The following is a 122,704-nucleotide window of genomic DNA, read 5'->3' as shown; positions in this document are numbered from 1 at the left end:
TGTTAACTGATGATTCCACAAAAACAGCTGTATCCACAATTTCTCAGATAAACAAGCAATCTGTACTGAGGACAACATTCAGAAAAATTCTTGCCTCACATGTGTCAGTTAACTGTAATCTCCAGTGAAGGACAGACCAACAATATGATGATAGCATTGAATGGTATAGGATGATCAAGACACCACCATCAAAGTTAGTGTGACGAATGTTGACCAGAAACTAAATTGAGCCAGTCACATAAATGTTGTGACTACAGCAGGTCATTAGACAGCTACCCTGCAGAGAAAGGATCATCTCCCGACTCCTTAAAGTCTCTCCACCACATAGAAAGTGTATCAGTGTCATGCAATACACTATCCTTGCTTATACAGAGCTGTAATCAAAAAACTATAATACCATCTAAGATAAAACAGTTTCAATCTCACAACTGTTATCACGTGCCATCTTAGCTTCTCCAAACTATCTTAGCTTCGGTATACATCAATGTTCTTTCATTGTTGCTGGATCAGATTCCTGGACGCTCCTAGCTAACAACATGATGAGAAGAACTTCATCACATAAGCTACAACATTTCAAGAAGCTGAACAATGACAACTCTCTAAAAGGCAACTAGGGTTTGGGATGTAAAATAAATATCAGCCTTGCTAATGGTGTCTATATACTGAGAGGAAATGAAAATAAATAAAAATTGAGGGGAGAGGTTTTTTTAAAGTGCTCTGGGGAATCAGAAAAAAAGCTTTTAAAGGGGGAATTGATAAGAAATTGAAAAATAACATTTTAGAGTCCAAGGAAGAATAAGGGAACATGATTAAGTGTCTCTTTCCAAAAAAACACAGATGTGAAGTGTTGAGCCACCATTGTGCTGTAATATTCTTTGATTCGAGAAAGTAAAAGCTACTAATACAAAAACTGTTTACGAATTGCTAATATAATGATATATCGCCATATCCTTGTTTGTTTGTTAATAGTAAACTATCTGAAGCAATCAGTGATATTGATATATGTGAGATAATGCTTTTCTGACCACAGGAATTGAAAGCATTTCTTTCACTATCACTCATTATTCCACTAAATGTAATTAAAATATTTAATATTACTAAGGATTCGTCAATAGTTATACTTAATGTATACATAAAGATCTGATACAAAGAAAGCCAATTTCATAAAACCAATAATAACATTGTACATCACACAGGGACAACTTTTTCTACACAGAGAGTGGTCCGTGTGCTGAATGAACTTCAAGAGGAAGTGGTGGATGCAGTTACAGTTACAACATTTAAAAGATATTTGGATAGGTACATGAATAAGAAATGTTTGGAGGGATAGGGTCCAGTACAGACAGGTGGGATTAGTTGAGTTTAAGATAATGATCGGCATGGAGCAGTTGGACCAAAGGGTCTGTTTCCATGCTGTGTGACTCTACGACTCTATTTGCATCATTTTTGCATATGTAAAACTTTGTATAACCCAACTGTTGGCAAACTCAAAATTAACACCATTCACTTCTTTAAAACAAGATATGCAGGTAATCTAGAAACTGTCACCCTATGTTTGTCTGAACATCAAGCAGGTTGAACGGTTGAACCTTAGAACTACTGATAACTCCAACTTGTTAAGCTGAATTGAATATATTCCAACCAATATTGATTTCACTGTTGAATAAAACATGATATAACATCCACTAACTCTACAGAACTTAATAAAGAATGACTCAGAATGAATTCTACCTCCTGATGCCTAATATAGTGTAACATAAATGATGGCCACAGTCCAATTCATCTCCTGCACAGTATGATTTCTGAACAGAATAAGTGATAAAAACAGAAAAGCAACTTAAAAAGACATGTTTATGATAATACTTTGGGGTTGTTTTCACTGTTATGACACAAATGATTTCTTTGCAAGATAAACATTTAATTTTCCCAAAATTAAACCAACATCAGATTGGTTTTTATCATAACACTCACTTTGGTCATTTAATTCCTAAATACCACACAGTGCTTAAAAGAAACAAAAGCATCACAGAAATGCCTATATTTGGTCAGTTTTTCTGCAGCTCAAAAGTTCATTCCTTTGCTATTTTAAATTACTGGATGGAGGCCAATCCACTCCTTGTTACGAATGGTACAATAAAAACAAAACAAAAAGAAGTGATGTGTCGATTAGAAGCCAAGAAAAGGACCAGACTTAGGGGAACAGAACAAAAAAAAGTTTATTATCATACTGTGTTAGGTTGCAATAATTGACAAAACACTACCACAATGTTGTGGGGAAAATCATCAGTCTTGGAGTCAGAATTGGGGTTCAATGACAGAGTTTATTGTACCAGGAAATACCGGAACTCCAGTGAGGGAAAGACATTAACAGCACAGTGGTCAGCTGCGAGTCTTCTCTCAAGCTGAAGCACATGTCAAGACAGTTTTATATATTTTAGAATACAATAGGTCAGTGATGAGGTCTTTGTAACATGCAGAATCATTGATAGTTTCGATGCAGTCATTGTCAGTCCCAGTGCAGCCTTTGTTAATTTCAGCACGGCTGTTGTCAGTTTCAGCTCAGTGCAGACATTGTCAATTTCAATATCTGCACGGAAGTCCATTGGTGTAGTAATGAGCACTAATCGCTCTTCCTGAAAGGGACGATTACTGCAGCCCTGGCTATTATCACTTTGTATTGAGTCCGTATCAAACTGTTTGTATTAAAGGTGTTGGCTGGATCCAGATGGGCAGTGTACGCCACTCATGTATATTCTCTCCCCCACCTGCCTTAAACTAATCAACTAGGCTGTGAGTGCATTGTGCTGGCATTCTGGTGATCCCAAGTAGTGTCTGTGTTTGCTCTGCTGTTTCTCTCCATACTGTGGTCTGGCAGCCATCTTATGCCTCAAGTGGCCAACTGATGGCTCAGCGGCCATTTTGTGTGTCCGTGTGCTCAGTGTCACCCTGCTCCATGCCATCTCCCACTTCAGTCCCCCCATTGTGGTCAAGGAGGTGACTTTGGAGATCTCCCACACACCACCTAATTTACATGTAGAAGTAGACCATCTCTCGGAGTTTCCCCTCCTGAGGGGTATCATGGAGTGCCAATTTTATTGGGGGCCCTTCCATGGTGACACTCACTGCTGGTACAGTTCTCTTCAGTAGCGCCTTACAGCAGAGCTTTAAACACCTGAGGCCCACACAGAATACCAGCATGAATGCAATGAGGAGAACTATCCCTTGTGCCAAAGAGGTTCCCCAAGATTTACCGATCAACCAATTTAGCCAGCTGTCTATAATTGTGGCTCCCTGTCGAAAATTATCTACCTGGTCTTGGATATTCTTGATGGCTTCTGTAATGTTAAAGGAGGCATCAATAACATGGGTGATACAATTGTCGCCAATAATTGTACAAATCCCCCTTGCTGTGCTAATTGATAATCACCGCGTTATCGTGTCTGCTGTGTGTAGAGTCTGAGTTCAGCCAGCTCTATATTAATTGCTTCCAGAGCTTTTGAGGTACTGTTGCCTAAGATAGTCAGGCCACATTACAAATCCTGACATGCTCCCAACAGTCTCGACACTTAAACACAGTAAAATACAGACAGGTATATACATTTTGCAGTTAAAATTAAGTTATCAGTCAAAGTTTTTGTTTTCACCAGGAGCTGCAGTCGTGCTTCTGTGTGGTTTGTTCTGTTGTGTTATCGGTACTCTTCGCGGTATGACATCCTGTCGGCAGTTCCTGTCCGTACCTGGGGAATTGTCAATGACATTAGTTTGGTCACAGGAGTATTTAAACGGTTTTAGTTGGGTCCAGTGCTTCCATGTGCCTTTTTCTTTAATGTCTAGGCAGGCATCGGTGTCCCCACTTGTTACCACGTCATATGGGCCATTCCATTTTGGGACAAAGCCAGGTTTGTCAGGGAATGCTCACACCAGAATGCGGCTTCCTGTTGCTGGGACCACAGGGATGATTTCAAGTTTCCCTGCCTTGTCCTTTTTGTCCTGTTTATCAATTGCAGATTTACGCATCCCTTTCAATTGGACGCTTAGTTTTATGACATATCGCCGAATTTTGATTTTTAGCGGACCCACATCGGTGCCACCTGTGATTATGGTCTCTGGCAATTGCATTGCTCGCCTGATCATTAATTCATTTGGTGTTAATCCGGTTGACTGATCTGTGTTGGCTCTTAATTTCATTAGTATGGCTGGCTGCACTTCAGCCCATATTCTGCCTGAGGTTTGTATAGCCTTAGCTAAAGTATTTTGAATGTTCTATTCATTCTCTCTACCATCCCTGAGCTCCGGGGGTGATGGCGGATGTGAAATTTTTGTCTAATGCTGTGTAATTGACAGACAGTCTTCATGACCTTGCCTGTAAAATGTGTCTCTTGGTCAGAGTTGATCTGGAGGGGTACCCTCCACCTTGGGATTACCTCCTTCGCTAATATTCTGGCTACAGTGGTCGCAGTGCAGCTTTTAGTCGGGAATGCTTCTACCCATTGGGTGAACTGGTCTACAGGCAGTACATTTTCCCACAGGAAGGTGGTAGTGGCCCTGTGAAATCTATCTGAAGGAGTTCCCATGGTCCCCTAGGTCTAGGCTAGGTCCCATCCTAACTTTTATGGATCTCCCTGGGTTATGTTGTACACAAACCATGCATCTGCAGCAGTACTTGGCCACGTCTCTTACCACTCTCTCCCTAGGCTTGCTATCATGGCCTTTCTACCCATGTAGCAGAGCCCGTGGGTGCAGTTCAAGCAATGTGTTCTCTATACATGCTGGTGCTACCTCCTTTTCTGCTCACCTCCAGACACCATCCTCCCCTTTGAATACGCCCCTGCAGTTTCCATTGCTCTCTCTCTTCCTGTGGGGTGTAGCTGCTGAATTTGGATAGCGTATCTTGCTAATTCAATAGTGGCCATTGCAGCCTGATTAATGGCTTCTTGTTTTCGGGCTTTCTGAGCTGCTCGGTCTGCTGCCTGGTTTCCTTTGAATTTTAGCCAATGTGGATTCTCTGTTGCTAGCTCCTTTTGATGGGCTTTTACTTTTATTACTGCAGCCCCTTTTGGCTGTTCAATGGCACGCAATAGTGCCTGAATTCTTAATTGGTGTCTGATACGGGGCTCCCCCCATGGTGGTGAAACCTCTTCTGCCCCCATGCCACCATGTAGTCATGGACTACACCGAAGGCATATTGACTGTCTGTAAATATGTTGAAAAATGTGGTGCTGGAAAAACACAGCAGGCCAGGCAGCATCTGAGGAGCAGGAGAATCTTCTTCAGGAAGATTCCTGAAGAAGGACTTATGCCCGAAACGTCGATTCTCCTGCTCCTCGGATGCTGCCTGGCCTGCTGTGTTTTTCCAGCACCACAGTTTTCAACTCTAGTATTCCAGCATCTGCAGTCCTCACTTTCTCCTGTCTGTTTATATAGTCGCGGTTTTTTCTTTTGCTAGTTCCAGTGCTTTGGTGAGTGCTACCAGTTCTGCTACCAGTGCGGACTGACTCCCATCAATCCTCCCAGACAGAACTGTTTCTATCATTTACCACAGCCCATCCTGTTCGGGGTGACCCTGCTATGTGCTTTCATGACCCATCCATGAAGAGGGTCTCTTTGGTTGTGTCTCAGGGGGTATCTTTTACTCTCCCCCTATCCTTGTTTCCATCTATATCCCCACAGTTGTGCTGTTCCCCTGCTCCTAGAATTCCCTCAGCTGGATTCTCTCCTGTATCCCTATTACCATGGACTGACTTGGGGGTAAAGAACTGCCTTCCACTCTGCCCTTCTCATATTGGAGACGGCCCTCAGTTTCACTGTGTTTAGCATCTCTACGAGAGCGTGTTCAGTGTAGCGGATGACATCCCATGTCATCATGGGCTTGCTAACCCTAATGACCCAAGCAGTACAGTCTAAGGCTGCTATACCTGGGCAACCCGGTGACTACTGGCCCTTCTCTAGTTGAATAGTACCCTACGGCCTTTCTCCTGCTGCCGTGGTCTTGGCTGACCACTACAGTGTAAAACCCTCCCTCATTATTAGAGTGGGTGTGAAAATCCTTGCTGGTATCTGGCAGCCCAAGCCCGGGGGCTAATATGGGTCGAGTTTTAAGCTGACTGTATGCCTCCTCCTGTTCTGGCCCCCAGGTTACAGGTTCCAAGGAAGGCTTGCCTCCTTTAATTAATCTCTGAATCAGTTCAACCAATTTTGCAAATTCAGGTATAAAGCTCCAACTGTAGTTGAATAGCCCTGAGGCCTTTCTGACTCCCCTGACAGTGGCAGGTCATGGCATCTGTTGGATTGCCTTCTTGCGGTTGTTGGGCATTTCTTTGAGTCCCTGGGATATGAGGTGTCTCTGGTATAAGACTTGTGTTTTGCCTATTTGTGCCTTTGTGGAGCTAACTTTTAAACCTGCAGTTGCCAATTCCCGCAATACTAAATGTAAAGCTACCTGGTGTCCTGACTTGGACTCTGAGGCAATTAGGATATCATCTACATAATGAAGGGCAGTGCTACCCTCTGGTAAATCTATTGTCTTCAGAATGTTGCTTATCACCCTGTGAAAAATAGTGGGGCTGTTGTGGAACCCCAGTGGCAGGCGAGCCCACGTACACTGACTGTCCCTCACAAAAGCGAATTTATTCTGGGACTCAGGGTGTAACGGAATAGACCAGAAACCATTGGCTATGTATAAAACAGTAAAAATCTTGTAGTTGGGGTCCAAGCCGTTTAAAATGGTGGCGGGGTCTGCTACAATGGGGTGCAATTTGTGGGCGACCTTATTTAGTCCTATATAATCAATGGTGAGCCTGTAACTCTCATCAGGCTTTATTGCTGGCCACATGGGGGAATTAGGGTAAAAAGTGAGGTCTGCAGATGCTGGAGATCAGAGCTGAAAATGTGTTGCTGGTTAAAGCACAGCAGGTCAGGCAGCATCCAAGGAACAGGAAATTCGACGTTTCGGGCCAGAGCCCTTCATCAGGAATGAGGAGAGGGTGCCAGGCAGGCTCAGATAAAAGGGAGGGGGGAGGGACCTGGGGGAGGGGCGAGGGAGATGTGATAGGTGGAAGGAGGTCAAGGTGAGGGTGATAGGCCGGAGTGGGGTGGGGGGGGCGGAGAGGTCAGGAAGAGGATTGCAGGTTAGGAGCGCGGTGCTGAGTTGAGGGAATCGACTGAGACAAGGTGGGGGGAGGGGAAATGAGGAAACTGGAGAAATCCGAGTTCATCCCTTGTGGCTGGAGGGTTCCCAGGCGGAAGATGAGGCGCTCTTCCTCCAACCGTCGTGTTGTTATGTTCTGGCGATGGAGGAGTCCAAGGACCTGCATGTCTTCGGTGGAGTGGGAGGGAGAGCTAAAGTGTTGAGCCACAGGGTGGTTGGGTTGGTTGGTTCGGGCGTCCCAGAGGTGTTCCCTGAAGCATTCTGTAAGTAGGCGGCCTGTCTCCCCAATATAGAGGAGGCCACATCGGGTGCAGCGGATGCAATAGATGATGTGTGTGGAGGTGCAGGTGAATTTGTGGCGGATATGGAAGGATCCCTTGGGGCCTTGGAGAGAAGTAAGGGAGGAGGTGTGGGCGCAAGTTTTGCATTTCCTGCGGTTGCAGGGGAAGGTACCGGGAGTGGAGGTTGGGTTGGTGGGGGATGTGGACCTGAGCCGGGAGTGGAGGTTGGGTTGGTGGGGGGTGTGGACCTGAAACTAAAGGAGTTGCCATGGGCACCCGCATGGGCCCCAGCTATGCCTGTCTCTTTGTAGGATATGTGGAACAGTCCATCTTCCGCAACTACATTGGCACCACCCCCCACCTTTTCCTCCGCTACATCGATGACTGTATCGGCGCTGCCTCGTGCTCCCACGAGGAGTTTGAACAGTTCGTGGCGCAGATGGCTCCAAATCCCCCCTTGTTGAGGTTCCAGTCCCTACTGGTGACTGTAGCCACTTTAATAGTTTCAAGGTGACTTATAAGGTTCCCAATCTCAGTCTTCCAACCGTCCTGTCTGGGCCAAATCAATTTCCCTTTTGCACAATTGATTAGAACATTATATTCTTTCATGAGATCATTGCCCGTTATGGTGCCCTCGTTATTTTGGCATACATAGAATCTCAAGGGGATATATTTTTATATATGTATATAGAGTGTATTTCTGTGAGGGCAGTTTCACTTAAGTAAACTGGTGTTTTATCCCCTCTTGTTTCAGTTAAGAGAATCATTTTATTTGTGTGGGGTAAGGGTAGGTTTGTGATGGATACAGCTGCTTCTATTAGCATTTCACATTTCCTCCTTCCTATTACTACGGGTACGTAAATTCTCCCTTCTCCCTTACCCTCACGAATGGGGCTGCTGGTTGTCACCTCTGCTGTCCTCAGGACTCCCACAGTTCTGCGGTGTCCTGGGTGGTGTTTGGGGGTGCCACATGCTTTTCCTAGCACACTGCTTCTATGTGTCCTATTCTGTTGCAGTGGCTGCAGTATTTTACACTGTTCCCTGCTCTAACTCTTGTATTCTGTCCTCCAGCTCTTTAACTTGTTCCTGGTCCTTTCTCCACCAACTTGTGGTGGCACTCACTTGTTCAATTTGGCCTGCTAATTGGTATACTAACATTACCCCTATCTTTTTAGTTTTATTCCATTTCTGTTTATCTATCCACTCTCCCTGTTGTGCTAATGTCTGGGATGGATCCCAACCACCTTTCTTCATTTGCTCTGTCAGCTCTTGTTTGTCTGCCTTGTATTTCTTAATAAGGGAACCTGCAGTATTCCTCTTAAAACTTTGATCTACTATTTAGCAGACTGTGTAACCCAGGATACCACCAACAGTAAAGTGTTCCTAACCAGTGGGGACTTCTCTACCCCCTAGCCAATAATACTGTCCCAGCACCGTTTGTATGGCCATCGCAGCTTCCTAGCAAGGTGTGCTCTCTACTGGTGAGACTTCTCTAACCTCCTGGCCACCTCTACTGACCCAATGCCCAGAAACCTATCTCTAGCCCAGTGTGCTCTCTACCGGTGGGATGCTTTACCCTCTCATCCACCGCCACTATTCAAGCTCTGTTGTTCTACCATGGACTGACAGGATATCACGGTCCCTCACAGTGTCCATGCTCCACATCTTGGTAACACGTGCTCCACTGAGGTTTGGTTTTTGGTCAGAGTGATCAGCTCCTCTTCCTCACCACACTGGAAATTGCAAGTACAAACAGCAGCCAGCTTTTAACTGAAACTCTAACTGTGTTGTTCGCCTCTACAGGGTCAATGTTACCCGACTTTGCCACTCGTGCTTCACAACTCCTAGAGACCTTGGCGCCTCAATTCTCACTTCAAATCCCAATCTTGGCATTGGAAGGGGGCAACCCCTCTGAACAACCAGTTTAGGACAGGACTTTTGAGACAGGGACTACCTTGTCCTGTTTTCAGCACAAGCAACAGGTTCTTACAACAGTTAATACAGCTAAACACTTATTCTCCACAGACGTGCACTTAAATTTTTTTAACTCAGTACTGTAGCAAGTTAGACATTACAATCAGTATACCTTTTAAACCGTGTCTTGGCTCTTCCCATTTGCAGGTACAAATTGGTTCTTACCCCAGTTCCCCCGACTGTGGCCTTCGTCCACGGTGTCAGTAATAAAAATTCTGCTCATGTCAAGGCACTTCTATACACTTTGTAATAAAATAGGTCAGTGATGAGGTTATTGTCTTTGTAACATGGTTTGTTTATTGTAAACATTGCAGAATCGTTGATTTTATTTATTTCAAAAATATACTTTATTCGTAAAATAATCATAAAATAATTTGATGGCCTGTATATTTGGTCATGCCATTCATATGTCAACATTTACATACACAGATCAGAAATTATCATTGTTATATACATTTCTCACTCATATGCCCATATATTTAGCTGAGGTGTCAGCAGAGCCCAAACGACTGCATGGGCCCCTGTTCTTCTTAGGTAAGCAGATATTACATGGTGGTCTTTCCCCACCGCGCCTTGGCGGCAGCTGTCCCAAGCTTCAGCGCGTCCCTCAACACATAGTCCTGGACCTTGGAATGTGCCAGTCTGCAACACTCAGTCGGGGTCAACTCCTTCACCTGGAAGATCAACAGGTTTCAGACTGCTCAGAGAGCATCCTTCAACGAGTTGATGGTCCTCCAGACACAGTTGATGTTCGTCTCAGTGTGCATCCCGGGGAACAGGCCGTAGAGCACGGAGTCCCGCGTCACGGCGCTGCTCGAGATGAACCTCGACAAACACCACTGCATTCCTCTCCAGACTTCCTCTGCATAGGCACATTCCAGAAGGAGGTGTGTGAGAGTCTCTTTCCCCCCGCAGCCACTTCAAGGGCAGCGTGCGGTGCGGCTGAGAGTCCGGGCGTGCATAAAGGATCTCACAGGCAGAGCCCTTCTCACCACCAGCCAAGCCATGTCTTGCTGCTTGTTGGACAGTTCTGGCAATGAGGCATTCTGCCAAATGGCTTTGACAGTCTGCTCAGGGAACCGCTCGATAGGATTCGCCCTCTCCTTTTCCCGAAGGGTCTCGAGGACACTACGTGCTGACCACTTCCTGATGGACTTGTGGTCAAAGGTGTTTGTCTTCATAAACTTCTCCACAAAGGACAGGTGCTATGGAAAGGTCCAACTACTCGGAGCATACCGCAGCAGCGAGACCAGGCCCATCCTTCGCAACACCTCAGTACGTAGTGACACTTGGTGTTTGCATACCGGGGATCCACGCACAGCTTGATGCAGCCACACACAAAGGTGGCCATCAGGGTGAGGGTGGCATTGGTTATATTTTTTTACCCGTTGCCCAGATCTTTGTATAGCGAGTCCCTTCGGACCCCGTCCATCTTTGAACTCCATATACACTGGAAGATGGCCCGGGTGACTGCAGCGGCGCAGGTTCTGGGAATAGGCCAGACCTGTGCCACGTACAACAGCAATGACAGTGCCTCACACCTGATGACCAGGTTTTTTCCCGTGATGGAGAGCGACCGTAGCTTCCATCTACCCAGTTTCTGTCTCACTTTACTGATACGCTCCTCCCAAGACTTGGCGCACGCCCCAGCCCCCCCGAACCAAATACCCAGCACCTTCAGGTGGTCGGTCCTGATGGTGAAGGGGATAGAGGATTGGTCAGCCCAGTTCCCGAAGAGCATGGCCTCGCTCTTGCCTCGGTTTATCTTGGCCCCTGAGGCCTGTTCGAACTGGTCACAAATGCACATGAGTCTGCGCATGGACAGACGTCATCCATGTACAGGGAGGCCTTAACCTGCAGGCCCCCGCTGCCAGGAATAGTCACCCCTCTCAGGCTCACATCCTTCCTGATGGACTTGGCAAATGGCTCTATGCAGCACACAAATAAGGCAGGAGAAAGAGGGCAGCCCTGCCTGACTCCAGATCTGACTGGGAAGCTATCTGATTACCACCCATTGACTGAGACTGCACTGATGATGTTGGTGTAGAGCAGTCTGATCCAATTGCAGATTCCCTCCCCAAAGCCCATTTTGGAGAGAACATCTCTCATATACCTGTGTGATATCCTGTCAAAGGCTTTCTCCTGTTCCAGGCTGATCAGGCAGGTGTCCAACCCTCTGTCCTGCACATAGGCGATCGTATCCCTGAGGAGTGCGAGACTCTCAGCGATCTTCCTGCCCGGCACAGCACAGGTTTGGTCAGGGTGAATCACCGACCCCAGAGCAGACCTGACCCGGTTGGCGATTACCTTTGACAGGATTTTGTAATCCGCATTCAACAGTGTGATTGGTCTCCAATGTTTGAGTTCCTCCCTCTCCCCCTTCCGCTGTAGATGAGGTGATGATGCCTTTCCTCATGGATTCGCTCATGGTACCTGCCTGAAGCATACTGACATACACCTCCAGCAGGTCCTGGCCAATCAAGTCCCACAGAGCGGAATAGAGCTCGACTGGTAAGCCGTCACTTCCGGGAGTTTTATTCTTTTCGAAGGACTCGAGGGCCTTGGTCAGCTCGTCCAGAGATAGCGGCTGGTCCAGCCTCTTGCATGTTCTGTCATCTAAGACCTCCGTGATAGACGACAGGAACAACTGGGAGGCCGCGCTGTCGATCGGTTTCACGTCATACAGACTGGCATAGAAGGATTTACTGATCCTCATGACGTCAGCCTGAGATGACGTTATCGAGACGTCTTCTTCCTTCAGGCTGCTGAGCACAGAGCTCTCTTTGTGCACCTTCTGGAAGAAGAAACGTGAGCACGTCTCGTCCTGCTCCACCGAGCGGACCCTGGACCAGACGATTATCTTGGAGGCCTCCGAGGCAAAGAGTGAGGCTTGCTGGCCCTTCACCTCCTTGAGGTCCTCTGTGACATCGACGCCCATCGTCTGCAGCAGGAGCAGGTTCTGCATACTTTCCTGGAGCTGGGACAGTTTTCCCCGCCTCTCTCTCGCCCCCTGAACACCTTTGAGGATGAAGAACCTCTTGATGTTCCCTTTTACCGTTTCACACCAGTCCGCTGGGGACTCAAAGAGGAGCTTCACGGTTCTCCAACCTGCGTAGGTCCTCTTGAGCTCCTCAATGTTTTCCGGAGTCAACAGCTTAGTGTTCAGCTTCCACATTCCCTTACCCGCCCGTTGCTCGTCCTGTAGGTGACAGTCGGCCAGCAGGAGGCAGTGGTCAGAGAAGAACACCGGCTTGACGTCGGTGTATCTGACCGAGAGCGTTCGGGACACAAACAAGTAATCTATCCTTGACCGGATAGACCCGTCTGCCCATGACCAGGTGTATCTACGCTGCGCTCCGTCTGCAGGGGTGCTGAAGACGTCGTGCAGCTTGGCATCTTTTACCATGTCCATCAGGGCTCTGGACGTGGCGTACAGTTTACTGTTCCCCCCACCGGATCGTCCATCTGCATCAATGATACAGTTGAAGTGTCCGGCCAGAGTGACCGGCCTGGACGTAGCTAGCAACAGTGGAAGCTGCTGCAGGATGGCCAACCGTTCACTCTTACCCACTGGGGCGTACACATTAATCAGTCTCAGGGGAGCATTCTTGTACATAACGTCGGCGACGAGGTGGCGCCCGCCCACCACCTCCTTAACCTCAGAGATGGTGAAGTTGCTTCCTAGCAACAGGCAGAATCGTTGATAGTTTCGATGCAGTTATTGACAGTTCCTGCGCAATCTTTGTTAATTTCAGTGCGGTTGTTATCAATTTCAGCGCAGACATTGTCAATTTCAATGTCTGTGCGAAAGTCCATTGCTGTAGGATTGGGCACTAATCACTCTTTCTGAAAGGGACAATTACTGCAGCTATGGCAATTAGCACTCTGTATTGAGTCTGTATCAAACTTAGCATTTCTATCAAAGGTGTTGGCTGGACCCAGACACTTTGGCGGGCAGTACATGCTACTCATGTGTATTCTCTCCCCCACCCGCCTTAAACTAATCAACTAGGCTGTGAGTGCATTGAGCAGGCATTCTGGTGGCCCCAGGCAGTGTCTGTGTTTGCTTTGCTATCTTTCTCCATATTGTGGTCCGGTGGCCATCTTATGTGTCAAGTGGCCAACTAATGGCTAAGTGGCCATCTTGTGTGTCTGTGTGTCTAGTGTCACCCTGCCCTGTGCCATCTCCCAATTTCAACAATTTATAATTCCCAGTGCAAGTATAATGTAGGAATTGCAACAAAGCTTATAGTAGTAGATTAGCTTTCTGATTACAAGAATGAATACATTTTACGTAATAGTTTGCATGCAAATAATCATTGACATTTTCGAGATCATCACAGATCATAAATCACAGTAGCTAATTATGATCTTTTGTAGGGCACTTTCTTAGCTCACCTATAGTGTTGTGTACAATTTTGGTCTTTGATGACAGTGGACACATTTCACTTTCTTACTGTATGTGGCCAGATTTTATGTGCAGTGACGATCTCAGACAGATTGCCGTGCTCACCCTTTAACTTAATGAAAGAAGGAAACTCCACATTTCTGCAAGGACATTGCACTCATATTGCCCTCAGAACTGCATGTTGTCATGCCATTCTGACAAGACCTTTTGTAGCATAGAACTGCCAGGGGAAGGAAAACTGCATTTCCTTTTCAAAGCAGACAGCTGCCATACGCTAAAATGTAAAGGTTCTGACAACTGCTTTGACAGCTACTTCCAAATCAGACTTATATGAAGTAAATGTTTTTGGGGTGTGGTGGTAGTGTCCCTAGCTCTGAGTCAGGAGGTCTAGGTTCAAGTCTTACCTGCTCCAGAAGTATGTCTTAGCATTTCTGAACATGTTGATTATGACAAAATCTATGTTGGGATTTTATAGTGAAGTGGTAGTGCCCCCACCTCTGAGCCAAAAAAGGTTCAGGTTCAATTCCCACCTATCCCAGAGGTGCACCATAACAGATTGATTAAAAACACTACAAAGTAAGCACGGCATCATCTGTGGAGAAAAAACAGCTAATGCTGCAAGGTCAGTGACCCTGCTTTCTCTCCACTGATGCTGCCAGGCCTGTTGAGTTTCTCCAGCATTTTCTGTTTTTGTTTCAGATTTCCAGCATCTGCAATTGATTATTTTATTACAAAGTACATGTGTGATAGGTTGCCAGAGAGGAGAGTGCCAACTTGGGGCTAGGGTGCAAGATTGTGGGGGGGCCAGGTAAGTGTTTGGAGTAGGCTCAGTGGACTGGAGAAATCGGGTCCACTGTGGGATGCAAGGGTTAATGTTGAGTCTGGGGGAGGGGGGGAGTCAGGTCTGGCAACAGGGTGGATTGGGTCAGGTCAAGTCAGATCTGGCAGGAGGGAGAACGTTGAAGGGGAGTGAGGGTTGAGTCCAGTCTGACAGGGGGAGCAGGATGGGCGGTCATGTCTGGTGGCAGTGGTGTCAGGTAGGGTCAATGATGATGGGGGAAGTTGTGGAGATTGAAATTAGGTCTAATAGCGGGAGCGGGGAGCAGATGGATCAGCCAATCTGACAGTGAAAACAGTACTGCATACATATGGAAACATATGTTTACATTTTGAAAAGAACCCCATATTGTCAGATATTGTTTACAAGGTGAAGTATCTGGTGAGAAGGAGTTATGGTCTAAGAATAAAACCTTGGGATTTCATAGATCTCGTTGCTGGATGAGAGGAATAACCATCTGGCTATAAAATGGTGAGAATGGAATCAAGGGAAACAATTGCCCTGGTGAGGAGAAAGAGGATAAGTTATCATCAGAGGACCATGATGTGGTTTACCACATGACAGGCTGCAGTGATGCAGAGGTGGACTAGGATGGCAAAACATTCTTGTCACCACCAAAAAGTATGTCATTCATCATCCTGATTCTGACTTTACGACTTTGTTATTCAGTTGGGTGTGACTGCAACCAATGGTTCCATTCTTATCTGTTTAATTGTAGCCAGAGAATTGTTCGCAGTGGCATCTCTAATTGTTAGATTATTACTCCTGGTGTCCCTGAAGACGTATCCCTGAGTCTCTCGCAACATTATCTGAGAAAATAGCATAAGTTTTAGAAACATTCTGACGTGATGCTGATGCACCCCTCTCTCAACCCCTCCATTGTTTCTAACTTTAGATTGCTTGTTCAGCTTACTATGCTAGAGAAATAGAAATTTCCATCAATAAAAGTTTGAAAGACCAAATTTACTGTCTTCAGTTTCTGTGATAAACCTTGTTCCTTAGACACCTCTGTACTTGGCAACTGCCTGAGGCTGAACAAAGCTGTTCACAATCTTGGAACTGAGATTTCCTATCCTAATGCTGAACAAACCCATGTCTGGAGGCCCAGACCTTTGGGCCAAAGCCTGGAGCCTCACAACTTTGTGCTTACTAAACCACTTGTAACTAATGTCATTTTCCCTAAGATGGGAAATGTGGGAGGGAATGGCCCAATGCTAACATATCATGCTTTGTGCATTGCCTGTTAAAAGTGTGTTGCAATGTACTGCTTCCTGAGACTGACATTTTCATTGAGGTGGGTAGTTTTTTGAAGACTAAGTAAACCACAAAAAGTAAGTCATATCATGAACCTAGGGAGGAAGGACGTTATGGAGTCTGGAACTTTTTAACAGGTAAACTTAAAAGGTCTAGCCTGCTTTAAATGTCATAATTGTATGGTATTTGGTAAGTTAAATATGCTATTAATACAGTGATCTCAAAGACCTATGTTTTATTAAGCAGGATCTTATTCCATGATTTTAATGGTCATGAAATAAAAGAAACAATGATTTCTTAGTGTTAATATTGGCCTATAATTTTTTTTTCATGGTGGGTATTGGGTGTGGGAGTTTGGTGAGGGCATTAAGCAGGGAGGGTCAATGTATTTGGGAGAGTGCAGAGATTATAAAGAGACAAGGAGGTACGAAACATCCATGGGGGTCTGGATAGGGCATGAGGAGTTGATTGGGTGAAGGCAAGACAACTTAAGAACAATGAATAAAGCTGGGCTTATATCACAGCAAATGGAAGCAAATCTTCTCATCTATCAGCTGGGCTAATTTAAACAAACTTTCACACCTTAGGACTCTTTCTGACTCTCTGGGGTCAAAATTGCATCTGCACGAATGCTCAAGCTAAACCTAGAATGTTGCATTGGGGAATGGCCTGACTTATGATTTGCAAGCCAGTGAAGCAAAAGACAATATTTGATGCTGAGATGTTCTTAAAACCACATAGTTCTGCCTTTACTAAAGCCATCTCCTCATTAAAAACAACTGACTCCAACCTTATCTCAGTTTACCTGCTCCTGAAAATCTCACCCATGGCTATACACTAGACTGAACTATTCCAATACGTTTCTCTCTGGGCTCCTATCACGTATAAGCTTGTGGTCATTCAAACTTTTCTCCTGGTATCCTAACTCATATCAAGTCAGTTTCACTTATCACAGTTTCATGAAATTCAAGTCAAATTCTGTCTACAGATCCTGTCTGGTTTGCTAAATATTTTCAGTGTTTATGGAAGAGGGGAGAGTGCGTGTGTTGTTTTGAGATTGGGTAAGTTTTGAAGAACAGGTTACCCACATAATCTTCATCTCAGGCACTGATTAGCACATTGTAGCCAATTGAAAGGTTTTCACTTAAAATGACTTTCAGCACAAAGTTGCAAGAGGCAAACAACAGTTGGTGGATCAGTAAGGCCAGCCCAGGAGGTTGGGGACAACAGGGATTTGAACAAATTCCTGAGCAGTAATTGGAGTACAAAAGGCAGGTCGGAGGGATGATAGGAATCTGGAATAGGGACTAGATCAGGGGTGAGAGAAAAAATCAGAGGCTGGGTTCAGGGGAGATCAGGGCCGGAGAAAAGGTGGAAACCTAGGTTGAGGGTGATCTGAAGAGCCAGGAGGGTGTTGGAAATGAGGGTGGAACGTGTCATGTGGCCATTGGCGATCAGTCAGGTAAATCAAAAGATAATTAATCCCACAGACCGTGCCTGTTTTAGCTGCTGGTTTCCCATTGCCCAGAAAACCCAGACATCCAGGCTTAACTTTAGTGAAGTACAAAGCCTTCATATTATTTCAATTGTCAACCTGTCTGTAGAAAGTTAATTCTTTCTCCATTAAAAATGGAAGTGGGTGGGCTGGAGAGAATTGGGATCGGGAGGTAAAATAAGAATGACTGTCCCTTAACATCAAGGCAGCATATGAACAATCATGACAGTAAGGAGCCCGATCATTACTGGTGTAAATGGGAATCAGAGTGGAAACTCTCCATTGGTTAAAGTCATATGTAAAACAAATCAAATGGCTATGATTGTTGGAAATCAATTGTCTCAATCCATGGAAATCACTGAAGAGTAGTGTCTTTGGCCCAACCATCTTCAACTGCTTTATCAATAACCTTCATAGCAACATCAGAGGTGAGAATGATCATTGATGATTGCATAAAGTTAATCACTATTAATGACTCCGTAGATACTGAAGCAAGACATGTCTAAATGCAAGAAAACTTGGACAACTTATAGGTTTAGACTGATATGTGCTAATGGCTATTCATATCAAACAAGTATTAGGCAATGACAGCAGAAATCTAACCATCAACCCTTGAGATTCAATGACATTTCCATTGGCAAATCCCCCATTGTTACCATCTTGGATGTTACCATTGACCATAAACTGAACTGCAATGGCCATATAAATACAGGTTTCAAGAACAAGTCAGACAAAAGGAGTTCTGCAGCAGGTAATTCTCCTCCTCTCTCACCATCTACAAGGCACAAATCAGGAGTGTAATGGATTGCGCACCACCTGGCTGAATAGGTGCAGTTCCCACAAAGTTGAAAAATGTGATGCTGGAAAAACACAGCAGGCCAGGCAGCATCCGAGAATCGATGTTTCGGGCATAAGCCTTTCTTCAGGAATGAGGCTGGTGTGCTGGTGTTCGGGCTTTCCTGAAGAAGAGCTTATGCTGAAACGTCGATTCGCCTGCTCCTTGGATGCTGCCTGGCCTGCTGTGTTTTTCCAGCATCACATTTTTCAACTCTGGTCTTCAGCATTTGCAGTCCTCACTTTCTCGCAGTTTCAACAAAGTCAAGAAGCTCATCACCATCCAGGATAGAGCAGCCTGCTTGATTGACAACCAATCCACAAACGTTCACTCCCTCCCTAACTGACATACAGCAGCAGCAGTTTACACATTTACTAGATGCACAATTGTATATCACTAAGGATCCTTCAATGGTACCTGCCAAACTTGGAAACTCTACCACCTAGAAAGACAAGAGAAATGGGTGTGTGGGAACATCACCACCTGCAAGTTCCCCTTCAACTCCCACACACAATTCTGACTTGGAACAATATTGTCCTTCCTTTAATCTCATTGAATCAAAATCCTGGAATTCCCTCTTGATAGCTTGGTTGGTTGTTGTTCCTACACCAAAGGAATGTAACGATTCAAGAAGGCAGAACACCATTATCTTCTTAAGGGAAATTGATGATGGGTAATAAATGCTGATACAGCCATACAAATCCATATCTATGAATAAAAGCTCTCAGTTATATTTAACTCTTAAAATCACACCTATCCAAGACTTGCTGACACCCCAACCTCTAGATTTTAATTTCAGATTTTCCAGCATCCTTGGTTTTCTGTTTTTGTCACTAAAATCATGACCGGTCTTTCAATTGAGGAGAGGTACGAAAAGAAACTTTGAAAGAGTATTATTAGATATCATTCTGGTAATATTATATCCCTGCAGTTTATAGACCCTGTACTTCAAGATGATCTTACCCCTTCTGAATTGAACATAATCTGGCATCCTACATGTAAGAATGCATCCATGTGCTTCGATGTGACAGTTCAAATATCAAAATGCTTGAAAGCAAACACCAACTGCAGTGAGTAAAAAAAAAAGATTTTCTTTTTCCTCCTCTCAGCCTGTAGGTTTGGGATTTTTCTTGTTCTTTATGGGTCATGAATGCTGGCTTACATCTTCTGCATGCTATTTTCAGTACTTTTGCACAGGAAATGGAAATTCTAATAGCACGATAGAAAATCAATTAATAACTATGAATGAGCATGTACACACAGGACTAAACAGTGCAACAATTGAGAAATGTTTACTCACTCTTAAAATATCCCTTTGAAAATTTAATTGTTTCTGTTATCCTAGACTTTTCTTAGATTTCATATCTGGCTCTTTGCTTGAGAGAAGTTAGAACTCAACAAGATACAGTATGTAAAACATATCGATAAGATAAAAATCTAATTAGACCTTCTTTGCTTTTCTTGATCTGTCATATTTCTTTTAAATTGAATTCTCTCATTGAACTCATCTTTATTTTTCTTAATTTCACTCCCTGAGAACTAACCTCAACAGATTCTGGACTAGTGCATCAGTTACAAAGTAACAGAGAAGACAAGGGATCGAACAAAGTGATCCAGCTGTCATTGGACACTACATTAGGTTAGGAAATAATCATACACCTGAATCCTTTCTACTGTAACGATTTCTGACAGTAAATGTTACCTTTAATGTTATTAAAGAGCATGAAAACACAAGAAAAAGGAGCAAATCAGGCCAGAAATCTCTTCAAGCCTGCTCCACCATCCAATATATCTTGGCTGGTTTATCTCAGGCTTCAACTCTTTCATAATTCCATAACTTTTGACTCACTTGTAGTGCAGAAAAAAGACAAAAGTTATTGCAGTGTTTGCAGTATTCTATATCTGGTCTCATCAGCAGCATGTGCAAATGTGGCAGGGCAACTCAACTCTTACAATATACCCCTTTACAATATTCCAACATTCTGTTTATCTTCCTATTTACCTGGTGTACCTGCATGCTAATTGCTTGTGTTTCATATACAAGAACTCTTAGATTCCTCTGTACCATTGCATTCCATAAATCCTCCATTGAAATAAAAGTGTGGATGTTCTTCATCTATAACTTTTTCCCCACAGACTTAATCTATATACTTTTATTGACTCTTTGTACAGATGTGCAAGGTAGGTGGATTAGCCATGTTAAATTGCCTGTAATGTCCAAAGATGTGCAAGCTAGGGAAATGTAGGGATAGGGTAGGGGTGTGGGTCTTGGTGGGATACCATTCAGAGTGTTGGTGTGGAAGCAATGGATAGAATGGCCTGCTTCCACATTGTAGGGATTCTATGATTCTATGATCCTTCTTACAATTTACTTTTCTGTCTATCTTTGTATCACAAGCACATTTAGTTACAAATCAGTTGGACCCTAGATCCAAGTCATTTTGTCCCGAAGGTGCCACTGGTGATGGGGTAGCAGGTGCTCTTCAGCAAATGGAAATGGCTATTCATTAAGTTAGAGCCTACACAGTGATGACCAGAAGAGTATTTATCACAGCCATCATTATGGTTGATCAATTGCTTGCCCAGCATTCACACACACACACACAGGTACACAAGAGGATGAATGGCTAATGCCCTCCTCACTTCCCCAATCCTCAAGATGTCTAGCCTCAGATCAGATACTTAATGTAAAATATTGATATGACTGGAACTTTTCAGCTTTGCAGATAGCTTAGTGCCACATATTCTGCTTATTCACTGAGTCATCACAAGAATCATTTATGGTATCTTAACATTAATTTGAATAACTCATTTTTGGCCACAAAAGGGAAATTAAAAGCTGTAAGTTTTCTCCAAGTAAACTCATTTCCTTTTATGAAGAAGAGGGATCCTGATTGGTGAATGGAAAATAATGACCTGGCAGTTTCTAAACATTTTATGACAAATATCCATTCACAATGCAGCTGCTAAAATTAAAAGAAATCAGAATTAAAATGAAAGCTTTATGTGGATGAGGAATTTAAAGAAAAACAAATGTAAAGTATGTGCTGGAGGAAAGACCTGAATGAAATGCCCCTGGGATTGATGCTAAATTCGATATCATAACTAATATACATGAGCAGTGTGAATTCAGAAATGTAAATAAACCAGCCAATTTGTAGATAATACTAAACCACGAGAAGAAAGCAGCCAGAAATTTGCAACATAGGAAAGTCCCAGAGCAATGGCCACTCCAAATCCAGGTCTCAAACAGAAGGGTATTGAAATGAAATAGCCTTGACCATAAGCTTTGTAAGCATAAGGTTTGAAGAGGCACGACACATTATCAGAACAGGGTATTGGTGGGCACTGAGTAAGAACGCTGAGAGATAAAGTAAGCTCAGAATGCTAACAGAATGCAACAAATGGAGAAATCACATCAAAACACTGGCACTGCTACAATTAGAAGCATCGTGCGTAGTATTATAAAATATGTGTTGATCAGTTGCCCCATGGGAGTGCATAATGCAGTGACTGATGAGAATTAAATGAAAAGTATGTTTAAGTATGGGAAGATTCAGTAGGTGGTACGGTAGCACTGCTGCCTCACAGCGCCAGAGACCCGGGTTCAATTCCCGCCTCAGGTGACCGACTGTGTGGAGTTTGCATGTTCTCCCTGTGTCTGTGTGGGTTTCCTCTGGGTCCTCCAGTTTCCTCCCACAGTCCAAAGGTGCCTGGGTCAGGTGAATTGGCCATGCTAAATTGCCCATAGTGTTAGATAAGGGGTAAATGTTGGGGTATGGGTGGGTTGCGAGTTGGTGTGGACTTGTTGGGCCAAAGGGCCTGTTTCCACACTGTAAGTAATCTAATTATATATTTCTAACTCAGGAAACTCAAATTTCAAGGCATACTTAAACCTTGGAATAAATGCAAATCATTCTCCCTGACCTTGAAACACTCTCCCAGTCGGACATGTATCCTTGCTCCAGCTGCTTAATTATCAGTATGTTTACAAGGAAGCACTTCACAAACACTTTGCGTCTCCAGTTTTGCTGTTGACAACTTCATGCAAATACTTGGACACAACATTAGAAATGAAGAATACAATGAGGATCATTTTTCAACATGCACTGCCACTGAAGATCCTCAACTACTGCCAGCAAAAATTAAAGAATGACAATCTTTCGAATAGATATGTTGTACTGTTCCCATGGGAATTGGGAAAATTACCACCACTCTTTAGATTTCAGTTCTGAAATAATAGTATATAGGTGTTGCCATTAATCCTACTTTCAGAAGAGCAAAAGTAAAATTTATATCATAAGTAACTTAAATTTTTATTATACCATTGAGACGCGATCAAGATCTTAGAAGAGATGAGCTTCCTCGTTTGTGCAGCACAAATGCTGTACAATCCAACAGAAGCAGATTTGAAAACCTTTGCAGTTTAGAAAACATTTATTTCCTGTCCTCTGCATGAGACCCAGTGCTAAGTTAGGTGGCTACAGGGCCTCTGAGTCATACACATTTGGATTCATGTTTCAGACCAGGTTCAAATTCCAATTCACATTCAAGCCCCACCCCAGGACTCGGTGACTAAAGGAAAGTACATGTATAACAAAGCCAAGGAGTTTGTGTATCAATCTGCAAATCAGTTCAATGTGCACAAATGGCAGGCAGCAAAAAATATGAGAGATTCCTGGTCCGCCACATGAACGAAAGATAATTGGAACTTCTATCATTACTATTCATAGCTGTAGCATGTGTATTTGCAGCCACAGTAACTTGTACTCTTCGAAGAGCCAGTTGGCTGGGCAACTGATGTAGATCAGATTCCTGCCAACAGGATGGGTCTGATTCCTGTTTCAGCTGGAGCTGATTCTGTTCCTTGCCCTACCCATTGTGGAAGTCATGGTGTTTTGGGTCAGACCTGCTTCAGGAAGAAAACAGTATAAAAAGAAGAAGGCAAGGTTCTTTTTAAATTAATTTTGGATTATGGTCAGCAAGGACTGCTTGGACTGAAAAGTCTGTTTCTGTTCTGTATGACTCTATGACTCTAAGAAATATATTTATGCTCATAGAATGAATGGGATACTCATTTGGTGCACAATTGAGTTTGGGTCAGTTGGGGGAGGAAGGTTTCTTAAACCAGGGATATTATTAGAAATAATAAACTTTGAAACAAACCAAACAGATTTTTGCAAACAGTATTTGCAAGCTTTATTTGTATTGAAGGTAATACAGTATTCAGGAATGGGGTTGTTTTGCTCTTTATATTCATCAACAGTAATAATCACTCCCCGGTTAGCTGTCCAATAGACTTGATATACAAATAAACATGCCCTCAACTATCCATAATTTATTCCTGCATTAAAAATAAATTTGATTAGATTAGATTCCCTACAGTGTGGAAACAAGCCCTTCAGCCCAACCAGTCCACATTGACCCACTTTCCTCTGACTAATGCACCGAACACTATGGACAATTCAGTATAGAGGTAAAACAATGACTGCAGATGCTGGAAACCAGATTCTGGATCAGTGGTGCTGGAAGAGCACAGCAGTTCAGGCAGCATCCAACGAGCAGCAAAATCGACGTTTCGGGCGAAAGCCCTTCATCAGGAATAAAGGCAGTGAGCCTGAAGCGTGGAGAGATAAGCTAGGGGAGGCTGGGGGTGGGGAGAGAGTAGCATAGAGTACAATGGGTGAGTGCGAAGGGGATGAAGGTGATAGATCAGGGAGGAGAGGGTGGAGTGGATAGGTGGAAAAGGAGCTAGGCAGGTAGGACAAGTCCGGACAAGTCATGGTGACAGTGCTGAGCTGGAAGTTTGAAACTAGGATGAGGTGGGGGAAGGGGAAATGAGGAAACTGGTGAAGTCCGCATTGATGCCCTGGGGTTGAAGTGTTCAGAGGCGGAAGATGAGGCGTTCCTCCTCCCGGCGTCTGGTGGTGAGGGAGCGGCGGTGAAGGAGGCCCAGGACCTCCATGTCCTCGACAGAGTGGGAGGGGGAGTTGAAATGTTGGGCCACGGGGCATTGTGGTTGATTGGTGCGGGTGTCTCGGAGATGTTCCCTAAAGTGCTCTGCTAGGAGGCGCCTGGTCTCCCCAATGTTGAGGAGACCTCACCGGGAGCAATGGATACAATAAATGATATTAGTGGATGTGCAGGTAAACCTTTGATGGATGTGGAAGACTCCTTTAGGACATTGGATAGAGGTGAGGGAGGAGGTGTGGGCACAGGTTTTACAGTTCCTGCGGTGGCAGGGGAAAGTGCCAGGATGGGAGGGTGGGTTGTAGGGGGGGCGTGGACTTGACCAGGTAGTCACGGAGGGAACTGTCTTTGCGAAAGGCGGAAAGGGGTCGGAAGGGAAATATATCCCAGGTGGTGGGGTCGTTTTGTAGGTGGCGGAAATGTCGGCAGATGATTTGGTTTATGCGAAGGTTTGTAGGGTGGAAGGTGAGCACCAGGAGTGTTCTGTCCTTGCTATGGTTGGAGGGGTGGTCTGAGGGCAGAGGTGCGGGATGTGGACAAGATGTGTTGGAGGGCATCTTTAACCACATAGGAAGGGAAATTTCAGTCTCTAAAGAAGGAGGTCATCAAGTGTGTTCTATGGTGGAACTGGTCCTCCTGGGAGCATATACGGCGGAGGCGGAGGAATTGGGAATAAGGGATGGCATTTTTGCAAGAGATAGGGTGGGAAGAGGTGTAATCCAGGTAGCTGTGGGAGTCGGTGGGTTTGTAAAAAAGTGTCAGTGTCAAGTCAGTTACCATTAATGGAGATGGAGAGGTCCAGGAAGGGAGGGAGGTGTCAGAGATGGTCCAGGTAAATTTAAGGTCAGGGTGAATGTGTTGGTGAAGTTGATGAATTGCTCAACCTCCTCACAGGAGCACGAGGTGGGGCCAATGTAGTCATCAATGTAGCGGAGGAAGAGGTGGGGAGTGGTGCCGGTGTAATTACGGAAGATCAACTGTTCTACATAGCCAACAAAGAGACAGGCATAGCTGGGGCCCATACATGTGCCCATGGCTACCCCTTTGGTCTGGAGGAAGTGGGAGGATTCAAAGGAGAAATTGTTAAGGGTGAGGACCAGTTCGGCCAAACGAATGAGAGTGTTGGTGGAAGGGTACTGTTGGGGACGCCTGGAGAGAAAAATAACAGAGGGCTTGGAGGCCCTGGTCATGGTGGATGGAAGTGTAAAGGGATTGGATATCCATGGTGAAGTTGAGGCGTTGGGGGCCGGGGAAACGGAAATCTTGGAGGAGGTGGAGGGCGTGGGTGGTGTCTCGAACGTATGTGGGGAGTTCCTGGACTAGGGGGATAGGAGAAATGAGTTCAGTGGGGCAGGAGCATGCTGAGACAATGGGTCGGCCGGGGTGGTCAGGCTTGTGGATCTTGGGAAGGAGGTAGAATCGGGCAATGCGGGTTCCCGGACTATGAGGTTGGAAGCTGTGGATGGGAGATCTCCTGAAGTGATGAGATTCTGTATGGGAGATGATGGTTTGGTGATGGGGGGTGGGGTCATGGTCGAGGGGGCAGTAGGAAGAGGTGTCGTCGAGTTGGCGTTTGGCTTCAGTGGTGTAGAGGTCAGTGCGCCAGACTACCACTGCGCCTCCTTTATCCATTTTAGTTTTGATTGCCTGATGATATTCGTGGAAGTAATTTTTCTTTAACCTAAAGTGGGCAGCACAGTGGCACAGTGGTTAGCACTATTGTTTTATAGTGCTAAAGACCTGGTTCAATTCCCACTGTGGGCAACTGTCTGAGTGGAGTTTGCACATTCTCCCTGTGCCTGTGGGTTTGCTCTGGCTTCCTTCCACAATCACAAAGGTATGCAGGTTAGCTGAATTGGCCATGCTAAATTGCCTGTAGTGTTAGGTGTAGGGGAATGGGTCTGAGTGGGTTGCTCTTTGGAGGGTCAGTGTGGACTTGTTGGGCTGAGGGGCCTGTTTCCACACTTTAAGTAATCTAATCTAAATCTGGTGCATGCAAATATTACACTTATGACTTTTTGAAGAAGTGAGGTGCCCCTTTCTGGAAAATTGTCCATTATTGGACAGTTAACGTGTGCAGGAAGTTGTCAAAGTGATACTGGCATGCTCAAACTTCAAATTTATGAAGTACATAATTGTAGGAGGTTGTGGGCTATATAGGGGTAATACCAATGGTCATTAAGGAGAGGAATAAACAGAGGATTATAGAAAAGGTAGGGGAATCCACATCTGCTATTTATTTGATTAGAAAGTCTACAAAGGAAACAAAATAAAGGGAATGGATGAAGACAAAATATTTTACTGAGAATATAAATTTAAAACTCATTAATTGACAACAGCACTTTATAAAGTTAGAGAATATCTTTATGAGAGTAAATGTAAGCAATCTGATGTCATGTGGAAAGTGGGTAGTCTCCTTGACTCTTGAATCATAATATCTGGATTTGTGACCCACTTCAGGACTTGATGACCATGGAATGTGTATTCATAATTTGATTAAGCAAATTGATTAGCAATCTATAAAATCTTCAAATATATTTATGCTATTTTTTGAAGAGTTCGAGCATCTCTTGGTCAATGATGCTTGATGCAGAGATGTGCGTGCAAGCTACAGCCTCTGGTGACAGGCTAGCAACCTTTTGCAGGAAAATCTATGTATGGCAACGAATGTGCTTGACTGACACACTTACCACTAGGCGAGAGAACACAGAAGATGGAACATAGGTAATTAACTAAAGCAATGATGATAAGTTCAGCTATTCAAAACAGAAACAAATATACATTTGGAAAGATGATTAAATTATTACAACATTTAAATAAATTGGGAAAATATGCAATTGTTATTTGAGCTCTGCACACAACTTACGCTGCCAGTTAGATTCTGGAAATATAATAGAAGCACAAGACCCAGTTGGCTTGGCAGTGAAGCTTTTTGTTTTCCTTTGATGCCTTCAACTAGATTTTAAAATGTGTAATATTTAATTAAAGAATCCCTCTAAATGATTTACATTTCAATTACTTTCCAGCATTGTGCATTTCCTCTCAGTGCTCTGATTTCCTGACATTTTTTTATTAAAATTATACATAGCTAAAATTAAAAAGTATATAATTAATGAAATGCAGTTTGCAAGGAATTGATTTTGTTAGGACTTCATCATTTCATTAAGAGCTTCTGCAGAAATTCAGTCACATTTTACATGCACATGACTGTATGTTTAAAACCAATTTACTTTTAAACATGAAGATTATGTTTTTGCTTTGTTACATTGTCAGTTGAGATTCCAGAACTAGGGAAAAAAGATCATAAATTCAAAAACAGGAACTGAGATGTAGAGAGAGAGAGACAGTAGAACAATTTTGATAGATAAATAGAAAATAGAATAGCATACAGGACTGGAATTGAGAGGTGCAGAGAGACTGTAGGGATAAGGGACAAAAAAAGAACAGTTGGAGAGAACGAATGAAAATAAGTAAGAAGAACACATGGGTAGAGAGAGATAGAATGTTGTTCAGAAGAAGAAAGAGTGCAGAAGAGACAGATGAAAAATTGTCATAACAAATGAATGGTTTGGGACAGTTAAGATCCCAGTGAACATAAAACATATCAGATTATGAAATACTTCTACTTATCTAAACCGTACTTACAATGGCTTAAAACAACAATACTCATTATTTTATTTCTTTCAGATATACTCCATGTTCAACAAAATGATGAGGTTGTCACATTGTCATTCGAGTAGCATTGCACGTGTTTGCATTGGTTCTGGTGTCTTATGGTCATATTCAGTTTTTTCTCTTCCTTAACAAACATAAGCTGGCATTTGTGTTTGCTTCTTTAATGCTTCAACAAATTTCACATTACAGTTCAAGTTATGCATGTATTCAATTAAAAGCTAGTTCCAAGTGGTCTTCTATCCATATAAATTAAAAATCAATACATCAAATGCATTTAAAATATAAACATAAACTATATTCACTTCCAAGATGCTTGCTTCGTCAATGTAGTTCTCTCTCATAAAGTGGGCAAAATGGATAACTCAGCAGCACATAACCCAAGTTCTTCATATTTTCAAAGTTTCTGTTATACATGATTTATATATTAAACTAGTCAGTTGTATCTTGCATGTATTTGCTTCAAGTTTATCTTAATATCTCCACACAAGTATCTCTGGATTTGGCTGCTTACTCTTCTAAGCAAACTGGCAGGGAAATCTTGCTGAAAAAAATGGAAGTATCATTACACAAGCATTTGTATCTGGTTTGTGTCCTAGTACACAGATGTCTGATCTGAATTCAGCTTAATAAGAACTAACATTCCTTCCACTTCCAGCTATTGAAACGAGGAAATACTGAGAATGTGTTACAATAACATAGATTCAGCTCACTAAATAAAAATGGAAAGAACTGTGGATACTGTAAATCAGAAACAAAGGCAGAAATTACTGGAAAAGCTCAGCAGGTCTGGTCGCATCTGTGGAGAGAAATCAAACTTAACATTTTGGGTTGAGTCAACCTTCCTCCGAACACAGATCCAGCTTATATTGTATTACTTCAATACAATAAGACTTTAAACAACAGCAACAGATTTATCAAGAAGATTGTTAAGACCAATTAAGAATAACATGTCACAGATATCTCAGGTGAAAAAGGGTTCACTTGCAAGATAGGGAGGATCTTTGTCCAAAACCATATCATAAATGATATATTAACTTCAGAAATTGGCCATTTAGACCACGTGAATATTGATTTCAGAATGGCAATTCAATAATGCAAGTATAAAGGAATTTATTTGCTTCAGTTCAGTAAACAAAAGGTTGGTTATTATAATGATACTTTATCTGATCTTGAATATTGCTACTGAATTAATGTTGGCGCGCATTAAAGTAGAGTCTGCATCTGATTTTGTCTTTGAGAATTCTGGCTGAAGAAATTGATTCATTTCACTAGGAGTGTATAGGGCAATTCTGAATTAATTTCCTGGATCCAACTACCCAACTACTTTTGATGAGTATGTCAGCTGGTTCAGAGGGTAGTGAATTGTTTTTCAATTGGAAGCATCACCGAGAAACAGATTTTTATGGGGTCAGTAGTTGTATTTATATTCCACACCATATTCCTGCTCTTTGCACATAGCATTTGATATCTTTAGTTCTGAAAAATAGTCTAATTCTTATTTAAGTATGTTCCTGACTTGGCCTCCACTACCAAATGTCAGGGAGAATTCCATAGGTTCACTACCCTTTGAGTAAAGAAATTCCTCACCTCAGTTCTAAGTGGTCATCTCTATGTCCTTCCTGAGGTATGACCTTTTCCTCCAAACCTCTCCAGCCAGGGGGAGCATTATGCCTACAACCAACTTGCACAGACTTGGCATAATTGTACATGCTTCACGAGATCCTCTCTCATTCTTCTCAACTCTAGTGAATTCATGCTGGGATAGCCTTGCTCCTGCACTTAGAACTTCTTGAAATGAAGATAAACATACCATTTTTTTTCCTAACGGCTTGCTGCATCAGCATGTTTGCTTTTAGCGACTAGTGTACAAAGATACCCAGGTCTCTTTGTACATCAATGTATCCCAAACTATTCTAGTTTATCAGGTCCTGGGAACTTTTCAGTTTTCAGCTCTGACAATTTTTTCAGTACTTCCTTTAAACTAGTATTAATTTCCTTCAATTCTTTCTCCTCAATAGACTCTTGCTTCCCTAACATTTCTTGGAAGTTACTTCTTCCTTCTCTTTAATTGGTCTACCATTTCCTACTTCACTAATTCTCCTATTTAATTTGCATTTGACTTCACAAACCTTTTGTTTTTACACACTTGTCAAAACATTTACAGTCCAATTTATTTTTGTTGTAAGGTTACTTTGATGCATTTTTCCCCTCTTAATTAAACTCTTGATCCTCTTTTGTATAAAACTGTTCCCAATTGGCAGGCTTACTACTTCCTCTAGTAAATTTAAATGACTCCACTTTGGATTTAATTGTATTCTTAATTTCTTATGTCCAGCCATTTTGAGCTAGAAATGTGCATGTATTTGTTCCTTAAATATTAGCCATTGCCTATCCATCATCATGCTTTCTAATGACATTACCTATCGATTGCAGGCAACTGACATCTCCTAACTTCATAACCTTCCCTAGTTTAGATGTAGGAGCCTTGCTGCAGACTGGAATACCGTACTTCACTTTCTATCGCAATAAAGAACTATTTAGTGTCTTGGTTACTCTTCGCTAAAGGACCTCACACAACAAGATTAATAATTAATTCATTCTCATTTTACAATACTGAATTTAGGAAAGTCAATTTCAGACAAGAGCTACACTGTTTTCAAAAAGTTAATTCTATTTTCTCTCTCCATAGATTCTGCTAGATCTGTTGAGTTTCTTTAGCACTTTTTAAAAAATGTATTAATGGGATGAGGGCATCACTGGCTAAGGCAGTATTTATTGTCCATCCCTAATTGCTCTGAGGGCAGTTAAGAGTCAACCACATCGCTGTGGATCTGGAGTCACATGTGGACCAAACCAGGTAAGGATGGCAGTTTCCTTCCCTAATGGACAAAGATGAAGCAGATGGGTTTTTATAACAATGCGTTCATAGCCATCACTAAACTTTTAAAAATTGAATTCACATTCCACAATCTGTCATGGCAGGATATAAACCCATCTCCCCAGAACTTAATCTGGGTCTCAAGATTATCAGTCCAGCAATAATACCACTAGGTCATCGCCTTCCCCTAATGTCACTATGTTAAGCCAGTTGCTTCCTCAACATATTGGTCTAAAATACCATTTTGTACGTGCTCCAAGAATTCATCTGTCACCGTTTTATTTCTAACTTGGTTTACTGGATTAAAGACACCCAGGATTATTGAAGCACCCTTGCTATATACATCTCTAATTTTCTTTTTGATACATTATCTTACTGATACTGTTTAGATGTCTGTAGACAACTCCCATTAATGTTTTTGCTTTCCTTTGCTTCTTAGCTCCACTAGGCCTAATTCTACATTTAAATTTCCCGAGCCAATATCCTTTTTCATTATTGCACTGATTTCATCAAATACCTACAACACTAATCATTCTCACTGTTCTTCCTTACTATTGAATATCCTAGAATATTAAATTCATAACTTTGGTAACTCTATGCATAATCACAATCATATCACATTATTTTACACCTATTTGCACTGTTAATTCGTGCAATTACTGTGATTTACACATTCAGATATAGTACCTTCATATTTGTCTTGTCAATATTTGTGCACTTTTTAGAAGTATGGCTATATTTGCTGCCAGCCCTTGTTTCCTGTCCTCCACGTTTGATTTCTACTTTTCAATCTTTAACTTCTAACTTGTCTCCATTACAGCAAACATGTTGGCTGTGCTTTAAGTAAATGGCCATGTCTGCCACAGTGAGGAGATGTCCTCAGTCAAGTCAAGGGGATCTTTTGTCAGTCAAACAGTCTCACAACAGTCAGATAAAGACAGTGTCTGATCTCAGTTTAGGGACTTGAACACAGCCAATCAGCCACTTGAGGTGGATAGGGTCAGAGGTTCCATGTCACTGCAGTCCTGGGAATGGACCCTGATTGACCTGCTGGTCCAATATCAACATTCTGGGAATTCACGCTAACTCAGGTAGTGACTTACAGAGAGATCAGTCAATTATCCTGCCACTCATCAGTCAGGGCTGTCTGTCTAGGTCAGTCAGGGAGTGAGTCACTGTCAGTCCTGGAGTCAAGATCAATGAATGTTGAGGGGGATTATCAACAGCCAATGCTATAATGGGCAATCTGAGGAAGCCAATTGTGGAAGTTGGAGGCAGGTTGCTGAAATGATGAGGAAGGAGGTCAGTTTAACATGTTAGGGTGGGAAAGAATGCTGCATTGGAGGGTATGGATTACTGCTGGAATGGGTGCCATTGACAGTCGTTGCCACCGTGGCTTCAACAGAGGGACAGCGCAGCACAATGGTTGGCAGAGCTAACTTGTAGGGTGAGGGTTTAGGGATAATTTTTAGAGATGAATACAGTCACACATGTGAACTCAAGTGTGCAATGAGATTTCACCTTTACCACCTAGATGCTCTCAGAAAACAAAACGTTTTTGTTCCCCTCGCACTTCAGGCACTGTGAAGGGCAGCTCTTGGTTAATAGCGTTTGACCTGTTGAGCCCGGATGCCAGGATTCCCAGGAGGTCCCGACAGAGGTGAGTACTTCACCATTACTGATTGTACGATAACATGAGAAGATCACCATCATGTATGATGCACACACATAAATGCAAGCTGCGGGCAAGTTTGTGAGATAGCTCTTGGAAGACGACAGCATGAGAGAAACCATCCATGAAACTATCCAAAATTGACATTTAGCCAATTATTGGTAAACTTCAGCCCTGAGTATTGGACTACTTTCTTGTCCTAATTTTACTTGATACTTTGAACCCCAGAGTACACAAAGATATAACTGCAACAATACAACGTTGAATCTCTATTAAAGACATCAAAGTTCATGTTTCGTGGGAGTGTATCCTAAAACAGTGATTTGCTCATAGGTAAATATCATTTTATTTGATTGTTACAGTTCATGTGTATTATCAACAACTCTTATGAATTAAAGATAAATGCAGGGTTCAATTGTACCCGATTAATTGTAATTAAACAAAGATACAAAGTACAACAAATTAATTGTGATTAATATTAGATTCATATACACAATTCAATCACATTGTAGTCTTTCAATCCCTGCCAATTATCCCATTACCATGATTGCTTTTTTTTCTATATTGTGCAGTATCATTTTTCATATGCACCAGTGATCAGATAAGCATGTTCCAAATCAGGACAGATACTGCTGAGCATTCCAGACATTGGATAATTATCTTTATCTATACAGATTATTGTTCCCATGGTCCCTTATGCAAGACACGTTTTATAGTCTCGTGTTCAACCTTACAATTGCATAGTCAGTACAAAGTTGTTTAACTCATTATATGCTAGTCCCAATTAAATGTGTCCTAGTCCCAAAGGCCATCCAGGACATTGTGAGAACTCTCCTGCCCACATTGACAGCATGAAGGTTTATCAATAAATATCTTCACCTTTTCTTTTCACTTCTCTGACTTGTATGAAAGGTATTCCCTACGAGTGGTCATAGCAATGCCACTATGACCTGAACCATGAAGAACAGAAAGATTTCAGGCTGAATTCCTAAGCTATGTTATTACCAGGAATTGTTTTCATCAGAATGCATTTTGAATTACTGTATCATTGAATCAAAGATGCAATTACACTACATATGTACCTATTAATTACATCTGGAACATTTTTTGATATCCTACTATCACAATTTCATGTTGTGTATTTTTAGAGTGTTTTTGAGGTGGAGCTTAGCTCAGATGGAACATCAGTTCTGTCTACCCATTGATGCTGGCAGGATGCTCAATCTATTTAATTTAAATTTAATTGACATTAGTGAACCAGCTGGCTTCTTACTACTATCCAAGAGTTACATGCTCATTTTCTTATTGTTGTTTTTTTAAGTAGATATAAATTTTCATCATTGAATTTGAAATGGCACTCTTTGAATTGTTTGTCTAGACTTATCAAATAACATAACTGCTACACTACCCTACACAATTTATGTTGAGAGTTGATACAGGATGACTTTTATCTAGGCCTTGAGAACATAGTAGCAAGAGATATAGTGACCTCATCAAGCCTCTCAAGATAAGGTTCCTGTTAATATCTCCCTTATTCTTGGTGCAGCCTTGCAACACATTACATTAGTCTAAGCACTGACAGTTCTTCCTTCCCTGCAATTCAATCGCATTGGGAAACTTCATTGCACCTGCTTCTGCTTGTATATTGAGAACCAAGTAGATATCATTTTCTTCTCTGGTCATATTTGCTGCTTTTTCTCTGATCACCTACTCTAGGGTTGGCTGCCTCATACCTTCAAAGCCCTCAACAGGATACACACTAACTAATCCTTCTAAGCATTAACACAGAAACAGAAAACCTATATAAATATGGGATTGGAGGCATTTTTCTGGGTTATTCACTGACCTCAAATAACTGTGCAACTGCAAAAAGAAGAATGAAAAAAATGCCATATTCTGCATTATATTATGTATTAATTTTAATATTTGTACCAGGTGTAGATATTTCACTGCTATTTGCTGAGAAACATTAAGTAAAATTATGTGGCAAATTGGAGTTTATTTGCTGAGTCAATGTTCAAAATTCTAGACAGGCTGGAGGCCAATATAATAATAATATATAACTGATACAGTCATACAATATACAACATACTAATCATTCAACCACAATTGTGACAGCTTTGCTTTGTCAACTCAGTCAGTAGCTACCAAAAATAGACGAGTCCTGTCTCAGTTTTGCACTAAAAGCTAGAAAGGTGTAGTTATATGTTTGAGTAAAAAATGAGGTCTGCAGATGCTGGAGATCACAGCTGCAAATGTGTTGCTGGTCAAAGCACAGCAGGTTAGGCAGCATCTCAGGAATAGAGAATTCGACGTTCCTGATGAAGGGCTTATGCTCGAAACGTCGAATTCTCTATTCCTGAGATGCTGCCTAACCTGCTGTGCTTTGACCAGCAACACATTTGCAGCTGTAGTTATATGTTTCCCTTGTTTCTACATAATGACAGTTTTAAGTTTGCAAGGAATATTGTTTGACGATAATTAATTGCAGAAATCTGAAAACACTTTATTCGCTGCCCCACAGTTTATCATTACTTGCAACTGGGGAGGTTGGTGCAAGAATTGCACTATTTAATACAAAGCTTGAGCATTGATGGACCTGGTAGTATTTTCTACTCTTGTTTATAGGAACAAAATGTAGACAGTAGATAGCAAAAATAAAAGGAATTTATAAAAGAGAAAACATTTAAATATTTCTATTCAAGATCTACCAGATAAGAGAATTTGTTAAACCAATGTCATAAAATATGAAAAGTTATGATGGGATAGTGGATGGTAAAGATAAAATATATAGGAACACTGCTTCATGCACTTCCTCAGCTATCAAGAAAGTCATTACTTTCTTAATATTTTGCTGCTTAGCAACCAAAGTTTAGACTACTCAACCGAAGAAATATGTTCTTTCAAAGATTGTAATCAAATTTATTAAATAGTACCCTCTGGAGGAAGTTTGAGGCAATTGCTAGAATTCAACTTTCATAATTTCTCATAATTGACAAAGAAAATCCATGGAATTCGGATGCTGGAAATCCAGAACAAAAGCAGAAGGTACTGGGAATTTCTCCAGCAATTTCTACTTCTGTTTCTCATAATTGACACAAGTTAAAGATCAAAGAAGCAATTAAGGGTCAATTTACGTTTTTTACCCAGCATTTCCCTGTTTCTGAATTATTTTTATTCTTGCTTGAATAAATATCTACAGGTGTTACCGTCCTCCAAGACTACAATCAATTTTAACCATCAGGAGAGTACAAGCAGGCAGAGTCCTTCTGCCTCACACCCATTCTCATTGGTAGGTGGCCCAATTCCTTTAGAGGTCACCTCCATTTGAGAAGTATGGTGCAGTTGGAACTTCCATATTCAATTGGCTAACCTGGGGTGAGTGGAGGTCAATTAATCCAAGAACATAGTTGGGATGCTTTCAACATGCTGGTTGTAACTCATTACCTTTCTGTGAGTGCAAAGAGAACACTCTGACTTGCCCAGTGATATTGGATGTCTAATTTCCCTCTCATTCACAGCTTTAAACCTACAAAATCCTCAGTCAGTGGCAACTAACTGCATTAAGTTGGCATGCAAAAGATTCTTTTTACCAAACAAAAATAATTGCTAATTAATGATAAATGAGAAAAGTCCAGGAAATAATGACTCCACCTCCATGTTGCCTTTTGCTTTGGAGCTGAACAGACCTTACTTTAAACTAAAACCTTTATGCTATAGATGTAGCAGATTGTGAAAAATGTATTATATTGTTAACAACTAATCTCTTTAATGGTATTCCATTCATATTAGATTAATTTCTAAATGGAATTCTCATCATGTCTCCAAAGATTATTTGAACTATAGCTGATTTAGTTTTTTCTGGTTACCCTTCATTCAGAAAATAAACTGAAAGGGGGTCAATTCAGAACAGAAATGCGGAGACATTTCTTCAGCCAGAGAGTGGTGGGCCTGTGGAATTCATTGCCGCAGAGTGCAGTGGAGGCCGGGACGCTAAATGTCTTCAAGGCAGAGATTGATAGATTCTTGATGTCACGAGGAATTAAGGGCTACGGGGAGAATGCGGGTAAGTGGAGTTGTAATGCCCATCAGCCATGATTGAATGGCGGAGTGGACTCGATGGGCCGAATGGCCTTACTACCACTCCTATGTCTTATGGTCTTATGGTCTTATAAACTTTATATTCATTAATTAAAAACAGGTGTAGTGAGAAATTCTGTACCATAAAGAAATCAAGATCAATATTTCATTTTATCTCATCAGGCTTCTGCTTAAGTAAAGAGAAATGCCTAAAACCTGATGATGGAGCAGTGCTCCAAAAGCTTGTGCTTTCAAATAAACCTGTTGGACTATAACCTGGTGTTGTGTGTGATTTTTAACAAAAACTCAATGCCATGTTCAGTAGTGTATTAAGACCTCAAAAGACTCAATGCTCAAAGTAGTTTTATTTTTCGTGTAATGTATTTGTCTCAAAACATACACCTTCCAAATGTCTCTATTTTAAATTTTAAAAATGGTGGAAATGCCAGCATAGAATGTTCTAGAGTCAGTTGCTCTGATGTTTGGGCACATGTGCTTAAGTCACTAATTATGCATCTGTAGACAAAAACACAGAAATAATGTTTCAGCTCAATGACCTTTTACCTGGAAAAAGAAGTCTTGTTTTGTTACTATACAACCATGGTAGGTAAACTATAATGTTACCTCTTTTTTCAGTTTATTTAAAATGTTGGTTTTTAAACCTTTAAAATCTTTATCAAAGCTGAAAGTGATATAGAATAAAGGTTCAATAATTGTTTGTTATACAGACTCAGTAATTTAGAAGTATATAAAAATGTTTATCCCTGAAAATATTGTCAAAAGCAGACATACAAACACCCACATGTATGCAAGTTGTTCAGAAAAAAGAAAAAAAAATTTCTCTGTAGGGCTCGGCTCTCAGGGATTAAAAAAAAGGGCTAGGTTTTGGCAAAGGGATAAAGCATAGAATATTCTAGGGTCAGTTGCGCTGATATTTGGGCACATGTGCTTAAGTCATTAATTATGCACAGTTGTATCTTAAGTCTGCAGACACAGCTTGCTTAGGAAATTCAATCTTGATATATTCTTTGAATCATCTTTGCAAAAGAACAAATAGGTTTCATCTTAAACTGAAGTAAAATATTGCTTTTAAATGAGAGAGATCAGCTGGGGATCTTGTTCATAACAAGCTTTCCTTCAACTCAGCTCAATTTTAGTAAGCTTCCCTCCAAGTGAATCACATAAAACAAGATTGTTATCATGATAGTCACTGTTCAAAACAGGCCCAGCTGGGTCTACAGCAATGCAAAGAGGTATCACCAGACATGTGAACTTGAGAAAAGATTTACAACGATGTTGCCAGAGTTGGAGGGTTTGAGCTATGGGGAGAGCCTGAATTGGCTGGGGCTTTTCTCCCTGAAGCGTCGGAGGCTGTAGGGTGACCTTACAGAGGTTTATAAAATCATGAGGGTCGGGGATAGGGTAAATAGGCAAGGTCTTTTCCCTTGGGTGGGGGGGTGGGCGTTCAGAGCTATAGGGCATAGGTTTAAGTGAGACAGGAAAGATTTAAAAGGGATCTAAGAGGCAAGTTTTCATGCAAAGGGTGGTGTGTATATGGAATGAGCTGCCACAGGAAGTGTTGGAGGCTGGTAAAATTACAACATTTGAAAGGCATCTGGATGGGTATATGAATAGGAGCAGTTTAGAGGGATATGGGCCATGTGCTGGCGTATGGGACTAGATTAATTTAGGATATCTGGTCAGTATGGACAAGTTGGACCAAAGACAGTTTGCATGCTGTACATCTCTATGAGTCATAATCTGATATGTTTTATGTTCACTGGGATCTTAGAGTCATAGAGTTATAGAGATGTACAGCACGAAAATAGACCCTTCGGTCCAATTGGTTCGTGCTGACCAGATAACCCAACCCAACTTAGTCCCACAAAGAAAGTCTTCAATAACCCCAAAGAGATTTCAATGATTTCTTTTAAAGAAATCACACTTGTTATGTTCACTAAGCTTGGCATAAATTCTCTTTCCATAAATCTACAAAAGTGAAATCCACCAAGCAATACTGAATATAAAAGGTCATCAAGAATATGGTGCAGGAAAAGCACAGCTGGTCAGGCAGCATCCGTGGAACAGGAGAATCGATGTTTCAGGCATAAGCCCGTAATCAGGAATGAAACCTGTGGGCCAGAAGGCTGAGGTATAACTGGGTGAGGGGGGAAGGTAGCTGAGAGTGCAATAGGTAGATGAAGAAGGTGAAGAAGGTGATGGGTTGGAGAGGAGGGTGGAGTGGATAGATGGAAAGGCAATGGATGGGTCAAGAGGGCAGTATCGAGTTTATGGCTTCGGACTGAGATAAGATGGGGGAGGGGAAATGAGGAAAATGGTGAAATCCACATTAATCTTGTGTGGTTGCAGGGTCCCAAGGCGGAAGATGAGGCGTTCTTCCTCCAGGTGTCAGGTGGTTAGGTTTTGGTGATGGAGGAGGCCCAGGACCTGCATGTTCTTGGTGGAGTGGGATGGGGAGTTGAAGTGTTTAGCCACAGGGTGTTGAGATTGATGGGTGCAGGTGTCCCAGAGATGTTCTGAGATGATCTGCAAGTTGGTGTCCTGTGGGAGACCACTTTGGGTGCAACGGATACAGTAGATGACATTTGTGGAGGTACAGGTAAATTTCTGTTGGATGTGGAAGGATCCTACGGGGTCTTGGACGAAGGAGGGAGGTGTGGGTGCAGGTTTTGCACTTCCTGGTGGCAAGGAAGGTGCTGGAAATAGAATGAGGGCTGGTGGGGGACGTGGATCTGACAAGGGAGTCACGGACGGATCCACCGCTGCCGCAAGATCCATTGTCGCCTGCACCAATGTGATATCTACTCTGCATGTCACGTCCGCCCTCACAGTTGCCAACACCGCAGCCACTTCCACCTCCCCGAGACATCACTCACTGGATGACTCCATCGCTGACGTCACTTCTGCTCACAAGTTACATCACTCACCAGAACTCAGCCAGTGACATCGCTGACGTCATGTGTTACATCACTTCAGCCCCTCCCCCCCCATTGTAAGTCTCCCTTCCGTTGGTGACGTCGCTCCCGACCCCATAACCAAATCCACTCAAGTCTCTGCCCCCACACCCAGCTCCAGCCCCATCCCAGGTGCTAGCACCCAGCCCTGCCATGTTTTTACTATTCCCCTGGACCTCCCCCTCACTGAGGATGAACATTCACTCCACAGCAAAGGCCTCACTTTCATCCCTCTATGCTCCCGGATTAATGAGTTCAACATGTTGCAACATTGAACATTTCTTCAGCCACCTCCACCTCCGGGCACACTTTTTCAATCAGGACTCCCACCCACCCACCAAGGATCCCTTCTCTCAACTCCAACACACTCCATCCACAGTCCGCTTGCTTGTTGATCATACCCTTGTCATTTTCTCACTTCTTTCAAATAATTCATTCTACACATAGATTCATTTGGATGGTGAAAGTGTGGGAGGGAAAAATCTGTGGGGATCTGTCTTCCAATGTGAGAACTGCCACTGAGGGTTAATTGCTGCCTTGAAGAGTTGCATTTAGATTTAGCATGGTTATCAATAAATCATGGAAAGTCACTCTACATTTATCTCTAATCAATTTTACTGAGCAAGAGTTTGTTATGCAAGACTGTTTGACTGAGAGTAGTGAGAAGAGGTAATACATTGAACACCACATTTCCTATACATCTTGGAAGGGTACTTGAGTGTACTATAGACTGCTTTCAAACACAATTTATATAGGAAAACTGAATGTACTGAGTATGACAGCCAATGTATCAACAACCATTCTGTGATTAGTATCTTAAATTGAAGGGTCACTGGACCTGAAAGCTTAACTCTGATTTTTCTTCACAGATGCTATCAGATGGGCTGAACTTTTGCAGCAACTTCTGTTTCTGCTTCTGATTTACAGCATTCATAGTTCTTTCGGTTTTTATCTTAAATTGATTTGGAGATGCCGGTGTTGGACTGGGGTGTACAAAGGTAAAAAATCACACAACACCAGGTTATATTCCAACAGGTTTATTTGGAAGCACTAGCTTTTGGAGCGCTGCTCTTTCATCAGGTGGCTGTGAAGTTTAAGATTGAAGGACACAGAATTTATAGCAAAAGTTTACCGTGTGAGGTAACTGAAATTATACATTGAAAAAGACCTGGAGTGTTTGTTAAGACACTCATCTTTTCAAATGGGCATGTTGGTTTCAGTTTTTTCATATGTAAATTTCAGAACTTTCTTAAAGTTACATTCTCTTGTGAACTTTACCAATAGGTGCCATGTTGGCCCAGATAAGGCATTGAAGGTGTGAGGTGCCCTGTGTGAGGTTGTCTGTGCAGAATTACATTTTATTTTGCTCAAAAACTGCATGAATCTAGGTAAGATTCTGTAAATCCCTTTTTTAGATTAGAATCAGTCTGAACATTGGGGCAGAGACAGCATCACACCTTCAATGCATTAAATTTGCTACAAATTCTGTGCCCTATGATCTTACATTCAACAACCACCTGATGAAGGAGTAGCACTCTGAAAGCCAATGCTTTCAAATAAACCCGCTGGACTATAACCTGGTGTGTGATTTTTAACTCTATCTTAAACTGAGTTGTGTGGTAAAAGTTGAGTATGCTGAAGACAGTCACATTTTGTCATAGCTTTTTGTCTTGCAATTACCTGTGCTTAGTTTTGTGCTTACTGATGTTATTCTACAATGCATACGCATAACTGAATCACTGCTCTATACAGACAGCATTGCGGACCCACTCAAACAGTTGAAACATTGACTCTGTTTTCTCTCCACAGATGCTGCCACACCTGCTAAGTTTCTCCAGCAATTTATGTTCCTGTTTCAGATTTCCAGCATTTGCAGTTGTTGGTTTTATTTTGTCACTAAGTGACAAAAGAAAGATGGGTCCTTTGTTTTGGAATGTCACATGGACATATGTCCTGTAACTGGTTTAAAGATGAAAGCTGACCTGATGTGAATCTGTACAATAACATCAGGCTACACCACTAAAATAACAATGGACTACACGATGAGAACAAAAGATCACGTTCATGCTTCTGGAGGAAGTTGCGCTATTATTAGATGTCAGTCAGTGTGTTGAAAGGATTGCAATAAAAGGGGCTGAGACATAACAACGTGTCAGTGACTAATGCTTGCAATTGGGTCAATAACAACAATATTTTAATAGGAATAGAGGGAGCCTGGGTTGGAAGGGTTGGTGTAATCCCAGCAAGAAACCAGTAATACTTAGGAATAAATGTGCTGATCATACTGAACTTCAATGTTGAACTGTACGAGAAGTTGGATCAGTACTTGTCATTCAGAAACAAACATCAGAAAGTGTTGGACAAGCTCAGGAAGTCTGGCATCATCTGTGCAGAGAAAGCAAATGTTTCGGGTTCGTGACCTTTCAGTGTCCCGAAGGAGGAGGTACGAACCCAAAATGTTAACTCTGCTTTCCCTGCATACATGCTGCCAGACCTCCTGAGCGTCTCCAGCAATTTCTGATTCAGTTTCAGATTTCCAGCATCCGCAGTTCCCGGGTTCATTTTTGTCATTCGGAAGTTTTACCGGCTTTCCAGTAGGGAAAAAAAACTGCTTCAATTCCCAAAACAGTTTTCTGCTATTATAAAACAAACTTATTTTTAAATTATTCCTGAACTCTCTCTCTATATATATAGTTCAGGAATAATTTTTAAAAAATATATAAAAAATATATATATATAAAACCGCCGTCTTTCAGATGTTCAAAATCTAGCCCTTTGTTTGAAAAAAAATTACTTGAGAGGAGCTGCAAATACTCTGATTAGAATTATCAAATACATTCATAGCCCTGAACACTAATGTGGGTCAAGAGACTTCAGTTCCAATCGCTACATTTCTGCACATGCGTACTCGGAGGGGACTCACGTCGTCAGCCAACGCATGCGCTTTAGTGTCTGGGGCAACACGTCACAGGGGAAGATGGAGGAATATGCACGCGAGCCCTGGTGAGGTGGTCTTTTGAGGAGGGAAAATAATCCCTTGATCAGGCTCAAGATTACACGCGGGGCCGGGGGCACGCAGAGGAGGGCGGGGGGGGAAGTGCTGGCGCCGGGAATCTGGAACCTTCCATGGCCGTTACCGGCCTCGTCGCCTCACTTCTCCCTCCTTGCTCTCCACCGGCGTCTGTGACCTTCCTTGAAGGAGCGTGTGTCCTGGCCTACGGAGGGGAGGGGGGGTCTCGGGGCTTTAGTGGGGCCTGGGGAGATGTCCTAAAGGTTTTAATCTTTGGAGGAAGGCGAACTGGGGAGATGTTCTGGCGCTGGGGCCAGAAGGTCCTGAGGCCTGGTCTGTGAGGACAGATATTGAAAGAGCCCTGACCCTCTTAGGCTTTTTTTGGGGGGGACGGAGGCTGCACAAGAGCCTTGTGTCTCCCAAGAGGGAAGAACCATGTGTGCACTAAGGAGGGGCTGGTGGGCTGTAGAGGAATGTAGCCACTGTCATGGTAATGTCTTTATCCCATCAAAGCAAAATACTGAAATAATGTCAATCCGCAATAAAAGCAGAAAGTGCTGGAGAAATGCACCAGGTCTGACAGCATCTGTACAGAGAGAAAAGCAAACTTGATGTTTCAAATTCGACATGACTCTTCAGAACTGGGTTCTTTGGAGTAATGTATTTACGGGCTGCTCAGGCACTCCGGTTTTGCTTTGCCCCTATTTTGGGCTGACTGTTAGGCATGGATTAGATCACTGTGGAAACGAAAGGGTCTTTTGGGTGGTGGGAGGTTTTATGCAGTTCTTTGGTTACAGCAGTTTTTCTTGTGTGTGCACAACTTGATCCCTTTCCAGAGAGATATGAGTGGGAATTGTTAGTTTGTTTTATTGGATAGTGTTAGTCCTCCAGCACTTCGTGGCCAGAAGGGTTTGAAAATTATTGACAGAGAGTCTGAAATTCCCCTTATTTCCCTCAACAGCCTCAATGCATCTCATCTGAGCTTTCACAGTTGTCTGGATTTTAAGGCTGTGGAATACTGTAGTATTACCCCTCTCTCTATATGTTAAGCCTTTCTAATATTTTACAGTCTGTTCTGATATCTGTACCACCATTGTCCTTTTGCACTGTGAAGACTGTGCCCATACCCTGCAGCTGCATGCATGCACACACATCCACCTATCCACCATGGTCCCTAGTTAATCTCTTCTTTTTTAAAGAAAACCCTTTCAGTTTCCTTTTATTTTACCTGCCGTTGCTTTCTCATGCACTTTCTTGCTCCAGAGGACTGTAGGGCTGCCCTTTCATTAGGGATATGACTGGTGGGTTTAACCTGAGGGTCACTATGCCTCAGGTGAAGAATAAGGTTGAGAAGGTGGAACCCTCATGGTAACCTCAGCTTGTGTGGGTTTTGACCATTGGTATTATCTGCATTGCAACCAGTTACCTGAGCTAACAGGAATATTGAGCTGCCAGTCCTTCTTGTCTTTCAGCTAAGGCTCAGTCATAGTTACGATATCATACATTCACGTATATAACAGTGGCGTCAGCTCATTTATCTTATTCCTCGGGTTCCTTGCATTAAAATACATTTAGCTTTGCTGAACTGACTTCTTTGTTATCTAGGTTATGTTCCCTATGTGTTCCTGTTATTTATTCCTGTTTTAACTTATAATTTCATCACAGTTTCTCTTTCCCTCTGAACTACTGGTGAGGATCCCATACCCCTGTCAATGTATTTTAAGTCTGCATAAGGATGTTTAGATGAATTGCATCCAACTAGTATAGTTCCTAGCTACTGATAAATGGTCCCAATGTCTCAAGAATCTAAAGCCCTCTCTCTTGCAGCACCTTTCCAGCTATGCATTGTTTGCTGTATCCTTCTATCCCTGTATTCCTACTTGGTACCATGATTATTGTTTTACTTTTTGCTTTTCTGTTCACCAGGCATACCTTAACACATTAGAATGTGGACCTAGCCCCATACTCCTAGAAAAATCTTATTTTTGTCCCTGCCATTAGTCTGCCTGCTTCTCCTCGTTTTGTTTTTTGTGGAATTATACTCTGTGCAAAGTTTTCATGCCATTTGCTCACTGTGCTTGCCAACTGCATTTCAGAAGTGATTTTGGTGTGAAATTCATTCATCAGTATCAGTTTTAATGGATGGATTTCACCCAGAAATTGCTTCTAATTTTTATCAGCTGTAGTAGTTGAGCAAATTTACTGAAAATTGTTCTGTTAAAAATGACTACTTTTGTTATAATACCTGTAAAGTTTGAGATCTGTCGCGGCTTGAAGTTAAAGGAAAGTTGCAGAAAAATGCTGTTTAATGGACTGAGAAATTACTGTTGTTGAAACTGTGTTGCTGGAAAAGCGCAGCAGGTCAGGCAGCATCCAAGGAGCTGGAGAATCGACGTTTCAGGCATGAGCCCTTTTTCAGGAATCATCGACATTTCGGATATGAGCCCTTCTTCTGGAATGATCCTTGAATGTTGCCTGACCTGCTGCTCTTTTCCAGCAACACATTTTCAGCTCTGATCTCCAGCATCTGTAGTCCTCACTTTCTCCTAGAAAATTACTGTTGTTGTCATGCAGGCTAATAACTAAAGATGTTCCACTAGTTTAACCAGTAACAATGACATTTGAAATGATTTAATTTTTTCTATCAGAAACATGTTATCAGGAAAATCATCAACAATTGTTTGCTGTAACATTGTCAGTAAACTTTGTGGAGAGCTTAAGAAAAGTGTGCAGAACATTGAGGTTATGCTGAGCTGAACAGAAGGCAGGATTGTGGATGTCTACTTAACTATCATTCGTGCAGCCATGAAGTTGGCTATTAAAAGGAAATGGTGAATAGCCATGTTGGTCTATGCTTTTGCCTTTTCTCTTTAGATGAACATCTGAGATGACTAAGTTTAATTTATAATGTATATCATCTAAGCCATTTTTTTTTTGTTAGCCCGTGGAGGATAGTTGATGACTGTGGTGGAGCCTTTACAATGGGTGCCATTGGTGGTGGAATTTTTCAGTCAATTAAAGGCTTCAGGAATGCTCCAGTTGTAAGTTATTTCACAATTTTGTTACAATTCGGATTATTGATTTTTTAACTTAAAAGTGTTCAGTTTTTTCATACAGCTCTTTAGCTGTAGTTTTCTTTTTCCAGAGTGCCAAGGTAATTTCAATGTGCAGTTTATTTTGAGTTGAAGACGGAAAATATTTCTACAATTCTCCTCGTTATCTATTCTATCATAATTGTCACAAGATGTGATTCATTTCCATTGTTTGCCTTTTATAAATTTCACATTGAAAATTCTATTTCTTGCCTCAAATCCTGCTTACCCATACCTATTCTGTCATTCAGATAGATCACTGATCTATACTGGAATTTCAGTTATTCAATATACCTCATCCTGTTGTTGGACATAAACCTTGTGATCTTAGACTTAAAAATTTTAAATTGACCCACAGCCGTTGGGGGATATGATTCCCGATTTCCAGTACCTGCAGCATGACAAGTGCTTCCTGATTTTGCATCCAAGTGGCTTGACTCCAGTAAGATTTTAAGTACTCCCTGCTCTATGTCACTAACCCCTGCTCCTCCCACCACAACCCTCCATCACCATTATTTCTCATCTGCAGGTTGTGTCTCAGTGCAGTTGTCCAAAAATAGTTCAATATGTATGCTGATGACATCTCTACCTCACCGTCTCTTTCAGCTGCTCGCTAATTTTGATTTCTCGTACAGCTTGGTAATGTTAAGGACGGAATGTGCAGAAATTCGCTTCCAATTAAATAACTGCAAATTCTGTTCCATAGTTGCCAACTCTGTCCCCCTCCTTGATTATAGTTGCAGATTAAATTAGATTGTTTGCAACCTTGTGTCGTGTTCAAGCCTGTGATGAGCTTCTGACCACGTCGACTCCATCACCAAGACAACCTACTTCCACTTGTGTAACAATACCCAGCATAGCCGCTGTGTCGTAAATCATCTGGTGAAACCCATATCCATTCCTTTGTTACCTCTAGACTTGACTATATCAATGCTTTTTCAGCCTTCTTCCCATCTTCCACTCCTAATAAACTTGAATTCATGCAAAGTTCTGTTTGCAAAGTCTCCATGCCGTCAGGCCCCTCTGTTTCTGTAATTTCTCCATTCCTACCTCCCATTTCCAATTCTGGCTTGTACAGTCCTTATTTTAATATTTCATCGTTGGTAGCTGTGCTTTCAGCTGCCACATGCTAAATTCTAGAATTTTTTTTAAAAATCTCAAAACTTTTCTAATCTGTCTCCTTTTAGGCAGCCATTAAAACCTACCTCTTTCTAGGTGACATCCTCAGTGCTTGGGAGCCTCCTTTGAAGCGCTTCTGTCATGTTTCCTTCGGCATTTATAGTGGCTTGTCTCTGCCGCTTCCGGTTGTCAGTTGCTGTCTGCTGCAGTGGCCGGTATATTGAGTCCAGGTCGATGTGTTTGTTGATAGAATCAGTGGATGAGTGCCATGCCTCTAGGAATTCCCTGGCTGTTCTCTGTTTGGCTTGCGCTATAATAGTAGTGTTGTCCCAGTCGAATTCATGTTGTTTGTCATCTGTGTGTGTGGCTACTAAGGATAGCTGGTCGTGTCGTTTCGTGGCTAGTTGGTGTTCATGGATGCGGGTTGTTAGCTGTCTTCCTGTTTGTCCTATGTAGTGTTTTGTGCAGTCCTTGCATGGGATTTTGTACACTACGTTGGTTTTGCTCATGCTGGGTATCGGGTCCTTCGTTCTGCTGAGTTGTCTGAGAGTGGCTGTTGGTTTGTGCGCTGTTATGAGTCCTAGTGGTCACAGCAATCTGTCAGTTCGGAAATGCTCCTGATGTATGGTAGTGTGGCTAGTCCTTTGGGTTGCGGCATGTCCTCGTTCCGTTGTCTTTCCCTTAGGCATCTGTTGATGAAATTGCGTGGGTATCCGTTTTTAATGGCTAAAGAGCTACAACAGAAACTGAAACACCTGATCAGCGGATCCAGACACTCTATGCAGTCAACACAAGAATTCTTGGACATCATCAGAAATATACACATAGACAAGGAAGAAACCATGGTCTCATTCGATGTAACGGCACTGTTCACTTCTATCGACAAAACCCTAGCCAGAGAAACAATATCCAACCTACAGAACAGACAACAGGACGTTGAACTTATTAACAAAGACGGCATACTTAAACTACTGGACCTGTGCCTCACCACACACTTCACATTCAACAACCAGATATACGAACAAATCAACGGAACACCCCTGGGCTCACCGATCTCTGGACTCATAGCAGAAGCAGTAATGCAAAGGTTAGTACAAACAGTCTTACCGCAAATACAACCCAAACTCTGGGTCAGATATGTGGACGACACCTTTGTCATCACTAAAAACACAGAAATAGAGAACACACACCGGATCATCAACGCCACACTCACAGGAATCTGATTCACGAGAGAGGAAGAAAAGGACAACCAGCTCCCATTCCTAGACGTGATGGTACAGAGAACACCGAACGAAGGTATACAGAAAAGCCACACACACAGACCAAGTCCTGAACTATGAAAGCAACCACCCCAACACACACAAATGAAGTTGCATCAGGGCACTATTCAAAAGGGCCACAACACACTGCAGTACACCAGAACTACAAAAAGAGGAAGAAGAACACCTATACAAAGTATTCACCAAAAACGGATACCCGCGCAATTTCATCAACAGGTGCCTAAGGGAAAGACAACGGAACGAGGACATGCCGCAACCCAAAGGACTAGCCACACTACCATACATCAGGAGCATTTCCGAACTGACAGCCAGACTGCTGCGACCACTAGGACTCATAACAGCACCCAAACCAACAGTCACTCTCGGACAACAACTCACCAGGACAAAGGACCTGATACCCAGCATGAGCAAACCCAACGTAGTGTACAAAATCCCATGCAAGGACTGCACAAAACACTACATAGGACAAACAGGAAGACAGCTAACAACCCGCATCCATGAACACCAACGAGCCACGAAACGACACGACCAGCTATCCTTAGTAGCCACACGCACAGATGACAAACAACATGAATTCAACTGGGACAACACTACTACTATAGCGCAAGCCAAACAGAGAACAGCCAGGGAATTCCTAGAGGCATGGCACTCATCCACTGATTCTATCAACAAACACATCGACTTGGACCCAATATACCGGCCATTGCAGCGGACAGCAACTGACAACTGGAAGCGGCAGAGACAAGCCACTATAAATGCCGAAGGAAACATGACAGAAGCGCTTCACAGGAGGCTTCCAAGCACTGAGGATGTCACCTAGAAAGGGGACGAAACGTTTGCAACAAAAACTCCCAGCTCGGCGAACAGAACCACAACAAGCACCCGAGCTACAAATCTTCTCCCAAACTTTGAACTACCTATTTGACCAAGCTTTTCTTGCTCTGTTTATCATCTCTTTATATGACTCAGTATTAAATATGTCTTGACACTTCTGCAGGGGGCATTAAGCTGTTTTTGCTGCTTACAGTGTGGCATAAATGTGGGTCATTGTTGTTACTCTCTATTTACCTGATCCATTCGCTTTTCCATTTTAACAACCTCCAGTTAGATCAGCCCTTCATGTTCCAATTTGAAGGGAATACAAGCCAAAATTATGCATAATATCTTAATCTAACCCTTTAAGTTATTGTATAATTCTGATGAATTTGCATTGTACCCTGTATCCCTTTTTGAGGTTCACTGTCCAAGTTTAAATGTCACTTGATTTTCTTTTGTATTCTTTTATGGAATGTGGTTGTGATTGGTAAGGCCACCATTTTCTGTCCAATCCTAATAGCTTTTGAATTGACTGGTTTTCTATGATGTCTGCAAGTGTCAATGTATTTTTAATGCAATTTCTTTTCTCAACACATTGTTAAATTGAGCTAATTCAATATATAATTTTAAGTAATTATTTTTTCTTTGTGCATGAGACTTGTGGTTATCCAATGAATTGATAAACAGTATTAGATTGCATGTATTGGCATGGGAAATGTGCAGGCATAAGGCGAAATGAACAGGATGAGGGCTGGAGGAAGGATTTACATTTCTTCCTGTTGGAATGGTAGCAGCGCCTTTGGATCTGGTCCTGGGGCACTTTTGGTGGGGAGACAGTATACCTGATTGTGATGGGGAGGTAGAACACACCCGTTTGGGTGGGGAGTGGTTAAAAGCACTCGGAGGGGGAGAAAGGATGTTCATCTGGGGAGAGGACAGGCGAAGACACAGGTAGTTGATGGGAAAGGATACCCACACAATGTGGGAATGGGGGAAGCAAAGGCACTCACCACATAACGTAAAATATTATGCGTAACCACATTTGCAGAGTCTTATTGCAGTGTTATGGGGAGCAGAGGAGATCCACTGGTGTGTTGCCTGGAATAAAGCATTTTAGCTATAAGAAGAGATTGGATAACTTAGATTGTTTTCTTTGGAGCGTAGAAGGTTGAGAGGGACCAGATTAGGTGTGAGAGATTATGAGAGACATGGACAGGGTGAATAGAAAGCAGCTGATGTCTTTAGTCGAAGGTTCAAGACCAAAGAGGCGCACTTTTTTTTATATAGTGCAAGGCAGGAGGATTAGAGTGGATTTGAGGAAAATGTTTCCCACCTAGATTGTGGTGGGTATCTGGAATGCACTTCTTGGGAACATAGTTGAGTTTAAACTGTAGGAACACATTACTGCAGAGGCTGGGATCTTAAGATGCTGAAAACAAGAAATACTGGAGTTTCACTGCGGGTCAGACAGCATCCATGGAGAAAGAGTAGGCTAACGTTTCAAGTCTAGATGACTCTTCAGAATGTACGTGGATAAGCACTTGAAGGCTCAAAACATTTCAAGGCAATGGATCTAGTGTGGGACTATGTAGGTGGTAGTGTATTTTTGGCAGTACAGACTCATTGGGTCAAAGGGTTTTTTCTGTACTGTATGATTCTGTGCCAGTGCCTCTGAAATATGCATGCAAACACAAGTAGAGAATATTCTGCATTGTAACTCGTTTTGGGTGAGCTATTTTGATATTGCAAAATATTGTTTCAGTGTTTTATTGCACCTATTCACATTTTGTATTTGCAGTATTGCATTTCTTTAAGCCTTTTGCACTGCTTTCATGCACTGCTATGCCTTTATTTTTCATGTTAAAACAGGGAATGAGTCACAGGCTTCGTGGAAGTTTGACTGCAGTTAAGACGAGAGCTCCACAATTAGGAGGTATGTTATATTTGTCAAAAATGTAATCTACATTTTATTATTAACAAAACAGGTAATAGCTATAGTAGTTTAGTTATGAATTATGTTGGTACTCGCATTAGAGAAGTTGACTGTGTGGTGAGCGAATGGCAAGCTTCCCAGTTACAGCTAAATGGTGAACTGTGCCAAAGTATAAGTATAAAGAAGGTTTTCTTTACTGTTACTCTTCCAGATTATTCAGATGAAACACTCCAGGCAGAACACATTTGTTTAAAAGGAGTGCCAAGATGGGTACTAAGACATCTTGGACCAGGGCGACATTCATTCTACAAGTCATAGAGATGTACATCCTGATCTAACCTAGTCCCATTTGCCAGTACTTGGTTCATATCACTCTAAACCCTTCCTATTCATGTACCCATCCAGATGCCTTTCAAATGTTGTAATGGTACCAGGCTCCACCACTTCCTCTTGGTGCTAATTTCATACACGCACCACCCTGTGCATGAAAAGGTTGCTCCTTAGGTCCCTTTTAAAACCCCTCACACTTAAAATCTATGCCCTCTAGTTCTGGACCCACCATCCCCCACCACAAACCAGCAAAAAGACCTTGTCTATTTACCCTATCCATGACCCTCATGATTTTGTAAAGGTTACTCCTCAGCCTCTGATGCATCAGGGAAAACAGCCCCAGCCTATTTAGCCTCTCTCTATAGCTCAAACCCTCTAACCCTGGCAATATGCTTGTAAATCTTTTCTGTACCCTTTCAAGTTTCATAGGGAGACTAGAATTGCACACAGTACTCCAGAAGTGTCTTGTACAGCTGCAGCATGACCTCCCAACTCCTGTGCTCAATGCTGTGACCAATAAAGGAAAGCATACTAAAGACCTTCTTCAGTATCGGTGGCTCAATGGTTAGCACTGCTGCCTTACAGCGCCACTGACCTGGATTCAATTCCAGCCTCCGGTGACTGTCTGTGTGGGGTTTGCACCTTCTCCCTGTACCTATGCGGGTTTCCTCTGGGTGCTCCAGTTTCCTCCTACAGTCCATAGATGTGCCGGTTAGGTGAATTGGCCATGCTAAAATTGCCCATAGTATTCAGGGATGCAGGTAGGTGTGTTATTCAGGGAAAGTGTAGAGTAATAGGGGAAGGCAAATGAGTTTGGGTGGGATACTTTTTGGAGGGTCACTGTGGACTTGTTGGACCAAATGGCCTGTTTCCACACTGGAGGGACTCTATGATCCTATCTACTTACTCTCTAGCAAATGCTGGCATTCTGAGATTTGTCATGGCAAGTTTTATTCATAGTGGCAAACTTCGTAGAAAGCTGAATTCCATGAGATTTTCTAAAACAAAATTTTGTTGCATATTTAGGGAATTCAACCCATTTTATTAATAACGTCAATGGAACTATCTTCATGGCATGGCTTAATTCATGGTATTTTTACTTGAATAAGGATATGTTGAATGTCTGCTACACTCTAGGCTTTGACCATATATTCTAAGATAATAACTGTCATGTGCTACCTTTTCAGTGAGAAATTAAAAAGAAGTATGAATGCATCGTGTCTTTTCATGTGGAGAATGAAACGGAGGACTTCAGGAAAATTAGGGAGATCACCCAGTGCCCTAACTTTAATTTCTCTCTCAAAAAAAAATGCCATTAAATTAAACAGATTCATTGATTATTCATCCTATCTTACATTAATATGAAAATTGGAAACTGTTTTATCCTCCTCGTTGTACAATTAATTGATTAAGTGGGGAAAGTCAAAATCACTTATAATATTTTGTCTCCACTGTATATTTGCCCTTTTTTATAATAAAGGTGAAATCTTCAATGAGGCACTAAATATTTCTCAATAAAGTATTCATTCCCATTTAAGTTGTTATACCACTATGCTATAGCAATAGATTCATTATCGCTAATAGTCTTAGAATGAGCAATTAAAGCAAATAATGTTGCTTATTGAAACTCACCTGGATGGAACGGTTTTAATTATTTAGTGAGTTATTGTTGTTTGTTTGGAATATTCCAGATATTATTTCCTGCCAAGTATTTAAAAAAACAACTCATGCATTTAAAGTAAGTTAGTGTTGCAAACTATTGCAACAAACTTTAATCCTACTTCTGGCTGCTGTACTTCAAGGTTTTTGTAGCTATCAGTTCATGCATTTAAAAAATGCGGTATTTCATTATTGATGTTACAACTTCTTCAATGTGTCAAAGTACTCACTAAATACATTTTGTAAGAACTACAAGTGTGAGTAAGCAATTCAGCTCCTCGAGCTTTCTCTGACATTTGATACACCTTTGATCATCATAATGTTGTTAGGAATTTAAGTTTTCAGCATTCTGCTAAAGGCTGGTAACACTTTAGATCAGTTAATGTATTGTGATTAATGCTGTCTTGTATTCAATTTCTTTTACAATTTTAGGAAGCTTTGCTATATGGGGTGGGCTATTTTCCATGATTGACTGTGGCTTAGTAAAGGTCAGAGGTAAAGAAGATCCATGGAACTCCATAACCAGTGGAGCCTTAACAGGAGCAATATTAGCTGCGCGAAGTAAGTGCAACCGTTTGTATTTTTTTGAAATCGGTGATATTTCTACTTGATGTGCAACAAAGTATTGGTATTATTAGAAAAGAATAGCAATCTTAAGAGGCTTTAAATTCAGACAAGTTCCTTTTTTGCTATAAAACTGACTATAAGTATGAATATTTTGACTTAACAGATGTTTGCTACTTAAAGGCAGCATAAAAGCAATATTTAATACCTGTCAGTAGGAGGACTTGAATTTTGCAAAGTGCTGTTGCTGTATTCTGTGCATGTTGTGAAAAACATATTACTGCTCCATCATGAAGGTTATAATCAAAAATATCAGCCTATTTTTTGGTAACCATGATAACTTTGTGTGACCCTCATTTAAACTAGTCACTTTTGTCTAATTAGCGAACAGCGCTATGGTCCTCTGTTAACTACTTCTAGAATATTAAAAATAGTTAATTAGTACAATTAGTGTTTATTTTTCAGATCAATTCTGTGTACTGTACCGGCCCCATTTTCGTTTATCTGTATCCCTCTTTGATTCATTCATCTAACCTATCAGAAATGGGCACGGTCATTGATTAGATTGCTAATTTCAATAGTACATTGTACAACCTGGCTTATTTCTACTCTCTAACCTGATTTTTTAATCTTGCAGCTCTGTCCTTCATACTTGACTTGTTAGCTCTAGAAATTGTATTTCTATTTGCTAGATTTTTCTTTCAACATTTTAAAATTTCTATGAAATCATTCCTGTATTTTCATTTCTGATGAAAATACTTAGATTTTTCATGTCTTTCTTTATAATTAATTTCCTCATTACAAGCATTATCCTAATGCCGCCTATGTTTTATCTTCTCGTACTTCCTTGGCATCTTTCCCATTGTTTGAGGACAGAAATTGGATTCAGAACTGTCTTAATTTTTAAATTTTAAGACACCTGCCATAAAGCAATATTCCATTGTCCTTGTCACTTTAGACCATTTGCTTAATGCGTTGAAAATCTGACTTCTGAATTCCTGTCTTTGCACATCTTTCCAATGATAGATAATTCAGGGTTTCTTTTTACAAATCAAAAATACTACCTCATACTTGATGTAATTAAAATTTGTTTCCTACTTTATAATCCATTCAATCATCCATCAATATCCCAGTCTGTTCCTGGTCCTCAGATGCAGTTAGTATGTATCTATTTCAGTATTGTTTGAAAATTGGAATGCTAGTTCTCGCGCTTCTTCTTAAAATCATTGCTGCATGTCATGAATGGTTGTTGTCCCAGAACATGATTTTGTAGGACAGGAGTAACTACTTCCAACCACTTTGAAACTGCCCACCCTGTACTAATTCTTCCTTTCTAATCAGCTTTTTGATCAATTGCTTATGTTCTCTTAATTTTATGCTCTCTCTTTTCCTCCAGTAGTGTTCTATGTGATACTTATCAAAAGTTTTCTAGAAATTGATGTCCAGCATAGCCACTGCATTTCCCTCAGCTACCTAGAGAAGAATGAAAACACAATGTTGGAAAAACTTAGCATGTCTATGAGAATCTGTGGAGAGAGAAGTAGTCCATACTAGCAAAAGAAGTCATCTTGGTCTCAAAGCATTCACTCTTTTTCCCTTCATAAATGTTGCCAAAACTGCTGAGTTTCTCCATTTCTTTTGGCTTTACTTAAGATTTTCTGCATCAGTATTTTGCTTTTACTAAAACAAGAGTGCTAGCTTTATTTCTTCTCTTGAAAATTGCCTCGTAAAACATCAGTACAACGTATTATTTCTGTATTTGTGTATTTATATTAATTCAACTATGTGGGCACTTTGATTTAGATGGTCCAGTGGCAATGGTGGGATCAGCTGCTATGGGAGGTATACTTCTTGCCTTGATTGAAGGGGCTGGAATAATGCTCACACGATTTGCGTCAACACAATTTCCAACAGGTTAGTTGTGAATACAAATGGATCAGCAATAAATGAGATTACCAGCAAATATAAATGCTATATTAATACTTTTGTATAAGTAATTTGTTTTGGACAACTGTAAGTGTTTAGCATCGCTGCCTTTCAGTGCCAAGGACCAGGTTTTGGTCCAGAACTAGAGGGCATAGATTTAGGATGAAAGGGGAAAGATATAAAAGGGTCCTAAGGAGCAACTTTTTCACAGAGGATGGTGTGTGTATGGAATGTGCTGCTAGAGAAAGTGGCGGAGGCTAGTACAATTACAGCATTTAAAAGGCATCTGGATGGGTGTATGAATAGGAAGGGTTTAGAGGAATATGGGCCAAGTGCTGGCAAATGGGACTAGATTAGTTTAGGATATCTGGTTGGCATGGATGATTTGGACTGAAGGGTCTGTTTCTAGATTGTATATTACTCTATGGCTGAATGGCCTGTTAACACACCGTAGGGACTATACGACTGTATGCATTTCCAGTGAACCCACTAGAAAGTTGCAGTGCTAGGATTCTTCCTTTTGCATTTGTGCACCTTCCCAGATTGAGTTATGTCCATGTATCAATGCTCATTTGTATTGGAATGATCAAAAAGTTTTATTTCAGACAGTACAAATATTAATATTCCAAATATCAGCTGTTTTCTGCAAATGGATATTACTTCAAATCTAATAACCCTCAGAGCTAAAATATGCGATCCAGAAAATATGAGTGTTTGGTTTAGTAATTCTGTGAATAACTTGGTAGACAAATTCTAGTTTTCAATTGGTAAAATAATTTTAATTCAATTAAAATGCTTTACATCAAGGGTGTCTAACCTTTATAGCTGGTGTTCAGACGTAAGACAAGTGCACCATTTGTGATCTACACACACACACAATTGAGCTTTTTCCCACCCCAAAAAAATGCAACCATAAGGGCATGGAGTTTCTGTGAGGTTGCAGAATTTTCCTGAGAATGTCAGATTTTTAAATTTGCTTACTAACTATTCTATACTAAAGTATTTTCCCACTATTTTAAGTTTAGAATATTCAAGTGATGCTCTAGACATCAGTTGGAAATAATCTGAGTTAAGACCCCTTTCAGTTGTGTAAATAAAACTCAGATTGGCACTCACATATATCAAGGCAACAAGAAATCAGAGCAAGAGCAGGATGTTTCACCCCTTGAGCCTTTAGCACCATTCAGTTGGGCTCTGGCTGATCTGACATTCCTCACGTCTTCTTTCTTGTCCTTTCCCCATAACCCTATTGAACAAGAACCTACCTGCCCTCACAACTCTCTGTGGCAAGGAGTTCCAAAGACACTCAACCCTCAGGAAATTCCTCCTCACCTGTCTGAAATTTGTGTCCCTTACTTGACTGCTTGTTCTAGACCCTCCCATAAGGAGAAACATTGTCTCAGCATTTACCTTGTCAAGCCCCTTAAGAATTCAATGTTTTATTGAGATCACTTCTCATTCTTCTTAATTCCGAGAGTAGAGTCTCAATCTGTTTAATCTTTGCTCATAATGTAATCCCTCCTTGCAAGGATCATCCTAGTGAGCTGTCTCTAATAAAGTCTTGCCTTAAATAAGGGAACCAAAATGGCTCTCAGTACTCCAGATGCGGTCTCACCAGTAGCTTATATACTTGCACTAAGATTCCCCTTCTCTTACACTTCAACCCCCTTAAAATATGAGTCACCATTCCATTAGCCTTCCTGATGACCTGCTGCATCTGTGTACTAACTTTGTTCTGTGCACAAGTACCCACCAATCCCTTTGTTTTTCTCCATTTAAATAATACATGTTTGTAATGAAGTTAACAATTCAGTTCTAAAACACTACCTGTGCTGATGAAAGATTTTCCTCACATACAATGATATGTAAATAATTGAGCAAAGTTTGGAACCAAAATAACTTTGTGTATTTTGGGCCTGGATCGCCAATTACACCCTATGCAGAAATTTTGAGCCAGGAACTTCAGCCTTGGCTCTTTAAACTTAGCAGCTCGGTAAAAAGAATGATTCTTGATTGTTTACATAGACCTGGAAAGATTAGGATTAAGCAAACATATAAAAAGATCAAAGCAACTAGCATGAGCTATGAAGGCCAGATTTGAACGATTATTTATTATTGCAGTAAAACTGAATCCAATTTATAGATATAACTTATAAGATTGCAGACAGGTAGTTTTATAACAGAAAAGTGGTTTGAAAAGATCAAGGAACTCAAGTAATTGCCTTGGTTGGTAATGTACTAATTTGCAAAATTCTAAAGTTAATAACTACTTTCAGTGGCATTGGATCATATAAGAAGTGTATGAAGTTAATGAGGGTTGAACTAAAACGAGTTTGTTCCATAGTTACCAAAAGAGAAGCTAAAGTGTTTTCTTTATTAAAACTGAAATTATCTTTTTCACTTTGTAGGTCCACAGTTTGTAGACGAACCAACTCAGCTACAAACTGCATCATTTGGCGAATATCGACAATATCAATGACAAATCCATTACAATACCTCTAATTTTGTGGATGCTGAAAAGATGTGTTAACAAATAAGTCACTCCAGACATCTGTGAAGAGCACACCATCTTATATGTAGTCACGTTACAATATTTTTTAAAATGTGGCTGATCAGAGTTATTGCAGGACTGGTGTGATTAGAAAAGGTCATTGTGGAAAGTTTGAGAATGTATAAAATGAATTTCCGCGATTAGCCTTGAAATATATGTATATATGGTATATTCCATATTTTACTTTGATATGAAGGCCCTTAATCAGCAATTATATAGTCCAAGATCATTTTTATGCCTGAGTTTTATAGAGTTCTGTGGTCAATATATCTGTGTAAACTATGGTGAAATCTATTGACATTTGCCCTTTGTCATTTCATATTCAACAAATTAATCACCACAGCCAGTCCCTTCCAAAGTACTTTACGCAGATTTGAATGGGCACAGTCACAAAACATTGAGGGAAAAGTTGTTTCATCCCATTACATTAAAACTTAAGGTTGAATCATCCATTCAGTGATTTAATTTATTCAATACTTTGGGCACAAAACTTTCAAATTTTGTGCCAAATGTATTTTGTTAGATATTTTAATTGGATGTTAGAGGCTAAGTGATAATTACTTGACCTACATTATTTATCATTGCATTCAACTTGACGCATTTGGGTTAGAAAGAAATTACTTTTACAGTAAGAAAAAAGGTTGGAATTTGGGCACTTATTTGAAAAACACACCTTTTGGGTTTTCAATTTTAATGTGTCATTTATCACTTCTACCCTGCCCTTCACTAATTAAATTGTGCATCAAGCAACTTGTCACTTGATTGTACCTAAGCAAATTTCTGAGAGTTAGTAATTATGGCACAATGAAAAATACCAGTGTGTTTAGAACATTTGTTCAAAATGTTCTGAAAGTATATCCTCAATAAATATGAAAGTTAAGTTTTTCTTCTTATCTCTTAACTTATTATGACTGGGATAATCCAACAGCTGATTTGACTAACTTGCCAGGAGTTGCAATCTTACTTTGATATTACACAATATCTGGGAGATGAAAGTGTGACTGACTGCAACTTTGTCTTTCACACAATGAGGATCCAAGGATGGTAGAAAAACTCCTACAGGTTATAGTTTAAGAACAGAAAGATGGCATTTATTCCCCACATCTCTTGATATTCAGTCAGACCAAGGCTGATCTGTGACCGAAGTTAACAGACGCAGCTGAAATTCCATATATTGTAGCCTGTAACGTAAACATTGAGTACCAGTGCAAACAATTATTATTGATTAATGTTTGCCAGCAAATTAGATGTACATTTGCAGTACAAGCAGATAATTAAAATCCAAGAGACATCAGGTATGCTGAAACAATTCATGCTGGTAAACTAAACTTTTGATTTGGTGGTGGTGGTTATAGTCAGTCATGGAGCATAGAAACAGGCCCTTTGGTCCAATTAGTCCATTCTGACCATATTCCAAAACTAAACTAGTAACATCCCTATGTTTGGTCCATATCCCTCCATACCTTTCCTGTTCATGTACTTACAATTAGAATATTTAAAAAATATTCAACTATCTTTATCCACCACTTATTCTGGCAGTTCATTTCATATACAAACCATTGTGTTTAAAAAAAAAAGTTGCTCATTTATTTTAAATCCTTTTCCTGTCATCTTAAAATCTATGCCTCCTGATTTTGAACTCCTCCATCCTAGGGAAAAGACCCTTGCTATTCACTTTCAGTGCCCTTAATGATTTTATGAACCTCTATAAAAGGTCACCCCTCAACCTCCTAAACTCCAGTCAAAAAGTCCCAGGCTATCTTTATAACAAACATTCCATTCCTGGCCACATCCTGGGTAAATCTTTTCTGAACCCTCCAATTTAATATCGCTCTTATAGTAGGGTGAGCCAGTACTCTCGAAGAGGCCCCAACAAAATTCTGTACAACCTCAATATGATGTCCCAAATCCTGTACTCAAAAGATCTGAGCAGTGACGGCAAGTGGGCTGAATGTAATGTTAATACCTTATCTACGTGACACATATTTCAAAGCATTATGTACCTGAACCCCTAGGTCTCTGTTCCACAACACCTAAAGCCCTACGAAGAATTGTACAAGTCCTGTTCTTGTTTGGTTTAACCAAAATTCAATACCTTGTAATTATCCAAATTAAAAGTCCATCTGCCACTCCTCAGCCCATTGACCCAAATGATAAGATTATGAAGAGATCTTAGGGAACTTTTTCCCCTGTTCAGTGGTCACAAGCCTCCAGTCCAGAAAACAATCCTTCACCATCACTGTCTGTCTCCTACTGTCAAGCCAATTTTGCATCTCCCTGAATCATGTGATTATTCTACCATGAGGAACCTTGTCAAAAGCTTTACTAAAGTCCACATAAACTGCATTTACCAGTTTGCCTTCAATCCTTTTGGTTACTTCCTCAAAAAATTCAAACACGTTTGAGACAATTTCCTTGCACAAAGATATACTGACTATCCCTAATCAGTCCCTGCCTCTCCAAATGCATGTCAATCCTATCATTCAGAATCACCAACAACTTACCCACCACCGACATCACTCAGATTTACAGTTCCCTGGCTTTTCCATACAGCCTTTCTTAAAAACTTAACATTAGCCATATTCTGGTACCTCAACAATTGTGATATATGATACAAATATCTCTGCTATGCAGCCCATAATTTCTTCCCTAACTTTCCATGATGTCTAAGAGTATACCTGATCAGGTCCCAGAGATTTATCCACCTTTGTTTTCTAAAGCTGCAAGCATTTACTTGCCTGTAACATGGATTGTTCTTCCATTCATTCACAAGATACAGCTTCACTGGCTAGCCAGCATTTATTGCTGAACCCTAATTGCCAAGAGGGCAGTTAAGAATCCACCACATTCCTGTAGCTCTGAAGTCACATGTAAGCCAGGCCAGGCCAGGCAAGGATGGCAGTTTCTTTCCTTAAAAGGACATCAGTAAACCACACGAGTTTTTCTGACAGGTTAGCAATGGTTTCATGGTCATCGTTGGACTCTTATTTTCAGAATTTTATTGAATTAAAGTTCCACCATCTGCTGTGGCAGGATTTGAACTCAGGTCCCCCAGAACATTATCTGAGTATCGAGATTAACAGGCCAGCAATAATACCACAGGGTCATCACCTCCCGTTTTCAAAGTTTGGGAGAAGATTTATAGCTCGGGTGCTCGTTGTTGTGGTTCTGTTCGCAGAGCTGGGAATTTGTGTTGCAAACGTTTCGTCCCCTGTCTAGGTGACATCCTCAGTGCTTGGGAGCCTCATGTGAAGCGCTTCTGTGATGTTTTCTCCAGTATTTATAGTGGTTTGTCTCTGCCGCTTCCGGTTGTCAGTTCCAGCTGTCTGCAGTACTGACCGGTATATTGGGTCCAGGTCGATGTGTTTGTTGATAGAATACAGATTCTATCAACAAACACATTGACCTGGACCTAATATGCCGGCCACTGCAGCGGACAGCTGGAACTGACAACCGAAAGCGGCAGGTACAAATCACTATAAATGCCGGAGGAAACATCACAGAAGTGCTTCACAGGAGGCTCCCAAGCACTGAAGATGTCACCTAGACAGGGGACGAAACGTTTGCAACACAAATTCCCAGCTTGGCGAACAGAACCACAACCTCCCTGTTTTCTAAATATTTATTTCCACCAAGTTCTCTAATCTCCATTTCCTTGTCTACAGTAAAAGCTGAGGGAAGATAGTATCTCTGCTGTCAGAGATTCAACACAGATATTCTAATTGATTTTTCATGCTCTTCTTAGTGTCTCTTTGGATTATCCTTGACCTTAACTGCCAAGGCTATCTCACATTCCCTTTTTGCGCTCTTAAGAATGCCTCTATACCCTTTATACTTTGAGAATCAGTTAATCCCATTGTCTATATTTAATATATAACTTAGCCTTGACCATAACCTCAATATCTATTCATCCATTGTTTCCTACTCTTACCAGCCTGAACTCTAAGAGGAACATAGTGCCTCTGAACTCTTAGCATACTTTTAAAAGTCTCCTAATTGACAGTCATCTCTACCTGCAAACAGTCTATGCCAATCAACTTTTGAAAGTTCCTGTCTCCTAACCATTAAAATCTGCCCTGGTTCAGTCAAGAATTTTTATGAAAGGCCTATCCTTTCCCATAACTATTTTAAAACTAATAGAATTATGATCACTAATCCTTAAGTATTACCCTATTAACACCTCAGTCACTTGCCCTACATTATTTCCCAAGAGAAGGTCAAGTTTATTCCTTCTCTAGTAAGTACATTTACAGGGCAGCACGGTGGCACAGTGGTTAGCACTGCTGCCTCACAGCGCCTGAGACCCGGGTTCAGTTCCCGACTCAGGCGACTGACTGTGTGGAGTTTGCACGTTCTCCCCGTGTCTGCGTGGGTTTCCTCCGGGTGCTCCGGTTTCCTCCCACAGTCCAAAGATGTGCGGGTCAGGTGAATTGGCCATGCTAAATTGCCCGTAGTGTTAGGTAGGGGGTAAATGTAAGGGTATGGGTGGGTTGCGCTTCGGCAGGTCGGTGTGGACTTGTTGGGCCGAAGGGCCTGTTTCCACACTGTAGTAATCTAATCTAAAAAAAATCTAAATACTGATAAAGAAAATTATCTTGAGCACATTTAATAAATTTTCCCCCATCCAAACCCTTAACACTAGGGCAGTCCCAGTCAATATATGGAAAGTTAAAATCCCCTATTACTCTTACATGAGATCTTTCCATTTATTTGTTCAATTTTCCCTCTGACTATTGGGCCTATAATATAATCCCAAAGTGATCATTTTGAACTTCTCCCATATGACTTTATTGGATGATCCCTCAAATATCTTAAGTATAGTAGTAATATCTTGCACTGAAATAACTGCAGTTTAATACTTCAAAGTTATGTTGTTCTCTGACTTGCTCTGGTCTACATTTTCTAATTAATAGATGTTCTCTCTCAAAAAGTATAAAATGGTTGGATGGTAGCACCTCAGTTCAGGATTCCAACCTTGGTTACACTTTTTCGAAACACGTTTAATGTTCTAAGATCTGAATGCCACTTTTTTTTCCTTCAGATTATCTCCTTTAACAGTACCCAAAACAGAATATCTGTTTGAGACAAATTGCCACAGGAGACTTCTGGACTACCTTCTTACTTTTCTTGACAGTAACCCATCTGACTGATCCTGCTGTGTAACCACCTCTCTAAATCTACAAATCATTACACTGTTTCCTGTATGCCCTCAGTGACACTAAGCCTAAAAAGCAGCCCTGAACAGAACCTTCGATGTTAAAAAAACTACTCTCCCTTACTCTCAGATTTTAATCTTAAACATGAAGCGGTGAAAAAAATATTCAATTTTTTAAAAAAAATCAAGCACTTAAGTGGAATTCTCCTCAACCGTGAAAAGCCACCTCCTCAAATCTGTGTTCAGCATTTAAATCTCATGGTTTGAGAAAAGGAATGCTGATCCCTGTTGATAGTTAAACAGTTACAACAAACACACTGAAAAGGAAAATATTAAGAATTCTGTCTATGCAAACAGGAAATAAAATCTCTCCAGAGCTGTCAACACGTGGCAAACATAGACAACCTCTCTCAAACTCCAAAAAAGTTATTTTTACTTTGTGAAATTTCTTTGAGTATAAAAGTTCCAAAAATATTTTAAAATGAATGTTTTTTTTTATTCATGATCATTATCTAATTCTGGCAGTTTGAGTTTCTTTAGAAGCAGCAGTTTAAATTTAATACATTAGTTCATTAGACAAAGAAAAGTATATAAGGGGAATGTGAGGACTGCAGATGCTGGAGAATCAGAGTTGGACATCTATTTCAAACCCATTGGCTCCCAAGGCCACCTTGACTACACCTCTTCCCACCACCCCTCCTGTAAAAATGTACTCCCTTACTCCCACTTCCCTTACCTCTGCCAGATCTGCTCCCAGGAGAAACAATTCCACTCCAGGATATCCTAGATGTCCTCCTATTTCAAGAACTGCAATTTCCCCTCCCATGTGATCAACAATGCCCTCCAGCTCATCTCCTCCACTTCCCACACCTCCACCCTTGCATCCCACTCGTCCAACTGCAATAGAGATAGATCCCCCCGATCCTCACCTTCTACCCCCTGAATCACTGGATACAATGCATTACCCTCTGCCATTTCTGCCACCTTTGGTTAGACCCCAAAGATACATTTCTCTCCCCGTCCCTATCTGCATTCCACAGAGACCACTCACTCCAGGATTCCCTCGTATGTCCACGCCCAGCACCTTCCCCTGTCGCTGCATGAGGTGTAAAACCTCCAACGAAGGCTCTAATGGATCATTTCAAATATGCCATAAATTTGCCTGCTCGTCCACCCACCTCATCTACTACGTCCGCTACTCATTATGTGGTCTCCTGTACACCGAGGAGACAGCAGTTCAAGGAACATCTCTGGGACACGCACCCGTCAGTTCCACTGTCCTGTGGCCAACCACTTCAACTCGTCCTCCCACTACCTGAAGGACATGCAAGCCCTGGGCCGCCTCCATTGCCAAATCAAAGCCATCCATCAACTGGAGGAACAACACCTCATCTTCCACCTTGGGGCCCTACAACCACACAACATTGACTTCACCAGTTTCCAAACCTCCCCTCCCTCCAACTCATCCCAGATCTAACCCCCCAACTTAGCAACACCATCTTGACCTCTCCCACCTGTCCATCTTCCCATCTACCCACTCCATCCCCCTATCGACCTGTCACAAATACTTCACAACTGCACCCACTTATTACCTTCCCACCAGCTCCACCCAACATTTATCTTTCAGCTTCCTTCCCCATCCAAATTCTTGATGAAGGGCTTATGCCTGAAACGTCTACTCTCCTGCTCCTCAGATGCTGACTGACCCGCTGTGCCTTCTCCATCACCACACTTTTCGACAAAGTATAACCATAATGTGGGGATTGTTCACGGACATCGGAGGACAGACAGGCATGAAATGTGCTGATCAAATAAAAGTTGGGAACTCTTACTCCTCCTCTTCTGGTCCATCATCCACCTGGAGAAAATATCACTTTGCAAGGACTTCGAGGAGCAGGTAGTTTGGTGAGTCAATTGTCTGAATTGTTGTGACCAATGACCATGGAACAGCTACTCATGATATCAGAGAACCACTGTGCCCCTCATTTAAAGGATAGCTTACATTCCTTCCAAGAACACATTTTCAAAATTTTGCTGTGGTGTGGTGCCTGAAAGTTATTTTTTTCATTGCTGGTAAAATGATTGTTATTACTGCAACAGTTAGAAGGCCACATGTTACATAGGAAAAACTAAATTTGGAATTCTAAAAATCTTAGCTTGTTATAAATTTTGTCCCCTCAAAGTTGCTTCAGGAAGTCTCATTCTTCATGAAAGTCACAATGTTTTGTACTTTACTTTGCTGTGCATTTTTAAATGTGATATACATTTTGTAAAATTTAGAAATTTCTATAAATTTAAGAGCATCGTACATGGTTTTCTGGTCTGGACCTTGAATGGTGGACAAGTCTATTGGCTGTTGACAAACTCGTAGGAGAAATAGCCAAGCTTTTTTGTAACGATTCTCTCAACATTCTTTATCATTCCTACAGGCAACTGGCAAAAGCAATTTTACATCATATGGTTCTGAAGCTCATTCACAACTAGGTGATTAGATTGAAAAGACAAAGATTTGAATATGCTAAATTGATGCACTCTCTAAAGAGATCAAAATGGTTAGATGCTAGCACCTTAGTTCAGGATTCCAACTTGGTTATATTTCTTTGAAACACCTTTAATTTTCGAAGTTAAAAGTTACTGTAAAAGTGATTACAAGTGAACCAGTGGGATCAACAAACAGTTGAATTTACTAGTTTTAACTTGTCAAACCTATTTAGGAAAATACCCAAGTTGAGGACTGTTATCCTTATTGAAAGACAAAAATGTTCATACTACAATGGCAAAGAGATTACATATTCAAAAACTGTTTTACCTGATTTTATAAATATAAATTTGAAGGCATAATTATGCTTAACAGCAGTACATTTTGAATTATAAATATTCAAAAGTGTGCTGGGAAGTAAGAAAAGTGTAAAGTAGAAAATTTAAGAATTTTAAAACTTCATTTATAGGATAAATCATACATGTTAGACAAAAATTTTCTTCACGTAATTTTGAACATTTTTGTGCAGCTGTTTGCTTGTGGCTGCAAAAACCTCCTGTGCCAGTTTACGTGTCTTTTCATTTTGAGACCACATCACTCGATAGACCGGAACAGTATACTTTTGTTTTCCCTGTGAAGGCACAATGACAATTTTCAGTAGGATGGAAAGCACCAGTATTTCAAACATTTTGTAGCATAGGATTAACATTAGGTTTATAGACACCCTACTCGTGAAGGTTGATCACTTTATGAATTTTATGATCATTTAAAAAATAATTCTAGTAATTTAACAATTGTTTCTGATGAGCATGTTTGCACTAAACTCAATCAAAAATGACATGGAAAGCAGAAGAAATATTGCCCTATCATGATCTTCACAACTCTCCATGTCAAATGTTTTTTCTACATGCCACAATCTTGTTTGTGACTTGTACCTCCGTTCCAGTTGTATGGTTATTTTTGGCAATGCAATGTCTTTGTTCTCCAATATAATTGCATTATTTTCCTCAATCACTTGAATCTTATTTTCTTCAGACAATCCATCTTTCTCGTTGATCCCAGTCTTTCTCCTCTCAAGAAACATGCTCTGCCCCCTCAATGTTTCCCCATATTTCCCAAAACATACTCTCAATCCACCTCTTTGCCTGATCCCATGCTTCCACTTGCTCTTATTTATCTGATAAAATTTTCAATGCACTTTGAAATTACTAAATTTTTAAAATGAATGTATCCAACAGTACGTGTTTTTATAATTAATTAGATTTTTCACAAACGTAGTCAAGTATTTTTGTTGAACAGTATGTAAAGGGATTATGACCGATTCATTCAATGAACGTATTCATTCACATACCTGACTATGGAGGAAATTCTGGAGTTCATCAAATGCATCCTCGTAGTTATTTTTTATAACAATCTGCACCCAGCGAAAACGCAGTTCAGCATTCTTGGCCTTGGATATTTTTGGATACATTTCAGCCAACTTTGCAATATTACCTACAGAAAATCAGCTTTCAAATTTTGTTCCAGACATTGTTATGACAAAATTAACGTTATCTATCATACTGTTTTTGCTGAACATGATATTCTATTTGGTCATGACCACCACACATTGGTTACATACATCTGTATATCCATCTGATATTACTGAAGTGTACCTCCAGGAGAAGGAGCAAAACTTGACCTTCTCCTGGGAAGTAAAGCAGGGCAAGTGAATGAAATGTTAATAGGGGAATACTTAAGGATGAGAGATCATAATATTTTTAAATAGTTATGGAAAAGAATAGGCCTTTTATAAGAGTTCTTCATTGGAGTAAAGCAAACTTTGATGGTTATAAGACAGGAATTTTCAAAAGTTGACTAAAGTAGACTGTTCACAGGTAAAAAGATGACAGATAAGTGGGAGGCTTTCAAAAGTGTGATAACCAGAGTTCAGAGGCATTACGTTCCTATTAGAGTGAAGGGTAAAGCTGGTATGAGTAGGGAACAGTAGATGAATAAAGATAGAGATAGAGATTAATGCAGACATTATGATCATGAATAAGGAATCGTAGTAAATATAAACAACTGGGATCAAATGAATCTCTTGAAGTGTGTGTGTGTGTGTGCGTATATAAATAAATAAATAAATAAATGGGTGTAAGAGTATTCTTGAAAGAAATCAGAAAAGCAAAAAAGGAGATATGTGATAGCTTTGGCAGATAAGGATAATGCAAAGAGATTCTTCAAGTACATCAAGAGCAACTAGCCAATGAATAGGGCCCCTTCAATATCAAGGTTCTCCATGTGTTGAACCTCAGGAGGTGGGAGAGATATTAAATGTTATTTCGCATCAGTTTTTACTATGGAAAAAGAAATGTAGGCTAGAGTACGTGGGGAAATAAATATTAACGTTTTGAAAATGGTTCACATTAGAAGAGGAAGTGCTGGAGGTCTGAGAAAACAAAGATGGATAAATCTCCAGGATCTAATCTTATGTATTCCAGAACATTGCACAAAAGTTATGGAGGAAATTGCAAGGCCCTTGCAGAAATATTTGTATCATTGACAACCAGAGTTGAGATGCCAGAGGACTGAAGGCTGGCAAATTTAAGAAAGGCTGTAAAGAGAAGCTTGGGAGCTTCAAATTTTGAATCTGACATTGGTGATGGATAGGTTTGCAGGCAATTCGGAAAGATAGGACTGACGTGCATTTGGAGAGGCAAAGACTGATTGAGTATTGTAAGCATGGTTTTCTGCATAGGAATTGTCTCTCTCAAACTTGATTGAATTTTCTGAGGAAGGAACCAAAAATATTGATGAGGGCAGAGCAGCAGACGTTTCCACTGACTTAGTGTTTGACAAGGTTCTACATGATTGACTATTAATAAAGTCAGATTGCATGGTGCTTAGGGAGAGATTGCCAATTGTATACAAAACTGGCTTGACAGTAGGAAACAGAGTGGTGGTGGGTTGCTTTTCACACTGGAGGCCTGTGATCAGCAGTGATCCACAGGGACTGGTATCCAGAGGGACTTTTGTTTGTCATTTATATAAACAATTTGAATGAGAATTTAGGAGGCCTGGTTAATAAGTTTGCAAATAACACCAAAATTGTTGGCATAGTGGACAGCGAAGGTTACCGAAGCTTACAAAGAAATCTTATTAATTTGGTGAATAGGCTGAGTAGTGGCAGATGGAGTTTAATTTGGATAAATAAGAGGTATTGAATTTTGATTAAACAAACAAGGGTCGGATTTATATACTTAATGGTAGGGTCCTGGATAGTGTTGTGAAACAGGGACCCCTAAGGGTTCAGGTACATAATTATTTGAAATTTGCATCACAGGTAGACATGGTGGTTAAGAAGTCATTTCGCATGTTTGTCCTCATTGCTCAGTTCTTTTGAGTGTAGAGGTTGGGGCTTCACATTAAGATTGTACAGGACACTGGTGAGACCTCTTCTGGAGTACTGTGTGCAGTTTTGGTTGCCCTGTTATAGGAAAGATATTACTAAATTGGAGAGGGTAAAGAGAAGATTTACCAGATTGAAGGGTTTGAGTTATAAAGAATAGGCTGGGACTTTGTTCACTGGAGTGTAAGAGGTTGAGAAATGGCCTAATAGAGGTTGACAAAATCATAAGGGGCATGGATAAGATGAATGACAATAGGCATTTTCCTAGGGTGGGGGGAGTTCAAAGCTAGGGGAAATATTTTTAAGGTGAGAGTAAAAAGATTTAGCAAGGACGAGGGACAACAGTTTTTATGCAGAGTGGTTTTTGGGTGGAATGAACAGCCCGAAGTGGTGATTGCAGGTACAGTCACAACATTTCAAAGATATTTAGATAAGTACATGAGTAGGAAAGTTTGGAGGGATACGGGCCAAATGCAGGCAGGTGGGACTAGTTCAGTTCGGGAACACGATCAGCATGGGCTTGTTGGAACAAAGGGTCTGTTTTCATGCTGCATGACTCTCTGACTCTGGAGAAGACGCAGCATGGTAACTCAGTAGTTAGCACTATTGCCTCTTAGCGCCAGGAATCCAAGTTTGGTTCCAGCCTCGAGTCTTTGGCTGTATGGAGTTTGCACATACTCCCCATGTCTGTGTAGGTATCCTCTGTGCGCTCTGGTTTCCTCTCACTGTCCAAAGATATGCAGGTTAGGTGAATTAGCCATGCTAACTTTGCCATAGTGACTGGGGTGGATTAGCTATGGTAAAATATGCGGTTGGGGGACAGGATGTGAGAGTGGGGCTGGATAGGATGTTCTTCGGAAGGTTGTGGTAGACTCAATGGGCCTTTTTCCACAGTAGGGAATCGAATAACCAATGATGGCCGATTGTTTAAGGCAGGGGAAAGGGATAATCCAGGAAATTACATATCTGTGAGCCTCACATCAGTGATAGGAAAATTACTGGAAAAGATTCTCAGGGACAAGATTGATACACATTTAGAAGTAAATGGACTCATTAGCATTAGACAGCATGATTTTGTGCTGCATAGGTTGTGTCTCACCAGCTAGATCAAGTTTTTCTTTGAGGTGATGAGGATGATTGATGAGGGAAAAGCAGATGATGTTGTCTACATGGATTTCAGTAAAGCCTTTGACAAGGTCCTTCATGGCAGACTGGTACAAAAGGTGACTTCACATGGCATTAGGGGTGAGCTAGCAAGATGGATACAGAACTGGCTTAGTCATAGACAGAGGGTAGGAGTGGAAGAATGCTTTTCGGAATGGAGGGTTGTGACTAATGGTGTTCCACAGGGATCAGTGCTAGGACCTCTACTGTTCATAGTCTACATAAATGATTTGGAGGAAAAATGATTAGGTCTAATTAGTATGTTTGCAGACAATACAAAGATTGGTGGAGTTGTGGATAGTGAGGATTGTCAGAGGATATAGCAGGATATAGATCATTTGGAGGCATGGGCAGAAAAAAGGTAGACGAAGTTTAATCTGGAAAAATGTGAGGAGATGTATTTTGGAAGGTTAAGTACAGGTGGAAACTATACAGTGAATGGCAGAACCCTTAGGAGTATTGATATGGAGAAGGATCTGGGTGTGCAGGTCCACAGATCACTGAAGGTGACAGAGCACGTAGATGAGGTAGTTAAGGAAAAGGCTTAGGGCATGCATCATTGGTAGGGGCATTCAGGATAAGGATAGGCAAGTTATGCTGCAGCTTTAGGCTACACTTGGAATTTTGCATACTGTTCTGGTCACCACACAACCAGAAGGATATGGATGCTTTGGACAGGGTACAGAAAAGGCATACTAGAATATTGCTGAGCATGGGGGATTTTAGCTATCAAGAAAAGTTGGATAGATTGGGTTTGTTTTTTTCTGGAGTACTGGAGGCTGAGGGTTGACCTGATAGAAATTTAAAAGATTGTGAATGGCATGGATCGAATGGAAAATATGAGGCATTTTCCTAAGGTAGAGAGGTCGGGGGCGGTGGGGGGAGGGGGGCGGGGGGGGTGTTTGAGAGATGTACAAAGCAATGTTTTCATACAAAGGACGGGGAGTGCCTGGAACATACTGTCAGAGGTGGCGATGGAAGCAGATACAATAGCAGCTTTCAAGGTGGCCCTGGACGGATATATGAATAGGAAGGGAATAGAGGGATATGGATCCTATAAGTAATGACAGTTTCAGTGTGGAAGGGAAAATTGTATCAGCGCAGATTTGGCAGGCCGAAGGGCCTGTTCCTGTGCTGTATTGTACTTTGTTCAAGCGTATTAAGAGCATTGTCAAATGTTTATTCAGTCAATGCATGAACCATCCAGACCACAGGCTTAAACATCCGAAGTGGACTTGAATGCACAACCTGAGGTAACAGTCTACCATTGTGCTAAAGAGGGCAAAACCACAGATCATTTTTACCTTTAACCTTCACTATGAATTGATCCTTAGGTTTAGAACTTATGCAATGCTCAAGATCATACTTGCCTTTGCATTAAGAATTGTGTGGTTTGCTTACAGAAATTAGTATTTGCTAACCCAAGTAATAATTCTAAAAATTTGATCAGTCTCGAACAGCAGAACAAGCTCGAGAGGTTGAATGATGTATCATTTTCAACTCCGAGATCAAATGTTTAATGGGCGGCTCAGTGATTAACACTGGTTCGATTTCACCCTCAGGCGACTGTCTGTACGGAGTTTGCACATCATAGAATAGAATCCCTACAGAGTGGAAACAGGTCATTTGGCCCAGCAAGTGCACACTCACCCTCTGAAGAGTATCCAACCCAGACCCATTTGCTTATCCTATTACTCTACATTTCCCCTAACTAAATGTACCTAGCCTACACATCCCTAAACACGAAGGCCAATTTAGCATAACCAATTACCTAACCTGCACAATTTTGGACCATGGAACGAAACTGGAGCACCCAGACAAAACCCATGCAGACACAGGGAGAATGTGCAAACTCCACACAGTTGCCTGAAGCTGCAATCGAACCTGGGTCCCTGGTGCTGTGAGCAGCAGTGCTAACCACTAAGCCACCATGCTGCACATTCTCCCCGTGGCTTTCTGCCAAGCGCTCTGGTTTTCTCCCACAGTCCAACCATATGCAAATTAGGTGGATTGGCCATGCTAAATTGACCAGTGTAGGTTAAGTGAATTAGCAATGGGAAGGTTACAGATATAGGGTCAAGGTGACGACTCTGGGTAGGAATAATATTGTAAATCTCTCGTAGTTTGAATGTTTTAGGAATATAACTTCCAGATTGCAAGTTAAAATGGTCAGGAGAGAGGGGTATGAAATAGCAGTGGACTTCTTTGCTTTTTATAGAACTGAGTATAAAAAATCTGCTGTGTTTGCATGAAGTGCAGTTCAAAGATTGTGTTTAGGAGGTAAAGCTAAATTACTTTAAAAGCACTTAAGTGAAATCTGAGAAGTTGTAAAACTCACTTGCTTCATCAGATCAAAAGAAAATTGTAAATCCAAACAGCCCAGATCAGGATATGCCACATGGAGCCAGGTGAAAGGTAAGGAGATACACTGATTTCAATCTATCTTGGTGCTTGCTGAGTGTACTTCGATTGCAGTGTGGACTGCAACTCGGAGTAATTAGTTAAAACATATGACAGACACACACCCAACAGAGTAAAACAGAAACTCATTATTTGAAAGCAAGTCATTCTTAATCTTAGTTTGAATGTGGAGGGGAACAAAAGTTGGAAAAACTTAAAACATATCTTGCAGCACCTCGGTGCAGACAAAGCAACCAGATTAGCTTGGAATTGTAGGAAAATAACCAAGCAGAAAGGGGCCTGACTATCCACAATCTGGACAGAAGAGGTGAATATTTTACCTGAGAATAGCTGTCATAGACATTTTCCATAGGACAGTGACATACTTTAGGGTGGTCCCTATAAAATTAAATATTTTTAATATTTACTTATTCAACAAGAGATTTCTGGGGAGGGCAGGATGTAAACTGACGTCCAATGAAATGTTGTGGTGTAATTGATTGAAGTCAGGATACTTGATTTCTTTTGAAAGATCACCAGCTGGATCGTAACACTTTAGGTGAGCACTGTGTTTAATTCATTGCTTAAACAAAATTATTCATACACAAATTTAAAGACTCAAAATATGTTCTTTCAGGAGTTTAATGGTAAAATGGCCCCAGTCTAAATGTCTGTTTATGGCTCATGTGTTGCTCTAAGTAACAAGGAAATTAAGCTTTGTTACATGACAGATATAATCATGAAATATTACCTTGGGGTAAAGGTGATTTTTCCAAGAGTTTATCAAGGAAGTACACAATCTGGTATGTTTTCCATGATGACATATCAATGGCTTTGATCGCATGCATATTCAGATCTGCAGCTAGCCACAGAGTTGCTAAGTCTTCTGCAGGTGTCATCAGAGTATCACCAGATGAAAGGTCTGGTAGGTAAGGTGGCCATCCAGGAGTGTTCAACCAGCAGTCAAATTCAAACCCTAAAATCAAAAGAAAATAAGTCTGTTCAGCAGCCAAAACAGAGAATATTCAATTCAAAGCAAACATTCCTAGCCCTTGTCTTAAGGTTAAGTACTTTGCGATTCTGTGGCCTCATTGTGACTCAAATGCTAATTTTTGATATTCACAGTGATCTGGATGAGAAGGTACTTATTTTGATCCCTCAATTAAAATATTTTTAAGTGGAAATATATGGTGATATAATATCTTGGAACTTACACTCATTTGTGTTTTTTTTTGATGAAATTGCTCAGCATTATCAGTGTAAAAAAAATGTTTAAACTTGAACTCCCTTCAGTGCAACCCTGGTTTCTGCAAACGTTTGCATTAGATGTAGGACACATTCTTAGGATGTGTTAATCAGTATTAAGTGTTTTTCTGAAAATTGCCTAAGACCAGTGAGTGAGAGATAATTTGGCTCTGACAATCAGTGATCACAGTAAAGTCCTAACAGGCTCCGTATCCACAATCTTAATGCATTTACTGTAGTGCTGGTCTCATCAGCTAACACACAAAACAAATACATGAGCTCAGACAAATTGGGGGACTTTGTGCACAAACTGAGAAAGATGCTAATGCTTCAAACAGACTGATCTTTTCTCATATTAATGAAACTTTCAAAGTACTTAACCATAAGCAAGATCTACGTCAAAAACACATTCCTGTAGTCACTCAGTTTGGTATAAAATTGCAAGCCGACTTATAGAGGAAAGAAAAATCACTGCTCACTGTAGTGATTTTACATAAACCATTAAGGTAGTGAACTAGGTCATAGTCCCCTGACAATAGTAAGGCATTATCAAAAAAAAAGGTCTTCCACATAAGATGCCAAATTTGCTCACCAAATTAACAGTGAAATGGGCTGAACTATCTTTCATTTCCTCAATAAGCACTGAATTTGACAGATAAGATTCCCATCGGGGAAATGACCTTACTGTAGCTTAGATCAAATGTAAAGAAGAAATGGAGGTTACAGTATGTCCAAAGCCAGACTGAGTGTGACAGTTGTGTAAGCAGGTAAGGAGATTCCAAGTACATTGCATATGCCATGCAATAAACACCAATACAGACCAGTCATGGATAACAGAAATGGTTGTTGATTTAAATGCATTCTCCAAGGTTCCCTATATTCTGGAAAGGTCTCAATCAGATGGAGTTACATTTCTTATTTTCCCAAAAAGGAGGGAGACACAAAGGTGGAAGCTACAGGTCATTTAGTTTAACACCTGTTAATGGGAAAAGATGGGATCAATTAATCAGGAGGTTGTAGCAGGGTTATGGAAGAGCATAAAAGTAGGAAAGTTTTGCTATAGTTGTACAGGGCAGTCCTGAGACCAAATTTAATGTGTTGTGTACAGTTATAATTTCCTTCCTTGAGGAACAAGGAACTACTTTAAATGCAATTATGGAGAATGTGTATTAGATTGAATCCTAAGTTGAAGTGGTTATAAGGAAAGAATGTACAGGTTTAGCCAGTTTCCATTGGAGTTTAGAAGAATGAGAGGTGATCTTATTGAAACATGCAAGATCCTGATGGGACTTGGCAGGCTGGAGGCTAAGAGGACTTTTCCCCTTGTGGGAGAGAAAAAAACTTCTGAAGAGTTATTATCTGTGGAATTCTCTTTTCCAGAAAGCAGTGGATACAGGGTCATTGAATATTCTTAGTGTACAGTAAGATAGATTGTTGTTAGTAAGTGAGTCAAAAGGTATAATGGGTAGACAAACAAGTAGAGTTGAGGCTTCAATCATATCGGGCAAATCTCATTAAATAGTAGATGAGGCTTAAATGCTGAAGGCCTGCTCCTGCTCCTAATTTGTTTGTTTCTATCAATGTAAAGTGGGTGAGAGAAGACTGATAAGCAGCCTGTGTTGTCTTTTGCCCAACTCGGTGGTCTGTGGGCTACAAAGTTTCAGAACTGATTGGTTGATTATTACTGATGCAGAACATTGTCCCTGATACATTTGTAAATGTTGCTGAGAATAAATATTGATGCTGGTTGCCATGGACACAACCGGAGAATGGAGTCTTTGATGCAAAATGGCCTACCTAATATTTTAATACTTATTAAATATAGAGGTCCCAAAGATGAATAAAATGCAACATAACTGCAATAAGTAGAAGACTTTATTGACGTTTGTTCTATCTTCAATTTCTATGTTTTTAACAAGCAGTGATGTGGAGTAGATTGCTTATGTACCTTGGAATTACCAATGATGAAGAAATTAGGCAGCATCAGGAAAGCTTAAAATGAACCACCCTCAGATCTGAGGATATCAATACTTTAAATGCACTAAAATCTTATCAAGGATCCACTATTATAATAAGAATATCTATATAAGTATCATACAGACATGTTGGAAAACCATAATAAACAGCTACCCCAAGCCATTAGTGACATGAAAAAGATAAATTTCTGAATAAGAGCACTATAATGCCAAAAGCATTCCTCCCTCAAATTAGGTGTAAATGTAATAAAAGAGCATTACCTGGTATTTTTTCAATATTCTTTTCCTTGAGCTCTGGGAAATAGCTTAAATAGAAATCCAAAGTATCCTCAGCTACAATACTTTGAAACTTAAATTTGTTCACATAAGCCTGCAACCAAACATGAGAGTATTAAGGATATAAGAGTTTATTCAAGTGAAAACAAATGCCAAAAACCAAATAGCAAGCAGTAAGAACATAACGAATTTTAAGTTCCTCTCCAAGCCACATCTTCAGATCTATATTGTTCTTCCTTCACAACAAAATCCTGGAGCTCTCCATCCTAACAGCTGTGCACCTGCACCAGACAGACTTCAGCTTATCAAGAATGCATTCACCACAACCTACTTGAGGGCAATTAGGGGTTGGGCACCAAAACACAGTCTTGGAAAGAATAAAAACGTTTATTTTTTTTAAAAATGCAGTCAGATACTGGACAAATATGAATCCCACGGTGAAGTGCTTGTGTCCAAGTTACTGGTTACATCATGTGTTTCTCTGATTCAAAAAACCTCAGCCAAGTACATTTTGGCACATCTTTCTCATAGTAACTAATCGCCACAGAACTTAATCCACATTACTCTGCACATCTGACACCATAAATGAATACTTTGTCATATTTCTATTTGGCCTTGGAAGCAACTTACAAAGTATACTCAATAAAGGTCCTTCCAGGTTTGGATAAATGGAAAACGTAGCAAGAGGGGGAGAAAAAGCTTTGTAAGGAGAGGTGAGTGAATTTACAGACCAGTAAGTCTCACGTCTGTCGTCTGCAAGGTGTTAGAAAGGATGCTAGAAAGGGATAGGATTTATGACCATCTGGAAGAGCATAGCTTGATTAAATACAGTCAACATGGCTTTGTGAGGGGCAGGTCATGCCTCACAAACCTTATCGAGTTCTTTGAGGATGTGACTAGAATAGTTGATGAGGGTCGAGCTGTGGATGTGGTGTACATGGACTTCAGCAAGGCACTTGATAAGGTTCCCCATGGTAGGCTCATTCAGAAGGTCAGGAGGAATGGGATACAGGGGAACTTAGCTGTCTGGATACAGAATTGGCTGGCCAACAGAAGACAGCAAGTGGTAGTAGAAGGAAAATATTCTGCCTCGAAGTCAGTGGTGAGTGGTGTTCCACAGGGCTCTATCCTTGGGCCTCTATTGTTTCTAATTTTTATTAATGACTTTGATGAGGGGATTGAAGGATGGGTCAGCAAGTTTGCAGACGACACAAAGGTTGGAGGTGTCATTGACAGTATAGAGGGCTGTTGTAGGCTGCAGCAGGACATTGACAGGATGCAGAGATGGGCTGAGAGGTGGCAGACGGAGTTCAACCTGGATAAATGCGAGGTGATGCATTTTGGAAGGTCGAATTTGAAAGCTGAGTACAGGAGTAAGGATAGGATTCTTGGCAGTGTGGAGGAATAGAGGGATCTTGGTGTGCAGGTACATAGATCCCTTAAAATGGCCACCCAAGTGGACAGGGTTGTTAAGAAAGCCTATGGTGTTTTGGCTTTCATTAACAGGGGGACTGAGTTTAAGAGTCATGAGATCTTGTTGCAGCTCTATAAAACTTTGGTTAGACCGCACTTGGAATACTGCGTCCAGTTCTGGTCGCCCTATTAGAGGAAAGATGTGAATGCTTTGGAGAGGGTTCAGAGGAGGTTTACCAGGATGCTGCCCTGGACTGAAGGGCTTATCTTATGAAGAGAGGTTAACTGAGCTCGGACTTTTTTCATTGGAGAAAAGGAGGAGGAAAGGGGACCTAATTGAGGTATACAAGATAATGAGGGGCATAGATAGAGTCAATAGCCAGAGACTATTTCCCAGGGCATAGTTTTAAGCTGGTTGGAGGAAAATATAGAGGGGATGTCAGACACGGATTCTTTACATAGAGTTGAGAGAGCATGGAATGCGTTGCCAGCAGCAGTTGTGGAAGCAAGGTCATTGGGGACACTTAAGAGACTGCTGGACATGCATATGGTCACAGAAATTTCAGGGTGCATACAGGAGGATCAGTGGTCGGCACAACATCGTGGGCTGGAGGGCCTGTTCTGTGCTGTACTATGTTCTATGAATGACTAGTTAAAAAGGCAAAATACTGCAGTGTTTGGAAAAGAAAAATGCTGAAGAAATGCAGGTCTGGCCGCATCTATAGAGATGCAACATTGCCATTTAGAATTCCATGACTCTCAATGAATGACTTAATTTTGTGTTTGGTAGATGTTTGAGGGACAAGTCCCTCAGAATAATGCCGCATTTTGTGCTCTTCTTTGAACAGTACAATAGGATTTAATGTCCACATGAGTCGTTAAACCAGACAGAATAAGACTTGATTGATTACTTCATCATAAGGGCGTGTAACAATTTACTAGTGTATGTTACTAAATTATACTCAGCTACAAGACTGGCCTTAGAATTCACAATATTCCACTGTCAGAGGTCAGGACTGAGCCAAGCTGATATTTTATCCTTTAATTAACTGGAAAACTGTCCTCCAAATAATTGCCATCCAAGGAACACCTTGTATCTATAGACTGAGATATCAAAAATTAATTTGCAGTGAGTGGGGGAAGCAAGGAAAAGGAGATTGATGAAAGGAAATAAAAAGGAAGAAACCCATTACTTGGGATGCAATGAAAAACCTTGACCAAGATTGTTTACATCATTGTAAATAGGGATTTTCAATAAAAGTCTGCCTACTTTGAGAAATAAAGCACTCAAACTATGTTCTTGGAATGAAAATGAAATGGCACAGTGATTAGCACTGCTGCCTCACAGCGCCAGAGACCTGGGTTCAATTCGCACCTCGGGCAACTGTTTGTATGGAGTTTGCACATTCTCCCCGTGTCTGCGTGGGTTTCCTCCGGGTGCTCCAGTTTCCTCCCACAGTCCAAAGATACGCAGGTCAGGTGAATTGGCCATGCTAAATTGCCCGTAGTGTTAGGTGAAGGGGTAAATATAGGGGAATGGGTCTGGGTGGGTTGCTCTTCGGAAGGTCGGTGTGGACTTGTTGGGCCGAAGGGCCTGTTTCCACACTGTAGGGAATCTAATCTAATCTAAAATCACTGACAAAACTAGTATTTATAGACCATCTCTAATCTTCCTTTATCCTTGAGTTTTGATTAAAAATTGGAATAATATTCATGAAAACTCTAACTACCCATCAGGACAGAATGCTGAAAGTAAGGTTGCTTGCTTTTAGTCAGAAAATATATGCAACAAGTACAGTGAATCAGATGCAAGTAAAACGTGAAAAATGTCTAAGTTTCAACTCTATAATTTTCTAAACTCAATGACATGATCATCTTCATGCTTTTTGAAAAATTGTCAGTATGTACATAATCATGTCTGACAGACTAACAATCAAAACAAATGCCTTTTCTTGAAAAGAATGGTTGAAGGAATAAGGGGCTTATCCATGTTAGCAGTTTTTTTTTAAAAGATATTTTTATTAGAAATTTAATATTTTGACAGATTTACAAAAATAAACAGAACTTTCAAGCACAAACATTAATATAAAAATAGATCTTAAATATATAATCATCAAAATTCAAAGGAATGATACTAAAGAAGAAAGAAAAACAATGAAACTCAGTTAACTACTAATCTAATCCACAATTATCCAGAGTGTATAGTTGAGTCACTTACATCCTTCAAACAAGAGAAAATGTTCTCTAATACACTCATAACAGTATAATAAAAAAGAAACTATTTCCAAACAATAAGAACAAAAAAAATAAAACATGTTTGAATGGAGATCCTCCCCCTTGTTCTCAGGAGGCCTTACTTCCTTTCTAAAGGTCCACCATATCCTCTCCCAAACAGTGTCCCACCCTTGACCCGGGCCCTCCTTAATAGGATTTAGATATAATACCGAGCTAGAGTTAACAGTGAGCGCCCCACCCATACCTGAGTATATCTGATAGCATCAATGCCACGTACAAACACACATAACTATAAAATTACAACTCCAACAAATTACAGTTAAGTATAATAACATAAAATAGCAAAGGAAGACAACCCTGCTCCCAGAAGCAAAAGTAAAGTAGAGTAAAGTATCCATTTCTCCCCACAGAGTGTGGAAGAGGCAAGCCAACATAAATTGTCTCTTACGATTTATTTAAACGAGTCTAAAAGTTCCTTAGCCTCTTCTGGTGATCTAAAATTATACTCGGATCCTTCGTGGTTAAAGCATAACGTCGCTGGGTAGCGTAAGGTGTATTGAATATTTAAGTTCCTTAGACATTTCTTCACCTCATCAAACGCCTTCCTCCTTCGTGCCAAAGCCGGGGAGAAGTCCTGAAATAACATAATCTTGGATCCTTCATGGATCATGGCTTTAGGATCCTTTCCAAGATTTCTGGAGGCATCCAGGAGTATCTGCCTCTCCCTATAACTCTGCAGCCGGAACAGGACCGGGCGTGGGCGCTGGTTTGGGCCAGATCCGCGTACTGCGACCCGGTAGGCCCACTCCACCCTTACCCGGTCAGTTTCAGCCCCCAGGTTTAAAAGCTGGGGCAGCCATCGCTCCAGAAATACTGCTAACTGTCCCTTCTCATCTTGTTCAGGGAGGCCCAGAAGACGGATATTCTTTCTCCGATTTCTATTAACCAGGTCATCCATGTAGATTTCAAAGGCCCTGACTCTCTGCTCCAGAGCTCGTACCTGTTCTGCAGCTGTTTGTGCTGCAGCCTCAGAGGTTGTGGCCTTTAGCTCCGCCCCCTCCACTCGGCCCTGCAGTTCCTCAATAGCCTGGCTGTGCTTTTGTAGCTTTTCTTCGAATGAGTTCCATCTCTGTCGGGATTCTGCGATGAAATTGATGAGTGTCGTTTCCAGCCTGGCAATCATCTCTTCAAGGCCTGTTTTTACATCAGCTGCAGCCGGAGGAGGAGAGGAGGGTGGGGGAGGGGTCTTTGTTTTCTGAGAGCTGCGGGGTCCCTTTGGTTTACTCATTATCCACTTAATATTAAACTGCTTAAATATAATAGTAAGCAGCTAATTAAGGTTAGAAAATTTTTTTGGGTGGTTTGGTAAGTATGGTGGGGGTGAGTAACTCACTTTACCCAGGTTTTGGGAAGAGCACTGTAAACTCAGACTTGCTGAGTCGCCGCCATCTTGGATCTCCCATGTTAGCAGTTTAACTTGAAGATTAATTTGTGTGTAAAGAACTTTTTGTGTTTTCATTGCTTATTTCTTTCAGTTGCAGTTCATCTTGTGTTCTGCAAGATTTCTAGTGGTCTTCTATACTTGATCCCCGGACTGCCACTATTAAACTGAACAGTTTAACGTAACTCTTCAACAATTTGTTTCTCTAAGTCATTCTATACGTGAATACATCTGTTTACCTACTGCAATTCCAAAAACAAAATTCCTTAACCTGTTCCAAAAAGCATCAGGAATGACTAACATTACACTTAAATGTGTGTGATGTAACGGCATCCTACATACTATTCAATTATACGTTTTCACTGGAAGAGAAGATAGTTTTCCCTGTTGTACAATACTTTTCACATTTAAAACATATGAGATGAAGTTTCAGATAACTAGACTTTGTTACTACAAATCTGTCTATCCCTGAGAGTAACATACACAAGTTATTTGATATGTCAACTAAGGGCATTATTTTTATCCCACAGATACATCTATTACAAAGTTTGTGGAAGTCATAAAGACTGGATGGGAGAAGCATTATGTTAATATGATAAACAATTCAGCAACAGGAGCAGCTTTTTGTTTCCTATGTTCCAAGTATCAATTTGAAAGGACACAGTAAGTGATGCCAGGTGGCATTCTCCCAGTTTGCCAATCGGTACTGTAATTTGGATTGGAGACATTCCAGAGACTTCCAGGGGCTGTTAAAGGTAGCCATTTATATAAAAATACCAAAGCCTCCATCCCAGGTTTACCAACAACAAATGAATTAATGAAACTTCAAGTGAAAGTTGGTGTTACTGCTTATGACAAATTTTCATTAAACTGTTATATAATTTATGCTTTCAATTATAAAGTGTTTATTATTTCTCAATCATGAGGTCAGGACATAATTCAATGGCTTTTCTCAAATCAAGTAAGTTATTTGCATTAGCTAAGAGTTTCTGCAAAATTGGCCCTGCAGGTATAAGGGTAAAAAGTGAGGTCTGCAGATGTTGGAGATCACAGCTGAAAATGTGTTGCTGGTTAAAGCACAGCAGGTTAGGCAGCATCCAAGGAATAGGAAATTCGACGTTTCGGGCATAAGCCCTTCATCATTCCTGATGAAGGGCTTATGCCCGAAACGTCGAATTTCCTATTCCTTGGATGTTGCCTAACCTGCTGTGCTTTAACCAGCAACACATTTTCACCTGCAGGTATAAGGTCAGATCCTGCTTTGTTGGAGTATAGAAGCAGTCTTTAGCACAGAGCACAAGCCAAACATCTACTTGAAAGCCCAAAACAAAACTGGTCAATGGAGGTTACCTTTTGCAATAAAAGTAGATAAAAAGAGTGTGTAAGCCAACTCTATGGCTTCAGCTAAGCTTGAGAAGAGTGAACGTAAAATAAACGAAGTTTTGGAGTACAGCCAGAACTTCATGTCTAAGTCCCATAAGGTTTACCTAAAATAGGCCAGTTTATCATAAAACTAAATAAATATCATTATTAGTGAAAGACTTAGTAAAGGGTTCTTACCCGAAGGAATGCATCAAATTTGTTCTGATCACCCACAAGGTGAGCCAAATATGACACGAAACAATAGCCCTTCTCATACGGAGTTTCATTATATGTGTCATCAGGATCAATGCCTAAAATAAGTTACAATGAAATGAATTCAGCAGTTATGAATGAAACAACAAATTAATTTAATTACAATTAAAGAAAAATAAATTTCCTATACTAATGAGCTCACATCTGAGTGTGAAGAAATCTGCAAAATTTGGAAGCAAAGGTTAGGTGGACCATCTAAACTTAGTGCACTAAATATCACTTTTTTCTCTAACATTATCAGAGTAATTGCAATTCAACAAGTTTGCCATTGTTTTTAAATACTTTGGCAGGCTCAAAAGTTTGAAAGGCCCTATATAAATTTATGTCTGCCTATTTTTCATTCTTCTTTACAGTATCAATTACTCAGTAGTCTTGGCACTTTAGTTTCAGATGAAAAAAATGGGAAAATGGGATATAGCAGAATGCAACAAAATGTAATTGAGATGTGCCACAATTGTAATGAACGTTAGCAGTCTATCCCTGGAAACTGAGATAGAGAAGTCAAGGAAGGGAAGGTAAGACTCTCACGTGAGAGAAATAAAGGATGAAATTCAAAGCAAAATTGATAAAATGTTTCCAGATCTATACAAGAGCAGGAAGGGCGAATATAGTCACTGATCTCTTGGAGTATATGGATTGACACCCAAGAGGAACTGGAAGCAGAGGTGTTCCACAAACCCCTCTGCACAAAGAAAGATAGGAGTGCCAAAAGGTCCATATGTGTACCAAGTCACACCTATATTTGGAGAAAACGAGACGAATTAAAGAAACTGTTCAAAAAAGAACAAGCTCAGCAATGCGGAGAAGGTTGAAGATGGATTAGGATTGTTCAGACTTCCATTTAAGAAGCTAAAAGACAGCCTGCAGATTGTCCTGGTGAGGGATGGAGGTGTAGAGGGGTTGCACATCCATGGTGAAGAGGTGGTGCCTGGGGTCAGGAAACTGGAAACTGTGAAACTGATGCAAAAGTATCAGAAGAATGAAATGGAAGTTAGAAGAGACTGAACAAAATGACAAAAAAAAACCTAGAATAGGAAGAGGTAAGTTCAGTGTTGAGGGAACAAGTTGAAACAGTGGGCATGCTATGGCATTATGTTGGTAGAAGTGGGCCAGAAGAGGCTGAGGGAACTGCAAGGTGGTAAGCTGTGCAGCAAAGATCACTGAGGAGAAAAGTTCAGTGACAATCCTAGAAACAATGGCACAATGTTCAGTGGTGGGCTCATGGCCCAGGTCAGAGAAAGTGTTGGAGAGTTGATGCGTAACCTCTACAAGTTACAGGTCAGTGCACCAAATGAGGGGTAGATCGGAAAGAATAGAATACAGCAAATCTTGGGAGAAAGCTAGCTTAGAATAGATGAGGGAAGCAGAGAAATTGAGGTGAGCAAATCAATGTCTTCTATATAAGAACTATACAAAATGTGAATCTAAACAAAGCAACAATTGCAAAATGTTTTCAACCATTCATTTCTGTTCACTTCATTGAAATATTCACTTGATTCTGGTGCACTAATAATCATAAAAATTATAGAGCAGGCTCTATTAATTAGAAAGATTTTTGAAATTAAGTCTCTATCAGGATTCACTAAATGAATCTAAACAAAGCTTTTTTTTATTCATTAAATTCATGTAGGTTGATTCAGTTCTGCAGAACAGTCTTTTGGGTTAAAAAGTTACTTCTATTTTACTTTCCATAAATGTTGCCAGACCAATGGAGTTGCTTTAGCACTTTGTTTTTGTGTAGATCTAAAGGCTAAACTCTCACCTGGTTCAATTTTGACCTTCAGTTTGTTGAGTGGATGGTCCTCCCCTGTGTTATCCATATGTTGACGAAGCAAGGCTCTCCCTGTAGCAGCCTCAAGACAAGTATATGCCGCACCTGAGAAATAAAATGTACAGAGATTAACCTACTAACAATACCTGTAACATCATGCAACAGTGCCTATGTGCAAATAAAATTGGATAGAATTGACAGCAGTTTGACAGGGGCTGGATTTAGGTTTAAAGAGCAAAACTAGGAATAGACAACAATCTTTCAGAGATAACCAAACTTTCCCTCATACTCTCCTGGAGTGCCACAGCCAGGGACAATGAGAATACTCATAACTAGTTAGACCCCACCTTTAAAGACCAATGAATCTGTTTTTAAAAAATCTCCCTTTTCTTTAGGCCCTTCCACTTCATAAAAATATGAACAAAGATGCATGTACAATTTGTTCACATGCTGTTTGATTAGACACCTTATGATCTGCTGTACTTCATAGAAAGCAAACCCTTTCAACAACTTCCCAAAATGAGATGTGATTAACTTCTCGTCAGTTCCTTACCATGAGTCTATTCAACTTGACAACTCATCATATCAGAAAATCTCCATTATAAATATTAGGAGAAGAAACAATTCCCTTCATTGGCTCCGTTAGAAAAAGTGTTTTAACCCCAAAATCAAAATTAGGTGACACTTAAGCATTTACATTTTAAATCATATGAAATAAATAAATGTATTTTAAAAACTCTTAAAAAAGTAGTACTAGGCTCAATACCTCACTTGAGCAGTATACCCAAATGGCACGAAGATGAATAATAAGCATTATCACATTTTTAGAAATCACAATTGGAAGACTGAAATTCTAAATCACTAATGTACACTCTTAAAAGACATACCATAAAGTTCTGTTGAAATTCTCCGCTGAGCGTACATTGTAAAGCCTTCATTAAGCCAGAAATCTCCCCAGTTGGCATTTGTTACAAGATTGCCAAACCAGCTGTGAGAAATCTCATGGATGATGACATCAGCCAATGAACGATCTCCAGCCAACAGACATGGAGTAACAAACGTAAGACAGGGATTCTCCATCCCACCAAATGGGAAAGACGGAGGCATGAAGAGAAGATCATACCTTAGAATATTACAAGAAACTTGGGGTTATTTATTTTAAACATATAAAAACATCCCCCAAATGGATCCACACGTGATTTTCTCACTATATCATGTCCCAATACTCATCTTCTCCTCACCAACAATGGCATTCAACATGAATCGTAAATTAGTTCTGCAAATGAAGACTTGAGATGGTCACTGTAGCTGGATGAAAGAATGGATCTGTATCAGAATATGTAACCTCTGGAAGAATTGATGAAATTAGGCTGGGACAGAGCTGTATTCTGCAGCTTGCAATCGGTCTCGATGGGCGCATCCTGTGACTTTCTCCATTAAGTTTCTTACCCTATACTATAGCTCACACGTTACAAAAATGGGATCCGCAAAAATCCAGGCTATTGCCAGTTGATAAATCAGTTCAGTTACTCGAGTTTATTTTCCACAGTAGAATAAAAATAGAAGCTTGATAAACCTCAAATTCAGGCAGCATTGATGGAAAGAAAAAATAGATTCAACATTTCAGATGATTGACCTTTTATCAGAACTCATTAACGCAGCTGAGTATTTTTATCATTTTATTTTTATTTCAGACTTTCAGCATCTCCAGAATTTATCTTTCACTTTCTATACTGCAATCTGCAGTTTCATCTTGGCTTTCTGGAATCTATTCACGAATCTTGCTACTCCCTTGATTTCAAAAGAACAAAAACAAAAGATTTTTGAAAACCACACCTCAGTGGAGAGCAATTCCCAGAAGCTAGCTCAGTACAGCTGCAAAAACAAAAGAACTTGCGTAACAAACAGACAGTTCACTCTGTAACCTATCACTCAATCTGAGAAATGACGTGCAATCTTTTGGACGTCCCTTTAAAAGACACAACAGACACTCTGGTTGAAAGTTTTATCTTCTAGCAAATGTGTATATATTTTAAATTTGGCTGCTAGATTTTGTGCGGCTAAACAACATACAGGCCGAGAGCCACGAGCAATCAAATTAGATTAGACTTACAGTGTGGAAACAGGCCCTTCGGCCCAACAAGTCCACACCGACCCGCCGAAGCGAAACCCACCCATACCCCTACATTTACCCCTTACCTAACACCACGGGCAATTTAGCATGGCCAATTCACCTGACCCGCACATCTTTGGACTGTGGGAGGAAACCGGAGCACCCGGAGGAAACCCACGCAGACACGGGGAGAACGTGCAAACTCCACACAGTCAGTCACCTGAGTCGGGAATTGAACCCGGGTCTCAGGTGCTGTGAGGCAGCAGTGCTAACCACTGTGCCACCGTGCTGCCCACAAAATGGAATTTAGTTTGGGGCACAGAAACAAGTCATAAGACCACAGAACTTTATGGTGCAGAAGGTGGTGATTCAGCCCCTTGTATCTACAGTGGCACTAAGTCCAAACGTTCAGAGAGCCAAACTGTCTTTTTTCTGTAACTCTGCACATTATATGATTATTTAAGCACAAACAATGTCTTCTTGATTGTTGCAATCAACCCTGCCTCCTCCACACTTGTAGGCACTGCATTCTAGACCTTGGCTTATAACTATTGACTGTGAGAAAAAGCTTTTCCTTACCTTGCATATGCTTCTTTTGCAAAACACTTTAAAAGCATGTGATCTGATTCTCAATTTTACATGTCAGAAGTTTCTCCCTTTTTACTATGCCCTGACCTCTAATGATTTGGAAAAACTTCTATCAAATCTCCCCTCAGCCTTCTCCTTAGTCTCAACTTCTCAAATCCAACTTTATAACATGTTATAGAAAGAAAACAATAATTTTTTTTGATCAGGAAAAGCATCTGCAGCTTATCATGTTCTCAGGACTTCAGAAGCAAACAATAATAATGAATTACTTTTGAAACAGAAATATTCTAGCCAGGATACTAGGAAATTTCTTTCAATGTTTTCCAATTCATGCCATGACATCTTTTACATCCACTTGCGTGAACAGATGGAACCTCTGCCTAATCGAAGCAGAAAGATTGCAACTCTGTCATCGCAGCTATCCCAAAAGTACTCCAATGAAGGGACTGCCTAGATTGCAAGTTTAAATTCATAATGTGGATTTAAATTCAGAGAAGACTGCCACCAGCCGCAAAACAATAACGCGAAAACAATTTTAAGAACTTTGAAAATGAACTTTTTTTGAAAAATAAACCCAGGATCTAGTCAAAGAATATACTTATTATCGTGGATATTTCTCATTCCTTTAAAGTTTTCTATCCAACACTGTTTTCCAATTCAATTGATCGATGTCAGTGATTGAAACCCTAACTATTAATTACATCATAAAAATGTCAAACTAGAATTTTATTTATAAATTACTAAATAGTTTGTAAATGACCAGATTATAATCGATATCAAGGGTGTAGTGGAGACTGTCAACAACAATGAACATGTACATAATGAACAGATAAGGACAGTAAATTAATGAAATGACCTCAGAAATAGCATGTGCATTGCCCCCTATATTTCAGCTAATCAAACACAAACAAGTTGTGCTTCAGAATAGCAAAATGTTAAATCATTGCTTAATGAACAATGTCATTGAAAACAGCAGACAATGGAGTTAAAACCTACAATCTAATCTGCAGGGGTTTATGATGATCACAGTCCTCCTCAATGAAGCAAAGACAGAAATTGCTGGCTGTTTCAGATCCCCAGAATTTGCAGTTCTGTTTTATTGGTTCTTCAATTAAATCTTTCTTTAGTACCCACTATTCTAGACTGTGCCATTAGGCACAGAGTTGAAGATTTTAAACACCGGGGTATCATGTCAAACACTGACAGCAATAGACACACTGATTTACTGATGTGCATTGCAAAACTAATGTTATACAAATGAGAAAAAAACTGTCCTACTGTTTATGATTTATGCTTATTCAAGCAAAGTTGAAGATTCAGTAAGAACCTTATGAAAAGATATTTAAAAACACAACAAATTCAATCGGGTCAAGTTTAATAACATATTGCGAAATAGGCATTTAAAAAATGCCAGTTAGGAGTGGTTCATATTAAAGCTGTACTATGAATGTCACAAAGCACATTAAGAAAAACGAATAATGAAAATGAAAACAGTGAGAGAAGGCAGAGGTTCACATGTGAAAAACTTGAAAGACAAGAGGAAGACGACAAGAGAGGGCATGCGAGAGTGTATGCAAAAGGCAAAAGAAGTATGAGAAAAATGATGCAATTAAACTTGCATGTCAAAGGTTTGATTCTCCAATGTCCAGGAGTTAACATATATGCAGTTGGAATTAGCAAATAGACGTAAATTTAGAGAAAGCGAGTTTGCTCATGCAAAGAGGAAATAATTCAGTTTGCTTCTTTCAGGCATGAGAAATTTCAATTCGAAAAGGCATTTGTTATCAGCGTTTCAGTTAATTTATTGAGAATCTGTGACAAGCAATTTGCTTTTATGGAAAACACCATAATAAAATGTTTATGTTGGTAGATCCAACATTAAGTATGTAATTTTAAGTTAAATGTAAAAGAATTAACAAAAGCAATGACAATGTGAAGTGCGGTTTGTGTGCAGGAACTGTGCGCTTACAAGATTTTTTGAATAAAAGACAGCAGAAAAATTTACCTTCCCCATACATATGGCCCAAATAGCTTTTCACCAACTTTCAAGAAATCTTCAATCACACCATCATATTCTTCTTTAGCAGCTTCTAACAGACTGGGTTCAGTCCAGACACGGCTCCTGTCCCAGAAATATGATTACTATCAATATTTTTAAACAATAAGAATGAAACAATGAAATCTATGCACTTTAGTCAACATAATTTCTCTACTGAGGTGACAGACATTTTCAGGAGATAGAATTGTTTAGTTCACTGGAGGTAGCATAACGTCCAGAAAACAAATCTAGATCCTGTTACCACCTCTTATTATATATTGTGACTACAAGTTGACAGCATTCATTGAATGCTCAAATTTATAGCTAAACACAAAAAAAGGGATCTCTTCTTCAGATGTAAACTGAAGATGACCGTGAAAACAATTCAAATACGAAACAGACAGAGGACCATTCAGACCAATTTATAATTGTACCACGAATTCTATAAAATTTTATAAACAAAACAGAGTAAAAGAGGTGAGAAAGATTGAACCAAAACACATATGGCAGTGTTTAAAAGACTAGGTGCAAGGAGGTACAAAACCAGAAAGAAAGCAAACAAAAGAATTCAATAAAGACCACCTCCTCTGAGTTACAGTACTAATTCAATATGTGCACAATGTAGAACTGGACAGTCAAGTGTGGATTTGGAGGAGGAAAGAATGCTCATACATGGGCAAGAAAGGCAAGCAATCAGATCAAGCCCAGAGCTTTGCTTTTAGACACAAAAACACATCATGACCACATTAGGGAAAACCGCTCTTCAGGCTATTTACAATGAAAAATACGGTCTTATTTTTTGTTCATAGAAGGTGTATATTACTAGCTAGACCAACATTTGTTGTCCATTCCTAATTTCACTTAAGAAAGTGAAAGGTGGTGAGTCAACTTCTTGAACTGCCAAAATCTTTGTAGTGCCACAGTACTTTTTAGGACAGAGTTGCAGGGTTTTGAGTGGATAAGCAATAATTTAGTTCTGAGTTAGGATGGTATATGGCTTGGAGGGATGATAATAATGTTTGAAGTTGATTCCATTGTTGCCAATGTTAATAATGTACGCTTAAAGAGGAGGAGTCATACAGCACCAATCCGACTCTTCAGCCCAGCTCATCCATGCTGAGCAGGTCCCCAAACTAAACTAGTCCCATTTGTCTGCATTTGGTCCAGATCCTTCTAAACCTTTCCTATTCATGTAACTGCCCAAATGTCTTTTAAATGTTATAATTGTACCTGTATCTAGCAACTTTGGGAAAATGATGTGGTCCAATTCATAAAATCGTTTCTTTCATAGTGATTCAAGAAGTGTTGTCCAAAAACAGATCAATTTGTTTTACTTACATTTGGTGGTGCTTTAGTGAAGGACCCTGGATGAAGGGGCTGTCCTATGATGAGAAGCTGTGTAAATTAGATCAATATTCTCTAGTGCTGAGAAGAGTGAGAAGTGATCTCATTGAAAATGTACAATATAACGAAGGAGCTTGATGGGGTAGGTGGTGAAGGGGCAGTCTTAAAATAAGGGATTGATCATTTGGGACTAAGAAGAGAAATTACTTCACTCAAAAGGTTTGTGTATCTGTTGAATTCTGTATCTCAGGAGGCTGGTGGATGCAGTATCACTGAATACATTTAAGGCTGAGATAGACTGTGAGACGGTCTCAGGGAATCAAAAAGGTGAGGGGAGCAGGTAGGGTTGAAACTTGATCATGTTAAATGCTGGAGCAGGTCGATCAGGCTGTGGACTATTCCTTTTTCAGTTTCTAGTGTTATGTTGTTATTCCACAAAATTCATTCATCCCCTGATATGCTCAAGATCTGGCATATGGACAGGCCTTAACATTGCTAAATGGTCACCCATAAGTATTGAAATTTCACTCTATTGAATCCTTTCAGCTCACCACTGGAACATCTGGCACATCACTGGATCCAGCTAGTGAAAGATTTCCCTTGTCTACAGATACATATTTCCTATCTTCCTCATGAAAACTAGGAGAGGATGCCAAACATTAACCAGCAACACATTTTCAGCTAAAGTGCAGCAGGTCTGGCAGCATCCAAGGAACAGGAAATTCGACGTTTCGGGCAAAAGCCCTTTCCTGATGAAGGGCTTTTGCCCGAAACGTCGAATTTCCTGTTCCTTGGATGCTGCCTGACCTGCTGCGCTTTAACCAGCAACACATTTTCAGCTGTGATCTCTAGCATCTGCAGACCTCACATTTTACTCGATGCCAAACATTAGACAAGCGTATGGCTCCTGCAAAGTGCAGAATCTCATTAATGGCAAATACTTGACCACTGGCATAATAAAACTCTGCAACATGTAAAATTACAAGATTCACTAGACCAATGCTTTGTTGCACAATTACCAAGGTACATACAACATAGAAAAATAAAGCGCAAAACAGGCCCTTCGGCCCTCGACGTTGCGCCGACCTGTGAACTAATCTAATCCCAACCCCCACACTATCTCATCATCACCCATAACTCATCCAAGGACTGTTTAAATGTCCCTAATGTGGATGAGTTAACTACATTGGCAGGTAGGGCATTCCAAGCCCTTACCACTCAGAGTAAAGAACCTGCCTCTGACATCTGTCTTAAATCTACTAACCCGCAATTTGCAGCTACGCCTCCTTGTACAATCTGACGTCATCATCCTAGGAAAAAAAGACTCTCAATGTCCACCCTATCTAATCCTCTGATCATCTTTTATGTCTCTATTAAATCCCCTCTTAGCCGCCTTCTCTCCAATGAGAACAGATCCAAGTCCCTTAGCCTTTCCTCATAAGGCCTTCATTCCTGACGAGGCAACATCCTGGTAAATCTCCTCTGCACCTTTTCCAATGCTTCCACATCCTTCCTGTAATGGGGCAACCCAAACTGTACACAATATTCCAAGTGAGCCCTGAGTGGCATTTTGTACAGTTGCAGCATGACATCATGGCTCCGGAACTCAATCCCTCTACCAATAAAATCTAACACATTGTGTGCCTTCTTAACAGCACCATCAACCTGGGTGGCAACTTTCAGGAATTTATGTACATGGACACCAAGATCCCTCTGCTCATCCACACGACTAAGAATCTTTCCAGCGACCCCGTATTCTGCCTTTGGTATTCTTTCCAAAGTGAATCACCTCACATTTATCTGCATTCAACGCCATTTGCCACCTTTCAGCCCAATTCTGCAGTTAACTAAGTCCCCTTGTAACATTCTTCCACACTGTCCACTACTCCACTGAGTTTAGTGTCACCTGCACACTTACTAACCCATCCACCTATGCCTGTGTCTAAGTCATTTATAAAAATGACAAACATCAGAGGTCCCAAAACAGATCCTTGTGGCACACCACTAGTAAGTGGACTCCAGGCTGAATATTTTCCATCAACCACCACTTGCTGACTTCTTTCAGAAAGCCAGTTTCTAATCCAAACTGCTAAATCACCCTCAATCCCATACCTCAGCATTTTCTCCAATAGCCTCCCATGTGGAATCTTACCAAAGGCTTTACTGAAGCCCCATGTACATCATGTTAAATGCTCTACCCTCATCCACATGCTTGGTCATCTTCTCAAAAAACGTAATGAGGTTTGTGAGACACTACCTGCCCTTGATGAAACCATGTCGACCATCTCCAATCAAATTGTTGCTCGCTAGATGATTATAAATCCCATCTCTTATAATGCTTTCCTAAACTTTCCCTTCAGACATAAGATAGAATATTATGTATAAACTATAGTTCTTTATTTTGACAACCCTCTTCTTACCACACTGCTCCCTAAAAACCTCAGTCTTGTCACCCCAATCTATATTAATTCTTTCAGATTCCTGCCACTTGTAGGTAACATTAATGGAGTCCTTTTGACAATAGAAGCAATTATAATAAACCAAATGATATAACCATAAGTTCCACAGAAAGTGACAGCAATTTATCAATCTATTCAACATCCTTTTCTATTGCTGGCCTCTAATCAGAATGTAAAGATTGTTAAACGTCTGATCTCATGCTCTAAAAGCCTGTTTTGTATGGTGGCATCTCATTGAATCAAGCACCATGCCCATAATACAAACAGAACACACACTCCCATTTAAACAATCTTAATAGTCTTCCTTAGTCTAGAAGAGCACACCCAATGACCTAACATGAGACAATACATTCACTCAAATAACCAACTCTAAATAGGTGGAGGTTTCTCCTAAGCCCAAAGCAAAATAAAAATGCTGCATCCCTTTAAGAACTGCATTCCTTATTTCCCACATACCTGTTGCCATAGCAATCAGTGCACATGCAAAATGTAGAAACAGAATATTTTAATTAAATGGCGTTGCCAAATAACACCTGCAGTCCTATAATAAGCCTTATGTTTCATTATATTTGAATCCTTTTATAGAATCAGTGGGCCTCATCACATGACATAACAGGAAACAAATACAATCCGAATTCACTTTATTGGTCATAGGTACAAAAAAAACGACTATACTAAAGGAATGTTTTTGACATAATTTTGAAAAACAAAAACTGCTTAGTCTTTTTGCATTCCTCATTGACAGTGAAAAGCTAGGAATTCACCCCGTCATCATTATTAATTACTTACTGTAATAAATGTGATATCCTGTTCAGCAAAAGGGAAAGAACTTTCATTTTGACACTGATGGAAATTAAGTTGTATGTTAACTGTTACATACTGGCAAGAAGACAATAAAGTGGTTTCTCTGCACTGTTAAACTCCATTGCGAGTTCTACAGAATCATACAATCCCGATAGTGCAAAAAGAGGCTATTCAGTCCATCGAGTCTGTACTGACCTTCCAAACAGCACCCCACGCAGATCCAACCGTCTCCATAATCCCGCATGGGATTTTTAAACCATGGCTAACCTACCTAACTAGCACACCCCTGAATATTTTAGGGCAAATTTATTTTTAACATGGTCAATCCACCTATCCTGCACATCTTTGGCCTATGGGGCACCCAGAGGTCTCCATGCCAACATTTATCCAATGCTACAATTGAACCTGGTTGCCTGGCACTGTGAGACAGCAGTGCTAAACACTGTGCTACCGCGGCAAAGAGAAGTTTGAAAAGTTTTGGTGACAAGGAATCACTTTTGATGATCTGTCATTTCTGGGTCATTTCAAATGGATTGAATTTTTTGACTTGAAGTTATTTGAAACTTTAGTTTCTGTTTACTTTCTATCTACTTTTGCAGACCAATCCATTTGGACAAAATCAAAGTGATCCAGTATTTCAACATTCAAAAAAGTTTATGCATGTAATACACAGAACAAAGTCCATATTTACAATATAACATGGCTTGGCTAGATTATGTTCATGCATCAGTTACCATGACCCCACATGCCAGCAAAAAACAGCAATAAAGCAGAGTAGTAACATTTGCTATGTCAGTAAAATGTTCAACTATTACAGATAAACATAGGAAACAGGTTATTAAAGTATTTTGTAGAAATGTTATGTTCTGTACTCATGTAGCTTTGAGCCAAGCTCCAGAAGTCTCCACTCCCATTCAGTGAAACCAGCTTTCTGTACTCGCTCCCGCACCCCCTTCTATCTCTGTTTTGTCTCCCTTGCCCCAACCCCTGCTTCCCCCAACTCACTTACTCATGCCCTCTGTACTCCCATCCACCTCACTCAACCACTCCTCCATCTTCCCCATTATCTATATTTCTCTAGGTTGCTCAGATGTGGGAGAGCTGGACTAGGCAGAAGTGGCTGTCATTTGCTAAGAGCAAGTAGCATTGTGATTGGCTGCTTTTAAAACATCTTGTCAAATTTAACTGACAGTTTGGAGTAAGCTGCTTATGACAAATCGGGCATCTTCTTGGATTTTCAACTAGGCTGGGCAAAAAAAAAGTCCAACATTAACAATTCCAATTTCTTTTACCCAGATTGCGCAGAAACTCACAAGGTTGTCTGATGTCAGGAGCAGCTTACTTAAAGTGACCATTAGTGAATCTAACAAGTCACTTCTTGCTTTAAACATTAAATGCAGAAACAAGAGTTCAAATAGCAGATTTCTAATTTCCCAATGTAGGAAGTCATCACTTGGTAAAAACGTCTCATCTTTGAAACTCTAGCCACTACAAAATAGCTAGACAGAGGATGAGCTCACCTTGGTCCAACATCAGCAGAGACAATGTCACCAACTGCTAAAGCAACAAGATATGAAGGAATTGGGTGTTGCATTTTGAAGTGGAATATGTTTTTCTCTTCATCGTGATCCCAGTTAGTTGCACTCATAACTGCTGTAAAGCCTTTAGGAACCTAAAAGATAAGTGACAGTAATATTAAACATTCACACATTGTCCAAGAGAAATATTTCTATTTCTTATCTAGAAATTACAAGACTAACGGATCATCAATTAGTCAGGCTAGATTCATCTCACTTTTGTTGTGAATAGAAGGTATCCTTCAGTAACTGGGCACACTGCCAGGCCGTTGGCAATGTTAATGTTACACTTCAGCACGGAAACAACCAACATGTGGAAGGACTAGAGCATGGGATCTGGAAACAACCAACATGTGGAAGGACTAAAGCATGGGATCTGGCATTTGTTAATGGTGTCTGGCCTCTAATGCGGTGTTGTAGTTTTTTTTACTGCCTTCTACAGAAAGCAAAATTATGATTTTTTTGGGATATATAAATATTGTAATAATCAATCCAATAAATAATCAAGCCGAGATTAGTATGTGTGCGCATGTCTTCTGGGCTTTTGAAATGGCGTGTGCTGAATTTTCAGTCTGTGAAGACAACTGCAATTCTATTTGGTTTTTAAAATTCCTGGATTCCAAACTGCACTGCAGGCCCAATCATATAAAATTTGTTCAGCCCTGACAACATAATTCATGCGCTCTTTATCTGGTTGAATGTACAAAAGTCTTTTTCATTCCAACATCACTGTGTCACTTCAAATTTATATATTGTGTAGCAATTGATGTATCTGAATATTTAACAACCATAACTATGGTTGGTTTATCATTTCCCATGGTCATCAGCTTAAAATCTGCTATTCAGAGGAAATCTTAAAGCAGATATTTTGAATAGATTCTACCCTTCGCTGTCACGAAGCTTGTTTCAATGAAAGGTATGGAATGGACAGTAATCAGTAAACATTCCAAATCATAGCATCATTGAAAGAAAAAAGATTACACCAATAACATGTTCAATGCATCCCTCATATCAGCAGTTTCTCAGTGTTAAAACAGTGAATTAAAAAGGAAAAAAAAATCAAAATTCCCAGTTGGAAACATGTAGAATCATGTAGTGGTTAGCACTGCTGCCTGACACCACCAGGGTCTCAGGTTCGATTCCATCCTTGGGCAACTGTCCGTGTGGAGTTTGCACATTTTCCCAGTGTCTGCGTGGGTTTCCTCCGGGTGCTCCAGTTTCCTCCCACAGTCCAAAGATGTGCAGGTCAGATGAATTGGCCATGCTAAATTGCCGGTAGTAGTAGGTGCATTAGTCATAGGGAAATGAGACTGGATGGGTTACTCTTCGGAGGGTCGGTGTGGACTGGTTGGGCCAAAGGGCCAGTTTCCACACTGTAAGGTAATCTAATCTAAAAAAAACAACTCCTTGAATCATTAATCACTTGTTTTAAGAGGTCAAATTGTCTCACTCTAGAGTAAGATTACTCAATGTTTCATTTTGAAAATCACACACAGGCCTTCAGCAGAGTAATAGCAAATTATTTGAGAATTCTGTCTGGGTATCTTTCTGCAGTTTTCAACCCTCTTTATCTGAGCTCAGTTAAATTTAGAGGAAAAGTTAATATGTAGGTCTTACCTTAATGGAGGCTGAATAAGAACTCTTAACTGCAGGGGTATCAAAACAAGGGAAGAAGGACCTGTTCAAGACAGCCTGGCCTTGAGTGAAGAGGTATGGCTTGACTTTTCCTGCTGTCTGTTCTGGGTCCAGCCAAACAACCTAACAAAAATAATGCAATAACAAGCTGTATTCATACAGAAACAGAGCATTTTACCTGCACGGCAGCAGAGTATGTGCTCTTCCTGGCTGGGGTGTGGAAGAAGGGGAAAAAAGACCTATTCAGCACAGGAAAGCCAGACGTATATAGAAAAGCTTTCTCTTTGTTGGCAGTCTGTACTGGATGAAGCCAGGAAATCTGGAGTGGCAAAATGCAAAGAAATAAGTTAACTTTTACATTAGAAAAATACTGCCAAAATACTGTGGAATATCGACTTCAGCTTTTAGCAATATTGTTCATGGCAATTTGAATATAGTTATAGTTAAAATGACTGTATACTGGCTACATTTCAACAAGTACTTAAAGTACTTTGGGACAATCCAATTTGTGAAAGGTGTTGTAGAAATACAATTAGTCCTCTTCCTTTTTAAAATTTTCACTGCTTTTTTTTAAACTAATTGGTTACATTTGTACCTACTGTAATGTAGGAATTTCCTACTCCTATCAACGTCTGTCAAGTTTCAATAATCAAAGATCAATCAATTGGTCACCAATAGCACCCAGAGTGATCAATGTTAACTTCAAGGCTTGAACTATTAAATACAACTATTCAAACTGGTCTTTTAAAAAAATGTCTTCAGTTCATCCCACTCACCTTCACTAATAAATAATGAGGGGTTGGTGAGCTCAGATGGCTAGATGGCAGAATAAAGCCAGTAGTGTGCGTTCAATCCCTGTACTGTCAGTTGTAGTTGACAGAGGGCTACTTCCTCACCTCAGCCAACATGTAGAGCAGTTACTCTCCAAGCTGTGCATAACAAGTTATATGTCTCTAATGAAGAGAGATGCCTATAGTCCTTTCAATAAGGCAATGTCATACCTTAAAAAAGTTCAGTTGCTCTTTAATTTCAGAAACAGTGAAGAATTTTTGTTTTGTAGGCTATGATCATAATTGCCTTAGAAAAGCTGTCAGATCAGCAATGAGATCCCCCCCCCACCCCCCCATTTAATAGGGTGATCAGTAACTGCATACAAGTTTAACATCAAACCAGGAAATCTCTTCTGCCTTCTGCTAGCTTCTAAGCAGCTGCCAGTACAGAATAACGCAAAGATGCATATCTTATTGGCAGAGGTCAGAAATAGGAAGGGTGTGGAAACAATGTTGAGGCTGTACTACAGGCCTTCCAACACTGAATGTGAGATAAAGTGCAAGTATGTAAACAGATCATGGAAAGGAGCAACAGGGTGGTAGTGATGGGAGTTTTAATTTTCCTAACATTGACTGGGATTCACTTAGTGTTAGAAGTCTAGATGGAGCAGAACTTATAACGAGCATTCGGGAAGGTTTTCTAGAGTAGTATGTAAATAGTCGACCTCGGGAAGGAGCCATACTGGACCTGGCGTTGGATAATGAGCCCAGTCAGGTGGTTAATGTTTCAGTAGGGAATTACTTTGGGAATAGTGATCATAATTCCATAAGTTTTAGAATACACATGGACAAAGACGAGAGTGGTCCTAAAGGAAGAGTGCTAGATTAGGGAAGGCCAATTGTACCAAAATTTGACACGAGCTGGAGAATGTAGATTGGGAGCAGCTCTTTGAAGGTAAATCCACATTCAACATATGGGACGCTTTTAAAGAGAGGTTGATTAGAGGCCAGAAGAGGTATGCTCCTGTGAAAATGAGGGATTGAAATGGCAAGGTTAGGGGAAATGTGGATGACGGTGAAATTGAGAGACTGGCTAAGAGGAAAAAGGATGCGTGTATAAGGTCTAGGCTGAAGACAGACAAAGCTTTGGAAGAACATCAGGAATGTAAGACCAATCTGAAACGAGGAAGTAAGAGGGCTAAAAGGGGTCACGAGATATTTTTAGCAAATAGGATTAAGGAAATTCCCAAAGCCTTTTTCTCATATATAAGGAGCAAGAAGGTAACTAGAGAAAGGGTTGCCCACTCAAGGACAGAGGAGAAAAATTATGCGTGGAGTCAGAAAACGGGTGAGATTCTTAACAAGTACTTTGCATCAGTATTCACAGAGAGGGACAGAACGGATGTTGAGGTTAGGGATAGCAGTTTGATTACTCGAGGTCAAGTCAGCATAAAGACGGAGGAAGTGTTGTGTATTCTAAAAGGCATTAAGATAGACAAGTCCCCAGGTCCGGATGGGATCTACCCAGGTTACTGAAGGAAGCGAGAGGGGAAATAGGCTTTAATATGTAGCTTTGCAGCATCCTTGTACATGGGTGAGGTCCCAGAGGACTGGAGATGTAGTCCCCTTGTTAAAGAAGGGTAGAGATACTCCAAGTAATTATAGACCAGTGATAAGGAAGCTGCTGGATAAGATACTGAGGGATTAGATCTATGCCCATTTGGAAGAAAACAGGCTTATCAGTAATGGACAGCATGGTTTTGTGCGTGGAAGGTCATGACTCACAAACCTAATAGCATTATTTGAGGAGGTGACAAAGTTGATTGATTGGGGAATGGCTATAGATATCATATACATGGACTTTAGTAAGACGTTTGATAAGTTTCCCCATGCTAGGCTGATGGAGAAGGTGAAGTCACATGGGATCCAGGGTGTTCTAGCTAGATGGATAGAGAACTGGCTGGGCAACAGGAGAGAGAGAGTAGTAGTGGAAGGGAGTTTCTCAAAATGGAGAGTTGTGACCAGTGGTGTTACTGCTGTTTGTGATATATTATTTATGATTTGGAGGAAGATATCGGTTGATGATAATCAAGTTTGCAGATGACACCAAGATTGGCAGAGTAGCAGATAGTAAAGAGGACTGTCAGAGAATACAGTAGAGTATAGATAGATTGGAGAAATGGGCAGGGAAAAAGCAGATGGAGCTCAATCCGGGCAAATGCAATCAGATGCATTTTGGAAGATCACATTCAAGTGCGAAATATACAGTAAATGAAAAAATCCTGGGGAAAATGGATGCACAGAGAGATCTGGGCGTTCAGGTCCACTATTCCCTGAAGGTGGCAACGCAGGTCAGTAAAGTGGTCAAGAAGGCATACCCTTGCTTTCCTTCACTGGATGGGGTATTGAGTACAAGAGTTGGCAGGTCATGTTACAGTTGTACAGGACTTTGGTTCAGCAGCATTTGGAATACTGTATACAGTTCTGGTCACCAAACTATCAAAAGGGTGTGGATGCTATGGAGAGGGTGCAAAGGAGGTTCACCAGGATGTTGTCTGGTATGGAGGGCATTAGCTATGAAGACAGATTGAATACATTAGAATTATTTTCATTAGAAAAATGAAGGTTGGGGGGGAACCTGATTGAGGTCTACAAAATCATGAGAGGTATAGACAGGGTGGATAGCAAGAAGCTTTTTCCCCCCAGAGTGGGAGTGTTCAATTACTAGAGGTCACGAGTTCAAAGTGAGTGGGAAAAGTTGAGGGGAGATATTCGTGAAAAGCTCTTTACGCAGAGAGGGAGGAGGCCTGGAATGCATTGTCAGCAGAGGTGGGAGAAGCAGGAATGATAGCATCATTTAAGATGTATCTAGACAGATACATGAATAAGGAGAATTCCGCCTAGGAACCCTCCAACCACAAGGGATGAACTCAGATTTCTCCAGTTTTCTCATTTCCCCTCCCCCCACCTTGTCTCAGTCAAATCCCTCGAACTCAGCACCGCCCTCCTAACCTGCAATCTTCTTCCTGACCTCTCCACCCCCACCCCACTCCGGCCCATCACCCTCACCTTGACGTCCTTCCACCTATCGCACCTCCAATGCCCCTCCCCCAAGTCCCTCCTCCCTACCTTTTATCTTAGCCTGCTGGACACACTTTCCTCATTCCTGAAGAAGGGCCTATGCCCGAAACGTCGATTCTCCTGTTCCTTGGATGCTACCTGACCTGCTGAGCTTTTCCAGCAACACATTTTCAGATACATGAATGGGCAGGGAGCAGAGGGATTCAGATCTTTAGAAAATAGGCAGCAGGCTGAGATAGAGGATCTGCATTGGCACAGACTTGGAGGGCCGAAGGGCATGTTCCTGTGCTGCAAGTTTCTTTGTTCTTTATATGCTAAATTAATTTGGCTGATTCTTACAAAACATCAGATTTCCATACTTACCTATATTCAGACATGAAAAGCTTAATAAAAAGTCCCAAAGTTTTTGCCATTATGCTCCTAATATACAAATATTTAATAATTTCTGAAATTTCTCTCCCTGATATTATGTTTAAAATAATTTGATTAATGCCCGTAATAAAGTCACAGCATGGAAATTCAGACAAACAATTTAATTTAGTAATCAATAATGCAATTTCAGGACCAAAGTTTACTAAACTGGTTTCGAAATTTACAGGGATAAGCAGCAAAAGAAGTGGGTGGCGCACTTGTTCGTGAAGTGCAGGGGTAAATATTGGAGAAGTGTAGATGAACAGAAATTTGATATTTTCATTCACTACTTTTTAGGACTCTATGCAATCCTTCCTCCAGATCAACTTCTGCAGTGAAGCAGAGATCATGATAGAATAAAATTGCACTTGATCTGCGGAAGAGCAGATTTGTTGAATTGAGTGTTTCTTTTCTCATGCCATGTTTAAAGCTTTCATTTGTATCTGTATTTTCAATGCAAAGCAATGTTTTTGGATCTATTTAGACTTCATACAACTATACCAAAATATGTTCATTCCAAACTTTTAACACAGTCACGGGGAAGTTATCTTACTACATTTTTGACAACTAGACAAGAAATTTAAAGGGAAAAAAATTACTCATTAGATAAATTTAACATAACAGGCATATTTCCTTTAAAATTAAAAAAAACTACAATCATCAGAAAACATGCTGAGCTTTGTAAAAGTGTTAGATGTTATAACAAATCTGATCTTAGATCCTGAGCTAGGCTTGAAAATATGAATTTTGAAAGTGGAATAAAAATTTTAATCTTTGAGAAGGATTGCAAAGATCCATTAAGTGATGTGGTTTCCGGACTCCACCAAAGAATTTTTAAAATGAAACACATCAGCATCACATGCCGGGCACATGACAATAACATTTTTTTTAAAAACTGAAATTATCCAAACTACGATTACTCCAAATCAACATAGTATTTGTTCAATTAATGCCACACAAAATAATTTTTAAAAACAGGCTTGATTTTCCATGAATTACCATTATAGTCAGATTGCCACTCCACACCTGATATTTTAAGGCAAGAAAAAGTCTTTGCATTTCTAGTGATAGATTTTAATTGAATCCTATTGTGTATCCATGGTGCAGGATAGTTGGCTTAGTAGTCACATCATACTCCACTAATTCTGATGGTACTCTGGGCACCCAGAAAAAATGAAATGTGTTCTGATAGCAATGCCTAAATTGAAAGTCTTACCAATCCAGTATGTAAAACAGCCAGCTCAAATTTGCAGTCATTGTCCTTTTCGCATAAATTAGGCCAATGGTTTGGTAAGAATTGGTGAAAGAATCACTTGCTAACCATAATCTTAAATGTAATGTTGCAAACTCCTTGTTATGTACATTTCTAATTGCAAAATTAATCAGTGTTTTGTCAAAAGGAACTTGCCAGGGCCATAATTCAGTCAACATTAAATATGGAAACATTCACCTGAAAGTTGTGGGGTTCAGTAGCTTGAGCTGCAAATGTGTTGCTGGTTAAAGCACAGCAGGTTAGGCAGCATCCAAGGAACAGGAAATTCGACGTTTCGGGCCAGAGCCCTTCATCAGGAATCATTCCTGATGAAGGGCTCTGGCCCGAAACGTCGAATTTCCTGTTCCTTGGATGCTGCCTAACCTGCTGTGCTTTAACCAGCAACACATTTTCAGCTCTGATCTCCAGTATCTGCAAACCTCACTTTTTACTCGGGTTCAGTAGCTTACCCGCTGAATAGAACATTGCCATGCCCTTAAGTATTTTTAATCAAACTACTCAGACATGCCAAACGACATTTGCCCTTTCAGAGTAAAGTTGACTCAGTGGCTCTTGTTAGAAACACACGTATAGTCCAACAATACCCACGAATCACCAAATAGCTGAGCTTTTCAGAATTTCCAGGCCCATCCATCTGTCCTGTTGAGTTTATTATCCTGCTTGAACTGGAATATCACCAAGCTAATGTACACTATTGCTGCCATCAGGACACTGCCCAACTCGGATGGCCAAAAGTTCAGACCTGACCAACAGCACTAGGCTTTTTCTCGTATTATTTCTTGGACCCGACAAAGAGCATTTTCAGAACCAAGTATCAGAAGCACTAATGTGTGTGTTTTGTTGCTCATTTGATGAGTTACAGAATGACATCCGTTCGCACCCTTTTTTTTCAGCAGCCTAGGTTACAAGGAAGAGAGAGGGGATAGAGGAAGAGAAAATAAAGCAAAGAAATTACTGATAAGCCAAGAAACAGTTAAGTACTAAATGGGTGCTAACAGGAAGTGAAATTAGTTGAAAGGCAGTATCTGCTGACACTGCACCTGCGGTGCACCTTCCCATGGCTACAGTGACTTTCAACATCATTGAGTCATGCGCAACATCTGCAGTTCACATGTGCAGAATGGAAGTGGAAGTGAAATGGGGCTTAGCAGGGGTGGGAACAGAGAAAGAAAGAATAGGGGAAGACAGAAAATGTAAAGTTTGTTCTCGTCATACCCCCAATCCTAATGTCTTCCCCCTATCCTGATCTCTCCTACCCACCCACAGAGGGGATATTATGCATGTTTCCTGGTGAAAATGAGTTGGCTGTGCTAGGACCAAACTAGACAGAACAGGACTTGGGGGTCGGTAATGAACACGGAGGAAGGTGTTCACATTGAAATTGTTAAACTCAACGATGAATCCTGAAGGCTGTCAAGGTACCTAGACAGAAGATATGGTGCTCCACTGGCTTGTGTTGAGCCTTACTGTAGCAGACATGAGACAGAAATGTTGGTGAAGGAACACAGTGGTGTATTAAAGTAGCAACTGGAAGCTCTTCCTCAACTCCCAAGACCTCCCCACACCCGCTTCCTATACAATCACTGAAGGTGCAGTACTTGCCTGTTTACCTCCTCCCTTCTCATTATCGATGGCTCTAGACACACTTTCCAGGTGAAACCTGCACTTCACTCAATCAAGACTATTGTATTCACTCACAATACGGATTTCTCCAATTGGGAGATGAAATGGTGAATGGATAACCACTTTGCAGAACTTCCAAGTGTGTCTACAAGAATGACCCCCCCAGCTTCCGGTTGCCTATCACTTCAACACACTGCGCTCCCAGGCCAACATTTCTGACTAGAGCCTGCTGCAGTGCTCCAGTAAGGCCCAGAGCAAGCTGGAAAAACATCATATTTTCTATCTTGGGACCTTCAAGTCTAAATATCCAGTTTGATAACATTATAGAGAGTCATAGAGATGTACAGCATGGAAACAGACCCTTCTTTATCATATTGTTACACACATTACAGGCCCTATCATCACATGCGTTGCTTTCAGTTCAGCCAACCCACCTCCCCATACTTGTGTTGTTTTCCTTCCTTGGTTTTCTGGCTTGTGTTGTTTTCCTTCCTTTCCTTCCATCCCTTTTGCTGTTCTATTTCTTTCTAGGTTTCCATTTCCAACTATCCCATTCTCCACTCTCTTTCTCTCCATCCGCCCCCCCCCCCCCTCAAAACCTCCACACCCACCCCCTTCTGCAAATCTACCATTTTCTCCTAGTTATCAATTCTAAAGAAGGGTCACTGCACCCAAAATGTTAATACTGTTTTCTCTCTCCAGATTTTGCTTAGAGCTGCTGAGTTTCTCCAGCAGCTGTTACTGCTGCAGATTTCCAGGGTTTTTTTTGACAGCTCGGTGCGATGTTTGCGGACAGAACGTAGGTTTTCCGCAAAGTGGTCCCCAGTCTGCGTTTCGTCTCCCCAAAGTACAGCAGACCCCACACTGTAGGGTCGTGAGCAGCGAATATGCAGATTGCAATGAATAAAAGTGCAGCCAAGAGAAAATAAACGTTAACTCCCTCTAACAGCCTTCAATCCTCAGAGTAATCAATAAAATTAGTGATCATTGTTTCAATGCTAAGGAAAACATACCATTTATTTACAACCTAAAAGGGAGCAGGAACTCACCCCGGGTCCATCGGTGGCCGTGTAGTCAATGACCACTTGCAGCTGGTCACCGCTTTGGCACGGGCGGGGTAAGGTGAGCACCAGGGTGCAGCCATAGCTGGTGAAGGGTTGGGCCTTGTGGCACACGGGCCGGAGTGGGCCTTCTGGGTCACCGAGGCGCACCGACACCGACTGGACACTGACACTGGAGTGAGAGTCCAGGCAGAGCTCCGGACCCCCGCCCTCAGGCCGGACACAGCTCAGATCCAACACCTCCCGACCCTGCAGCTGCCTCCGCTCGAAATCCACCCGCAGCTCCAGGTGGAAATGCCGGACACGAAAGTGCCGGTAACTGGAGGATGTGGCAGTGTCCGAGCTCCGGTCCAGCACCATCTCACTCGCCATGATGTTCTCTCTGCCTAGAAGTGGCGAAGGCGCATGCGCTGGCAGCAGAGGCACGCCCCCTTCCAGCGTGGCCCCGCCCCTCTATTGGCTTCTTCCCCTTCACTCTGTCCCTCAGTGCAGTCTGCCTCCCTCAGTGCTCTCCTCCCTGTCACTCTGGTCCCTCTCGGTGCAGGCTGCATCCCTCACTGCTCTCCTCCCTGTCACTCTGGTCCCTCTCGGTGCAGTCTGCCTCCCTCACTGCTCTCCTCCCTATCACTCTGGTCCCTCTCGGTGCAGTCTGCCTCCCTCACTGCTCTCCTCCCCGTCACTCTGTCCCTCGGTGCAGGCTGCCTCCCTCACTGCTCTCCTCCCTATCACTCTGGTCCCTCTCGGTGCAGTCTGCATCCCTCACTGCTCTCCTCCCCGTCACTCTGTCCCTCGGTGCAGGCTGCCTCCCTCACTGCTTTCCTCCCCGTCACTCTGGTCCCTCTCGGTGCAGTCTGCCTCCCTCACTGCTCTCCTCCCCGTCACTCTGGTCCCTCTCGGTGCAGTCTGCCTCCCTCGCTGCTCTCCTCCCCGTCACTCTGGTCCCTCTCGGTGCAGTCTGCCTCCCTCACTGCTCTCCTCCCCGTCACTCTGTCCCTCGGTGCAGGCTGCCTCCCTCACTTCTCTCCTCCCTGTCACTCTGGTCCCTCTCAGTGCAGGCTGCCTTCCTCACTGCTCTCCTCCCTGTCACTCTGATCCCTCAGTGCAGTCTGCCTCCCTCAGTGCTCTCCTCCCTGTCACTCTGGTCCCTCTCGGTGCAGGCTGCCTCCCTCACTGCTCTCCTCCCTGTCACTCTGGTCCCGCTCAGTGCAGTTTGCCTCCCTCACTGCCCTCCTCCCTGTCACTCTGGTCCCTCTCAGTGCAGTTTGCCTCCCTCAGTGCCCTCCTCCCTGTCACTCTGGTCCCTCTCGGTGCAGGCTGCCTCCCTCACTGCTCTCCTCCCTGTCACTCTGGTCCCTCTCAGTGCAGTTTGCCTCCCTCACTGCCCTCCTCCCTGTCACTCTGGTCCCTCTCAGTGCAGTTTGCCTCCCTCAGTGCTCTCCTCCCTGTCACTCTGGTCCCTCTCGGTGCAGGCTGCCTCCCTCACTGCTCTCCTCCCCATCACTCTGGTCCCTCAGTGCAGGCTGCCTCCCTCACTGCTGTCCTCCCCATCACTCTGGGTCCCTCTCAGTGCAGGTTGCCTCACTCACTCCTCCCCTCCTGTCACTCTGGGACATCACTTCTTGATGCTGCCTGCCCTCTTATTGCCCAACTCACCACATGGCACAGAGTGGGGCATTAGGTGAGATGCTGGCAATTTACCAAGGGTTTTTTTTCTGAGCACTCAACTGGGTTAAGTTTTTTTTTAAATTTAATTCAGTGACATCAGGCTCTTGTATGAATTTAGCTTTAGAGATGAAACCACCAAGAGGGAAAAATCAGTTGTTCTGGGCCAATGAAAAACATTTGGGGCCCATTGATGACATTGATCCTGACATCAGTAATACTGGTGATTGTACCAGTAATTAGTCTTTGAGCCAGTATTAGTCATTGTGCCACTGATACTGCTCAAGGTCAAAACAGAAACAAAAATTGTTGGAGAAACTCAGTAGGCCTGGCTGTGGAGAATACAGAGTTTCTGAGTTCTATTCTGAAGCAGCATGACTGGCCTCAAAATGTTAACTCTGTTTTCTCCATACAGGTGCTGCCAGACCTGTATTTCTCCAGCAATATGAGTTTTGTTTCAAATTTCCACCATTGCTTTATTATGCTGGTCAAGGGGCCTGTCATGGTGCAACATGCTGAAAATGATCATTATGTTACCAGTCTGTATGCAGTAACTGTTACAGCCTCTGGTGCTAACCAGAGAGATTCTCCCTGTTTAGCCAGTATCTAACAAACTATATATAAAAGTCTGATTAGTGGTATTTTTGCTGCTGAGTGGACACAGGGCAACATCAATTGCAGCACTCAAAGAATTTAAAAATCATTTTAAAAAGAATGTAAATCAAGTGCACAGCCAATTTAAAAATAAATCACACTGTAAAAAGTATCGAAAGGAACTACAACAACTCCCAGCCCAGCCCACCAAATAAACATGGCTTGCTAACTTGTCTTTCCTGGGTTCCTTCAAGTTCAATGTCTAAGGTATAACTGAAGTCCCAGGTTTGTTCCTTGCAGACTCCTTTGACAGTCATCCACTTGGAGCATAGGTAGCGGCAAGTGAAGATGGGAAGAGGACAGAAATAATAAGTAGCCGTGCATGTAACAAAGTTAACTGTGGGACATTAGATATTAATCAATGATGCTGTCAAGAATGTGCAGGAGAGCACAGAACTAAAAATTATAACTGTTTACAATACAGCTTACCTTTAACAGGACTTAGCCTTAACAAGAAAAAATGCAGGCTTTGGTTCGAGAGGACTGATAAGGAGTGCATGCTCTGTCATGGATTGATCTGTAATAGAATATGGCTGAGTTCTACACAGTAGCAGCCAGGGTCTCAACAAACATTGAGTTTGTCTTGGAGCCAAGGACATTTTTCTTTGGCACCACGTGATCTCCAGGCCATCCTGCAGTCAGACTTGTTTGGAAAAGGACATGTCAGTTTTCTGCCTCGGAAGTATGAAAATTATGCAAGAATGAATCTAGAGACTACATAGACTTTGCACTGGAAGGCCGCAGAGAGAATCCAGTCTTCAATATCCCACCTATATCATACTGGAGGGGTATATCTCTGTTTATGTAATTCCTTAATTCTAAAATTCTCAACCTTGTTTTCAAATTCATCTGTGTGTAATCTCTACTAGTTTCACATCTGTGATACTTGTGCTCTTTAAATTCTGATCTGTTGAACATCCCTAAGTTTGACTTTTGGAACATTGGTGGCCGATATTTCCTCTAAGCTGCAGTCACTCCAAAATTCCATGCACGGTGACCGACATTGTCATACTAGTTGTGACATTGACCTCTGAGGCCCACACAGCGGAAAAGAAAATTATACAGCATGTCAACATTCAACTGCCTGAGCCGTAAATTGAATTTTTCACCCAAAATCTCTTTGCCTTTCTACCTAGCCTTTGTCCTTTAAGATACTCCTTAAAACACCTATTTCACCTATCTTTCGATTATCTGCTTCAATTTTGTTTTTCTTATTTGTCTTGGTTTCATATCTTGCTTTCTAATGCCATTGTGAATAGGCTCAGGACATCAAGTTATTATGTCAACTAGCCAATGTGAGCTCAGAATGCATTTGAAATAGTTTCTAAGAGCTTTCTGTGATTGAACTGACCAGAGAGCAGTAATGTGACATGATTCATTAATGATGTCAGAGTAAAGGCATCCTCAGGTAGGACAATATTATTGGATTTTATGTACAGTTTAAAAGGGAGAAGATTGAGCCTTACACAATATTTTAAACCTAAAGATTGGCAACTATATAGGCATGAAAACTAAGCTAGTTGAAGTGAATTGTCATAGTGAGCTGAGGGATGCATTAACAGGCGTAATGGTAGACATTTAAGGGGATACTTCAAGATACCCTGAATACATATATTCCTACTATAAATAAAGGTTCTGAAGGGGGGATCTATCATCTATGGTTAACTAAAGTAGTTACGGAAAGCATCAAATTTAAGACAAAAGCATAGATCTGGAAATGAGTGGCAGGTAAGATGATTTGTCAGAATTCATAGTGTGACAGAGAATGACTAAAGGAATGAATTAATCAGAAGGAAGAAACCAGAATTGCAGAGGAATCTATATAGGAAGATAATAATAGATAGCAAGGCTTCTCCAAGTATTTAGAAAACAAATCAGAAATTAAAGATTCTGGGTCGTCTACAATATGAGAATTGAGAGTAGTTAATAAAACTAGATTAACAAGGGAATGATGGATCAAATGAATATTTTGCTTCTGTTTTCACTATTGAGAATACCCAAAACATTCAAGTAATATCTATAAATCAAAAGGTGGAAGGGAGAGTAGAACTTAGTGAAATTACAATTACAAGGGAAATGGTACTAATAAAACTGATGAAGCTGCAAGCTGATAAATCCAAGCAAGCTGATAAATCCAAGCAGTGTGATCTTGAACAAATTGCATTGTTAATAGTCTGGAATCATCTGTGGATTGAGAATTGAGAGAACCCAACAGAATCCCAGGAGGTCTTTAGAAGTAACCAGTTGAATAAAATGTTAGTAAAAGCAAAATACAACAGATGCTGGATATCTGAAATAAGAGAAAATGTTGGAGGAATGCATCAGGTCAGGTAACATTTGTAGAGAGAGAAAAATAGATTAATGACAGACATGACTCTCCTTCAGAACTGTTCAACAGTCCCTGGATTTGCTGATGCATCTGTTCCTCCTCAATTTCTCTGAGCATTTATTGCACGATGATCACAATGATGGTAATCCTGCTGTGCTTAGGTGTAATAGTCACAGTTCCAGTATCAGAAAAGATTCTTCTTAATGTGAGAAGTCAGCACTCGCATCTCACACAAACGATAATTTAGCAACATTCTCTCCACAGTGGGGCATGGAGGACTCTGACATGGAAGGCCATGGAATATCTTTACATAGATCTTTGGCACAGGGACCTTACTCTGATATATGCATTACAAGCTACGAGTGGAAGATTATAAATGCAGGAGGATTACTAAAACTTCTTCCCCACCTGCAGCCCCCCCCGCCCTCCACTCCATCGCCAGCACAGACTCCCTCCAACATCTTCAAGGAAAGCATTGTTGCATGTCAGTGCATGATGGAAAATACTTCAAGGAGAGAGGAAATCAGCTCTTCAGCCTATGAGATCTTAGATTGCCATTTTGAATTGTGGCCCGCAGGTGACACTGTTAAGGTCATCTGTAATTACTCCAGCTTCACAACGCTATATCTATAATAATTTAGATTAGATTCCCTACAGTGTGGAAACAGACCCTTCAGCCCAACTTCCCTCTGACTAATGCACTTTAACACAATTGGCAATTTAGAAAGGCCAATTCACCTGACCTGCACATCTTTGGTTTGTGGGAGGAAACGCAGGCAGACACAAGGAGAATGTGCAAACTCCACACAGACAGTTACCAGAGGCTGGAATCAAACTTGGGACCTTGGTGCTGTGAGGCAACAGTGCTAACCACTGACCCACTGTGATATTGTCATGATTGCTTGTGACCAGGATTTGTGTCTCACAATTGGTCAGTGCATGGGTTTCATATGCAACACATTATGATTGCAGATGACTTTAACTTGAACAGTGTAAGTCCCTGATTGATGCAATTTCCCCTTGAAGGGCCTTACATCAATAGAGCTCTCATGTTCAGACAGGGGAAAAAAAAACATACTTCCCTCTCTCCGTATGTGGTCACAACCATTTTCTATTTCTAGTGCATAATTGTGAATCAGATGAGCATGGAAGCTAATACATGTCACATTTCACAGAGTGAGTCAGAGGCCCAGATGGTGATCTAGATGGCACACCCCCTCCCCACCAAACATTTTATGTTCCTTTGTTCTTTGCACACCTTGTTGAACCCAACAGTTCTGAGCTTCTACATTTTTGACCGAAGTCTTCCATTTAAGTTTTCATCTCTCAACATTACTCCCTAAGCCTCAGCCCTACCACGTAGCCATACCAACTATCTTGAAGCCCCCCAGGGCTCCTTCCCCTGTTGAGACCGGGGTAATGGTAAATCCACCCACCTGCAGTAACCCACGCCATTCAATGCACGACCATCTCTGATTCTTATGTTGATTTGCCCTTGTCACAATTATTGCTCCCCTTTGTATCCCAGCATTTTGTATCCAATACATACAATTGAATTCCCTTACTTCCCTACCATTACCTTAAATAACCTACCTTGACTTTTAATAAGCAGACCCTGAGGATTGACTATAACCTAAACTCCCGAACTAACTTGGAACAATCGTCCTCACTGATGCATGACTGGACACCTGACTGATATCTGTACAGCTCCTCAACTTACAGACTGCTAATGCCCAGACTAGCTGTACTGGCCTGCAGGACTGATTCTAGCCCATCCCTGTGCCCCTCACAAAAGATTACAAGATACATTGCTGAGCCTGACTCCCTCAACTGTGATGGCACTCTGACGGACAACAGTTACCGTTCATTTCACTGGGCCTACTCTTCTTAGACTTTGAAATATGGCTATTTAATTGAAGCGCATTTTGTGTTTACCATGTAAAATACTAATGTGACATTGACATAGCACAGTGTCTTATAGCTACAAGTCCCCCACCTCGACTGATTACTGCTGACAGTTTTTAGATCAGAATGGTGCTAAAAAAGCACAGCAGGTCAGGCAGCATCTGAGGAGGATTTTCCTACTCCTTGAATGCTGTGCTTTTCCAGCACCACTCTGATCTAGACTCTGGTTTCCAGCATCTGCAGTCCTCACTTTTGCCTAGTTGATTACTGCTGACAACCATGACAAGCTGCCTTTCTTTATATCTGCATTAAATGGCAAGTCAAGTCAAAAACACGGCAAACCTTTAGGTTCTGAATGAGCCCGCAAAGTGCAAAAAGGCAAGGCAAGGAAGAAATGCTGAGGGCATCCAAGTAGGTGTAAATTGAGCAAATGCTAAGACGGCAAGTAAAGATCCTTGAGGTGCACCCTACTACAATGCAGGAGTACCTGCACTCAAGGCAGCCTGGATCAGCATTGTGTGATGTGCTTCAAAATACAACAATGAAGTGGACTTTTATTCCAGGTGAGTTGAAGATAGCCTATGGACATGGTGTGACCATGGAGTGCACCCCGAGATGCTGGAGACTGCTGGCCAAAGTGGAGGTACAAAGTAGCAAGGGGTGAGCTAAAGCTACCAGTTAACTGCACTACCTTTTATGTGGGGAACTGTCGCCATCTAGCTTCTCTCCAAGGAATGAAACATTAGTAAACAATATATAAATGAGGCAGGATTAAGCACCAAGCTGTAAATGCTTACAAATAGACTTCTCACCACCCACTAGCGAGATTCTTATTTTCCCATCCAAACTCAGCATGCCAATTCGAGAATCTAGTTGTTCCATTCTTGGTATATTTTTCAAACTGACTTGTCATTTCCCATATTGTTCAGGACCTGGAAATACAGTCTATTTCTTTGAGTGGGAAGTCCAGAACTAGGGGGAGCTGTTTTAAATTTAGGGGTTATACTTTTAGGGCAGAGATGAGGAAAATTCTTTTTCTGTACAACCTAGGAACACTCTGCCTCAGCAGGGAAGAGGCAGGGTCATTAATTACTTTTAAGACAGAGGTAGATTGATTCTCTTGCCTAACATGAATCGCAGATATCAAGACTGAATGAAAATATGGAATTCAAAACATTACGACATTGGCCATGATCTTATTGAATGCTGGAACAGGTTTAAGGAGATGAATAATCCATCTCTATTCCTAGTTCTTATGTTCTTATTTGCATTTTCATCATTTTCTAGATGTTTTTAGATCAATCTTCCCTCATTCTATTTGCATCAAAACGATGTCAATTTTCCTTAATGGAGTGGGTACTTGGGTTTGAATCCCATCGTGGCAGATGATGGAATTTGAATTCAATTTTTTTAAAAATCTGGAATTAAGAATCTACTGATGACCACAAACCCTCTCGCCATTTATCAGAAAAACCCATCTGGCTCATTAATGTCCTTCGGGGAAGGAAAGCTTACATGTGACTCCAGACCCACAGCGAATGATTTCAACTGCCCTTTGAAATAACTATGCAAGCCGTTTGGTTCAAGGACACTGAGGACAGACAATAAATAATGGCCAGCCAGCAATGCCAACATCCCATGAAGGAATTTAAAAAAATTGGGTGTTGATAAGCCCATTTGCAGGGAGATTTGCACAGCTTTTGACACCAATTTTACACCCTTCCTTAAGAACATTCCAAAGAGATCATTCCCCTTATAACACTGATTCTTTATTTTAGCTCTCCTAACAAATCCATCCTTTGCATGGTATTAGATTAGATTACTTACAGTGTGGAAACAGGCCCTTCGGCCCAACAAGTCCACACCGACCCGCCGAAGCGCAACCCACCCATACCCCTACATTTACCCCCTACCTAACACTACGGGCAATTTAGCATGGCCAATTCACCTGACCCGCACATCTTTGGACTGTGGGAGGAAACCAGAGCACCCACACAGACACGGGGAGAACGTGCAAACTCCACACAGTCAGTTGCCTGAGGCGGGAATTGAACCCGGGTCTCTGGAGCTGTGAGGCGGCAGTGCTAACCACTGTGCTACCGGGCCGCCCACGTATCTCCTATGCAAGTGCAGGAGATGCAACACCAGCACTTTTACTGCCTTCTTTCTGCTGTGTAACTTGCTCACTCCACTCAAAGAGAGGTTATTTGTACTTTTTACAATTTACTAATGATGCAGCCTCCTCCACTGCAGAGACCAAATAGTGATTGGGTGACTGCTTTGGAAAACACCTCTGTTCCAGCAAGAAGTGAGCTTCCACTCACCTGTCATTTTAATTCTCTCCCTCATCCTCACTGACTTTGACATCTTAGACTGTTCTAACAAAGTTCAGCTGAAGCTTGAGGAACAGCATGTCATCTTTTGATTCTGGATGACTGGAAAATGCATAAGCAAAATTGAGTTCAGCAAATTGAGATCCTTCCTTGCCCCAGATTTTCCAGATGGATAAACAAATGATGATTTTGCTACTCCCCATTTTCACCCCATCATGGCTTGCCTTTTGTTTTTCTGTTCCTATTTTTATTAATTTTGTAATGGACTAACCCCCATTTAATCTCTTTTGTCTTTCACACTATCATAGACCTTCCCCCTTGTTGTTTTTAGGAGTTCATGATTGCAGTTAGGCATTCGATGATTTATTGCAATTTTCTGATACTTTGAACTTACTAAGAAGCAGTTGTTTAGATAAGATGCATTAATTAGTTGGATAATGTAAGTGAAATAGCTTCAGGGAGGCCAGGATCCTGTCAGTAAGTCACCTTTTATTTACATGATTTGGAGATGCCGGTGTTGGACTGGGGTGTAGAAAGTTAAAACCTACACAACACCAGGTTATAGTCCAACAGGCTTAATTGGAAGCACCCTAGCTTTCGGAGCGACGCTCCTTCATCAGGTGATTATGTTATGATCGAGCCCTCCACAATTACCTGATAAAGGAGCATCGCTCCGAAAGCTAGTGTGCTTCCAATTAAATCTGTTGGACTATAACCTGGTGTTGTGTGATTTTTAACTTTAATTACATGGATTCTGAGGAGAAAGTGAGGACTGCAGATGCTGGAGATCAGAGCTGAAAATGTGTTGCTGGAAAAGCGCAGCAGGTCAGGCAGCATCCAAAGAGCAGGAGAATCAATGTTTCCCGAAGAAGGGCTCATGTCCGAAACGTCGATTCTCATGCTCTTTGGATGCTGCCTGACCTGCTGCGCTTTTCCAGCAACACATTTTCAGCTTACATGGACTCTGACCAGCCAGCTCAGAACCAGTCCCTCAGGTGAGAAAAATCCCAGAGGTGCCTGTTTATTTTTTATTTTATTAAACAATACAGTTTCTAAAACTGTTAACATTAACAGCTGTATACAGAGAAACAGCAATTTTACAAGGGAGAGGAGCAAAGCCAGGCCCCAAACCCTGCTGTGCTACTAGTTTTCAGGGAAATGAGGACGAACCTCAAATCCCACTTTGTTATCACAAAACAGTAACAGTAACAAATATTTACAAGACAGTCCAATTAGATACAAACGCTGCATAGAATACAGACCCACCAGCAACCCACCCATCCCTCCCACCTTCCGGCCACTTGAAGGCAGCCCGCTCCTACGTCCCTTCTGGTTCTCAGTCCACACCATGTCCCTTCCGGCTCCCACCTTATGGCCACCTCTAGGTCAGCCGTCCTACTTCCCCAAACCCCCATGCCAACAGTGGTCAGGATGGCCTACCTACCTTCTGGCCACTTCTAGGACAGCACGTCCCGACACCTGCCTGGGGTGACAGTGCTGAGGATGGCCTACCCGCCTTCTGGCTCTCGGCCACCCTGATGCGCCATCCAGCTTGTGGACTGCCCTGACACCTTCCTGACACCTCTGGGACAGCACGTCTCCTTTCCTGGGATGACAGTACACAGGGCAGCCCACAAGCCTTCAGGATCTCAGCCTACCCTTACGTACCTTCTGATTACCGCTTCTCAGGATGACAATGCTCAGAAAAGCCTACCCATCTTCTGGTGCTGGGTCGCAGGGTGCCAGCTTTTGGGATGACCTATTAGTCTCCCAGCTCTCAGTAAGGCCTGCCAGAACCAGGGACAGTGCAGGTGATAATCTAACAAGCAACAAGATAGTCAATTACCAACAAACAGTCCTTTCTGGTACACAGTATCCATTACCATAAATAGTTCTCTTCAAAAGGCAGAGTCCATTCCCAAGTACAGAGTCCACTCCAGTATGCAGGATGCATTGTCAGAGACTGAGGTCACAACCAAAGGCAGAGTCCACTCCGGAAGGCAGCAAACACACAGCCTACAACACACACAGGTGTCAAGTCTCCATAGAGGCCTGGTTTATCTACAGAACCAGGCCCACTAATAAGAGCACAGTACATTGTGCAGGTGCAGTTAACTCAAGGGTTGAATTCACTCTTGAACTCAAGGACACAGCAAATACTCACATCTCAACACACAAATTTTCAGTCTTTACAGAGGTCTAGTCCACTGACAAGGGCCGGACCTACTCACAGCAACAGCTCCTCTGGAATGATGCATTTTCTCACAAGGGCTCAGTTCAAACACCAGAAAAAGTGAAATCATGTTCAAACATCAAAGAAAACCAGAATGCAAAGGCTAAGCCCTGGCACAAAAATCAACATTGTCCTTTTCTCAAAGTGAAAGAGAAAAGGGTAACACACAGGCTGGAACCAGCCAGTGAAACAACAATCCCCTAATGAGAACTGGATTACACCTGAAACACATTGCTAGACAGGCTGATTTACAGGTAAAAAGTGAGGTCTGCAGATGCTGGAGATCAGAGCTGAAAATGTGTTGCTGGTTAAAGCGCAGCAGGTCAGGTAGCATCCAAGGAACAGGAAATTCGACGTTTCGGGCATAAGCCCTTCACAGTCAATCAGTCCTTGATCAAAAAGGAATACCAGGTAACAAAGTTGTCTTTGTAAACCAGCCAGTTTAGGATTCAGGTTCTCCCCCCAAAAAAAAGCAGAAATCAACAGCAGCAGTAGACACTGACTGTGGCCAGCCAGTTCAGAACCAGTCCCTATAGTGAGGGGAATCCCTGAGACTCCTTTTTTATATTAAACAGTACAAAATACAGTTGACAATAAACAGAAAGTGGCAGTTCACAAAAAAAACACTTTATACAGGGGAAAGCGCAGCAAAGCCATATCCTAAACCTCATCGTTCAACCCATTTTCAGGGAGATGAAGACAAACCTCAAATCCCACTTTCATTCATCAAAGATAACAGTAACAAACACAGACAAGACAGTGAAATCAAGTGAGAAACAGTGCATAGAGCACAGACCCAATATAGCTATAAAAGATACCTGACACCCATCCGCACCACATACTGATCAGACCATCCTTGGCTAGCCTTCCTGCAGGACAGTCAGTTATCGGCCTTCTGGTCTCTGGCCGCCCTGTGTACTGACTGACTCTCCCCTAACCTGCCCTCCAGGCAGGTCATCGACCACCCAGCTCCCAGTCACCCTGTATACTGACTGGACTGCCCCGGGCCGCTTTCCTATGAGCTGATTGTTGGCCTTCTGGTCTCCGGCTTCTCTGCATTTGACTGACCCTCCAGAGCCTGCTTTCCTCTGGGACAGACATCAACCACCTGCTCCCGGTCATCCCACGTTGTAACCAAACCAGCCCCGATCTGCTTTCCTACAGTCCAGCTGTCGGCCTTCTAGCACCTGCCCACCTCACGTACTGATTGACTCCTTCCTATGGCCAGCCTTGCTACAGACTGGCCATCGGCTGTCCGGCTCCCAGCCTCCCAATGACTGACCAGTCCTCCCCCAGTCGGCCTTCCTACGTGCTGTCATCAGCCGTCTGGCTCAGCCTCCCCATGTACTGACCGGCCTGCTCTATACTGGCTTTCCTGAGAGGATGCTATCAGTTGCCTGGCCCTGCCCTGCGTACTGACAGGTTCCTCCCAGTCCACCTTAGTCCTGGTCAGTCATCAACCTTCCAGCCCTCAGCCAGCCTGGGTACTGGTTGCCCCTCCCTTGACTAGATTTCCAGTGGACACGCTATCAGCTGCCTAGCCCCCAGCCAGCCTGCCTACCAACAGTCCCACCCCAGCCCATTTTCCCCAGGCCGATCTTTGACCCTCCAGCTCCCAGCCACCCACGTAGTGACTAGCCCACTCTAGCCCACTCAAACACAATTAATTACAAACTCGCATACAGTAACAATTCACAAAATCCTCAATTTCTTTGTACTACAGTTTCTAGTACAAAGACAAAGTCTACACACAAACACGTTCAGTCTCCACAGAGGTGAGGAAGTTAAAATGTCACAGAGGAGTCAATTCCAATCTTTGCTTCTCTTTCAGGGCACATTGGGGACTTTAGGGTTAAAAATCCCACTGCCAAATAAAATTATTGCAACAGCAACTGAAAGCCTGTACTCTTTCAATCCACACATATGGATTCCCCATTCCACGCAAGTGAGCCTAGACAAGACCTTAGTCCTTTCCAGGCAGGACTAATAGGCCTGGCCCCAACCCAGTTATCTGCCTCCCCCTCCCATTGTCTTACTTCCCCTCCATATTAGCAAAGGTATGCAAGTCCCCATTCACTTCCCCTCCGTATTAACACAGGTTTGTGAATCTCCCCCCCACCCCCCCAGTTACCTCACCTCCATATTAGCATAGGTATGAGAGTTCCCCATTTGTAGCAGACAAAACCTTTCTGTCTTAATTCCTTTCCATTAACACATAATCATGGAAGATATGATAATCAGTTTCGATAGTCCATCCACACGTTATTACAGAACATTGACATTCATCAGGTTTTGTAAAATCATAATTGCCTACTTTAAGTTATGATTTGGAGATGCCGGTGTTGGACTGGGGTGTACAAAGTTAAAAATCACATAACACCAGGTTATAGTCCAACAGGTTTAATTGAAAGCACACCAGCTTTCGGAGCGACGCTCCTTCATCAGATGATTGTGGAGGGCTCGATTGTAACACACTGCAAATTTTTGCTATAAATTCTGTGTTACTTAGGTGATGTCAATCATCCATGTGACTGAGAAGGGTTTGTTCAATTCCTATAAAATATACTGTCTCTGGTTGTAAGGCAGAGATTCGTGAAGAAGAGTTGCTGCAAGTAGGCACTCGGCTACTTTAGTGACGCTTTGACTTTCTCACCGGCTGTCTGATAATAAAGCTACTACTGTTGAACAGAAAACTTGTGTCATCCCGATTTGTGGAACTAAGCAGACATCAACATCTGGTGCTGTGACTCAGATCTCAACATAGGGAATATCTCATGGGGCTGCGTAAGTGGCATGAAAATCTGAAATGGGCAGAACCAAGCGGTAAGTGTGCCCCAGGGTGTTTTAACCCAGATTGCTCCTTATGTTCTGCCAGAGGATCTGTCCATCGCCCCGTGGATCCCATATCTTGATAAGGTCACGCAAGGCACCCGGATTCAGCTTGTAAGGTCGGAAAGTTGTCCAGTTGCTCTGAAAATCACTGTGGGGTGACATTGGCTACTCTATATTGTGCGAATTCTGGCCTGGCAGCTGCCTCATTGAATATGGCCAGTGGAAATTGATTTATAGGGAAAAAAGGGAACAGGCTCGATACATTTCTCATCCTGCAGTACAAATATGGCCAGTGGAAATTGGTCTTAATACAGCAGGAAAGTAAAATGGGACAATCACTTGGTGTAGCCAGGAAGGGGAGCACCACCATCCCCCCCCACCCCCCAACCCCCCTTTTCAAAGCATGTGCAAATACTTACCTGAGCAGGAAAAAGAGATCCGATAATTAAGTGCAGCACTAAACAAATGACTAGGGCACAAGATTTGGCCTCTGAGGGGGATCTTGAGACTTGGGTGCCTGTGAGCAAGCGGTGAACCTGATCTGGAAGAGAAACTGTGGGAAAAGGTGAAAATCCATTACTAAGAAATGAAAGGAGAGGGCTGATAGCAAATGGCAAGACACCTTGTTAGCCAGCTGGAGAAATAATGCTAGCGACAGGGAGATGGAAGTATTAACAGCAGATGGGACTCTGGAGGGCTGGGAAGCGCTAAAGGCAGAATGTGAATGGGTGGATGGTAGGCGAAAAAGAGAACAGGATAAACAGCACAAAGAGGCTAAAGCTGGGGAGATAAATTAGAGAGGTTACAGCAGCAGCATTGCAAGAAAGATGAAAGCACTTCTCGGGATCCCTTTGCTGTATGACTTTGTCACCAGAAGAAGCAACTAAATGGCAGGGGCAAATGGGTGAGAGTGATGGAAAGGGCCCAGTACTCACCTATGAGGAATTAAATGACATTCAAAGATGACACTCAAGTGAATCAAATTGTCCAGTTGTTGGAATGCACCCTGCAAAAGCCTGTTAACATTAGCAAGGTCCTAGACTGCAAACCCAAGGTGGGTTAGTCCAGGGAGACTTCTGGATAGATTTGTTGCCTGCTATGGGACCTTTGCTGGACATCAAGGTTTTAACTTTGGGAAGGACTCACCATTGTTTAACTCAATTATTCTGCAATGTGTCCCCCTCAAGCCTTGCTGACATGATACACACAAACAATGTGGACTGGTCTAAAAACACCATGTCCCAGATGAGAAGAGCCTTCATGTATTACTAGGAAGGTGAGAATGACCCCAAACCACGCTCCAAATCTCAATGAAAAACAGAGTTCAGAGTTCAATCAGCTACCTATCCCGCACTCCCCCCCCCCCAACCCCAAACCCACCCGTCCCGTGAGCACTGCGCACCCTCAGTGGAGTCAGGATACCCCCTGGGCACAGACTTTTCCCCAGATGATGGTCCAAAGAAACCCACCAAACCACCTCTCCATACGGGAATCCTGGAGGGGGGCACGGGGGATGCATGCTGACACACCTTGGATAAAAGGGTGAAGGGTCCAATTCCCAGTCAGGCAGCCAGCCAGTGTTCCAACTGTGGGAGGCCCTGTCACTGGAAGGCTGAATGCCCCCTTCGCCCAGCACCTGACTATCCAGGCCCGGACCTGCCACCCCGAACTTGTTTTGCCTCTAACAATCCATTTGCCTGATTTTCAAATAGTAATGTCCCAGATGTCAGCACGTCCCCTCAGCAGGAACCTCACATCACCTTGCAGAAAACTGGACAGTCAAACCCATTTATGGGAGATAATAGAGCAACTAACTCCACCCTCGATCAGGAAATTATGAGGAGTAATGGATTCCAGCTATCAGGCGACACCGTGGCACTCGCTGGGTTTGAAGGGACCAGCAGGATATACCCTAAAACTGTTCCACTGGAAGCTGAGTTCTGTGGGTGAGTCTGTTCTATTTCCTTCACAGTGGCAGCCAGGATCAGATGGAGCCTGGTCTGCTTTATCACCAAGGAGTCGACTTCACCTATACAGATGAAGGCATTTCGGTGGGACTGCACGGCCAGGCCCAGTTTCCTCAGTTTATGGCCTCCTAGTGGTGGGGACTCAGCATTGAACAGTCTGCCTTCACACTGCCACTCCCGAATCTGGACCCCCATGTGACGGTTTGCTACGACTCTATGGGATGCTCCACAGACCATGGCCAGTACTACACACCATTTGTATGTATGGAATTCATTGAGGTTAAAGGTAAGGAAGGTTCTGCTTATCTTGTTCAGATCCCACATTACCTATGGCGGCAAACGGGGTTGGTAGTCCCACACATCACCCGAAACGTCAGCCCACGGTTTAAACCCAAACATGTGGGCCACCTTGCTTACACCCTCTTGCAACTTGCTTCCAACACCAGGGGACTGTGGCAACACTTCACAGAGGGCCGTTTGAAATATTGGGAATCCTCACAGCAGAAGGTCAGCATCCTGATCCACCATGCATCCTCTGTGAACCCAAATAGGGCCTTTGAACCCAAATAGGGCCAAATAGGGCACCCAACTATGAAGTCAACTGCACACTTTGCCCTCCTGTGCAAATACAACTAAAGATAAACCAGAACCTACCTTCAATACCACAGTAACCCCTCAAACCAGAGGCAGAATGGGGAATCCAGACCTCTTTTCGGACACAAGGTATCTTGGACGGGTGCAAGTCACCTTGCAACATCCCAATCTTCCCAGTACCCAGGCTGACAGGACTGGAGGCTGGTGCAGGATGTGAGGAAGATCAATGAGATTGTGGCGCTATTACACCCCCTCGTCCCAAACCCGGCTACCATATTAAGCTGCATACCTGTTTTATATCTTTACCATTATTGATCTACAGTATGCCTTCTTTTCCGTCCTGCTACACCCGTACTCAATAATTTATTTGCCTTTGCCTACAGGGGCCAGCAATATACTTGGACCCGCCTTCACCAGGGATTTGTCCATTCACCGATCCTATTCTCTCAAACCCTCCATAATCAGTCACGGACCCTGAAACTCCCACACGATCTACCATTGTCCAACATGTAGACAACTTGTTTGGCGTCAGTAATAGCCAGTCAAACTGCGAGACTGATACCACAGTATTACTGAACTTTTTACTCTCTCTTGGGTGTGTGGTTCCACCCCACAAGGTCAAGCGCTGTCAAAAGTGGGTGAAATTTTGGGGGTTTCTCTCCGCAGGGGAGTGAAAATTGATAGAAGAATGCATTCGGCCCAATGCAGAAACCCCGCCACCTACTACCCCATAACAAATGTGGGCCTTCCTTGGACTTTTACATTTCTGTAGGCAATGGATTCTGAATGTCGCCCTGCACTATCGCCTACTGACTCCGCTGGCATCAACCAATGCCCCCCTCAACTTCACTCTAACAACTAACCAGCTGATGGCATTCACCAAACTGAAAAACCACCTTCTACAAGCCCCAGCCCTTGACCAATCCCTGTATGACCGAACGTTCCAACTATATGTTACCATTAAAGATGGATGCGCCACAGCTCTCCTCACCCAAACTCACGGAAACAGGAAACAGCCAGTGGCATATTGTTCAACCAAACTGGACCCAGTAGCAGCTGACTTCCCGCCCTGCTC

The 122,704-nt window shown here is 41.5% G+C and overlaps 2 protein-coding genes across 3 annotated transcripts; one reads left to right on the top strand and one right to left on the bottom strand.

Moving 5' to 3' along the window:
* Window positions 1-42,401: 42,401 nt before the first annotated feature.
* On the top strand, window positions 42,402-58,624 carry timm17a (translocase of inner mitochondrial membrane 17 homolog A (yeast)). The gene is made up of 6 exons (XM_060845463.1): window positions 42,402-42,485; window positions 45,434-45,533; window positions 50,669-50,732; window positions 53,154-53,282; window positions 55,089-55,199; window positions 57,620-58,624. The coding sequence occupies exons 1-6, from the start codon at window positions 42,421-42,423 to the stop codon at window positions 57,688-57,690; spliced, it is 540 nt and encodes a 179-aa protein (XP_060701446.1). The 5' UTR covers window positions 42,402-42,420; the 3' UTR covers window positions 57,691-58,624.
* Window positions 58,625-63,391: 4,767 nt separating this feature from the next.
* Window positions 63,392-105,502, bottom strand: rnpep (arginyl aminopeptidase (aminopeptidase B)). Of its 2 annotated transcripts, none has more exons than XM_060845461.1 (11): window positions 105,109-105,502; window positions 97,080-97,220; window positions 95,210-95,361; window positions 89,050-89,166; window positions 85,231-85,466; window positions 84,335-84,448; window positions 82,498-82,610; window positions 75,834-75,942; window positions 73,103-73,327; window positions 66,748-66,890; window positions 63,392-66,027 (listed from the first exon to the last, which is right to left on the bottom strand). In XM_060845461.1, exons 1-11 carry the CDS (start codon window positions 105,490-105,492, stop codon window positions 65,881-65,883), a joined length of 1,881 nt encoding a protein of 626 aa, XP_060701444.1. In that variant the 5' UTR covers window positions 105,493-105,502; the 3' UTR covers window positions 63,392-65,880. The 2 variants fall into 2 exon arrangements, with proteins under 2 accessions (XP_060701444.1, XP_060701443.1); XM_060845460.1 differs by lacking the exon at window positions 97,080-97,220 and adding an exon at window positions 96,884-97,024.
* Between the last annotated feature and the right edge of the window lie 17,202 nt (window positions 105,503-122,704).

This window comes from Hemiscyllium ocellatum, chromosome 26 (genome assembly GCF_020745735.1).
Source record: "Hemiscyllium ocellatum isolate sHemOce1 chromosome 26, sHemOce1.pat.X.cur, whole genome shotgun sequence".
Taxonomy (NCBI): Eukaryota; Metazoa; Chordata; class Chondrichthyes; order Orectolobiformes; family Hemiscylliidae; genus Hemiscyllium; species Hemiscyllium ocellatum.
This window is presented reverse-complemented; position numbering and strand designations above follow the sequence as displayed.

Excerpts from the sequence above, each read along its gene's own strand:
- rnpep (XM_060845461.1), bottom strand. The coding sequence starts at position 105,492 with ATGGCGAGTGAGATGGTGCTGGACCGGAGCTCGGACACTGCCACATCC. Across the intron at positions 95,362-97,079 it reads CATACTCTGCTGCCGTGCAG|GTTCCTAAAGGCTTTACAGC; the intron begins GTAAAATGCTCT and ends CTTATCTTTTAG. Across the intron at positions 85,467-89,049 it reads GGGCCATATGTATGGGGAAG|GTATGATCTTCTCTTCATGC; the intron begins GTAAATTTTTCT and ends TAATATTCTAAG.
- timm17a (XM_060845463.1), top strand. The coding sequence starts at position 42,421 with ATGCGCTTTAGTGTCTGGGGCAACACGTCACAGGGGAAGATGGAGGAA. Across the intron at positions 45,534-50,668 it reads GCTTCAGGAATGCTCCAGTT|GGAATGAGTCACAGGCTTCG; the intron begins GTAAGTTATTTC and ends ATGTTAAAACAG. Across the intron at positions 53,283-55,088 it reads AGCAATATTAGCTGCGCGAA|ATGGTCCAGTGGCAATGGTG; the intron begins GTAAGTGCAACC and ends ACTTTGATTTAG.